General features: G+C 38.2%; 2 protein-coding genes across 4 annotated transcripts in view; both read left to right on the top strand.

Annotated features, from left to right (window-relative positions):
- Nucleotides 1-1227, top strand: part of SERPINB11 (serpin family B member 11) — a 13654-nt gene extending 12427 nt beyond the window's left edge. The window contains exon 7 of the mRNA XM_014342325.5: nucleotides 329-1227. Coding sequence (XP_014197811.3) covers nucleotides 329-733 — 405 coding nt within the window. The 3' untranslated portion in view covers nucleotides 734-1227. The remainder of the gene's footprint in view (nucleotides 1-328) is intronic.
- Nucleotides 1228-35887: 34660 nt separating this feature from the next.
- SERPINB7 (serpin family B member 7) lies at nucleotides 35888-82641 on the top strand. Of its 3 annotated transcripts, none has more exons than XM_063597353.1 (8): nucleotides 35888-36169; nucleotides 59547-59732; nucleotides 69677-69727; nucleotides 70445-70561; nucleotides 73537-73654; nucleotides 75871-76013; nucleotides 78138-78284; nucleotides 81508-82641. In XM_063597353.1, the coding sequence occupies exons 1-8, from the start codon at nucleotides 36152-36154 to the stop codon at nucleotides 81904-81906; spliced, it is 1179 nt and encodes a 392-aa protein (XP_063453423.1). In that variant the 5' UTR covers nucleotides 35888-36151; the 3' UTR covers nucleotides 81907-82641. The 3 variants fall into 3 exon arrangements, with proteins under 3 accessions (XP_063453423.1, XP_057156409.1, XP_057156410.1); XM_057300426.2 differs by lacking the exon at nucleotides 35888-36169 and adding an exon at nucleotides 52782-52898; XM_057300427.2 differs by lacking the exon at nucleotides 35888-36169 and adding an exon at nucleotides 54960-55009.
- Nucleotides 82642-144179: the final 61538 nt, after the last annotated feature.

Here is a 144179-nt window from a genome sequence, read left to right on the forward strand (position 1 = left end):
GAGTCCATCCACGAAACAGGACCATGACAACTTCACAGGCGATAGTGGGAGAAGTGCAGTGAAGCATGTATGCTGAGGGAATTGAGGGAAAAGACTGTAGTATACCTACTTGAGAAGCTTAATTATGAAATTTAGACGAGAAACAGACGACAGAAAAGGGAAAATGTGGCTAATGGTATGATTTTGTTCCCAGGTAAGTAGACTGTATTAAAGGTAGAAAAAGTGATGAAGTTGAACCACTCACACTGAGAATTATAAAAACATGTGACATTTAATGTAGAGGTCGTGTGTTTGACTCATGTGGGCTTGTCTGTGTTTTGTCTCTTAGATAGAAAAGCAGCTGAATTCGGGGACGTTTCATGAGTGGACAAGCTCTTCTAACATGATGGAAAGAGAAGTTGAAGTACACCTCCCCCGATTCAAACTTGAAATTAAGTATGAGCTAAATTCCCTGTTAAAATCTCTAGGGGTGACAGATCTCTTCAACCAGGTCAAAGCTGATCTTTCTGGAATGTCATCAACCAAGGGCCTATATTTATCAAAAGCCATCCACAAGTCATACCTGGATGTCAGCGAAGAGGGCACGGAGGCAGCAGCAGCCACTGGGGACAGCATCGCTGTAAAAAGCCTACCCATGCGAGCTCAGTTCAAGGCGAACCACCCCTTCCTGTTCTTTATAAGGCACACTCATACCAACACGATCCTATTCTGTGGCAAGCTTGCCTCTCCCTAATCAGATGGGGTTGAGCAAGGCTCAGAGTTGCGGATGAGGTGCAGAGACAATCCTGTGGCTTTCCCACAGCCAAAAAGCTGTTCACACCTCACACACCTCTGTGTCTCAGTTTGCTCATCTGCAAAATAGGTCTAGGATTTCTTCCAACCATTTCATGAGTTGTGAAGCTAAGGCTTTGTTAATCATGGAAAAAGGTAGATTTATGCAGAAAGCCTTTCTGGCTTTCTTATCTGTGGTGTCTCATTTGAGTGCTGTCCAGTGACATGATCAAGTCAATGAGTAGAATTTTAAGGGATTAGATTTTCTTGACTTGTATGTATCTGTGAGATCTTGAATAAGTGACCTGACATCTCTGCTTAAAGAAAACCAGCTGAAGGGCTTCAACTTTGCTTGGATTTTTGAATATTTTCCTTGCATATGTAAATAGAATGTGGTGAGTTTTAGTTCAAAATTCTCTGTTGAGAATAATAAATGCATGAAATACCTTAAAGCTCTGTGAAGACTTGTAACATGGCAGCAATCAAATGGCTTATAAAAGGATACTTTGAATGTGGATAAATCGAATTCAGTCAATATTTCAGTGGAATTTTTGGCCAATTGCTTGAATTGAATTGAATTATACTACTCAATTGAATAATAGATTTTCTCCTCCTCCTTCTCCCCTTCCTTCTTCCTTCTCTTCCTCCTCCTCCTCTTCTTCTTCTTCTCCTCCTCCTCCTTCTTCTTCTCCCCTTCCTCCTCATCCTCCTCCTCCTCTGTCCTCTTCTTCTTCCTCTTCTTCTTCTTCCTCTTCTCCCCAATCCTCCTCATCCTTCTGCTCCTCCTTCTCTCCCTCCTTCTCCTACCCATCTTCTTCTTCAGCAAGTAAAGGTTCAAAACAGAAAAAGGCATAAGTCAATCAGGAGATTTTTGTTTTAAAGGAAGCCTCCTTTTATACTCAGGATAACATGGAGCAGTAATCAGATAAGAGTGGCTATTAAACATTTACTGCCTTCTCAGTGGCTTCTTTGTGAATATTTTCTCCTGGAACTTCCTCAGAAGTCTGAGTAGAGCAGGAGTCCCCCACTTCTACCTTCCCTAGCCCCATCTTAGAAGAGGTGGCTGGAGGTCAGCCATTGCTTCCCTCCTAGATGACAGGGCAACATTCTTTTAGGATAGACAGTGGTGACAGCTAATGAAATCTTTTCCTTTCTCCTTGGGGCATTGAAGAATATGGCTTACTTTAATCTTCAATAAAAATATTATAAAATTGCAAGCAAGCAACAATCTCAGCAAAGTGTAAGACTGAAGAGTACCTACTTATAATAGCATGCAACTTCCTTGCTGCACTGAATGGCTGTCTTGTTGCATGTGGTTGTCCCAGTGATTGTCTACCAGGCCCATTTGTCACATGGCATAAAGACAAGAAGCTGTCTTGGCCAACATCACAGGATAATCCAAGAGTCCACAGGCACAGTGGGTTTAACTGTGGTAACATGGAGAGACATGAAGCAACAATGATGGGTGTAGGAAAAGTAAGAATGGTTTTTGATATCTACTTTTCACCCTAAACATCGTGAGGATGTCACCTGGAAGTGTGGGGGTCCTCCGTTTCTGTCTTTTTTGAGAGAAAGAATTTGGCCAAGAGACAATTTAGCTAAGAGACCAGAGAGTTTATTGAATGAGAGTACACACTAAGAGAGATGTGGGTTGTCCTGACTGGAAAACAGCCCATATAGTCCTGTGTTGTGGTTTTTATTATGTCAGACTTTTTCTTAAAGTTCCCACTATATGTATGTTCACCATTGTCAATTATAAAACATATATATATCTTTATATAATCTATATCTATATATCTTCATATCTCTCTCTCTCCATATATTAGGGGTGGGGAGAGACAGAGAGAGAGAGAGTTTAATTAAAGGAAATGGCTCATGCAATTGTGGAGGTTGGCAAGTGCAAAATCTGCAGGGCAGTCTTGATACCCAGGGAAGAATTGATCCTGCAGCTTGAGTCTGAAGGCAGTCTGGAGGCAGAGTGCCCTCTTCCTCAAGAGACCTTAATCTATCTTCTCTTAAGGCCTTCAACTGATTGCATGAGGTCTACCCACACTATGGAGGGTAATCTGCTTTACTCAAAGTATACTGATTTAAATGTTAATTTTATCTAAAATTGCCTTCACAGCAACATCCAGACTGGTGTTTGACCAAATACCTGTGGACCTAGCCAAGTTGACACATGCAATTAACCATCACAGGCACCAAGGGGGCAGGGAGGTGAATTTTCACCCTTCAAAGAGCTAACAGAAGCTCTGCCTCTGCCAGTATAAACAATGTAACAAACCAGCAAGACTCATGGAAATAAGCCACAAAAGCAACTTTGCATTCCCCTCCTATTGTCCCTATAAAGCTGCTTAGAGGGAGACCCATCCCTAGCCCCAGCATGAAAACTCTGGCAGTCCTCATGGCTTTCTGGTTACACCTAAAATCTAGAAAATCTGTGATTGTTCCATATCACAAACATAATGAGATTCAGGGATTAAAAGATTTGGGCCCAGATAGTAATCTAAACCCTTACCATTCCCCGGGTGGTCTGGGGACCATAATGCTGGTCTCATGGGAACTTGTTAGAAATGGAAAGGCAAAATCTCTGGCTCCAACCCAAACCCACAGAAGGAATCAGAGCCTGCAGTTTAACAAGCTCCCCAGTTGATTTGTGTGCACATGACAGTTTGAGAAGCACTGATCTTAACTGCAAGCCTAATTTAATAGTGTATCTTCTTCCCTCCCACCAACTGCAACAGGTGCAGGGAGAAGCCTGGGATCTAGAAGAGAGGGGTGGTTGTTCCCTCACCCACCTGCTATTTCTGACTCCTAAGGATAAGCAGTAAGGGAGAAATTGACAAGGGAATGAGACAGTCCTGCAGATTTACAAGCTGGTGTTATGCTCTGGACCTGACATTTTGCCTGCAGGAGCTGTTGTGGGTTCCCTGGACAGAGGGCCTCTCTGCTCTCTTCCTGCTGGTGAGCTGCTGGCCCCAGTAACATTCCCCACAACCGTAATGATTAAGTTCCCTTCTCTTTTTGGCAGGATCTCTTCCTCTGGCTTGAGGTTTTTTGAATTTCTTGGCATAATTGGTTAATATTTTTCATCAGATTTATAGAGCATTCAGTCATTATTTCTTTAAATATATTCATGTGTGTATGTACGTATGTTTTTGCTAAAGTCAAAAACCAAGATTACTTTTGCACCAACTTAAGTACATTTTTCTTTTTAAAAATATTTTACTGGCGACAGAGCCTGATCCCATGGAAGCATGGTTCTGGGGCTTTGCTGGGGTGGATCTAGATCAGCTGTTATTCGAGGGCTGTGGCCAGCACACTGCAGCCTGAGGGCCAAGTCCTGCCTTCCACCTAGTTTTGTATGGTTTTGAAGCTACCACTGGTTTTGTGTGGCCAGTGGTCAGCACTTGGAAGGAATAGCACTGTGAGCTGCTAAGACACACTCTGGTGTTCCCTCCACTCTCAGTTCTCCTCTCTGCTCCCCATCCCCAGTGCCTGCTTCCTCAGGAACCACATTATGTGGCAGAATCTCAGTCTATGAACCTGTGACTTACCAGAGGCAGCCACACCCTCCAGGAGGAGAAAAGATCTGAATGTTGTTGGGGCTGAGAGAGAAACTGACCCAGGTGGTCGCACCCCTTCCCACCTGCCTACCTGGCCCACCTGGTCCCTACTCCTTGGGCAGGTCATTCTTCATTCCAAAAATGTTTCCAGCTGGTGGCAGCTGGGCACAAAGTGGGTCACCTCCCAAGATGGCCTATGGGCAAACGGGGAGGGACAAGGTAAGAGTTTATTGAAGTGCGTTTTGCCTTATGACCTGCACAAGTTTTAAGGAGTCTCATACCAAGTTTTGTTGGATTACCTACATATAGTCTAATGTCTCATTCGGAAGCCAGCGCCTAATTTATTTTGGTGCCTCACTTAAACTTAATTTGGCATCACGTTAGACTTGGCATTAGGTTGCATAATGCTGTTTACTTCTGTGGCAGACATATCAAAATTGTCAGTAACAATGATATCTCATGCTGATTGGAATCTCTGACCAGAAGTTATAGATATCTTTGATGAAGCAAATCTGTGAAACAAAGGCAGTTTTGTGGATACAATCTTTTAAAATATGGAAGAAAAATGATAGAAATGGGGAAAAATTAAGAAATCACTCATGTGTATAGATGCCACTGGCCTGAGTTCATGACAAGAGAAGTGGAGGACTGAGAAAAGAGACTTCTAAATATCCTCACTTGCGTTATTGAGTTAAAAGGAAGCTGGGAAAGATTCAGAATAGCCCGCACAATATTGAAGAAGAAGAATAAAGTCAGAGGATGGCTACCACCTGATTTCAAGACTTACATAAAGCCACAGTAATCAAGACAGTGTCATATTGTTGAAAGAATAACAAATAGGTCAGTGGAACAGAATAAGGAACCCAGAAAGAGACCCACACAAATACAATCAATTGGTCTTTGGTAAAGGTGCAAAGCCAATTCAATGGAGAAAGAATAATCTTTTCAACAAATGGTGGTAGAAAAACTGGATCTCCACATGTCAAAAATAATCTAGAATCTGATTTTACATGCCTCACAAAAATTATCTCAAAATTGATTATTCACCTAAGTATAACATGCAAAACTACAAAACTTCTAGAAGATGACATGGGAGAAAATCTAGGTGACCTTTGGTTTAGCAATGCCTTTTTAGATACAATACCAAAGGTATGATTCATAAAAAAATGGATAATTTGGACTTAATTAAAATTAAAAACTTCTGCTCTCAAAAGACACCGTGAGAATAAAAACACAAGCAACAGAGTGGAAAAAATATTTACAAAACATATGTCTAATAAAAACAAAGCTGATATTTAAAATATACAAAGAATTCTTAAAATTCAACAATAAGAGGACAGGCATGGTGGCTTATGCCTATAATCTCAGCACTTTGGGAGGTTAAGGCAGGCAAATTGCTTGAGCTCAGGAGTTTGAGACCAGCCTGGGCAGGCAGAAAAATGCTGTCTCCCATCCCCCGCCCCCCACCAAAAAAAATTAGCCAGGCATTGTGGCACCTGCCTTAGTCCTAGCTGCTTGGGGGACTGAGGTGGGAGGATGAGTTGAGCCCAGGAGGTAGGGGCTGCAGTGAACTAAGATCACAGCACTGCACTTCAGCCCAGGATACAGAGAAAGACACTGTCTCCCTAACCACACACACACACACACACACACACACACACACACAATTAACAATAAGAAAACAGTTAGTTAAAAATGGGCAAAATATATGGACACCATACCAGAGAAGGTACATAGATGGCAAATAAACAAATGAAAACATGCTGTACATTATCTGTCATTAGAGAATTGCGAATTAAAACCTATTAGCATGGCTAAAATCTAAAGTACTGACAACATCAAATGCTGATGAGCATGTGGAGCAACCGAAACTATGTCACTCATTGCTTATGGGTATAAAAGGTGGTATTTTGGGTCAGTATCTTATAAAACTAAACATGCTATTGCCATACAATCCAGCAGTTTCACTCTTTGGTATTTACCCAAATGACCTGAAAATTTATGTCTACACAAAAACCTGCACACAAATGTTTATAGCAGCTTTATTCATTATTGCCAAAAACTTGGAAGCAACCAAATGTCCTTCAATACATGAATGATTAAAAAACTGTGGTACATTTATGCAATGGAATATTATTCAGCAGTGAAAAGAAATGAACTACCTAGCCATGAAAAGACATGGAGGAACTTAAATGCATATTACTAAGTAAAAGAAGCCAGTCTGAAAAGCTGCATACTATATGATCCCAACTTAAAACATTCGGGAAGGACAAAACTATGGAGACAATATAAAGATTAGTGGTTGTCAGGGGACTAGGGAGAGGAAGGGAGGGATGAATAGGTGAAGAACAGAGGATTTATAGGGCAGTGAAACTATTTTCTATGATATTGTAATGGAAAATGCATGCCATTGCACATTTGTTAAAACCCATAGATATACAACAGAAAGATTGAACTCTAATGTGAACTATAGAATTTAGTCAACAATACTGTATTTAGTTAATAGCTATCTAAATTAATAATAATATTAGTTCATCAATTATAACAAATGTACAACACTAATGCAAAATGTTAATAGCAGGAAAAACTGGGAGGGAAGGACTAAGGGAGTATATGGGAACCCTATACTCTCTGCTCTGTTTTTCTTTAAACCTAAAACGTCTTCAAAAAAATTAAGAATACTAATTTTTTCTTTTCTTTTCTTTTCTTTTTTTTGCGATGGAACTCACTCTGTCACCCAGGCTGGAGTGCAGTGGCGTGATTCTTGGCTCACTGCAACCTCCGTCTCCCAGGTTCAAGTGATTCTCCTGCCTCAGCCTCCAAGTAGCTGGGATTACAGGAGTGTGCCACCATGCCTGGCTAATTTTTCTGTATTTTTAGTAGAGATGGGGTTTCACCATCTTGGTCAGGCTGGTCTCAAACTCCTGACCTCAAATGATCCACGCTTCTTGGCCTCCCAAAGTGCTGGGATTACAGGTGTGAGCCACCGTGTCTGGCCAAGAACACTGATTTTTAAAGAAGGAAATTGGGAGTTTTGTGTGGGCAGAGCAAGATGTCAGAATAGAAGCCTATACCACTTGTTTCCCCTGCTGGAACACCAGATTTTAATAACTATCTGCACATAGAAAAGCACTATCATGGCTGGGTGTGGTGGCTTACAACTGCAATCCCAGTACTTTGGGAGGCTGAGGCTGGTGGATCACCAGAGGTCAGGAGTTCGAGACCAGCCTGGCCAATACGGTGAAACCCCATCTCTACTAAAAATACACAAAATTAGCTGGGTATAGTAGTGGGCACCTGTAATCCCAGCTACTCGTGAGGCTGAGGCAGGAGAATCTCTTGAATCTGGGAGGTGGAGGTTGCAGTTAGCCAAGATTGCGCCATTGCACTCCAGCCTGGGTGACATGAGTGAAACTAAGTCTAAAAAAAAAAAAAAAAAGCAGTGTCACAAGAACCAAAAATCAGGTGAGCAATCACAGTAACTGGTTTTAACTTCATATCCTGGAAAGAGGAATTGAGGGGGGCAGGAGAGACAATCTTGAATTGTCGATGCCACCCTTTCCCCATGCAACATGGAGAAAGAGTCTATGCCCTTGAGGGAGGGAGAGTGCAGCAACTTGGGATTTTACATTGAATTCAGTACTGCTCTATCACAGTAGAGAATAAAGCTGAGCAGAGAATAAGGCCGTGCTGGGCTCAGCCAGCTCACCCTTGCCCGAAGTGAGCATTTGGAACAGGCCTAGCCAGAGGGGATTCGCCCATCCCAGTGGTTGGAACTTGAGTTTCTTGGCAAAGCCTTGCCACCACAGGCTGAAGTGCTTTGGGGTTTTAGATAAGCTTGAAAGACAATGTAGGACACAAGGACTGCAATTCCTAGGAAATTCCTAGTGCTAAGCTGGGCTCAGAGCCAGAGTTCTAGAGTGGCACGTGACCTAGGGAGACACTAGCTTCTAAGGGAGTGCTGGTGTCACCCCTCCCCCGACCCCAGGCAGTGAAGCTCACAGCAATAAAAGTGATTCTTTCCTTCTATTTAACAAGAGGAGAACAAAGAGCAAAGAGGACTTTGTGTTGCATCTTGGATACCAGCTCAGCCACAGTAAGATAGGGCACCAGGCAGGGTTGTGAGGCCCCCGTTCCAGGACCTGGCTCCTCGACATTTCTAGAGACAACCTGAGCCAAAAGGAAACCTGCTACCTTGAAGGGAAGGACCAGTGCCTGGCAGAATTCATAATCTGCTGACTAAGGAGCCCTTGGTTCCTGAATAACCAGCAGCAATACTCAGGTAGTACGCTGTGGGCCTTGGGCTCTGAAATGTGCTGACTTCAGGTGAGCCCAAGCACATCCAGCTGTGGTGGCTATAGTGAAAGGCTCCATCTTTTTGAGAAGCAGAGGGGAAAGTAAAGGGGGACTTTGTCTTGCACCTTAGGTACCAGCTTGGCCACAGTGGAGTAGAACAACAAGTAGGCTCTTGGGGTCCCTGAGTCCAGGCCTAAGCTCTTGGACACCATTTCTGGATCTACCCTAGGACAGGCAGGACTTGACTGCCCTGAAAGATGAGTCCCAGGCTTGGCAGCATTTATCACAAGTGGACAAATGAGCCCTTGGGCTTTAAGTGAACATCAGCAGTGGCCTTGCAGAACCTGTGTGGATCAGTGGTGGTGGTCACCACAGGGAGAGGCTCCTCCTCTGCCTGTGGAAAGGGGAGGGAAGAGCAAGAAAGTCTTTGTATTGTGATTTGAATGACAGCTTAGCAGCAGTAGAATATCAAGTAAGTTGCTAAGGTTTTTCACTCCAATCTCTGGCTCTCAGACAGCATCCATGGACATGCCTGCAGCTTGGAGGAACTTGTTGCTGTGAAGGAAAGGGCCTTGGGCAATACCCAGTGCTATGTTGGCTTCAGGTGCTGACCCACCACAGTCTCAGTGGTGGTGGCCACAGGGATGCTTGCATCACCACAGCCTCAGTTTAAGATGGCTCAGTACAGAGAGAGAGAGAAAGAGAGCGAGAGAAAGAAACAGAGAGAGACAGATAGATAGGTAGATAGAGAGAGACAGACAGAGAGACACACACAGAGAGAGACTCTGTTTGTTTGGGAGAATGTAAGGGAAAAGAAAAAGAGCCTCTGTCTGGTAATTCAGAGAATTCTTCCAGGTCTTATCCAAGACTGCCAGAGTGGTACCTCTATGAGTCTGCAAAACTGACAGCATTATGGGGCTTCAGGTCCGATCCCTTCAAATACCCTGAAAGCCTCCTCAAGGACAACCAGAAATAAGACCAGACTCTAAAGACTACAGTAAATACCTAGCTTTTCATTGCTTAGACACTGACAAATATCTATAAGCATCAAGACCATCCAGGAAAGCATAACCTCACCAAATGAACTAAATAATGAACCAGGGACCAATTCTAGAGAAAGAGACATATGTGACCTTTCAGAGAGATAATTCAAAATAGTTGTTTTGAGGAAACTCAAAGAAATCCAAGATAGTCTAGAAAAGGAATTAAGAATTCTATCCAATAAATTTAACAAAGAGATTGAAATTATGAAAAAGAATCAAGCAGAAATTCTTGAGTCGAGAAATGCAATTGCCATCATGAAGAATGCATCAGAGCCTTTTAATAGAATTGATCAATTTAATAGAAGAAAGAATTGGTGAGCTTGAAGACAGGCTGCTTGAAAATACACAGTCAGAGGACATAAAAAAAAAAGAGTAAAAAAGAATGAAGCATGCATACCAATCTAGAAAATAGCCTCAAAAGGGCAAATCTAAGAGTTATTAACCTTAAAGAAAAGGTAGAGAAAGAGATAGGGGTTTATTCAAAGGGATAATATCAGAAAACTTCTCAAATCTACAGAAAGATAGCAACATTCAAGTACAAAGTTAAAGACACCAAGCAGATTTAACCCAAAGGAAACTATCTCAAAGTATTTAATAATCAAACTCCCAAATGTCAAGGATAAAGAAAGAATCTTAAAAGCAGCAAGAGTAAAGAAACAAATAACATACAATGGAGCTCCAAAATGTCTGGCAGCAGACTTTTCAATGGAAACATTACCGGCCAGGAGAGAGTGGCATGACATATGTAAAGTGCTGAAGGAAAAAAATCTTTTATTCTAGAATAATATATCCAACGAAAATGTCCTTCAAGCATGAAGGAGAAATAAAGACCTACCTAGACAAACAAAAGCTGAGGGATTTCATCAAGACCCAACCTGTTCTACAAGAAATACTAAAGGCAGTTCTTCAATCTGAAAGAAATGGGTGTTAATGAGCAAGAAGAAATCATCTGAAGGCACAAAACTCACTGGTGATAGTAACCACAAAGAAAAACAGAATAGTGCCCTGCATAGTGGCTCACACCTGTAATCCCACCACTCTGGGAGGCTGAGGTAGGAGGATCAGGAGGTCAGGAGATTGAGACCATCCTGGCTAACACGGTGAAACCCTGTCTCCACTAAAAATATAAAAAATCAGTTGGGGGTGGTGGCACATGCCTGTAGTCCCAGCTACTTGGGAGGCTGAGACAAAAAAATCACTTGAATCTGGGAGGCAGAGGTTGCAGTGAGCTGAGATTGTGCCACTGCACTCCAGCCTGGGCAACAGAGCAAGATTCTGTCTCAAAAAAGAAAAGAAAGGAAAAAAAAGAAAAAAAAAACCAGAATAGTAAAGCACTGTAATTGTCGTGTGTATACCACTTTTCTCTTAAGTAGAAAGATCAAATGATCAAACAATCAAAAATAATAACTTTTCAAGACATAGGTGGTAAAATAAGACATAAATAGGAACAACAAAAAGTTAAAAAGCAGGAGGACAAAGTGAAAGTGTAGAGTTTTATTAGTTTTTTTTGTGGGTGTTTGTTTATGCAACCAGTGTTGACTTGTCATCAATTTAAAATAATGAGTTATAAGATAGTATTTGCGTTATTCACAATAGCAAAGACTTGGAACCAACCCAAATGTCCAACAATGATAGACTGGATTAAGAAAATGTGGCACATATACACCATGGAATACTATGCAGCCATAAAAAATGATGAGTTCATGTCCTTTGTAGGGACATGGATGAAATTGGAAATCATCATTCTCAGTAAACTATCGCAAGAACAAAAAACCAAACACTGCATGTTCTCACTCATAGGTGGGAATTGAACAATGAGAACACATGGACACAGGAAGGGGAACATCACACTCTGGGGACTGTTGTGGGGTGGGGGGAGGGGGGAGGGATAGCGTTGGGAGATATACCTAATGCTAGATGACGAGTTAGTGGGTGCAGCGCACCAGCATGGCACATGTATACATATGTAACTAACCTGCACATTGTGCACATGTACCCTAAAACTTAAAGTATAATTTAAAAAAAAGATAGTATTTGCAAGCCTCATGGTAACCTCAAAAAAATACAATGGATACACAAAAAATAAAAATCAGGAAATTAAAGCATACCACAAGAGAAAATCATCTTCACTAAAAGAAAACAGGAAGGAAAGAAAGAAGGAAGAGAAGAGCACAAAACAACCCAAAAATAAGTAACAAAATGGTGGGAGTTAAGTCTCTACTTATCAATAATAACATTGAATGTAAAAGAACCAAACTCTTCAATCAAAAGAGTGGATGAATGGATGAAAAACAAGACCCAATGATCTGTCACCTACAAGAAACACACTTCACCTATAAAGATACATATAGACCGAAAATAAAGGAATGGAAAAAGATATTCCATGCCAATGAAAACCAAGAAAGTGCAGAAGTAGCTCTACTTATATCAGACAAAATAGACTTCAAGACAAAAACTTTAAGAAGAGACAAAGAAGCTTATTATATAATGGTAAAGGGATCAATTCAGCAAGAAGTTATAACAACTATAAATATATACATGCATCCAACACTGGAGCACCCAGATATATAAAGCTGAAGAGAAACATAGACTCCAATACAATAATATCTGGAGACTTCAACACCCCACTTTCAGCACGGACAGACTATCAGACAGAAAATCAACAAAGAAATATCTGACTTAATCTGCACTACAGACCAAATGGACCTAATAAATATTTAGAGAACACTTTTTCCAATGGCTTCAGGACGTTTTTCTTCTTCTCAGCACGTGGATTATTCTCAAGGACAGACCATGTGTTAGGTCACAAAACAAGTCTTAAAACATTCAAAAAAATTGAAATAATATCAAGCATCTCCTCTGACCACAATGAAATAAAACTAGAAATCAATAATAAGAGAAATTTTGGAAACTATTCAAACACATGGAAATTAAACAATATGCTCCTATGAAACTACTACAAGAAAACATTGGGGAAATGTTCCAGGACATTTGTGTGGGCAAAAATTTCTTGATTAATACTCTACAACTACAGGCAACCAAAGCAAAAATGGACAAATGGGATCATATCAACTTAAAAAAACTACTGCACAGCCAGAGAAACTATCAACAAAGTGAAGAGATAAGCTACAGAATGGGAGAAAATGTTTGCAAACTACCCACCTGACAAGGGATTGATAACCAGAATATATAAGAAGCTCCAACAGCTCTATAGGAAAAAAATCTAATACTCTGATTAAAAATGGGTAAAAAAATCGAACAGATATTTCTCAAAAGAAGACATACAAATGGCAAACAGACATGTGAAAAGGTGCTCAACATCACTGATCATCAGGGAAATGCAAATCAAATCTCATTCCCGTTAAAATTGCTTTTATTAAAAATTCAGGCAATAACAAATACTGGCAAGGATATGGAGAAAAGGGAATCCTCATACACTGCTGGTGGGAATGTAAGTTAGTACAACAATGGAGAACAGTTTGGAGGTTCTTCAAAAAACTAAAAATTGAGCTACCTTATGACTCAACAATCCCACTACTGGGTATTTACCCAAAAGAAAGGAGATCAATGTATCTAAGAGATATCTCCACTCTCATGTTTGTTGCAGTACTGTTCACAGTAGCCAAGATTTGGAAGCTACCTAAGCATTCATCAACAGATAAATGGATAAAGAAAATGTGATACTTACACACAATGGAGTACCATTCAGCTATAAAAAAGGATGAGATTCTGTCACTTGCAGCAACATGAATAGAACAGGAGGTTACTATGTTCAGTGAAATAAGCCAGGCACAGAAAGACAAACATTGCATGTTCTCAATTACTTGTGGAATCTAAATGTCAAAACAATTGAACTTATGGAGATAGAGAATAGAAGGATGGTGACCAAAGGCTGGGAAGGGTAGTGGGGGGTTAGGGAGGAGGTGGAATGGTTAATAGGCACAAAAATATATAGTTAGAAGAAACAGATAGGACCTAGTATTTGAAAGCACAACAGGGGGACTATAGTCAATAATAATTACATTGTATATTTTATAATAACTAAAATAATATAACTGGATTTTTTGTAGTGCATTTATCCATTATGCATTCAGGGGATAAATGCTTGAGGGGACAGATACCCAATTTTTCATGATGTGATTTTTACACACTGCATGCCTGTACCAAAATACCACATGTACCCTATAAAAACGTATGACTACTGTGTACCCACAATTTTTTTTTAAATTTAGAAAAGGAAGTTGGAGAGAAAGTGGAGAGAAGGTCTCCTTGACCTGGATTTCAAAAAACAAAAGACAAGTCTTTATTTTTTTCCTCATTGTTCATGAATAGTATTTGTTTTTTATCTCTATTGTTCTTACTTCTTCTGACACCTAAAGTTTTTGAGTTGATTAATAAATTTTTTTTCCTTCTTCCTGGACAAACACTGAGCCCCCAAATCCATGTTTGGTACCTATGATATTATAGTGACTCAGGAAAATTGCTGCTTCCCTGTGACAGCACTCATACTCACACCTCTAATGGACAGGAAGCACTGTGTTTTCCCACAGGCAGTCAGCAGCATCAAACCAGATTCTTAGTCACAGGGCACCAGTGGGGCACGGAAAGGGCATAGTGCACACAAAAGGTAACTTTAATGAGGTGTTTCTGCTCAGAGGCTCCTCCAAGGTAACTTGATGTAAATTTAAAAGACAAAAGGAAAAGAAGTCACCATTTGGGCAGTGGCACAGTAAGTGTCTGTGTACTTACTGCTCAGTCTAGTTGTTTCCTTCTACTTCTTCTAGATCTGTCATCTTTTTTTTTTTCTCAGAATTTTTCAGGAGCAGAATAGAATGGCAAAAATGAGGACTTAATGGGGAGAACTTTCTGGGGACTAAAACCTCAGAAATTCCTGCCTTTGGAAAATCTAGTTACTTCCCCACATGTTGTCCCTTGAAATATCTGAATTAACAGGTGGCTATATGCCTGGGATTCCTGCCTCCGTCCTGGTCTACTCCTGTTGTCCTGGTGTAATGATAAATAGCTTCCCATTTCACTCTCAAAAGTGAAATTCTGGCAATAACAAATGCTGGCAAGGATATGGAGAAAAGGGAATCCTCATACACTGTTGGTGGGAATGTAAGTTAGTACAACAATGGAGAACAGTTTGGAGGTTCCTCAAAAAACTAAAAATTGAGCTACCATATGACTCAACAATTCCACTAGTGGGTATTTACCCAAAAGAAAGGAGATCAATATATTTGGAGGAGATCAATATTTGGAGGATAAATGATATGGTCACCTTACCTAAATACTACTGGATATTGAGCCATGGTTGGAGGCTGCTGTATCTATTGACCATCGGTTACAAAAGGCAGCAGGAAAAAGGGCTGCTAGTTAGAAGCCCTACTTATCTTGGCAACAGCAACCCCCTGACACTCTACTAGTCACCCAATTCTACGCCAGTGTTTATAAGGAAGCTTTATAGTAAGTTTCGAAATCAGGTTGTGGCATCCTCTGACTTTGCTCTTCTTCAATATTATCTTGGCTATTCTGAATCTTTTCCAACTTCCCTTTAACTCAATAACACAAATGAGGATATTTAGGAGTCTTTATTTTCTCAGTTCTCCACCTCATTTTGTCATAAACTCAGGCCAGTAGCATCTATACACATGAGTGATTTTCTAATTTTTCTCCACTTTTATTATTTTCTTCCATGTTTTGAAACACTTTATGCAGAAAACTGATGTAGTTTTACACATCACACTCTCTTGACATCTGTCTTCTTCCTCTGGTACCTTAGTTTTGTAGAGGAAACTTCCCCTTTTATCCTATCCACTGATGGCACTTGTTCCTTCTTTGTGTCAACAGAGAAAGCAGAGATCAATGAGGTACCCAGCTTGGCCTCAACAGGACCCAAAAAGGAACATACACCTCTAGCCAACAATAGATTTACTGCTCAAGAGTAAATGACTTTAAAAGATTCTCATTTTAAAAATTCATTGACACCCTTATTCAATTTCATTTATTTTTTGAGACAAGAGCTCACTATTTTGTCAAGGTTGGTCTTAAACTACTGGGCTCAAGCTATCCTCCTGCTTCATTCTCCCAAGTAGCTCTGATTACAGGTGTGCACCACCCTACCCAGCAGATTAATTTCTTCAACAAACATTTATTGAGCACCAATTCTGGCCCAGATACCATGTTAAGTCACAGAGATATACAGTGAATAACACAAAGCCTCAGTCCTTGTCTTTATAAGGCGAGGATTTATATTTTGGCAGAGAAGAGAGCTTTAGGGTAGTAATGACATAGGGTAATCGGTGTCATGAGAAGACTGTTATAGGCAGGGTCCTTTTAGTAGACCCAATTTCAAAGAGTGAGGGTTCTCTTCCTAAGATAGGGACTTGGTCAGATTTGCATTCTAGAAAAGTCATTTGGGCTTCCAGATGCTCATATTTATAATGGGAAAGGTACATTATAAACTACATGAAATAAATCACAGAGGAGCATTTTACATGCTAGTAATCAGTTTGGCAGAACTAGAACATTTTGAAGGTGGGGATAAAATACCTATTCATGGTTTATTTTGGTTATGTGTAGACAGCATCTCTGACAATTTGGGTGTCACAGTGACAGGCACCATTAGGTGCTTAACTGGGTGATGGAATTGTCCAGTAATTTGGACATGAGTCATAGTCACCCACAATAACCATGAAATGACCATGCCAAGAAATCCCCAGCACGGTCTTGGAGAATCTTTGACCATCATTGTTAAAAAGTCTCTTTGTTAAGAGGTAATAAGACTGTTGGGGGGCCGGGCACGGTGGCTCACACCTGTAATCCCAGCACTTTGGGAGGCTGAGGCGGGCAGATCATGAGGTCAGGAGATCGAGACGATTCTGGCTAACATGGTGAAACCTGTATGTACTAAAAATACAAAAAATTAGCCGGGGTGGTGGTGGGCGCCTGTAGTCCCAGCTACTCAGGAGGCTGAGGCAGGAGAATGGCATGAACCTGGGAGGTGGGGCTTGCAGTGAGCCGAGATAGCACCAGTGCACTCCAGCTTGGATGACAGAGCGAGACTCTGTCTCAGAACAAACAAACAAACAAACAAACAAAAACAAAACAAAAAAGCAAACTGTTGAGTGGGAATTTACCAGACTGGGATTTGGCAGGGTTTCCAGGTTTTTTCTCTTAAAAATTTATTTCAGATTCAGGGGTTAAAAGAGTATATTGCCAATTATTGGGGATTGGGCTTCTAATGTACCCATGACCCATACAGTGAACATTGTACCTGATAGGTAATTTTTCAATCATTGCCCCCTTACCCTCCCACCTTTCTGGAGTCCCCAGTGTCTTTTATTTCCATCTTTACATTCACGTGGACCCATTGTTTAGTTCCCACTTATAAGAGAACATGCAGTATTTAGAGACTCCAGGTTCTATATTTGAGCCAGAGATTTGTTTTTGCAAATTCTGCTTTTTGTTGATTAAATCTTTGTATCACCCTTACAGCCTGTGTCTTCCAGATGACAACAAACTAATAGTCTGGATTAGATCCCACTGATAACTGTGTGTTTTTCTGAATCCCACTCCTCCTTCTTCTGGTTCCCCCAAACCCTCTCTGAGATTCACCACTCTTCCTGAACTCCTCATGCTTTACTCAGTGTAAAATCTGCTCCCATGTCCGGAGCTCACAGAACAATGGTGAAGCCTATGACTTAGCTGACAGGTTCATGAAGGTCTGACCCTCCTGATGTTGCCATGTCTACAACTGCTTCTGGCCAAATGTCCCTGAGTTCCTGGAGCTGCTGCTCCTGCCCACAGGGCTTGAGAATTTGATGTTGTCAGGTATTTCTGGGCTGGTTGTAGAAGCTGGGGTGGCAAGACTCTCACCATCTGTTGTCTGTAATCCCATTCTGTCATTCTAATCAGGGCTGACTTGACCTCCCAGTCTTGTTCAGATGTTGCAGAAGTTCTTTGAACTGTTCCATGGTGCCTTTTCTCCCTGAGATTCAGACTGTGGTGGGGAGAGGAACATGACCTGAGCAGACAGGTGGGCTGCTTGCATAATCACCCCTCATCTCCCAGCCTGAACCATGTCCTTTGGTCATGGACATCCTGACTCTGACTCTTCACTTGAGCATAAATTCTTTCCAGGATGTTTCTTGTTTCCTCATGCAAATATTCTCCATTAGGCTCCCTCACCACTTCTTCATGTGCTTCCATGCCACCCGAATTCCAGCATAATCACAGGGGTCCATCTGGGACCCTGGCCATGCTCATAATTCCCACTTAGAGATATCAGACTCTGAGCTTCAGCTTCTATCTAAATTGCAACCTCAGTACACACCCTCAATCCCTCTTTGCTGTTTTACTTTTCTCATTAGCATTTACTTCTCTCTTGACATACACTTTACTTATTTATCTTGTTTCCTGGCAATCTCTCCCTACTAGAATGTAAGTTTCATGAGGGCAGGGGTTTTATATTTTTGTGTTGTCTCAGCAACAACAATTCCGGGAGCATGGTAGATCTTCAATAAATATCAGTTGAATGAACGACAGAATTCATTCTTTAACTGTTTTGATGCTTTTAGTACCTACTATGTTGTAGAATTGCAAAGTGAAGAGCAATGGCCTGAGTGAGATAAGCTGGGTGGAGTTAGTGCATTGAACTTGGCCCATGACAGAGCTCCACTGACAATTCTAATAAGATTGTTCTAAAAGCAAGTTAAGGTGGCTTCAGGTTACAGTGTAGAAAAAAATGTTTTATTTCTACATACACATTCTCTTCTTAGCAAGGAGATGAAAAAGGCTGTGTACTACATATATCAGATGGTTTAAAATACAACTTGTGTTGAGCTGGTTTCCCAGAAGATCTAAGCTACAGTTTAGAAAGGGGAAGCCCAGACTGTCTAACTGAATTCAAGGTGTTGATAACAGAGAGCTTATCTGTTTAGTGGTTGCTGATTCGTTAGGATACGATTCAAATCTTGTAAAATTGTTAGGGATGATTGGCCAAGCGTTGTGGCTCACGCCTTTAATCTCAGCACTTTGGGAGGCCAAGACAGGCAGATCACGAGGTCAGGAGATCGAGACCAGCCTGGCCAACATGGTGAAACCCTGTCTCTACTAAAAATACAAAAATTAGCTGGGCATGGTGGCGGGCGCCTGTAATCCCAGCTTCTCGGGAGGCTGAGGCAGGAGAATTGCTTGAACCCGGGAGGCAGAGGTTGTAGTGAGCCGAGATCCCACCACTGCATTCCAGCCTGGGTGACACAGCAAGACCCTGTCTCAAAAAAAAAAAAAAAAAAAAAAAAGAATTGTTAGGGATGATCAAGAATCTTCTGACATCTCCAAAACGAAGTTTCCTAATATTAAATAAGGTAATGAGTTTTGCCCATTATTCATTGAAATTTTATTCAGCTTTTACATTAAAGTTATAATCCTTTTGTAAACCAGTGTGTATTGAGCTCCTCCTTGTGGATGAGACAGTAACACGGGATGAATAAAAAATACAATCTGTCCTTGTGGAAGCCCAGGATGACAACAGAAACAAGAGCTAACATTTATTGCAGTATTATAACTTCATGCCAGGCACCGTTGTACATATCTCACTAATTTGGTCCCGTAACTCTACGTGGCATGTCTTATTGCTATTTTCAGTCCAAGATGAGAAGACAGAGAATTGGACAATATCAGTGGTTTGCCTAGATCACAGTGTTAGTTGCAGAGCCAAGATTTGAGCCTAGGAAGCCCCAGCTTCAGAGTCAATGTCCTGTCCTCCATGCTATTGCTGTAGTAACACCCAGTACATTTGTGGGTGGGGTTAAATTTGCAGTTTAGAGACCTGAGTTCTAATTCTGATTCTCTATAGCTTCTCCTTCAGTCCCACAACTAAGCCTTTGAGATGAACGACACTAGTTTAGATGGAGCACTGCACTGCTCACGGCAGAAATCAGCTCCTCCCTGTGGCTAAGCTTTTTCCTGGCTCGGGTCCTAGAACCTTTGACTTTTACAAACTTTCTCACCCACCATACAGATGCATCCTCTCTGTTTCAGCTTTTGTGTCTGATAGTACTCCTCTAGCCTTTGTGCTGGGAGGTCATTGTTGACTTAGTGCTTGTCTCTTTCTTTCTTTTCTCTCTCTGTCTTTTTTTTTTCTTTTTTTTTTTTTGAGATGGAGTCTTGCTGTCACCCAGGCTGGAGTGCAGTGGCATGATCTCAGATCACTGCAATCTTTGCCTCCTGGGTTCAAGGGATTCTCGTACCTCAGCCTCCCGAATAGCTCAGATTATAGGCACTGACCACCATGCCCGGCTAATTTGTGTATTTTTAGTAGAGACGGGGTTTCGCCATGTTGGCCAGGCTGGTCTTGAACTCATGACCTCAAGCGATCTGCCCACCTTGCCCTTCTAAAGTGCTGGGATTACAGGTGTGAGCCACCGTGCCCGGCCCTGATCTCCTTATTTCACAAGGCTCAAGGTTTCTGCATCCCAGCAAACATCCAGTTGCCTGGGAGATGTCGATTTCTCCTAGTGGCAAGTACCTCCCTCTCTATGTGTGTTTTCTTTCTCTTAAATCCAGCTCCCCCACCTATGGTATAAGGTATGGGGAATTTATCCCCCTCTCCTTCATGCGGAGAGAAGCAGCATCCCTTTCCCCTTTTCCTCCAAAGAAACCCCCATTCTCTAACCTCCAGGGGAAAATCCTCAGCATCCTCTCCAGTATCTTGGATGTGAGACTTGAGGTCAGGGTCATCAGACCAGGCCCATGGTGTCTTGGCCTATCTTGAGTGGATGCCCTGGTAGCCTTCTTTACAGCATGATGCATGCTTATTACCTGCTAATATCTGCCTTGGACCAGCAGACAAACTCAGAAATGAGACAAGTCCCATTTAACATTATTACATCTATATTTTATTATAGGATGAAGTTGGAATTGGAGTCTTCTGGGGTAGATCTGGGGAGGACTTAGTCTACAAGCAAGTCAGGAATGGGATAGGATTTAAATAGTCTCTGAGAAGGTGGGGAGCCTGTAATGTACCCTGAAACCTGTTTGCTTAGCTATACCAAGCCAAATGGGATAGCTCCCTTTGAAGATTTTTATTTCCACATTATGTAGACAGCTCCAAGGGAAAGGGCCCTAGGAGAGAGGACAGGCAAGAACACCATTAGCCGTGGCTTGGGCTGATGAGAACAACAGCTACACCTTAGCTCCAGGGACAGGCTTCCTCAAAGAAATTACAACCATTCTGGCCCTTTTGTGCAGGTGGCTGCAGAGGTTGATGCCTTGGAAATAAGTTCCCCAGCAGCAGGGTAGAAAAGATAAAGTGAGATACATCATACTTAAGATTCAACTGGGAGCATACCAGGGATGCTCTCTAATGTAATCGAGGGAAGGTTGAATGAAACAAAGTGATTTATCATCTATAACTTCAAACCTATTTGTGTTTTGACATCAACTCTGTTAACATTATGTCATCATTTCATAGAGTCTTTGATATACAAATAAAATGTTATTTGTATTTAAAATAAAAGAAAAGATACAGTGAGGAAGTAACAGCAATTGCCAAAGACATGTGCCTATTGCTCAGTAGGAGATCATAGCTGTATAACTTACAGTTGTCACTTAAGCTTTTGGCCAAATAAAGCAAGGAAAACATAGGTTCTCAAATATCCTAAGGGCTACATCAGAGAATAATAAAAAATACCAATTATTAATAATAATAGTTGATACTTATTGAGGTTTTACTCTGTGCTTGGCTTGTGTTAAGTGTTTTATAGTTATTTGTCATTTGTTCTGCAACGCAACCAACAGGGTAGGTGATACAATCAACCATATTTTAAAGTTTAGACAATGCAGGCTCAGAGAGATTAAGCAATTTACCTGAGGACACACAGTAAGTCGAAGAACCAGAATCTAAACTCAAGTTTCGTTTCAGTTACTATTGCTGCAAATCAAACTACCCCAAACCTTAGTGGTTTAAGAGAGCAGCAGTCATTTCATTATCTCTCTCTTTTTTTTTTTTTGTGAAGGGCTTGATTGGTTGTTCTGGCTAGGGATATTTTATATATAAAATATGTATATATGAAATATATATGAAATATATATAATATATATAAATATATATAATATATAAAATAATATATATAAAATAAATATGTATTTCACATATGAAATATATATATGAAATATATATTTCATACATATATTTCACATATACATTTCATATATATTTCATATATACATATTTCATATATATTTCACATATACATATTTCATATATATTTCATATATGCATATTTCATATATACATATTTCATATATATTTCATATATATATGAAATCATGCAGCAGCTCCAATTCTACAACATTCTATGGGTTATAAATAAATCCCAAACCTGCTCAGATTGAAGGGGAGGTTAATTAGACTCTAACTCTTAAGGGCAAGTGGCAGAATTCTAGAAAACTGTGTAGGATAGGAAATTTTGTTGTGAATATCTTTGAAAAATACATCTACTACAGATCTTTTGAGTCCAAAGCCTAGGTACATAACCTCCAGTCTGTATCATTTTCCTGAAGGGGCATCAGGAGCCACACACTGATTTTTCTAGCTTTGATGTATCATAGTATTTTTTAATGAAGTTAAAGTAATTGGTTAACTGTATAACCAAAAGTTGTTCTTTCTTAGCCCTTTAAAATATTTTATATAATATTTACAAGTAAGAATTCTTTGCAAATTCATGTTTCTTACTTTTGGGTTTAGACGATATAGTCAAGGTAAGTATAGGAATTTAGATGAAAAAGAAGTTTTTGTCAGGAAAGGCTTTGTAGAGGGGTTAAGACTTTAGCTAGTTTTGATGCATGAGGAGGATTAGGAGGTCAAACATAGCAGGACATCATTAGGACAGGGGATGATGGTGTTGAGGGCATCAGACCCCAAATGGAGGATCTTAGGGAAGGAGAAAAAGGGCTCAGAGAGATATGGGCTTATCATACTTATGGCCATGACAGTTCTTTGAGATCGTTTGGTCTAAGCATCTTTGTTTAGACATAAATCATCTGAAACCCAACAAATTTGAAAGATTTGTCCAAGATCACATAGGAAGTTAATAAATATAATGGTGAAGAAACTCCACAATTCTTCCTTTCTCACTGTCTCTTTCTCCTTCCTTTCTTCGTTCCTTCCTTCCTTCCTTCATTCCTTCCTTCCTTTCTTTTTTCTTCTTTCCTTTCTCTCTCCTTCCTTCCTCCTGCTTTCTTTTTCTTTCTTTCCTTCCTTCCTTCCTTCTTTCCTTCTTTCTTTCTTTCCTTTCTTTTCTTTCTTTCCCTTCCTTCCTTCCTTCCTCTCTTTCTCTCTCTCTTTCTTTCTTTCTTTCTTTCTTTTCCTTCCTTCCTTCCTTCTTTCCTTCTTTCTTTCTTTCCTTTCTTTTCTTTCTTTCCCTTCCTTCCTTCCTTCCTCTCTTTCTCTCTCTCTTTCTTTCTTTCTTTCTTTCTTTCTTTTCCTTCCTTCCTTCCTTCCTTCCTTCCTTCCTTCCTTCCTTCCTTCCTTCCTTCCTTCCTTCCTTTCTCTCTCTCTCTCTCTCTTTCTTTCTTTCTTTTCTTTCTGGAGTTTTGCTCTCGTTGCCCAGGCTGGAGTGCAATGGCACGATCTTGGCTCACTGCAACATCTACCTCCTGGGTTCAAGCGATTCTCCTGCCTCAGCCTCCCAAGTAGCTGGGGTTACTGACACCTGCCACCACACCTGGCTAATTTTTTTTGTATTTTTAGTAGAGGTGAGGTTTCACCATACTGGCCAGGCTAGTCTCGAACTCCTGACCTCAGATGATCTGCCCACTTCGTCCTCCAAAAGTGCTGGGATTACAGGCATGAGCCACCGCGCCCGACCCAGAGTTCTTATTTCTTTACACTTGATAGACAGAGACCAGATTGTGTACTCATTTGAATCCCACATCGATAAATTTGAATGTTATTTGAAAGCTGTAGAGAACACTTGATATTTCTGATTAAGAAAATGAACATATTTAATTCATACATGCTAACTGGCAGGTCAAAACACGTGGAAAGATTTTGTACAGATTCTAGTGAACTATGGATGGCAGTTTACCATCCAAACACTAGATAGCAGACTCAGTTGTAGGAGGGGTAGGAGGATGTGATAGGCATATGGTATTTAATTTCTAAATCTTATCTTGGATTCTCCTGGTAAAATAGTTTATGGGGTATTTCACTTAGGCATTATAAATATCTATCATTACAAATTTCTACTGATTAAATTTTCTTTCAGTATGAATGTAAGAGCTCCATTTTTCCCCTTTATATATTCATTGTCTGCCAAATCTATAAAAGGAGTATACATTACAGAGTAGGAAATTTGGCCACCTCATTCATGACCGCATCTAGAACAGTATCTGGCCTACAGTAGGGGCCCAAAGATATTTGAAATTTTATTCGCTTTATTTTTTCATGTTCTGAGCACATCATTTTTAAAAGGCTATTTAATTTGAAGAGTCTTTGTCGTACAAAAAAGCAAACATGGTACGAAGTGTGGCCTTATATCTTTCAGCCCATTAACCAAAACATTAACATCTTACATAACCATAGTACAAATATCTAGAGTAAAAAATACTATTGGTACAACTGTATTAACTTAACTAAACACCTTATTTGAATCGTACCCATTTGTGCCCCCTACCCACCAACTGATGCGGCCTTTCTGGTTCTGGGATCTTACCCAGAATTTCCCGTTACATTTAGTTACTATTTCTTCTGAGTCTCCTCCATTTTCTAACAGTTCCTTGGTCTTTGTGTTTTGTCACCTTGACAAGTCTGAAGAGTACTGATTAGGCACTTTATAGATTGTCCATTAGTATTGACTTATCCAATTATAAATGAGGGTATGCATTTTTGGTAAAAACTCAGGACATAATATTGTGTCCTCAGTGCACCGCATCAAGGTATTTACAATGTTGGTGTGTCTCATGGTGGGTGATGTTTACCTCGATCACTTGGTCAGTTTGATGATTGCTGATTTCTCCAGTGCCAAGTTACTTCCCACCAACTTTGTAGTTAATAAATACCTTTGAGGAGATTCTCTGAGACAATGCTAATTCTGCTTTTCCTCTTGCCCTCAAACTTCAGGTTCTATTTTTGCTCTATAATTATGCTGTGTTACCTATTTGGCCAAATTGCTATTCTGCTGGCTTCATTTTTCATTCTTAGATGATCAAGAATGTACATCTACTCTACATCTACTATCTGTTGACCAGTTTTAGATATAATATTGTTTACTGATGGCTAATTATTTTCCCAGACCAAAGCTTTCTTCACCTCAGTTTTAATATTTCTAAAGTGAGAAGCTATGCTCTGAAAATACTGGGAGAAAATGCCAACAATAATTAATGGAATAGGTTCTACACTCTTAATTTCATTGAAAATATAAAGAGGCCTATTTACAAAAATTTATACAGTGGTATAAACATGTAAAAATACAGAAAACCTCAAAGAAATAGCTTATTAATAATTCTTCCCTCAACTCTAAACTTTGTTAAAATTATGCAAATATTCTCCCAGAATTTTCCTATGTATATATTCACATATATCTAAATTTGTATTTTAGAAAGGATCATATTATATATACCATGTTAAGTTTCTTTTTGTATTTAACATATTCTGAGCATATCTCTCTCAATAAGCATTCTCTATAAAATAATTATTAAGTGCTGTACTGTATTCATTTACAGGATACAGCAGGATTTATATAAATAATTCCTTATTAATGTATATTTATTATTTGCTTAATTTTTAAAATTGAAATGCAGGAGACAAAATTTAGGAATAATATTTGAGGGTTACTTACTTCCTTGATTCTTCATATCCACCTTCTAGGCTTTCAATGTACACTGTCTTCATGAAGAAGGTGTATAGGATCTGGAACAGAGACACTACTGAGGTTTCTTAATCAATTTTCTAGACTCACAGTCATGTCAATAGTCTTGGAAGTCTTGACAAAGGTCTAATATCTAGAATCTACAAGGAACTTAAACAGATTTCCAAGACAATAACAAACAACCCCATCACAAAGTGGGCAAAGGATACGAACAGACACTTCTCAAAACAAGACATTTTTGTATGCAGCCAACAAACATGAAAAAAAAGCTCATGATTACTGGTCATTAGAGAAATGCAAATCAAAATCACAATGAGATACCATCTCACGCCAGTTAGAATGGTGATCATTAAAAAGTCAGGAAACAACTGATGCTGGAGAGGATGTGGAGAAATAGGAATGCTTTTACATTATTGGTGGGAGTATAAATTAGTTCAACCATTGTGGAAGACAGTGTAGTGATTCTTCAAGGATCTAGAACTAGAAATACCATTTGACCCAGAAAACCCATTACTGAGTATATACCCAAAGGATTATAAATCATTCTACTATAAAGACACATGCACATATAATGTATGTTTATTGAAGCACTATTTACAATAGCAAAGACTTGAAACCAACCGAAATGCCCACCAATAATAGACTGGATAAAGAAAATGTGGCACATATACACTGTGGAATACTATGCAGCCATAAAAAAGAATGAGTTCATGTCCTTTGCAGGGACGTGGATGAAGCTGGAAACCATCATTCTCAGCAAACTAACACAGGAACAGAAAAGCAAACACCGCCATGTTCTCACTCACAAGTGGGAGTTGAACAATAAGAACACCTGGGCACAGGGAGGGGAACACCACTCATTGGGGCCTGTTGGGGGGTGGGGAGCAAGGGGAGGGATAACTTTGGGAGAGATACTTAATGCATGTGGGGCTTAAAACCTAGATGACGGGTTGAGGGGTGCAGCAAACCACCATGGCACATGTATACCTATGTAACAAACCTACACATTCTGCATATGTATCTCAGAACTTAAAGTATAATTTTAAAAAAAAGAAAGTCAAGATTTTGCTTGCACATACTGAATTTTAAGGAGACTAGGTTCTTCCCATTTCTGAAATTTGACACTCAGTATACAGGTGCAAACCATGAAAGAAGCAGAATATGCAGCTAATTTGGTACGCATTTCTAATGAGAACTGAAACAACTGGATTATAACATAGACCTAAGGTTGGCTCTAGAAAATACTTCTCAAGAGTAGTCCAAAGTAGTTGCTGTAATTTATACTTCTATCAGCAATATATGAGAGTTCCAGTTCCTCTACATCCTCAGCAACACTTGTATTACCAGTCTTACTAAAAATACTCACTTTAATGGGTGTGCAGTGGTACCTTACTGTGGTCTTAATTTGCATTTTTCTGGTGACTAATGATGTTGAGAATTTTTTCATAAGCTTTTGGACATTTGGATTTTCTCATTTGTGAAGTTTCTATTCAAATCGTTTGTGAAGTTCCTGCTTGACATTTTCTACTGGGCTATCTTTTCTTTTATTATTGATTTGTGGAACTACTTGATACATTCTGGGTAATAGATCTTTTTCAGAAATATTTATTGCCAATTATTTATTTATTTATGTATTTATTTATAGGAAGGGTCACGGAGCTTCCATGTCCTCCCTGGGCATGCCAACCTCCTGGAACCTCCACCATCTAGAAGCTATCTGGGAGCTCTACAAATATTTTCTACCACTCTGTGGTATGTCTTTTTCTTTTCTTAAAGGAGATTTTTTTGATGACCAGAGGTTCTTAATTTTAATGAAGTCAGTTTATTAATCTTTTTCTTTATAGTTAATGCTTTTTGTGATCCATTAACATTTTTGTCTAAACCAAGTTGATGAAGATATTCCCCTTTGTTATCTTCTAGAAGTCTTTTTGTTTAATCATTTTACTTTAGATCTGTAAGCCATCTGAAATTTATTTTTGTGACCCCTGTAAAATATGGGTTAAACTTCATTTTTTGAAAAAGGTATGGATATCCAGTAGATCCAGACCATTTACTGAAAAGACTCTCTGTCCCTCTTCCTTTACTTAATGGTGACTTTGTTTGAAAGCAACATGAAATTGGCTGGTCTGTTTTTGGCCGCCCTCTTCTATTCTGCTGCTCTGTTTGCCTATCTTTGCACCAATATCATAGTCTTAATTACTGTAGCCTTATAGTTGGCATCTGCTAATGTAAGACTCCAATTTCATTTTTAAACTTCAAGATTGTCTTCATTATTCTTGGCCTTCTTTCTTTTGATAAAAATTTTAGAATCAACCTGGCAATTTACAACACATATACACAAAAAAACCTGCTAAATTTTGATTGGAATAGCAAAAAAAAAAAAAAAAAAAAAAAGTTGGAAAATTTGGGAGAATTGACATGTTTATAATATTGAGTGTTCCATTCCATAATCATGATATATCTATCCTGCTGTTTAAGTGTTCCTTCATTTCTTCCTGTTAATTATATTCTTCAATTTTTTTTCTGGTCTCTCATATACTTTGATTTTTTTTTTGATCCCTTTATAAATGTCATAAGTAATTAAACTTTACTAATTCACTGTTGCAAATGTCAGGACAGAAGAAGAGATTCAGGGTCATGGGCAAGCCTAGTAGGGAGGAGAATTTGTTTCTGTGCAGTCACTTCTCTGTTTTGATTGTTTTTGTTTTATTTTCCTTTTTTTCTTGTGGTGTTGGTTGTTTTCCAAACCCTTGATCTAGGTGCAGAGTCCTCTGTAGCTAGGCATCCAGTTCACTTTTGGCTGTAACAACCCTGCTTTATTCACTAATTTATAACAAGCCACATTGGGAATTCATTCTTCCAAAACTTTGTCAATGATGAATTTCTTTGCGCATCTGGTTTTCAAGGCCACTTTTGTCAGTCAACTACTCACTATAAAGACATGTCTTGTCATCTCAGGAAATCCCTCTTCAGGGGCTTTTTGCCCTTATATCTATCTGAATTTCTAGGATCCCTTGTCACTCTGCCTTCAAATCCCATCACTTTATAAGCAAAAGAGATTCCATATGAAGCTATTCTCGGTCGGTCTTGCTGCCTGCACCATCCCACATGCCCATCCTTCTGTTTTCATGTTCAGGTGTGGAGGGCAGGGCTTCCATCGCCTGCTCCCTCAAGGTCATTGCTTACTGTAACGGTGATTTGCAAGTGAACTCTAGTTATCTTTCCGTGAAATTTCTGGTACTGACATTATTCCCTTATCAACAGTGATGGAAGTTTCCCTTATTACAAATTTTATGTCATTTCTAATAACATTATATCAAGAATAGGATGAGGTGGGTGAGAATTACATTTGTGTTTCCCAAACTCACCTTCCCCCCACAGATTGAAATGATTTTACTAGTGAATATATGAGAGTATAGTGATTTATATTTATGTCTCCATACTCACGAAGCCATGACTGTATTCAATATCAAAGTTAAAATGGCAATATTTTAATAAGATAGATAAAATTTGTATTTTCCATAAGATGATGGAGCAGTACAAAAAATGAAAGATCTTTTTCTGAAAGGTAATGCAGGAACTGTTAAGGTGTTTACAACGGATATTTATCATCATGACCAACCCAAAATAGTACCTAAAATGCAATTAATTAAGCACCTACTTATCAAGTGCTTACCAGGTTTCTTGTAGTAATGTTCAACACAATGTAGATTTTAAAACAGCATGGCTTGGTTTTTGTGCTTAGGAAAGGATTTTGTACTAAATGACTTATAAGTGATATAAGTAGTGACTTATGAGTGACAATCTAAAATTATACAGCAGTGGAAATATTTAGCAAAATCATATGATAAAAGAATATTATTAAGAAATAAAGAACTCAATATAGGCTCATAATAATATGGAAGATGATGGAAATGGTGGAACTTTGGGTGGCCTTGAGTAATAGGCAATATATGGATAGGTGGAGTACTCATACATCCTGGATTTTCCTGTCTCAACTTATTATTATAATAATAGCTACATTTATCAAGTGCTTACTGTGTACTAAGTACTTTACATGTTACCTATAATACTCTTAACCATGACTTTATGAAAAATTTCCCCATTTTTCAAACAAGTGAAGCAAGATACAGACAGGTTGAAGAGCCTCTCAAAGGTCACATGGGTCCAAGATGTGGGGCTGGAATTGGAACCCAGGTTTGCGTGGCTCTAAGCCTTAGCTGTGACACCCCACCTCATGTATTTTGCATCCAAGGGCATACTTTCTGGAAGGTATATCTTGAGTCTGTCTCAGAATATCTGGTCTCTGCTGTGTATGTGGGCTGTCAGTGCTTCTCCAGAGCTGTATATTGCCACTTGATATTGGTAAAAACCATCTGTATGTTGCAAACTTATCATGAGATCTGTGACTTGAGTCACCTCCTCTTTTGGGGAGACCATTTGAACCCTAGTCAATGACTGCCATGGAAATAGATAAAACCCAGGCATCTAACCTTGGTCCTCGGTGGAGGATTGGATTGTCCAAAGTCTGTTCTCCTGGCTCTGGCTCCCTCCTGGGTCCTTCCCTGGTTCTAACCTGCTGGCCCTGATTCCTGACTCTAAGGCTACAACCTGCCATATGTCCAGGCACACACAGTTGGAAAGGGAATGTGAAAGGACAATCTTTAGAATGTTTGCTTCTCTGGTTTGTTGGTCAATGGAAGGATGAGCAACACGACACCATGGGGGCACTCCTCTGTGCTTCCTGCAGAGTCGGGAGATGACAAGTGCCTTTCTGAGCTGGACAGGAAAGCCCCTGTGGAGTCCCTTCCTGATGTTCCCTCCATGATTTTCCTCTTTGTGCAGTCTGGGATGAAGGAGGGACTTTTCATTCAATGCTGTCACCAGTGCTGCTGCTGTCATCAACCTCTCCCTTGGGAGTTGAGCCAAAGGGAAGTCTTGGGAATTTTCCCTGAACCTTGGTATAGGTGTGCTGGGAGGAGTAAGAAGTCTTAGGAGGTAGGAGGCAGAAGGAACTGAAGCCCAGCTGTGAAGGCCGCAGACTGCAGTGAGAGGAGGTGAGTGCTTATGCTGGGTTATTCTAGGCTTCTGAGTATGCTTAGATTCCCTAACATGGATGGACAGCCCCTAGTGCTTGAGGTGCTGCATGCCCTGAGCATTTACCTGCTGTCAAAGTAACAGCTTTACCTCTGGCATCTGGGATTCTGGCAGACACATACCCCTTTCCAGGGTAACCACAGCCAATCTCTGTTCTCCACATGGTTGTTGTAGACTAATCTTGGGGATTAGAATGACAATTGACGGCCGCATCTATAACATTGGCCAACATATTTAATAGAGAAAATTCAGCTTTATTCCTTACCTTACGAAAAAAAAAAATGCCTACCGACTGCTGAATAGACCCCTAAGCTTATAAAAGATAGCTCATACACCAACTATATCTACTACCTGTGTCTGGGCTTTCTATCTCTGGTGTCACAGACCTACTGATTAAATATATGTGAGTGAATGAATTGATATTTACAAGCTAGTTTTACTTTTTTGTTAAGCAAATGATCCAGAACCCAGGTGACAAGTTACATGCCAACTCCCAGGTCGATCACAATACAACCATGATGATAATTCCCTAAAAGGTCTGCTATGTGTTGGACATTCCTTGTTGATTATATTTTTAGCAATGATATTTGGCAACTTTAGCAACAATTTTGAGAGGTTTGAGGTTTCAAAAAAATTTTTTAGTAATATGAGGCACTTTTGAGTACTTGATAGAATGATTCAGAATCAGAGGTTCTCCAACAAATCCCAAACTATGTATAGCTGAGCTTTAGAATAACTCCATCTTATAATTGTCTTCTACAATGACTTACAACCTTGACATCTCTGCTAATATTTTTGCCCTCAATATAAACAAACTAGAGTGTGGGCTGCTCATGGGAAGGGAAAGGATTCTAAAACCTGTGGCTGATGGAACAGAAATGGTAACAGCAGGACATCTTGTATTTAATCATAGTTATATCTGGAAGATTTTCATCCAAAGTCTTTGGCAGGGTTTTTAATGCTAATATATAAGCATAGTAGTTTACTTACGTTAATAAATAAAATCGCATTGATTTCTTGACAGAGTTTAAATAAATCTATTCTGGAAGATTTTTTAAAGAGTTGTGAAGTCTACCATTTGTCTGAAATGTGGTTTAGAGATTGATAGAGGATAGAATTAGGAAGAAATAAATTTCACGCCAAGGGAATATGTAGTTTCATTTATGTTGAATGAATGAAGGCTGGGTTCGGGTTTGTTACAAAATGAAAACAGATTGTCTTCTTCATTCTTGGAGAACTAATCAGATTATGTTTTCCTGTCTGAACTTGGTCTCGTTGCCATAGGTAACGCTGAGGAGAACACCGGCAAAGAGATAATCATAAGAGGCATTTAGTAGGTACGAGCCCTGTCGTCTAAGGGTGTTCCCTAGAGGAGCAAAGACGCTGGTCAGAGGTAACACTAGTCATTAGGGTGGTCCCGAGAGAGACTCAGGTTAGGAGGGTGGGCAGGACACGCAGGTATCAGTCCCTCCCTTGGAGCCCCACCCTCCACCCAGCAGACCTTGCTAGTCTCTCTCCTTCCCTCTGCCAGATGGAGTTTCAGCATCATTTCCACTCCAAAGCTTTCTGTAACTCCTCCACTTCTTCAAGCACTTTAGAAAGACTTCCACCATCACTGTTTTCACACTGTAGTCTGATTTTCAAATTTATTTCTAGATCACGGACTTTGAAGGGACAGGCAGGGAAAATGTCCTAACAATTTTCTAGTGCCCAGCATTGTTTAAACTGAGGTCTTAAGTTGAGGTGGTGTTTCAGGCTATAGTTAGAGGCCTTTACTTTTTTTCTCTTCTATTTCTTCTGAAATGGATGAAAAATACATTTTTCATGGATCCTTTTCATTTCGTGTCCTCCTTGTTTTCAGTTTTTCTTTATGAGAAGTCAAGAGCAATTTTTGGATTGCAGGAGGCATGAATAGGGACAAAAATTAAAGACAAACATGAAACTGAGCTTAGTTTCTTTCTACTGGCCTTCTTTTTTTGTAACTAGCTTGTTTCAGTAGCAGACACTGAAGTTTGAGGTTTAGCTGAGCAAAATTCGCTTAAAAAAGTATCATTTTAAAAGGTGAATTAGTGAGGCAAGCTATGCTTAACAGATCTGCAATTTGAAGAATATTTTAAGTCCCTATTTAGGCCAGGTTCAGTGACTCATTCCTGTAACCACAGCACTTTGGGAGACTGAGGTGGGAGGATTGCTTGAGCCCGGGAATTGGAGACCAGCCTGGACAACATAGCAAGACCCTGTCTCTACAAAAAAATTAAAGAAAAATAGCTAGATATGGTGGTGTATACTTGTAGTCCCAGCTGCTTGGAAGGCTGAGGTGTGAGAATTGCTTGAACCCAGAAGTTTGAGGCAGCAATGAGCTGTGATGATGCCACTGTGCCCCAGCCTAGGTAACAAAGCGAGACCCTGTCTCTAAAACAAAAACTTCTATTCAACTGTTGACATTAAATGAATCATTTCGTGAATAAAAAGTATAAATTCTTATATAAGGTCATTACAGTGAGTCAAGAACGGTGGAAACAAATAGTAACAATGTTCATTGATATATAAATATATATACATATACATCACTTACAGCATAATACAATATAATATAAATATTATATATAGGGTTTACACACACACACACACTCATATATGTAATATATTTAGTGTTTACACATGAACTTTTGAGGTTTAAAAGTAGGTGCTTTTCCTCAGTGTACACAGGTATTAACTAACAAGAACATGCCTTAGCAGATACAAAGCCAAGGCCAGAAATGTTTTCTTCCACATGTTTTTACCTGTTTCAATCTGAAATTGTAAACTCTACCATGTACCAGATACCAGAAAATCATTAGACTGTGTGGGTGTGTAAAATGTTTGGGCAAACTGGAATGGATTTTCCTGGACATCACAGAGTAACTTGTCTTTCTGTCCATGGAACACGGAATACCAATTTGTGAGTGGTTTAGTTCCAGACTCATGTGCAGGACTCAGCAGAGGGATCAAGTGAGGACACAGCAATGCATCAATAAGCCCAAACCAGTCTCTTATTAAAGGTTTTTTAAAGCCACACAACCATTCACTCTTATCCAACAGAGTGGGCCCAGGTCTCCACTCCATCCTGGTAGAGATCAGGGTGGAGGATAGGTAGAGGTTCCCACCTTCATGCTCGGCATTATTTGAGGAGCTTGAGAAGAAGATTCTGTGAGATTAGAGGGCATTAATAAGCATCTGGATCATCTAGGGTGGGAAGGCCTGGCACTTTATTTTCCTCCCATATTTCTATCGTGTATTTTGGGTTTTGCCAGTTGTTTCCAGGGTCTTGGGGTAGCTAGTGTGTGTGTGTGTGTGTGTGTGTGTGTGTGTGTGTGTGTGTGTGTGTGTGTTCTGTGAGTAGAAATGAAGAAACTCATAAAGACTCTAATTTCTTTGTAGTTGGCAATAAAGTGAATTAAAAGCCTTCTTTCACTCAAATTCTATACCTTTTCCTATTTCAATCGCTATCACCATTTTTGAAAGTTTCCATTCCATGTTAAGAGTTAGTAGTACATGAATGTCTTCTTTTGAGAAGTATCTGTTCATGTGCTTAGCCCACTGTTTAATAGAGTTGTTTGTTTTTTTTCTTGTAAATTTGTTAAAGTCCCTTGTGGTTTCTGGATATGAGACCTTTGTAAGATGGATAGATTGCAAAAATTTTCTCTCACTCTGAGTTTCACATTCTTTGTCTAGGAAATTCAATCAGCCACAAAATGAAAATTTAGCTCAGGTTTTCTGATTCTTATAAAGCCAAAAAATGGTGTGTAAATCCTCTCTCATCCATTATAACATGTATAGCCCTGGAAAAGCAATTGAATAACTTGAAATCTCAATCCTCAGCTGCAAAATGGGAATCAAAAACTAAGTAGTATTAATAATATCAAAGCTTGTGAAAATCAAGAGAGATGCTAATTTGCTATTATCTGTTGCTGGATTTAGCTGGTGCAATAAAGTTGTAAGGTCAGTTACAGATCTGTCAAGATTTAACTGTGTTGTTTGCCAAGGACTTTAGGGTAGGGGTTGGCAAACTCTGGTCATTGGTCCAAAACTGGGTGGACACCTGATTTTATAAATAAAATTTTATTGAAACACAGCCATGTCTATTTGCTTACATATTTCCTATGTCTGCTTTAATGTCACTGCTGAAAAATTGAGTTGTGCTGGATGAATGCATGGCCCACAAAGCCAGACATATTTACTATTTGGCATCTTGCAGAAAAAGTTGACCAATCTCTGCTCTTGGGAGTTCCTAATGAAATACATTCTGTAACCTTCTACAGTGCATTGCTTAATCTTTCATTTAACTGTAAGCACTGGCAGTATGCTAAACAAAATAATAGCAGAGCACCCCTTCAAGTCCAGAATCTAGTTTACCTTCCTAGGTTTTGCCAAGGGTTCCTTTCTTGATTACCTATGAATCCCTAATCTGCTCCCTCAAGTACAAGTAGCTTCATCAGGAGGATCAGAAGGGTGTGTTGTCCTTCCATTTTAATAAGCATTTCTTCATACTTTGTGTTACTATCACATTGCCACATTCTCATGGTGCGTAGCTTCTCTGTATCTCTCTGTGTCTCTCTCCCTATGACTCCTGCTCTCCCTCTTTCTCTCTCTAAAGTACATGCATGCATGCACAAACACACATACTGTATCATTGTCATTGCCAACTTTGGCCTATATAGCAGATAACAAAGGCATGATCAATGTGATCTTAAAATGTTAAAAGATATAAACCCCCAGAAATTTTTAGTAGCGTTGTTACCATGACTTATCCCAATAACCAATTATGGCCAGAAGCAGACATCAACAACAGCAATGGAACAGATATCTTTTTCCTCAGATGCTTGTTCACTTTCTGCCTGATAGGACTTCAATTTTATAGTGACTGAATTTTTTACTGTCTAGAAAAGATCAGGTAATATAAAGTGAAGCAAAAATTCATGAACTCTTTTCTTAAAGATGCTCTCTGATTCACTGAAGCACTGGGAAATCTACCCACATGTAGAAACTGGTTCTAAATAAGAATAATGTGTCTATTATCAGCTGGTCTCAAATCCTCTGTATCTGGCCCCTGGAGAGGTAGCAGTTGACTGTAGAAAGATATTTCAGGGATATTTTTTATAATAAGAAAAGAATTCTTTAGGCCCTGCTCCCTCCAATGACCAGAAGGTCATATTATCTGGGTCTCTGCTTTAAAGCTTAAAAAGGAAATCCTCAGGACAATCTTGGTGATAGCATGTGATGGTCCCACCTCCTTCTAGCCCTCTACCCCCTCACCAAGAAGAATGAATACTCAGAGAGTTATACTCTTTGCTTTGGCAGAAAGCCCAGCTCACCACAGGCATCCTCACAGAGTCCAAGTGTACTAAAGCGTGAAGAGCAAGAACTGTGCTGAGTGGTGGGGTCCAAGAGTTTTCATATTAAGCCTTAAATATTTAAGAAGAAATTTAAAGGGATGTCAAGCCTTGAGTGGAATCATCACTAAATGTGGACCCACTTCTTGGTGAGTGGCTGTCAACTAATTTTGATAATGACCCCCAATACGTTTCTACTTGATCATATGCATGGGTGCATACACACAAAAGAATATTTGCTCCTGCTATGAGTAGGCTTCATGATCTATCCTATTCTATTCTACTCTTCTGATGTATCCTATCCTATCTTATATTTTAATGCATCTCATTTTTGTTTTTTAAAGCTAGTGTTTAACTACTAAATGTATTGTGTTTTTCCAAGTGATTTGTAATCTGAATTAAAAAAAAACAGTGAGTAGGCAAGGGTCAGTAATGCCATTACCTGGAGCATTGTTGTTTAAAGAATTAAAATTGTTCAAAAATTTTCCAATTAAAATTGACAATTGGAAAATAATGTCTATTTTCCTTCACAGAAGAACATGACAAAGGAGCTTAACTGAGAGCACACAGGCCTCTCTGGGTGCATATGTAGGTTTTTTTCCTTCCAAAACCAATTTTTAAGAATCCTTCTTTTCTTTTTTATTGTAGTACCAGGCTTTCCTCTTCCATTATTATTTTTTTCTTTCTATTTGTTTTCTCCCTCTCTGCCTTTTACCAGTAGCTCATCTGGTAACTGGAAGGGCTCCCATGCTCTCTCCTACCCCTGAAGTGGGGTTTGGCTGTGTCCCCACCCAAATTCTCACCTTGAATTGTATCTCCCAGAATTCCCATGTGTTGTGGAAGGACCCAGAGGGAGGTAATTGAATCAAGGTGGTTGGTCTTTCCCATGCTATTCCTGTCATAGTGAGTAAGTCTCACGAGATCGTATGAGTTTATCAGGGGTTTCCACTCTTGCTTCTTCCTCATTTTCTCTTGTCACCACCATGTAAGAAGTGCTTCTCACGTCCCCCCATGATTCTGAGGCCTCCACAGCCATGTGGAACTGTAAGTCCAGTGAAACCTCTTTTTCTTCCCAGTCTCAGGTATGTCTTTATCAGCAGCGTGAAAACAGACTAATACAGTAAATTGGTACCAGGAGTGGGGTGTTGCTGAAAAAATACCCAAAAATGTGGAAGTGACTTTGGAACTGGGTAACAGGCAGAGGTTGAAATAGTTTGGAGGGCTCAGAAGACAGGAAAATGTGGGAAAGTTTGGAACTTCCTAGAGACTTGATGAATGGCTTTGCCCAAAATGCTGATAGCAATATGGACAATAAAGTCCAGGCTGAGGTGATCTCTGATGGAGATGAGGAACTTGTTGGGAACTGGAGCAAAGGTGACTCTTATTATGTTTTAGCAAAGAGACTGGTGGCATTTTGCCCCTGCCCTAGAGATTTGTGAAACTTTGAACTTGAAAATGATGATTTAGGATATCTGGTGGAAGAAATTTCTAAGGAGCAAAGCATTCGAGAGGTGACTTGGGTATTGTTAAAGGCATTCTGTTTTATAAGGGAAGCGGAGCAAAAAGTTTGGAAAATTTGCAGCCTGACTATGTGATAGAAAAGAAAAACCTATTTTCTGGGGAGAAATTCAAGCTGGCTGCAGAAATTTGCATAAGTAGCAAGGAGCCTAATGTTAATCCCCAAGATCATAGGGAAAATGTCTCCAGACCATGTCAGAGACCTTCATGGTGGCCCCTCCCATTGCAGGCCTGGAGACCCAGGAGGAAAAAGTGGTTTTGTGGGCTGGGCCCAGGGTCCTTGTGTTGTGTGCAGCCTAGGGACTTGGTGCCCTCTGTCCCAGCTGCTCCAGCAGTGGCTGAAAGGGGCCAATGTACAGCTCGGGCTGTGGCTTCGGAGGGTGGAAGACCCAAGCCTTGGCAGCTTCCATGTGGTGTTGAGCCTGCAGGTTCACAGAAGTCAAGAATTGAGGTTTGGGAACCTCTGCCTAGATTTCAGAAGATGTATAGAAATTCCTGGATGCCCAGGCAAAAGTTTGCTGTAGGAGCGGTCCTCTCATGGAGAACCTTTGCTAGGGCAGTGCAGAAGGGAAATGTGGGGTTGAAGCCCCCACACAGAGTCCCTACTGGGGTACTGCCTAGTGGGGCTGTGAGAAGAGGGCCACTGTCCTTCAGACCCCAGAATGGGAAGATCCACTGACAGCTTGTACTTTGCGCCTGGAAAAGCCACACACACTCAACACCAGGCCATGAAAGCAGCTGGGAGGCAGGCTGTATCCTGCAAAGCCACAGGGGCAGAGCTGTCCAAGACCATGGAAACCCACCTCTTGCATCAGCATGACCTGGATGTGAGACCTGGAGGCAAAGGAGATTATTTTGGAGCTTTAAAATTTGACTGCCCTGCTGGATTTCAAACTTGCATGGGCCCTGTAATCCCTTTGTTTTGTCCAATTTCTCCCATTTGGAATGGCTGTATTTACCCAATTCCTGTGCCACCATTGTATCTAGGAAGTAACTAACTTGCTTTTGATTTTACAGGCTCATAGACAGAAGGGACTTGCCTTGTCTCAAGTGAGACTTTGGACTGTGAACTTTTGGGTTAATGCTGAAATGAGTTAAGACTTTGGGGGACTGTTGGGAAGGCGTGATTGGTTTTAAAATGTGAGGACATGAGATTTGGAGGGGCCAGGGACTAAATGATATGGTTTGACTGTGTCCCCATCCAAATCTCAACTCAAATTTTATCTCCCAGAATTCCCACATGTTGTGGGAGGGACCCAGGGAGAGGTAATTGAATCATGGAGGCCAGTCTTTCCTGTGCTATTCTCGTGATAGTGAATAAGTCTCACAAGATCTGATGGATTTATCAGGGGTTTCCGCTTTTGCTTCTTCCTCATTTTCTCTTGCTGCCGCCATGTAAGAAGTGCCTTTCACCTCCTGCCATGATTATGAGGCCTCCCAAGCTATGTGGAACTGTAAGTTCAATTAAACCTTTTTTTCTTTTTCTTCCCAATCTCAGGTATGTCTTTATCAGCCGTGCAAAAACAGACTAATACACCTGGCATGTACTGCTGGGGCCACCTCTCTGTCTTCTAGGCCTGACCCGATCCAACTTATCTTTCAGGTCTACATTTCTGTGGAAAACAGTTCCTAATTCTTCTAGGACTCAGTGACGTCTACTTCCATGTTGTCCAAACAGCATCACTTATGGTAGTTTTCATGCCACCTCGTAATTACTTGTGAGTTGTTTCCCTTAGTGGACTGTGGGCCCATGGAGGGCAAGAACTGGGTCTTCTGCTCCACAGTAACCCTGCAATGTGGTGCCAAGCCCAGCACCCACAAGGTCTGTGAAGAAAATTCATTCAGTCAATGAGTGGATGAATGAATCTATTGACTGGAGGGGGAAAAGGCCACTGGATGAAGGATTTCAAAGGGCAAATTTATTAAAATTAATTCCACTACACTTATCTTCTTTGGTTTAATGTGCAGGCTGGTCTCTAAAATAAGATTGTCATATTTTTCTTATCTCTGCAGAGACAGTCTTTGTAGGTTGATTCAGAACTCACTTGCCCAGAACATTCCACTATTATTGAGTCTGATTTACAGCTTACTGCATTGGTATGCATATCAGGTGCTTGAAGACACTGAGGCCTCCTGGATATGCTTATGAGATGAAAGGAAATGGGACGAGATTATATGTATTGAGGATTCTAGCTGCAGGCACAGTCAGGAGAACTGCATATACCAAGGATCTGATTTGCCTTATTTCCCCCCCATGATAGCTCTGGGGGAGTGACGAGAGCAGAAAACTAACAAGAGTTAGAAGGCCTGATCTTTGCTGACACATTTGATACTCACTTGTTCGGTGGTTTTGAGCAGTTTTTTAATCTTTGACTTTCCATGTACAAATGTTTATGAGAAGAGTCATTTAATGTGATGACATCTTTCATGAGAGTCAGCAATGCCTTCTGGATTCATTTTTATTTCTCAATCACCACTATTTGATCATAAAACAGGAGTTATATAAATATAACAAGATAATATTTTAAAGTAAACATTAAATTTAATTACCTGCATGTTCTTCATATTAGCAGATAATAGTGGATTAAGACGTAGATGACATTTGCCTTGAGGTTAGGTCATATTCCTATTTTTAGATTACCTCAGTAAAAGGGGGGTTTCAGCTACTATAGTGTAGCATAAAACATACTCCTTTAACTGTGGATTTGGGTGAATTGGGGTTAGACTACAAGGTAGATGAAAATCTTGCTCTGGACTGAGATTGGGCACCATTGCTGATATCATATGAGCCTCTGCTTTTCGTAATCAAAGTGCTGACATAATTTTTCTGAGTTATTACAGGAAATTGTTGAAAATTCTATATCTCTACCATGTTTTGTGCTTCAACTTTCCTGCTACTATTTTTTTAACAAGCAGAAATAGTATGCTAACCAATGGAAACAACTAATATATCGTCCAGAAAGTAATTTAGTTACTAGAATAAACTGTTCTTAGAATTTCTGCTGTTATTATGTAACTATTTAATAATTTTCAATCTAACATGGTTTTATGTTGGAGCTGGTCTAAATATTGTAATATTTAAAAAATTGGTAAGTAATCCACCTTTCATTTATGAGACAATCTAAAAATAGGTTTGTCTTCTTTTAAAATAATTCTGATGAAGTCACAGCCAGAAGCTAAATTTGGTAGTGGTCAAATTCATCATGTGCTGCCTAAAGGATGATACTAATCCAAAAATTAAATATCTGATGTTAAACTGTTATGGAAATATGAAGCACTTACAAAGAGTACCTTAAATAATAAAAAGTCAGAGAATGAAGTTAAAGGCTAAAGAATGAGTTTCAGCTTTCACTGGTGCCTTTGACTTGGGTTTAATAAGGCAGAAATTATTGGCCATTGGGTAAATAATATTGTAGCTACTTTTCTTTATTAAAAATCATGTCCTGTGAACATGAACTAATTACTTTACTAAATCAAGGAAATTTCTAATGTCTTAAATCCTAACATTTCACCATGCTATTCTTTGAGAATTCCATGACTTGGGAATGCATTTCAGGCCAATGAACCCAGAAAAGAACAAGTTCGACCTGTGTTACTAAATGGGTCACTGTAGAGAATTGCATTACAATACAATTGTATAGTATTTCCCAAGTTATGAAAACAGAAACTCTGCATGCCATTTCTATGGTATGAGCTAAATTAGAGGCAGGCCCTAGAGTGAAGCTTACTCAACCTTCAGGGAAAAGAAACAAATTTTCCCAAGAGTTGAATTCTTATAAGTGATTATTAACCTGATAGGCTTGGATGAATTTTTCTCTATCACTTACAGCCGTGGTTCCCAATATCTTGGGTAGGATTATGTGAGGGCAGTGGGATTTGGTTTGCTAAACTAAGAAGGTGTTACCACTCTACTGTTCTGTGGGCCTTAGCCCAATTACTGTGTCTGGGGATTTCAAAAACAAATTGTTTTCTGACTAATTCATATTCAAATAAACATATGAGTGACAAAGTGGTTTGGCCCTTTCTTGAAGGAACTCAGGTTTCTGCTTATTTGAGCTCTGACTGTCCCTATCCATGTGGCTGCTGAGTGGAGAGTCAAGAGGAAACTTCTCACTCATCTCTCAGGAGGGGCTGTTCCCAAGCACCAAGGCTATTCTTAGGTAACAGGTGACTCGATGTGTTTTTAAAATCATAGAAATTAATAATTCCACTATACTCTCCAGTCAGGTATTTCTCTCGAAAAATAAACACTGAAATATACTCTTATTAAACAATTTTAATTTGCAAAAAAAATGGACATATGAATGGAGCAGAGTGTAACTCAGAAATAGACTGTTAGAAAGTTAAAACAGCTTGTGATGCATGGGTATCACACATCTTTTGGGAAAAGAGAGCTTAAAGAAATAATAGTGGTATATTTGATTAACCACTATTATTATTATTACATGTGTGTATCATCACCTCATATCTAAAGATTACAGAAGGCAAGAAAATATAACAAAATCAACTACCAGAAGAGGTGAGTAATTAGGCATTGGATCACAGAGTAGGAAAGGAGTTTCTAAACATAAATCACAGAAAAAATGATATATTTTTCACTATGTAAAATATAAATTACATCTATGTTAAAATTATCAACAGAAATTTAAAAGACCATAAACAAATTGCAGAATTTGTTTATGACAAATAAAATATTCTGAGCTCTCTGTGATTCCTTTGTTTTTTTCCTTCATAGTCACCTCCCACAATTGTAGATTCAACTATGTGTGAATAGCCAATAAGCACCTCAAACTTAAGTCCCCAAATCTCATTCTCTGCAATACTCCACATCTTAGAAAAATGTTACAAACTCTTGTTCAATTACCAAAGCCATAAGTCCAGATGTTATCTTGCTTTTTTCATTTTCTTCCCTTTCCTTATAAAATCCGTCAGTGTAGCCTGAAGATTCTACCTCCTAAATTTATCTGGAGTACATTTTCTCCATCTCTGATGGCACTCCGTGGTCCACATCACTATTATTTCTTGCCTAGTCTGTTCAAATAGCCTGTCTTTTGTTTGTTTTGTTTCCACTCTTGTCCATCTCTGATTTGTTTTCTAGAGCAGCTAGAGTGTTATTTTTTTAAAAAGTAAGATAAGAATAAGCCATCTCTTGCTTAAAATATTTCACTAGCTTCCCTTCCCATTTAGGATAAAATTCAAATTCTTTCTGACGGCCTATAGCCTCTACACAGTCCCTGGTTTTCCTCATCCTATGCCACTCTTCTTGCTGTTCTTTCTTTCTGGAATGCTCTCTCCCTTCCTCTCCTGCTCATACACTGCAGCTCCATTCTTATATTTTAGATCCTGACTTAGATTTATTTCCTTAGAAATGCCTCCATTGACATTACAATCTAAATAAGTGATTCCCATCCTATTATTATCTTTCTAGAAACCGATTTTTTTCCTTCATAGCACTTATTATTTATAGCGTGTGTTTAATGTATTAGGATTAATTTGACAGGTTTCAAGCAGCTGAAAAACAGCATTTTTTCATGTAATTAGAAGTTTAGAGTTAGGTAAGGGGTTGCTGGTCTTGCCGTTAGTGGCTCAAGGCTATCAGGACAGATGTCTCTGTAATTCCTTTGTTCTTTCCTTCAGTGTCTCTGTCCCCAATCACAAGGATGCTGCTCTACCTCCTGCATCCTACATTCCAGGGAAGAGCAGTGAAGAGCATAGGATAAAATGGGCACCTAACAACTGTGTAACTCCTCTCTTGGAAAAGTTTCCTGGAAGCCATAGACAGAAGCTTCTACTTGCATGACTATTTGTCAGAATCTAGACACATGTTCCTCCCCATCTGCAAGGGAGGAGGGAATTCTTTCGTTTGTTTTTAAACTGGGCACAATGGCTTCTCCCGTTTCCCATTAGTTTTCTTTCAACTAAACAAAATTTAGTTTCCTTTAAAAGAAAAAGAGGGAGAATGAATCTTGGGTATTAACATTCTTGGATACAGTGTGTATGTTTGTTTACCAAATTCCTGTTTTTCCTAACTTTTAAAAGAAGAAATCATGCTTTATTTTTTCCAAAAATGTATATACCCATGGCCTACATTTGGGTAAGCATTCAATAAATTGTTGGACAATAAAACTTACTGAGAATCGTGGCATAGCACTTCCTGAACTTTCCAGTTCAGGGATGCTATGTTGAGGTGGTCTAGTTTGCACTTGAAGGCTAAACTTTTGCTCATGCCCTTGGGGATCATTTTGCAGGAATGTTCTTCTGAAATTATCTTTCTCTTTCTCCTTCACCATCTATTATTCTTCCACTAGATGATTCCCAAAGCAAACAAGATGACTTATTATCTCCCAACTTAAAAAGATATATCTATATGCTGATTGCTACCTTCCCAACCCAGCCCTGACTTCTTTCCTGAACTGGATAAAACTATCTGTCTGACATTACCATCTAAAGGCTGCTCAAACCATTATCAAAACAACTTTCAATTCCCTCTAGTCATCTGCATTTTGGTAAAAAGCAAAGCAACTAGTTACATAAACCAAAGAACCTTGAAGTGATTCTTTTTTCTACTTCTTTCATTACCTTCCACATCCAATCAGCAAGTTCTGCTAAATACACTTTCAACTTTGCGTAAATCCATTACTTTTCTCCATCTCCACGGCTACATCTCTGTTCACAGCATGGTTAGCCTTCTCCTGTCCTATGCTGAGTAAGAGTAGAGGCTGTCGTTCCAGGCCACTCTTGCTGGATAACCATGGACCTACACAGGTCCAGCTGGGGACTGTGATGTGAAAGAATAGAGGCAATGGAGAGAAAAAAAATATGCAGAGATTTCCCACACATTCGCCGAACTTTTTAGAGCTCTCTTTTCTGCTACTCAAGCCAGAACCAGAGGGCTTCTCCTGGATTTCACTCTGTCTGCTTCACAATACTCAATTCAGAGTTCTGGGGTGGGCTGAGTTAAATAAATACATGTATTTATTCAGGATGGGAATAATAGAGGGGAAAAAAGTTAAGCTCACCATTGTCTTGATTGTATTTAGAATTCTGTTCTTCCCAGATCAATCTGTTGATATTTGCTTTTTAGAGTTTTCAAATATCCATCTACACATTCTGTCCAGGTCTTATAGTTGAGTCTGTGGGAAATAAAAGAAAGACTGTGTTTCCTCCCTCGCCTTTTCCTTGGAGTGTTAATAGATTATACTAACAGGCTTTCTAATATTGAACCAGCCTTGCATTACTAACATAAATCCTTCTTGGTTGTGATGTATTATAATTTTTATATATTGCTGGGTTTGATTTACTAATATTTTATTCTGGATTTTCCAGCTCATAAATGAGCTGGAAACTGTTATTTCTCATTTTCTGGAAAAGATTGTGTAATATTGGTGTTATCTCTTCTCTGAATATTTGGTAGAATTCTCTAAGAAAACCATCTGGGACTTGAGATTTCTATTTTGGAGTTTAAAACTACATATTTAATTTTGATAGGTATAGAATTATTCAGGTGATTTGTTTAATATGGGGTGAGTTTTGGTAGTTTGAGGTTTTCCACAGCTTTGGTCTAGCTTTTCTAAGTTGTTAAATTTATGTGCTTAAAGTTATTCCTAGTGTTTTTAAAAAAATTCTTTTAATATCTGTGAGGTCTGTGAAGTCTGAAGGTCTCTTTCCTTCCTGATATTGAGAATTTATATGTTCTCTTTCTTTTTAGTGACAGTCTTGTTAGGGGCTAAATCTTATTGATTAATTTAGGAAATTATCTTTTGGATTAATTGATTTTCTTTATTGTTTTTATGGATTACTGCTCTTTTCTTTATGATTTTCTTGTTTCTGTTTGTTTTTAGTTTATTTTGCTCTTGTCCTAGTTCCTTTAAGTGAAAATATAGATTATTGGTTTGAGACTGTTCTTCATTTTTTTTTTATTCTGTAGATCATTCTACCCTTTTTTTCTTGCTTATCTATAACCTTCTGCTCCAATAGTGAGAAAATTTGACTCACACCATCTTTCATCCATTTATTTCATCACTCCATTCCACTATACATGTATAATGATATCAGAATTATTTACCTATACTCCTGTGAGAAACACCTTTATTACTGGACCACAGTGCTTATGTGCAGTGTCTTTTGCCTTTAGTCTTACAAACTCCACTCATTTCCAAAGTCACTTAGGTTCATGCCTTTTCCCTTTCAGTGAGTTTGTTTCATACATTTGTGATATAATTAGATATTTTTGTTACATTTTGCATGTCTTTCTTCCTATTAAGATTTTGAAAAGTCAGCTTTATTGAACTACAATTATGCATAATAAATTGCATAGATTTAAAATGTAATTCAATGAGCTCTGACAAATGCAAAAAAAATTGCCACACCCAGGAAACCACTGCCACCATCAATTCATAGAATGTTTCCATCACCCCCAAAACTCCCCAAGGTCCCTTTGCCATCTGTCCTCCCTCCAGCCCTGGACCCAGTCTACTACTAAGCTCTTTGTTATCATAAATCAGATTATGGTTTTGTTTTAGGGATTTTGAAATTCATCCACAGTTTTGAATGTATCAATAATTTGCTCTTTTAAAAAAAGGACTAGTATTCCATTGTCTGGCTATACCACAATTTATCTTTATTTTATTTAACACCTGTTGAGGAATATTTGGTTTGTTTAAAGTTTTTAGCTATCGTGAATGAATGAAGCTACTGTAACACTTATGTACAAGCACTTTTGTGCAAATAATCTTTCTTTTTCCTTGGGTAAATAACTTGGAGTTACAACTCAATGACATAATGTTAGATGTTTTATTGGTGTCTCACAAGTTCTTGAAGAGAGATGAACAGAAAATTTGAAATTAAATGAAAAAGAAAAATTGATTGAAAAATTTCTGTTGATCTCTCTAAAAGTTTCTTTATTTTTTCCATCATTTTCATTACTACATTTTGATTTTTATTATTGTATTTTTTATTCTAAAATTTCTATTTGCTATTACTATCTATTTTCTATTTTCCCACTTATTATAAAAGTGTCTGAAACCACTTGTTAGAACCTTTTTAAAATAGCTGCTTTAAAATCCTTGTCAGATAATTCTAAAATCTGTCTCATCTTGGTGTTGACATCTGCTGATTGTCTTTTGCCATATGAATTGAGATTTTCCTGGTTTTTGGTTTGACAAGTATTTTGTATTATGTCCTGGACATTTTGAGTATTATATAATGAGACTCTGGTTCCTGTTTAAATCTACTTTTTAAATAGACAGCAATGGTTTTAATGATAATTGGTGAGTTCTGGTTTTAATGGCAATTTAATTGTCAAAATCTTTGTAGTCCTACTCTCATCTGCCCTGTTTTTGCACTACCCAGCAGTCAATCTGAAACTATATCATAATTTAGTCAACAAAGCTTTTGCTCTATTGATTCTGTTCATTTTCACAGATTAATGGAACAGTGATGAACTCAGGACTTCATATACAAATTTAAATCATTCTTTTCTCCATCTCTCACTTCTTTATGATTGTCCTCAAACCCTCTACCTGGGAGGGGAAGGGGTGCTACACTTTTGCTAGTGTCTACTTTCTTCAGGGTGGTAGTTGACAGGATCCCACCTCACGACTTTGTGCACACAGTGTGAGTGGAAGGGGAAGGGCTTTGTTATCTGTGTCTGCAGTCACCATCAAAGGATGGAGGCAGGACACTGCCGCTTCTGCTTGTGTTTGCTTAGTGTAGAGTGGGATTGTCATTATGGTTCTACCCTACAGTTTTTACAGCAACCAGGCCAGTGGGGAGGATAGAGGGTGTTGCTTCTCTTGTGGCATCTGCTTGTAGTGGGGTGATTATCATCCAAAGGATTCTTCTTCTTTCCGGACCTCTGGTTAGAGAGATTTTATCCCTGCCCCTATTAGTATTATAGCTGCAGGGTGTGGTTCGCAATAGCACCTAGGCTGGAATGTAAAGGAAAACAACAACAACAACAACAAATGTAATACTAAGTGGCCCCTCAAGTCCTGAGATTCCTGGCCAATCTTCCTTCTTTTCTTCCCCTTTTAGAGTTTTCTCATAGTTATTCTATGGCTTTTGTCCAGAAATTTTAGTTGTAATTAGCAGGAAAGAATATGGTGGAGTGTGTTTTTCATATCTTGACGCAAACTGGCAGCTATTGTCATTATTATTATTATTATTAAATTCTTGTAATTTCAGTTTCTATTTAACTTTTACTCAGGAATTAATGACAGGATTTTTACTATCCATGTGAAGGAACATGTGAGTTTTTCTGCTGTTGTTGATAGTAAACTCTAGTTTTATTGAATGTGATCAGAGAGTATTGTTTGTAATATTCTTCCTTTATTAAAGTTACTGATATTTTCTTTGTGACTTATATGTGATGAATTTCTATGCATGAGCCACGGGCATTTGAGATGACTGTGTTCTCTACTATTAGGGTATAGAGTTCAATAGATTCATATTTAACATACTGATTATGTTGTTTAAATCTTTTACAACCTTACTTTATTTTATTTCCAGTCTGCACACACACACACACACACACACACACACACTCACTCACACAGAGAGATTCCATAAAATTTTATTCATCTTCGTTGGAACAAAGGGGGCTGATAGTCTGAGAAGATCTTGCCAGAGTGGAAGAAAAACTGAACTTCCAAAAGATGTGCATGCAGTTTGCGTGGTGGGGTGGGTAGGTCACATGGCACTGGGTGCTTTAGGAATGGGGATACTGTGAACATGTACAAGAAAGTAAGAGACAAAAAGGAAAGGGAGGCATAATTGTTGTGAGGAAACAGTGCATTTGAAGAGAGACGGAAGGTATTTAGTTGCTGATGTGAGTGAAAGTTCGGGGATGGGAAGAAATATTTTAAAAGAATGTAGGAAGTACTTTTGATGTTGGCATGCTTTGTGAAATCCTTAGGGAGGTCTCTTTAAGGAAGCCTAAGTGAATGAAATGGGACTTGTGTTTTCTTTGAATATGGTTTCCTGCATAGACTGGATCCTGGCGGCTCCCAGTTTTTATTCTCAGTTTTTACTTTTATTTTATATCTTATTTATAATGATTGATAGAATTGTAAATGAAATGACCACAATAAGATAAACTTTTAATAGTTTCCTAATCTTATTAGACTTCCCATTAGTTTATACTTATTTCATGTGTTCTTATATGTTTCACATACACAGAACATATTGTTTTTTTCTTAAAGACAGAATTGATACATGCTATTGCAACCTCTGCCCATAAATTAAAGGCATCCTTCTAAGGGTTCGCACGGGTTGGAAATTTATTACTCCAAAAATAGTCAGGAAACTACTCTGAGTTGAAAGGGTTTACTTTTGTTTTTGATAAGGTTATATATGGGATTCTCTGTTTCTCATAGACCCTTATGAGAACAGATGGACTGATTTTTTTAAGCAGATTTTGTGGGGATATTTATGAATAAGTCAAGATAGCAGCCATATTGTCTTCTGACTTCTAAGGATAAGTTTAAAAGGATGTAGTGGGAGACAAGCCCAGAAATGATCAGGAAGGCTTCATGGTTCAAAAAGAAAAAAAAAAAAAATCATAGGCACCCTAGGATCTATTTCAGCTGCTTCTTTTTTTTTTTAACTTTTATTTTAAGTTCAGGAGTACATGTGCAGGTTTGTTATATAGGTAAACTGCATGTCGGCAGGGACGTTGTATAGAGATTATTTCCTCTCTTAGGTAATAAGCATATACTTGAGGGTGGAGGGCGGGAGAAGGGAGAGCATCAACTGCTTCTTATTTGAGAAAGACACAACACAAACTTTCTGAGCCCTACTTTTCTCATTTGTAAAATGGGAGACTTCAACTTAAATAATGTCTGAAGTTTCCTTTAGCTTACTATCTATCTATCTATTAATAAAGGAAAAATTGGATATATATTTACTTTCAAGGCCACTGAATTTGCATATTTAATTAAAATTAAAGTGAGGATTTAAGCATCACTCTGCAAATGGAAGAATATAGGTAGAGGTTTTAAAGCTCCCATCTACAAACACAACAATAATTTTAAAGGATAAGAAAATAGAGGCTTGTAGGAAAATTAAATACATCATTTATATTTAACTTTGCCACTGAAACTGGTCAAGGTAAAGCTTAATAAATTTAAAGGTTTAGAATATTTACTTTTTCATGACAAATAATGACATTCAAAACGTGTTGATAAAATAATTTAGGAGGTGAAATGGGACCAATTACTGCATTTCTTTGGGAAGTTGAAATCTGAGGTAGAAAGTGAACTTTAATTTTCTTCTAAAATTAGATTTGGATTTTGTTTAGGAAACCTCCCTGTGTTTGTTCATGAATCTCATAGAACTAAAAGGTTTAAATAGAAAAGGTAGCACTGATAACAATAGTGATTCTTCAAGACTCGATTCTTCAAGAATTTTCCATTTATTATTATGTTGGTTGGGGCCACGACAACGTGATGAAATGATGTAGCACAAATAAGTGGAAACCAACAAGGCCTCCTGCAGTTGGAATTCTGATCAGAGAGATGATAGGAAGTTCCACTGACTGCATTCATTTAAATGCATAAGGACAATATTATATCATGTTATTTATTGCCAAGTGAAAGCTGAGATTATTCATGTCAAAAGTAAAAGAGAATCAGAAGAAGGAGGAGGAATTATAGCAAAAAGAGAAGAGAGGGTAAATATTTACACGTAAACAAGAGACATAGAGTAACTGAATTCCTTTATGTCCTGCCCACAGTAAAACGACAAAGAATACATCAAGAAGTAAAAATAGACCTAACATGCAATCACTTAGAATGAATTCACATGATAGAATCTGCAATTAAGCCATGGAACTTGCCACTACAAGATTTTCTTCAAATAGATATATTAGAAAAGTTAGATTTGGTAAACAGAGTTTATATAAAAATTTCAATGTCTGGAATTTGGACCAACAAAAACCATATCAAGCAAACAAATAAAACACAAATGACATCAGCTTCCAGGGAATAGGTTTATATATTTTAGGATGTGCAAAGAATATCCCTAATTTGGAACATTAAGTATACCCAGGTCATTTCCATTTTCTGGGCACTACACTAAATCTAGCACCCCTTACCATGCCCTCGCCATTAGTATTCGGTCACCAAAGAATTCTTAAATCTTCAGCCTAACTACAGAGCTCTATGTAACCAGAGTTCACAGCCTTCTCTACTGACACCTCGTGTAATCCTGAATTAATCCCTAGTAGTTTCCTTAAACCCCTCTTCAGCCCTGGGTAAGTGAGGACAAGAGACAGTAAAATGTAGGTTATTACAGTTCATGTTTCCTCCTCTATATGCATGAACTGGCAAGGCCAATGGAAATTTGGATTATCATTGTATGGCAAGGGAGAATAATTAATGTAACACGCCAGTCCACATGACTGCTTTCTTCTCATACTTATGTCACTTTGGGATTGGTTAATTGTAAATCAACTGTTGCAAACACAGTAGTGGGAGGGATGTCTGAGTTAATATGAAGAAGAAAACAATGGTGAGTAGAGCCTTAATTATGGATGACTCTTGGTAATTCCAAGAAGATTATCCAGTATGTGTGTCACGTGGGTCCCTTGCCTTTTACCTATTGACCATTTCACCACTTGAAAGTACTTTATATCCTCAGTAGGTACAAAATAGAAAGGATGTGGGATTCAAAATATTCAGCCTATGAACACTGCAATTAGAATATGGAGAACAGGGAATCCATTTGTAGGCTCATTTTTTTTTATATTAACAACAACCTTCTCCTTCAGAAAGTTCACCACAACTGCTAAATCAAAATTAAATTTCAGGGATTTTCTGCAACTTTACTTTTCTCTATGATTATTCTACTCATAAACAATCATGAAGGTGAGCAATAACTACTCTATTCGATTTTGGATAAGTTAACAGGACACGCTTCTTCCTGGGAAAGAGGCAAAATTGCACAAAATTGAGAGGCGAGCAACTGTAAGATGATGGTACCTTCTAATTCCAATAGCTTTTTACAATAGAGAACCCAGTTACTTGGATAAACGTTGGCTGTACTTTTGAAAACACTCAGGCAGAAGGACCAGGCTTGCAGTCACTTCCATGCATAGCAGGTGAAGGTAGGTGCAACATACAGCTCAACCTCATGATGCTACGGCCAGAAACTGAAATGTGTTTTTGCCCCTGTGTGGCATGTTCTGATGGCAAAGGTGTAGGCAACCAACTGGGCCCAACCTACCTTTCCCTACACCTGGTCACTTTTCAAAGTGCAAACCCACTTTAACAAACTCTAGCCTGTATTATAGGAGGAAGGATCTGGGTGTTGCAGACGTGGCTTTCCATTGCCAGATCAGAAGGGTGGAGGAGAGGCTGGCAGGATGACAAGAATGAATGAACACACCAAGTTTCAGCTCCTATCTGAAGCTGCTCAGTTCAGGTAAGCATTTAGAGAAGCCAGTTGCAATAACTAACAGGGCAAATGTTTCTCTGGAAAATTCCAAGCCAGAGAAAATTGAGAAAAAGAGGGAAGGATGGAAAGCAGTACAAAGAGAAGCCAGCTAAAAAGGTTAGAGGTCCAGATGAAAATCTGAGATTAGAGAATGATAAAAAACATTGTGTGAGATTCTATTTTAGGTCATTATGCTAGGGAAATTTACACAGGATAGGGTTGAAAGAAATTAGGCTATAAGATGAGTGGCAAGTTGCAATAAAATGGCACCCTAAACTCACCAAGTCACTGTTGTCACTGCTATCTTGCCTTAGCTGATTTGATGTCTAGTTAGTCTATTTGTGTGTTTCTCACAGAAGAGTATGTTTTGACCCAGGCTGACAGATATTGTTGATTCTGAAATTTGTTTTTTTGGTTACGTTAAAACCATTGTCATTATAAGAAACAGAGATGGGAATATTGCCTCCTGAAATCTGATTCACATACAAACTGAATGAACTACATAACAACCACCTTAGTCAGATACTATTTTGAAACCTGGTTCAAAACCTAAATGCTTATAAGATTCTTGAGAGACAGTGCTGTGCTCTGAGTCATAGGGAAGCCATCCCAGAAGCCAGGTCTACTCATCAATAAGCAGCTGCCTGTGCAGGGTGCCGGCTGCACCTTTGGGCAGCCTTTAAAACTGAATTCTCAGAATTTTAGAACAAATTTTTGTCTAGAAATGCTGACTTTGGTTCATTAGGTAGTGGTAAAACAGGCTCCCTTCGAAGCTCTCCTTCATCACCTTCCTAAGTGCATGGGGGAAAATATCTAGGGCTCAACAGTGTTAAGAAGTGTGGAAACATTTTCTTTGTGAGTGAGAACCGATCACCTAGAGAAAGGAGACCAGATTCCCATCACTGCTTCTGGGTATCAGATGCTAGCGTGAGTACACTGTTGATTTGCTTATCCAATTATTGATTTACATTATTGCTCTTATCTTCTGTTGTAGGCAAGAGGTAAGTTCACTAACGAATCTCAAGGAACACGTAAATGGCCAATGATCATGCTCAGAGGCCTGAAATTTCTCCAGGTCGCCTCCTTGGAGGGATGCTTTTCTGGTGGGGCAGCTTGTATCACCATACACAAATGTGCTTGGGTTTGGATTCTGCTGGAGAGAACACTGTGACCCGTGGTCTCTTCCTTGGGCCATGTCAGTCAGTCTTGGACTTATTTTGCATCCTATTCTTTACCTCACTGATACCTGTGTATCCTTGGCTTGGTGTCCCAGCCCATTGTCCATCAAAACCTGCTATCAGGAATAGATCAATTATCAGTTATACACAATGCGCCATGACCCTATCTCAGAGGCATTAGGTCATTTGGCTTCATGTTTTTTTTGTTGTTGTTGTTGAGTTTTAAAATAATGAAATATAATGTAGCTACATAAAGATGAATTCAATAGATGCATACAATTTAATAATAGAACATCACCAGAACCTCTAAAACCTCCCTCTCCATTCTTTCACCAACAAAACCTCCCCTCCCACTAGGGGTAACTAAAGCAGTTATATCCGTGGCTTAGTCTATCCACCCATGTAAGCATCCATTAAAAAACAGTTTTGTCTGGTTTGATCTTTTCATGAAGGGCATCTTACTGTGTGTATTCTTTCGTGCCTGATTTATTTGCCTTCTAAACCTTACTTCTATCAGTGGCGTGGGAGCTGATGGCTACTGCCGTGGTGATTTCAGACAGTCTTGAGAAGATGAGGGTAGAGTTTTGTGGTCAGAAACCTTCTTGTGTGCCTTAAGATAGTGCGAATTGAAAGACCATGTCCTGGTATGAAGCATAGTTTTTGGGTATACTAGATAAACCAAGGTCTGTGAGAAGCTCTGGTAGACAAAGGGAAGAAGTGGGTCCCAATGGACGTCTAACAAGGACTGGGGGGTTTAAATCATTAAGACTATGATAATTTTATCCACAGTTGATCTATAAAGTGTACTATGATATACTTTTCACAATGTAAGCTTTCTCTGGAGTTAATAATTATCAAATTTGCTCATTTTTTGGATATTTGTTTGGTTTCTAAGTTCCTATCACTAATGTATTTCTTTTCTGATGGGGGTAGATATCCCTCTCCATGTGTTCAATATTTTCTAACGCATCTCTGTCTCTGATAGCATATTCACCTTAGAGAGCTTCAAACAGTCAGCATACTCAATTTTAGCATTAATCATACAATGAAAATAAAGGCAGTATGGGCAAACACTTGTGGGAAATAATGTGTAAGATAAAGTCAGAAACACTATGTGAAGTACAACCCTACTTCTCCTGAGAGGGACAGCTCACCTACCTCCCTTAAATACAATGTTCCCCAAATACAGCATAAATACCATGTTAGTGATTATACACATACATAGCAACACACACATATATATATATGTGTGTGTGTACTAATGAAAATGTAATTGGTGTGAATTTTTATTTTATGGATGAGAAAAGGCCCACTCTATTCTATAGCACTTTGCTTTCTTCACCTCTCTGGGACTGTAGTGCTACTCCTCTATGACAGTTGAATTTATAGATGTCAGAATATGAATTATTCCAGGTGGGGCTTGGTCATAGTCATCAAATACCAAAATCAGAGCAGGGAGGAATCAAATAAACAATAACAAAAATCAGTAACTAAATTTCCACATGTAAGAAGTGCCAATTGTGCCTTAATGTAAGAATATCTAAATTTACTACATAAAAATACTGTGTGATATTAAATATCAAATGAAATAATATTTCATGCTAAAATTTGATTCATTAAAAATATCTATTTGACTACTTTGAATTAGAGCTATAGCTAATATTCTACAGACTTCTTTTAAATTGCTCTATAAAGCATCTGAACATATTTATTTTAATGACATTATTTAAAACTATCATGGCCATCATAAAAAAAAAAGTAGGGAGTGTCTGAGTCAGAGGCTTTATATTTCAGAGTAATGCAAGGAACTCTTTCAGACTCACCCAACCAGCGGCCAACTTCCTCTATGAAGACAGTAAGGTAAATACTTCTGAAGTCCATAATTTAAAGTCTGGCCAGATCCTTTGAAAAAAGACACACACACACACACACACACACACACACACACACACACACAGACACACACACACACACACAGAGAGAGAGAGCGAGAGAGAAATAAATCTTGGTTACTTTGTGTCTGAGACATTAAACTCATCAAACAACATCCAGATTGGATAATGGTCCTCTTGTCTGCTTCTCCACCTTACAGCTTGTCTATGACTGATTTAAGTGGTGTCATGGGAGAATGGCATGGGAATCGGATGCCAGCTGAAAAATTTGTGTTCTATCTTTGAAGAGATAAGTAGGGATTATGTGCAAATCTAGATTCTATATTTCCTGTGTTCTTATTTAAGGCATTATAGGTTGGAATATAATAGATTTTGAGATTAGAATTGAACTCTTTTAAGTGCATAATATACTAATTTGATTAGAGGTTTATCAAAATTTGAAACTATGTTTTTAAAAGAAATACAAAGATTTTAAAATATTTCTTCCAGGAGTATCTGTATAGCATCGTATTTGACTTATTGATAAGAATAAAAATTAATCACATTCAAGGGATTATTCATTTCTTTCCTATATGTATATCCTAATTCAGTAAATATAAAAGCTTTTTAAAAAAATGTGTCATGAACTATAATTAATTTTCTATATACAGGCAAAAGTATCCTAAGACTAGATAATACTTTTATCAAGCATTTAAGGCACATAATTTATCAGTTAGGTGTAATAAGTTTAGGTCTATAAAACAGTATCATAACTTCATGTTTTATTGAATGTGTTTTGTGCCTGAATTTTCTTATGCTTTATTTAAAAACTACTTTTTGCTTTTTATTAAACTTTAAAAAGAAGCTTTAGTGAGAAAATATCTATTTTTATTGTTGTTTTGACGCAAATAATATATTGGCTAAAGGATGAAAGGGATAAAAAAGTTCTCAGATTGAAATAGACCATAAGGAATCAAATAGGCTTCAGGCTGCCATGGACTTTTAGACCCTCAAGTCTGAAGTTTGGGATGTAAAAACATCCATGAGTACGTGCTAATTTGTGTTAACTTTAAAATTATAAATTAATTGCATGCTTGTTTGTTAAGCTAAAATATTTATGCAAGAAACAGAAGAATATAGTATATTTTTAGCAAAATGAAAAATCAGACTATAAAGCCAAGTTCTTTTATGATTTGAAAAGAAGTTTCCTGCATTGCCATGTCCAGACAATGAAATACTGGGTGGTGTCACACTGACATCTTCTTTAGGTAGCTTTAATGTGGTTGTTTTCCTTTTCAATTTCCTTAGTTATTTAACTGGGACTCAAGTCCATTGGTAGCTGTTGGTGGCTTGCCTGAACTTAGTTTATTTTTGTTAATGTTTTATCTATTTAAGTTGCTTTGAAAGTATTTATAGGGAAAGGAAAAATCACAGTTTTGGTCTCATGCTAATTTTTATTTATGTGTCACCTGATGAAAACTTGGAGGTATAAAACAATCAGTTCAGTCTTAAATATAATTGTTTATTTGCCAATAAGAATCAGACTTTATATCAGAAGAGGAGAAACAAATCTTACTTTTATTCCTGGAACTTAAACAGTGCACCTGCATAGAGAAAGATAATAAAAATAATTATGTGAAATGGAACATACTTTTTTGTATTTATTTTAAGCATACATGAACATGTCTGTACAAGAATGTTAAAGTATATGCTATTTAGTATCACCTATCATTTTAAGAGTTATGACTTGAGAATTCATAATTATCTAGGAATGTCTTGGCTCATGTTTCTCTGTCGTGATTTTTTTTTCTAGTATGGTTTCTCTGCCATAAAACTTACCTAAGCTAAACATTTATGTACTCTGTATCCTGAATGAATACATTCTTGTGTAGCTTCTCTTTTGTTCAATAAGATTATAGTTTCATCAATAATTTACCGTGGAAATAGGAAGCCTGAAATTTTAGAAAATGAAAATTTGTGATTGGTGCTTAGAAAGTAATTAAAGAATACTATTCAAAAATATAATTTTTTTTGCCCCAAAGGATAAAATAGTAAGGCATAATTTGTAAAACAACAAGAAGAATTGGAACTTGAACAAAGAAAAATGTATCTTAAAGTATATTTTTGCACTTTGGGAAATGATAGCTTCCAGACCCCCATTGGCCCGTGCAAGCAGGTTTCTAAACAGGGTCATTTAAAAACCTTTCAGGTCTTATTTTAAAAACTCTAGCTCACATTTTATGAAAACATTAAAATACACCCAATCTTCTGTTAAATATATTTTTCACTGTAAATACTTTGAAAGGATTAATATGTCTTTGCTTTTGAAGTTACTTTCCTAAGAACAATTCATTTCATTTACTACTGTCTGATTTTCGGCAACCAGCATGAAGCCTTGGAAATTCTTTAGGATGGAGAGAATCTAGCACACAATTTCCTTCTAAAATTAATGAAATTCTTATGAATACTAAATTAAATAGAAAAATCAGCATAGATTTCATTTTCATATATTTAATTGTAAACTTGTTAATTTTGATCTTATTTTTTCATATTTTAGAAGGAATACTTATCTTTAGGTCAAAAATATGATTTGAATCCGTTAAACATTTGAGGGCCTTTGGCACTGCTAATATCACTCACTGTATAAAGCTGCCCTTTTCCTGCCAATTCGCATCCTGTATACCTAGCCCCAACTTTCACTGTTTCTCGTCTCCTTTGTTGCAAAGAGTTTCTCCTGTAGCTTTAATCACAATTGCCACAACTTTTTACCCGGGATTACTTGGATTAGATATAAAATCAACATACATTTTTTTCTGGGTAACTTTTGAAAGAACATAGGTGTTCTTTCTTAGAGTAAAGATATGTGGGGTGTGAATGATTTTCTCACCTTACGTGCCTAGGGTGTAACTGAGGAGTATGACTTATAACGAATTCTATATAGCTGAATTTGACCCTGAAAAACAGCATCATGTAGGGTGTCATGCCTCAGTGGTGTTCTCTGTGCTTGGAATTCCAAAGAGCAGAGTATGGGTCCCTCAGGGACATTCTTTCTGGAAATGTTTGCTGTCTTTTAGGAGAGAACAGGCTATTACCACTTCAGAGAGAATAGTAAATGCAGCAGCTTCAATTCATTGAACGTCTACTCTGGATCATGCATTGTACTAGAAAAGTTTTTTTTTTTAATTTTTTAACTCAAACTCCTATTTGACATAATTAAAGTTAAAAAACTTATTTTAATTTCATTTGCAATTTTAAAAGGACTTAAGTATTTGCAACTGTGACAAAGCCAACACAACGGCAATTTTAGAATGTTCTTCTTTCAGACTGCATGGCTCTCCCTCCTTGTGACCCCCTTCCTCACCCACAACATGCCAGTCCCCAGATGCCTCTGTGTGCTCTTCTTATGGAGCAAAAGGTACAAGGAAGCATGATTTTCTGTTGAGAATCGCTATGCTAGATCCTGTACATAGATCATCTCACTGAACAAGATGAAACTTAGAAGTTCAGAGAAATTAAAGACTTGACCCAGTTCGCACAACTATTAACAACAGGGTTGAGACTTGGATGAAGTCCCCTAAGGGTTTGTGACTCCTGGCATCTGCAACACCTGGCACCTGCCACACCATCAGATGTAATATCATTGGACATTCATGAGGAATAATTTGGAGAATTCATGTAAGTTCATTTAGTCTGAGACAACCCCAACTGCGATTTTGAGATCAATTTGAGTTGAGGAGAAATTCTGCAAAAAAAATTACCCAAGTGGATCCCTGAAGAATTCCATGGTGGTAGCAGCCCTCTGTATTTCAGAAACAACATCATGAATTTGAAGATAATCTCCACTTTGTTACTGCACCCTGGGTTCTCTAGGAAGAAATAGGCCTATGTGTTGAAAAGTCTTGTACATGTTCTTGATACATACTCTGATAATCACACTTTGCATTCCAAAAAAATCAGAAAATGGTTTTAAACAAATTAATGCACTTATGGGACCAATGATGCATAATACTTAAAATTAGGACAGTTTTGAAAAAAAAATAGAATGTATGATTGTTCTAAGAATTTACAGAGGCCTTAATAGAAAGAATGGGTTAAAAATGATGTGTTAAACCTCAAAAATTTAACATTGTATTGAATTACAGATGGTTTAGAAAGCAAAGGCTGTAGTGCCTCAAATAGACTGTCTAATATTGTAATATTTACTTTTGCTCTATTTCAGTTCAGAAATCTGGGGTGATTTGAGAAATAGTGAGCCCCATGAATGTGTCTGCTTGGGGGTTGGAAACAGGCCACTCACAGGCCACTGAGGACAGAAATGTCCACCAATGAGAAGAGATAGTTTTAGGGTATTAGTGACAAGGATACTGGGCCAAGGGAACTTTTCCCTTTTTGTTAGAGTTATTTGATGATTACCTCCAAGGCTGAAAAAAATGAAGCTTTAAATTATAAAAAATAAATAAATCTAAAAATATAATATTCCTAGAAAATGTACTGGGAACTAATTTCATTTTCTCATTGTCCTCTAGGCTGCACTCCATTTTGCAATGGCCTCCCTTGCTGCAGCAAATGCAGAGTTTTGCTTCAACCTGTTCAGAGAGATGGATGACAATCAAGGAAATGGAAATGTGTTCTTTTCCTCTCTGAGCCTCTTCGCTGCCCTGGCCCTGGTCCGCTTGGGCGCTCAAGATGACTCTCTCTCTCAGATTGATAAGGTCAGTCTCAGCTTTTGCAGTTAATCATTGGGACAAATTGTTTTTCCCACGAGAACATTTCATTGCAATGGTCCCCATGTTAATGGAGGTCATCATGAGGCACAAGGTGTCACATCTTCACACATCTCCACGAGGCCCTCTTTGGGTGTGAAGAAAGCACACAGCTTGCAGTACTTGTTTTTGAGCCAAGAGGCAGCAGAAATATTCCAAGTACTGCAGCTTTGATGTTTTCCCTTAGTGCAGTGGTTCTCAAAGTGTGTTTCCCAGACCAGGATCATCAGCACCGCCTGGAGAACTTGTTAGAAATGCAAATGCTGGCCGGGCGCGGTGGCTCATGCCTGTAATCCCAGGATTTTGGGAGGCCGAGGCAGGCGGATCACGAGGTCAGGAGATCGAGACCATCCTGGCTAACACGGTGAAACCCCATCTCTACTAAAAATACAAAAAATTAGCCTGGCATGGTGGCGGGCGCCTGTAGTCCCAGCTACTCGGGAGGCTGAGGCAGGAGAATGGCGTGAACCCGGGAGGTGGAGCTTGCAGTGAGCCGAGATAGCGCTACTGCAGTCCAGCCTGGGCGACAGAGCGAGACTCCGTCTCAGAAAACAAAAGAACAAACAAAACAAAAAAAAGAAAGAAAGAAGAAAGAAAGAAAGAAAGAAAGAAAGAAAGAAAGAAAGAAAGAAAGAAAGAAAGAAAGAAAGAAAGAAAGAAAGAAAGAAAGAAAGAAAGAAAGAAATGCAAATGCTTGGGCTCTACCCCAGAAGTACTGAATCAGAAACTATGGGTGTTGGGCCCAGCACTCTGGGTTTTAATGAGCTCTCCAGGTGCACATGAAAGGTTGAGAACCACTGCCTAAGTAGATACAGTTGAGATAGGAGAGTTAGAAGGAGATTCCAATGACATCCCAGTTTAAGCACTGGTTACCTGGGCACAAAAACATCGTAGTACATTCCAGATAATAGCAGCCTACCTGAATAGTCTTCACATTGTCATCATCACCACCTTCACCGCCACCTTCAGGGAGTGCTTATTAACACACCCTTGCACACAGCTCTGGGAGCACTTTATAGGGAAGTGGAATGGTCATTTCCCTCCCTTCTCAGAAAATTGCCACTGAAACTCAGTAGCTCAACAGCAGGTGAGATGCCAGGTCCAGGCTGCATGCAGAGGCCTTGATGTTGTCCCTTTCTGCCCCCACCTCCCTGTGCCCACCTCTTGCCCCACTATTCCTCCCATTATTTTAGTTCCGAAGGGCTTGCCAGAGGAATCTGGTGCCTGTTGTAACCTGTCATACCTCAGGTCATATGGAAAACCATTTGTGGGATAATTTAAGCTAGAATAATTCCTTCCTTTATCTGAATAGCTCAGTAAATATTAATTGCTAGAGAACAACTACAGAGTCTTAGACTGCTGTTTTTTTCAAGCGCTAGAGCGGTTTACAACCTAGTACATAGGATACAACACTTTAATGAGATGATAGTAACAACTATCTGCTGAGAACTTTATCAGTGTTCAGGATCTGGGATAAGCCCTAAGAATATGATCTTATTTGATATTCACATTGACACACTGAAGTGGGAATATTACCCTGATTTTATGGAGGGGTGACCATACTGTGTGCTGGTAGATGGCGGACCTGAGATTCAAACTCAGGATGATCTTCTACAACTGGTCTTCTCAACTTTGGCACTATTGACATTTTCGGCTGGATAAATCTTTGTTGTGAGGGGCTGTCCTATGCATCATTTAGCAGCATCCCTGGCCTCTCATCAACAACTACCAGCAGCATACCCCTCCCCCATCATGACAACCAAAAACATTTCCAGATATTTCCAAAGAATGCCCTCAAAAGCAAAATCAGTCTCCAGTTGAGAACTGCTCTGAAGCCACCAAACTGAAATATAGCTCAAAGTACATCACTGTGAAGCTTCAGTATTTTAAAGTGGGTATTTTGATAAATAAATATAAAGCCCTTGAAAAACATTCAACAAATAAAAATTTATTCATTCATAAAAATGCATAATGTTTCAGAACCAAGTGAGATGATTTGGTATCATGGAAACATAGCCTTGGTCTGGGAGTTAGAAGATTGGGTCGAAGTTCTGACCTTGGGAAAATCATTTCATCTCTGTGGGCACTAGTGTCCTCACCTGTGCATGGAGGATGCTGATTTGATGATAAAACGAATAAAGAAAAAAACCTTACAGTTGTCACTGTTCAATGTGTTAGACAATGATGTACAGGCACCATGCCTATGACTAAAGCTTGATTTTAATGCAACAGAAGACACACGGCTCTTACCTACTGTGTGCTTTCATGTCAGGAGCAATCTTTCAGCTCCTGTCTGGTACACCTTCTGAAGTCTCCTTGCCCTGCACCTCATGCCTGGTGGGCCAGGGTCAACAGCTCATGAGTCATGGTGAACTGAGAGAGCTGCTGTTCTGCTGGAGTTTGCTCTGTACTCTTTACTGCCTCATCAATTACTCTCATGTGTGACTTTTTATAACTCTTACTATTATGATCTTGCATGAAAAAACATGTAAGAGGAGAAAAGGCAACTACAGACACAAAAACATTCATCTAATTTATCTGCACACATTTTTAATCCTCTGTAAATGTCTTCTAGGAAATTAATTTTCAGCTTCTCCCCTGCTTCAGTTGGTTTCTCATTACTACACTCGACCCTTGTCACCATAAATCACACATTTCTATTTTAAATGAATCCCAGCTCAATTTATGGCTTCCATCTGTGTGTCTCTTTTAAGCATTCCCATGGATCTGTGTTTCTTTCTCTTTTTGATGCTCAAAGTGTCATAGCTTCACCAGTAGATATCTCTTTAACTCAATCTTTTTAAACAATCCTTCCCAATAACTTTAAAATATTTTTGCTTTCTGACAAGATGTTCTGGGCTTGTCTTGAGTTATCTTAGCTCCAAAAGGAGCTCAGCTATTCCTCATGAAACTCTGGCTCATTTACTCTATTAAATATATAGTATAGAGTAAATATATATGTTTACTTGATTAAAGTCAAGAATCAGTGTGCTTGAGGTTCGATGCAGTTGAAGTGCCATGAAGGCTGCTCACCATTTGAGTGAAAGAGCTGGAAAAGCGTATTTACTGACAAAGTCATGGGTTCAGACTCATGGTTTCTTTTTGTTGTTGTTTTTTTTTTGTGTGTGTGTGTTTTTATTTTCATTTAGATCTAATAATGCTGTTCTTTCTTATAGTGTTTGAATATAAAAGTATTAAAAAGTGATTTTCCTATTTCGTAAGCTACTTACTCCTCTCTTCTCTCACAAGACATTTCCATTGAAATGCTTTATATATATAATATACGTATATATATACATATTTACGTATATATACATATATAATATACATATATACGTATATATACATATATACGTATATATAATATACGTATATATACACGTATATATATAATATACGTATATATACACATATATAGTATACTATATATACACGTATATATAGTATACGTATATATACACACATATATAATATACGTATATATGTATATATATCGTATAAGTATATATACATATATATATAGTATACGTATATATAGTATATGTATATGTATTGTCATACATATATATGTATATAATATATGTGTATATATACGTATATATGTATATATATACGTATATATATATACACACACACACACACACCAGCATGGCACATGGCACACACACACCAGCATGGCACATACGTATATATATATATATATATATATATATATATATATATATATACACACACACACATCCACACATTTCCTTTGAAATGCATTATTTTATATATTATATATAGTTTGGATTACACATGTTTGGATTATATATGTATGAGAGCCATATGTTTGGACTTCCTTCTCTCAACGTTTCCATTGAAATACATTATGAAATATATATGTATACACACACACATATATATATTTTTCTAAAGTTATGTTTGGATTACAATATTATTTAAAAGTTGTACAAATTTGAATTTTCTAAAGTGCAACTGAGTTTTACAAAAAGCATTTAAAAATAATCACTATAATATATTACATATTCTACCACTCTCTAAGATGAAATAATAGTTTTATAATTTGGCATGAATATACAGGTAGAAGCCCAAGGATGATTCATAGTATCCTTTTTTTAAAAAAAAAATCCTTAATCCAAATGTCCTGAAATTGCTTAGACTGTATAGACCCATGATTTTCCTCATTGCCATCATCTGAATTCATTAACCATTTATCAGAAAGAAAAATTCTGATTTCCCTACATAAGCACATGAGGGAACATGAAAGTATAGCACACTTTGTATTTCAGATAGAAACACCAAAGAATTAGATAAGAAAAGTAAGAAGAGGAAGAATTGTGATAAACAAGCCCTTTGAAGTTTTATCTAATATTTATCACACATAAATATTTACTGTAGGTTGAATATCCCTTATCTAAAATGCCTGGGACCAAGTGTTTTGGATTTTGGATTTTTTCCCATTTGGGATTTTTTTAGATTTCAGCATGTTTGTTTATACATGAGATGGGATAAGACCCAGGTATAAACATGAAATTCATTTATGTTTCACATACAACCTATACATATAGCATGAAGGTAATTTTATACTACATTTTAAATCTTTTTATTAATGAAACAAAGTTTTGACCGTGACACATCACATGAGGTCACATATGGAATTTTCTACTCGTGTCATGTTGATGCTCAAAAATTTCAGAATTTGGAGCATTTTGGATTTTGAATTAGGATGCTCCACCTGTAGCATCATTATGCGTCTTTAGTCGTGGTAGTTTTACTGTTGAATCTACAATTTCTTGGATTTTTGTAAAGATAAAAACATATGTATCATTTCAATATTTGACACTTCTGTTTACTAAGATTCAATTAGGAATATCAGAAAATCAACCAAATTCATATCAAAAGAGAGTAATATTAGTAATGATCAAAGAATGATGTTAAATATTTAAACTTAGTAAAACTTTATTCAAAAAGTTAAGGAGAATGACTTCTGGATAGTTATATAATTTTGAAATTATTGCCTGGGTGCCACAAGCATTATCTCAGAAAAGATGTTAGTATGTTTGAATCACTTTAACATGGTATTTTATATTTTTGTTCCATGCACATATTCCTAAATAATTCTTTCCAATGGTAGCTTTAGGACTATTAAAAAACAAACAAACAAACAAAAAAAACAAAAAAGAATTGCAGGGAGTTGTTAAAAAGTTACAGTCTGTCTTAAGAGAAATTTTGGCTAATGAGAAGGGGAGATTCCTTTCTCTGCAAGGCTTCACATGAATTACTACATTCTTTTTACGAGGTACAGTCACAGTCCACATAATGACATTTTGGTCTATGATGGACCACATATATGAGGGCAATACCGTCAAATTATAATGAAACTGAGGTATTACTATTGTCTAGTGATGTTGCAGCCATCATAATATCATAGCGAAATGCATTACTCATGTGTTTGTAGTGATGCTGGCATAAGCCAACCTACTGGACTGCCAGTTGTAGAAAAGCCCAACACATACAATGATGTACAGTACGTAATGCTTGATAATGGTGACTATTACTGATTTATGCATTTACAATAGTATACTTTTAGTAGTTATTTTAAAGTGTACTCCTTCTACTTATGAAAAATAAAAGTTCGCTGTGGAACAGCCTCAGACAGACCCTTCAGGAGTGATTCCAGAAGGAGGCATTGTTATCATAGGAGATGATGGTGCCATGCGTGTTAATGCTCCGAAGACCTTTCAGTGGGACAAGACGTGAAGGAAAAAGACAGTGATATTGACAATCCTGACTCTGTGTAGGCCTAGGCTAAAGTGTTTATGTCTTACTTATTCACAAAAAAGTTTAAAAAGTTAAAAAATTAAATAAATACAGCTCATAGGATAAGAATATAAAGAAAAAATATAATTGTACAGTTGTATGATGTCTTTGTGTTTTAAGACTAGTGTTGTTACAAAAGAATCAAAATGTTTTTAAAAAATAAGAAGTTTATAAAGTAAAAAAGTTAAAGTAAGCCAAAGTTAACTTATTACTGAAAACAAAAATATTCTTTATAAATGTAGTGTAGCCTAAGTGTACAGTGCTTGTGAAGTCTACAGCCATGTACAGTAACATCCTAGGCCTTCACACTCACTCATTAGTCACTCGCTGACTCACCCAGTGCCACTTCCTGTCTTGCAAGTGCCATTCATGGGAAGTGCCTATACTGTTTTACCACTTTTCATCTTTCATACAGTTTTTTACTATACCTTTTCTATTCTTAGATGTATTCAATACACAGATATTTACTATTGTGTTACAACTACCTACAGTATTCAGTACAGTAACATGCTATACAGGTTTGTATTTGGGAGCAATAGGCTATACCATGTAGCCAAGTTGTATAGTAGGCCATATCATCTAGGTTTGCATAAGTACACACTGTAACATTCACACAATGACAAAATCACCTAACCATACATTTCTCAGAAAGAATCCGTGTAGTTAAGTGATGCATGATTGTAATAAGTAGAAGGTTTAAAACTTTGAAGAGCAGACATCAGTCAAATTATATTTTATAACTTATATTTATATAAATGTACATAGCCATTTATATTTTGCTCAAGACATTATGTCATAATCAAATATGACTTCCAATATGTTCTCAGCCTTTACTGGTTAAACTTTCCTCCTTGAACTGTTTCAAAGATTAGCGAGCTGGTCCCATCAACTCCTGACCCCTCATTTTAGGAAAGAAGGATACAAAGGGACCACCTAAGTTCAAGCTGGCCACTGCTCATCTCTGTCTCCATCTTATACTGAGATGATGGACAGTAATGACTTTCATTTGAAACTTTTCATTTTGGGAGCCCTGAGAGACAAACTTCATCTATTTTCTGACATAGGATGAAACAATTATAATGATGTAGTCCAAAGTATAAAGATACATGCTTTTATTTCCTTTCTTATAGTAGTCCAAATAAATAATTCCATGGAGTGGAAGGTCCCTGTTGAACCTCCCTTTCCTAGTAACAAGTGACCAACTCCACTGTTCACCACTGCTCACCAATGAAGTCGCAGCTGCAATAAAATTGACTCAAAAACTGAGGGAGGATTAAGGATACAGAGTACCCAGTATATTCTCTCTCTGAATTCTTTCTCTCAATTGGGAAGAGATAACTGCCATATTTTTAAAGGCATTGAAAATCCACGTTGGCCAAGAGCTTATTCTATTTTCAAGTAGAGATGTTGCAAAGATGCAAGATTCTCAAAATATAGTGAAAGGTTGAAGATTAAAAGACTTATGCTTTCATCATCTTTTCTTTATCATAACATGCATAAATGTTTTTGTAGACTGATATGACAGGTCCTTCAGTACCATACGCTCACAGTGACAGTTTATCTAAAGACTAAGAAAGCTCTTCTATAAATCAAATGCTGATGTTCCCAGGCTGTTGAACCAGAATTGTTCAAGGGTCTCTGTCACTCAGTCACTGCAGGTTCTAGTTCAAAATTTTGGATTTTGAATTTTTCCATAGGTGAAAACATGCCATGCATAGTCACTATTGAAATAAAAAATCACTTGCAAATAATTAGGTGATAAAAACTACAACTTAATAACAGCAATGACTTCTTGAGCTTTATTGTAAGTATGGACGTTTCTAAACTGAAAAATATTAAGCTTTCCAGTTTTATTATATTATGAATTTAACAAATTTTTCTTTAAACTAAGCCCACTTAATATAAAAATCCCCAAATTAAACACATTTTAAATTTTATAAACCTCCGTAAAATAATTTTGAATTAAAGGAGCAGAGGGGGCAAGTGCTGAAAAGTTCTCTTCTTTTGTCAGAAGCCACCATGGTGAGGTTGATGACAACAATGATGGTGGGATTAGTTAAAAACAGTCAGCTTTGGGGAGGAAGCATTTAATCACTGTTATTCTGTATATACACTGCTATGAGAAAAATCCTCTATCAGACTAATATGGTCAAAATTATGCCTGATACACAAAATATAGTTTTTAAATTTGGTTGGTACAAATGATTACCTTAACTCAATTTGTATAGTGCCTCCTTTGTGTGAGACAATGTGTAGTTATAAACAATAAGAAAGAAATATAAGGGATAATATCGAATTTTAGAGATAGTACAAATTCTAATTATGAGTTTGTATTCTCAATAAGCTGAAAGTTAGGGGAAGCTCTACATGTTGAAAACACTGTAAAACATGGGGTAGGGAGGGAAGGGGAGAAAGAAAGAGTTTTAAGTGTTCATATGGATTTGACCCAGCCATCCCATTACTGGGTATATACCCAAAGGATTATAAATCATTCTACTATAAAGACGCATGCACACGTATGTTTATTGCAGCGCTATTCACAATAGCAAAGACTTGGAACCAACCCAAATGCCCAGCAATGATAGACTGGATAAAGAAAATGTGGCACATATGCACTATGGAATACTATACAGCCATAAAAAGGATGAGTTCATGTCCTTTGCAGGGACATGGATGAAGCTGGAAACCATCATTCTCAGCAAACTAACACAGGAACAGAAAACCAAACACTGCATATTCTCACTCTTAAGTGGGAGTTGAACAATGAGAACATATGGACACAGGGAGGGGTACATCATAAACCAGGGCCTGTCAGTGGGTTGGGGGTGCTAGGGAAGGGATAGCATTAGGAGAAATACCTAATGTAGATGATGGGTTGATGGGTGCAGCAAACCACCATGGCACGTGTATACCTATGTAAAAAACCTGCACATTCTACACATATATCCCAGAACTTAAAGAATAATAAAAATAAATAAATATTTTTAAAAAATGGTGATGACATAGAGTTTTAGAGCCTATTTAAGTAAAACAGTGCTTTTTTGCATAAAATGACATTTCAAGAAATTTAGGAATAATCATTGGTGGGAAATGTTGATAGGTTCCATGATTCCAAAATTACAAAAAATAAGAGGAAAATTTGGTAGGTAAAACTTAACAAATATTAAATTAACACATGAATTGATGACCTAATTTGTATTGGCCCAAATGTTAAAATTATAGCTGCCCAGTCACTTCAGAAAGAGGCTTATTCATTCCATAAATCACAAAATAGTCCACAGGTATTTTTATTTTTATTTTTATTTTGAGATGGAGTCTCACTCTGTTGCCCAGGCTGGAGTGCAGTGGTGCTATCTCGGCTCACTGCAAGCTCTACCTCCTGGGTTCATGCCATTCTCCTGCCTCAGCCTCCCGAGTAGCTGGGAATATAGGCGCCCACCACCACACCCAGCTAATTTTTTGTATTTTTAGTAGAGACGGGGTTTCACTGTGTTAGCCAGGATGGTCTCGATCTCCTGACCTCGTGATCTGCCCGCCTTGGCCTCCCAAAGTGCTGAGATTACAGGCCTGAGCCACCGCACCCGGCCAGTCCACAGGTATTCTGAGTTACATCATTGTATAGTGAAGAAGGTGGTCACATTTCACTGACTATATTGAAAACTGTAGAGTTCCGCTGCTGAAATATGCTTTTCATTCAGTGTCAGACTGGGAGAGCTGTACACTGAGGCATTAATATCCGTGTGTGGACTGACTACCAGACAAGCATGATTTAATTGGAAGCGATGTCACCATAGCATTTATGTAAATTGACACAAATTCCAAAATCCTAGTAAACCTAAGAGAAAATCAAGTTGTGGTAAAGAAAGAAAATGCAATAAAAATTAAAACCAAGTATGCCTGTTGATGTGCATTCAGAGTCATGGGGAGAATCTGCTCTAAGATACTAATGAACTTGGAATGGCAATTAGACACATTTATTGGGAAAGAATATTTTTATTTTTAAAACCTCTTGCAAACTGTTCTCGTGACCTCTGATTCTAATGATTGCTTTCCTTGTGCCCTGTTTACAGTTGCTTCATGTTAACACTGCCTCAGGATATGGAAACTCTTCTAATAGTCAGGTAAAGACAATATGTTCTTTTAGAAAAAGAGAAGGTGAGCCAGGTGCAGGGGCTCACGCCTGTAATACCAGAACTTTGGAAGGCTGAGGCGGGTGGATCACTGGAGCCCAGGAGTTCGAGACCAGCCTGGGCAACATGGCAAAACCCCATCTCTGCAAAATATACAAAAATTAGTTTATAATCCCAGCTACTTGTGGGGCTATGGTGGGAGGTTAGCTTGAACCCAAGAGATGGAAGTTGGAGAATGTGGAACTATCCTTTCAAAGCAAAGAAACATGCTTTATTCAGATTTCCAGATTGTGAATTTTTCAAGTAAAATTTTTGATAATTTACTTGTTATTTATTACTTTAGTAATATTTTATTTGCATATTGGCCATATTTGGGCAAGAAAGGATGAAGTTAAATGTTTTGCCTTTTTCTTTGTATATTCATAGACAACTTACATTGGTAAAATTAATTAATACATATGTTATGCAAAATCATTACCTTCTGTTAACAATTTTAAGTCCAAGTATTTAGTAAATTATTTCATTTGATCACAGACACTATTTTGAGAAAGGGTAAGACTTAGATGTATGTGGCCTTGTTTGCCATTTTTATAGTATTTAAAAAAATTCTTTTATGGTATAATTTGCATGTTTTGTTTTATGTGTAAGTGAGATTATGCATATCTTTGCAGTCCAAAAATAAATTTTTATACATCTTTTTAATAACAGTCAGGGCTCCAGTCTCAACTGAAAAGAGTTTTTTCTGATATAAATGCATCCCACAAGGATTATGATCTCAGCATTGTGAATGGGCTTTTTGCTGAAAAAGTGTATGGCTTTCATAAGGTAAGTGAAACTGCCTTTGTTAGAAGGACCTGAATCTTGTTAAATCCATTATCTGAACAAAGGCTTGTGTCTTTCTACTGAGCAATACAAAGATGGTTTTGTTTCTCATTGCTACTTATTATGTTCTCAGATGTCTTGAATATATCATTACCATTTCCAAAGTTCAACTTTTTACCCAATTAATCCACATATTCAGGTTCATTAGACTGATAGGCTTCAAAACAGAAGAGAACGTGTCTATTGGTAGGGATGCTGAGCTGTAAATGGAATGGAGGAGCAGTCAGCCCATTTAGGGGTGTCCATGGCAGGAAACACATTCTGGGCTCAAGCAATAATCCCACCTCAGCTTCCTGAGTCGCTGTGACCACAGGTGCATGCCACTATGCCCAGCTAATTTTTTTGTTGTTGAGAAAGGGTCTCTCTATGTTGCCCAGATTGGTCTTGAACCCCTGGGCTCAAGTGATCTTCTTGCTTCAGCCTCCCAAATTGCTGCAACTACAGACATGAGCCATCTTGCCTGGCCAAATTTTATTTTTTATGTCACTTAAGTTTTATGTATTTTTTTTAAGGACATAGACAAGTCTTAGAAGGAGATCAACATGACATACTAGTTGGACTTTTTAAAAAAGTATAAATGCTTAGTGGCTTCTAGCTCTTCTAGAGCTTCTCTCTCTCTTTTAGACAGAGTCTAGCTCTGTTGCCTGGGATGGAGTGCACTGGCGCAATCTCGGCTCACTGCAACCTCTGCGTCTCGGGTTCAAGCGATTCTCCTGCCTCAGCTTCCCAAGTAGCTGGGATTACAGGCATGTGCCACCACGTCCTGCTAATTTTTTTTTTTTTTTGTATTTTTAGTAGAGATGGGCATTTGCTATGTTGGCCTGGCTGGTCTCAAACTCTTGACCTCAGGTGATCTGCCCACATCAGCCGCCCAAAGTGCTGGGATTACAGGCATGAGCCACTACATCTGGCCTGAGTTTCTTGGAAGTGGTAGAGAATAGCAACATCTATATAACTATCCTGTCCCTCCCCACTGCTATCTTTATTCCTTGCTGACATCTTGCATGTATCAATCTCTTGCATGTATCAACCTTCCTAGACCATGGACTACTTAAAACTACGCTTTGTGCGGTGGCTCACGCCTGTAATCCCAGCACTTTGGAAGGCCGAGGTGGGCGGATCACAAGGTCAGGAGGTTGAGACCATCCTGGCTAACACGGTGAAACCCTGTCTCTACTAAAAATACAAAAAATTAGCCGGGCGCGGTGGCAGGCCCCTGTAGTCCCAGCTACTCGGGAGGCTGAGGCAGGAGAATGGCATGAACCCAGGAGGCGGAGCTTGCAGTGAGCCAAGATAGCGCCACTGCACTCCGGCCTGGGCGAAAGAGCGAGACTCTGTCTCAAAAAACAAAAAACAAATAAACAAAAAAACAAAAAAAAAATACCTTTGTGTCAAAGTGGATGGATGAATGGATGTGTGGATGGAAGAATGAATTAATCAGTAGATGAAAAGAGCTGTATCCAAGGAAATCACACACAAAGCTTGCATTAGAGAGCTAGTCTTATCCTGCAGATAGACAAAGGACAACTAGTGAATCTTCATTATTAGGATGAAAATCCTATAAACTTTAACAGGAAATCCACTAACAATACATGGTTTGTAATACATCTTTCTCTTCTAATTCTGAACATCTTTCCACAAAAATATATTTGTGTATATTCATTGAATTACTAATGTGTTGATAAATTAGATCATTATGACTTTTTTTTGTATTAAGAACAGCAAGTATTTCTTAGGCAACTATTATGTCCAAGGCAATGTGCTAGGTACTGGGAATAAAATAATAAGCAAGGCATATATAGTCTTGACTTCACAGAATTTGCTGTTTTGTGAAGGACTCAGACAATCTCAAAGATAAAAAGGATGCATTATGATAACAGCTGTTAAGAAAAGAAATCAAGATAAACAGACTGTTAGAAAATGTAGGTGGGACCAGGCGTGGTGGCTCATGCCTGTAATTCCAGCACTTTGGGAGGCTGAGGCGGGAGGATCACCTGAGGTCAGGAGTTTGAGACCAGCCTGACCAACATGGTGAAACCCCATCTCTACTAAAAATACAAAATTTAGCCCAGCGTGGTGGCAGGCACCTGTAATCCCAGCTACTTGGGAAGCTGAGGCAGGAGAATCACTTGAACCTAGGAGGCAGATGTTGCAGTGAGCTGACATCACGCCATTGCACTCCAGCCTGCAAGGGGACAACAGTGAGACATCGTCTCAAAAAAAGAATTAAAAAAAAAAAAAGAAAAGAAAAGAAAAGAAAATGTGGGTGGAACCTAGAGAAGATATCTGTCCAGGAGAGACAGCCATACTTGGAACTAGAAAATGGGTAAGACATAATCATGAGCTATATGGGCCATTTCAGGCAGAAGGAATGTTGTTCAAACACCTCTAGTGAGAGAGGAAACATGGCATTTTTGAGCAACTGTAAGGAATGTAGTATCGTGGGACAGCAGAGTAAGGAGAAAGTGGCTATGACGTAAGCAGGGTGGGGATCAGCAGAGTCTTGTCGGCAAGGTTCAAGAGCTTGGGCTTTGTCTTGAGTGCAATAATGTAGCCTTGAAAAATTTGCAGCAGGAAGGGATGACACAGGCAGGGAGACTGGTTAGGAGGCTATTGAGTTATTTAATATGAGAACGCAGTGATAAAAGGGTGGGCTTTATCCATTCTCTATTAGCCTCCTCAAATCCATTTCAGATAAACTTAAGTTTAAACAGAGTATTTGCTGTACAAATTCAACTTCAGATACACCAGATCCCCTTCCAGTCCCATTTCCATATATCCCTATATTTACATACTCATTTTTGAGGCAGAGTTGAACCTTTGAATAAAGCAGTCGAAATTAAAAGTTCAAAAATACATTTCTTATATACTTAGTTGGTGATGATTTGTAAATACAAGAACTATATTCTTCTTTATAGGACTACATTGAGTGTGCCGAAAAATTATACGATGCCAAAGTGGAGCGAGTTGACTTTACGAATCATTTAGAAGACACTAGACGTAATATTAATAAGTGGGTTGAAAATGAAACACATGGTGAGTATTGAAATACCCTATTTTTCTACAAGATTTGTCAGTTATATGTGAATACTGGGAACAAAAGCTGGGAGTCTTTTGTACATACAAGGAACAGCTCCTCCTAGTTCAAAGTAATGATTGCTGCTACTTAAAATTGCTTTAGTATTTGTCTGCAATGTGGTTTTGAATAATCTTAATAATTTGAATGCTTTGTACTTTTCAGAAGTTCAGTCTTTTACATTATCTCATTTAATTGGCAAAACCCTGCAGGACAAACATATTATTGTGACCACTTCATATATGAATAACAAGCTGAGTTAATTTGATAAATTAACCTCAATATCTCACCCTAGTTAGTGAACAAAAACTAAGAGTTATTATTTTCTTATTACTTTCAATGACCACATTATTATTTTCAATGACCACAGCATAACATTTCACTTAATAATCAACCTATTTTTTAAAGATAGGGCTGATTTTCATACTTTATAATTGCTTTATGGACTGAATCTTATTAAAGCGATAACATTCTACTGTCAAAGAAATGTATTTTCATGATATTGCTTTTTCCAAGGATGTATAGTATATCTCTCATTTTAAAATGTTCTTTATTTACCAAAATAATTTATGTAACAAAGGTAGTACCTTCCAGAAAAAGTACAGCTCTTTATTGGTAAGTCTTTGTCACAATTAAAAACGTAATTCCAGCTAATGTTCTGGTTTAGTGCAAAGCAAATAAAGAAATTTATTAATCCTTGCTTTGTTCATCAACCAATTCCAAAGCTAGTAGTTGTTTCATTACCTAAGGGTTGGCCTTGATTTGTACTCTAAATATTGTACCTGTATTTACTGAGCCTAGCTGTGCCTCAGAAATATGATATAATATATCTTGCACTTTTAAATGCAAACTTTCAGCAGCATGCACTTAGTCCTGGGACTAAGAATGCAGTGTATAAATTTTCTTTTTATTCATTCATTCCTCATTATATTCATAGTGGGTTACTTTGATGTTTAGCCATCACCTGTTTCATATATAGCACTTATAAATCAAGAGAAACTATGTAATTATTACTCTTCGAAAATCTAGGTGGGATTCTATTTAATATTTAACATAAGGGTATCAGATTGCTAAGAACTTTTTCTATTTAGACTAGTTATTTATTTCTCTTCCTTTCTCATGCAAATCTATGCATAATTACTCTAATTTTTCATAAGCATATCTACTCAATATTTATTTGAGGAAGCACTTTAAAATGTTGCCAATATTCTAAACAACCCTACCCAGGTCTTGAAGCCCACATCCTCTACACAATACCAGAGCCATCCTTTTGAAAGGCAAATCAGATCCATCATGACCATGACCTTTCTTGTCTTTCAATGAATCCTGAGCAATTATTTTCCATCATCTTCAAAATAATCCACAGTTCTTACCAGACATTCCAGCCTCTTCATTATCAGGCCCTTGCTTCCAATCTTGCCAACCTTATTCTCCCCGACAAATACACCTTGCTCTTTCAGGTTTCTGTGCCTTTGAATAAATAGTCTCTGCTTTATGGAAGCTCTTCCTGCTCCCCACTGTTCTTCAGCTAAAGCAGATAGCCACAGAAAAAGTTGGGTGACTTTAATCTGTGCTCCCACAGTGCACTGAGATCAGACCTCTATGTTACTGGTGGGTTACAACTGCTCTTTGGATGTTGACTCTTCTGTGCTGGACTGGGAGCTCAATGATGGCACAGGCTATGTCTTTCACATTTGTAATTCAAATATGCAGAATAGTGCATAGCATCCAGCAAAAATTTCATTTATGTGGAATGAAGGAGGGCATTACCTTTCAATGGATTGAAGTACTGTAGTAGCAAAAGGTGGCCTAGTCAATGCAGTAAAGGCACTTTGGTACCTATGAGCAGGGACCCTGGGGTTGTCTTCCTGGGTTGGAATCCTATTGCTATCACTTTCTTGTGTGCCTTAATCTCTTTGTGCCTTAGCTTCCTCAACAGGAAATGGAAACAATAATAGTGCCTACCTCACAGGGATTATGTAAGGATTAAACCAAAGATTGCATCTAAAGGGCTTAGAAAGTGCTGGACACATTAATTGCTCATAGGTTATTCTTAATATTCTTATTGGTGTTATTATGTGTTAAGAAAAAAACTTCATACCAATTAATGGTCTTTTAAATCATTTTTAAAATTATATTAAAATAAACGTTTTTCCCTCAATTTTTTTTTCAAAAGGCAAAATCAAGAACGTGATTGGTGAAGGTGGCATAAGCTCATCTGCTGTAATGGTGCTGGTGAATGCTGTGTACTTCAAAGGCAAGTGGCAATCAGCCTTCACCAAGAGCGAAACCATAAATTGCCATTTCAAATCTCCCAAGGTATGTTGTCAATTTCCTATTTAATTTAGAACTTTTCCGCAATCGTATTCCTTTGCAGGACTGTGATAGTTACATAGTAAACTCTAGGTTCACCGTTTTTAACCCATTTCTTCTTTTGCATTACCAATATCGTATGGTCAGTTGCTTTATAAAGCAAACTTTCTATTTTCCCTGTCATGCAGGCTATGAAACACCACCAAAGGTGTCTTGTAAATTGGTATTCTTTAAAATACATTCAAAATTGAAAGAAGTGGTATGAATGTATCTTAAGATATTATAATTGGAGACCTATAAGAAAAAATATGACAAAAGTGTATTTTTCATTTTTCATTATTTTAACCATGGGGTCTATACTTAAAATCATTTACCAACAATGATTTTCCTGAGTCACAGCAGGGAATGTGTTTTCTTTTGCAAGGGGAAAAGTTATATTTAGTAAAGTTATGCATTTCCAAGTACAAGCCATATGTATTTCTTCATTTAGTTCTGTTTTTGATCTAAAACATCTTATTACCAACCTTTATAAAACATATATTCTTGGGTTTTAAAATCAATTTGTACACAGTAATCTTAGTACAGCAGAAACAACAAAGCTCTTGCAGTCAGGAATGTTGTATTGGGGCCCCTGCCTTGCTTCACAGAAGCTGCATTCCTGTTTCCTGTGTTATTCTTTTTCTCCTAATTTCTTTTGATTTTAAAAAGCATTACTATATCATAATATTGTTTTAAACACTCTTCCTGCTAGTCCACACACCCTATGTAATGTAGCTATAGCAGACAGCTTATAATGTAATATGCTGTGGAATCTAGATATCTGATATCAATGTTAGTTCTATCATATTAAAAATTGGTGACATAATCTCTCCAGCATAACCCAGATGTGTGATTCTTTCCCTGCTCCAGTGAGACATCCTGTCTATCACATCCCAGTCCCCATGTGTATCAGGCTCAATTCTGTGGACCTGTCTCACTAAGCAGGTAGATTTCATATGTGTTCTTTCTGAGGATTGGACTCTAAGTCAAAAAAGGCAACCTTTCCAGAGAGAGAAGGACCTTTGGTTCAAGGACAGAGAATTATCTGTCCTCCCCATGTAGGATGTTTTTTCCTAAAAGGGGATATTACAGAAATGTTGACAAGTTTGCAGATCGTAATATTACTAGGAGAAAATTTATTGTACCTCAGTGGTGTCTCTAAATCTATAAATGATATTCTCAAGATAAGAGCTACTTATTTTTTGCCCTAGTGAATTTGAGGGACATTATCAAATACCTTGCAGGAATCTTTATTTTTCTGAGACCTCATGCTTAAATAGTGTATTTTTTTTTTTTTTTGAGGCAGGGTCTCAAGCTTGCCCAGGCTGGAGTGTAGTGGTGAACTCACTGCTCACTCTAGCCTTGACCTCTTGGGCTCAGGTGGTCCTCCCACCTCAGCCTCCCAAGTAGCTGGGAGTACAGGCATGTTCCACCATACCCAGCTGTTTTTTATTTTATTTTATTTTTAGTAGAGATGCAGTCTCGCCATGTTGCTCAGCCTGGTCTTGAGCTCCTGGGCTCAAGTAGTCCTCTTGCCTGGACCTCCCAACGTGCTGGGATTACAGGCATGAGCCACAGCGCCTGGTCTTAAATCATGTAATTTTGTTAGTACTAGTCTGTATTTTACTTCTGAGAAGAAAAAAAAACCTATAGCATTCATTTTTCATTTTAATGTTGTTTAGTAAATTTTCATTACTTATTATAGAGACTTTTCCGTTAAAATACTAAGTACAAGGCAATGTTCCAAGTGCTAGCTATATTAATTCACATAATCCTCACAACAATCCTGTACAGCAGGGATTATAGTCATTCCCATTCTATAGATGAGGAAATGGAGGAACAGAGAGGAACAGTAAGTCACCCAAGGTCACATAGTTAGGAAATTTTAAACTCAAGGCATCAAATTTGAAGTCTTGGCTTTATCACTAAGATTTGCACCAATGCAACCACTATTGATAACATGTCAGGAAAAAATCTGCAGGGTCAACTGAGCAAAAATTTATTGACCAAGTACAATATTCTTATATGTATTTGGTTAATAAAGTAAAATTAGGTGGGATTATAAATAATTTTTTGTGACTTGACTTTCAGTGCTCTGGGAAGGCAGTGGCCATGATGCATCAGGAACGGAAGTTCAATTTGTCTGTTATTGAGGACCCATCAATGAAGATTCTTGAGCTCAGATACAATGGTGGCATAAACATGTACGTTCTGCTGCCTGAGAATGACCTCTCTGAAGTAAGTTACGACTGTCATTTTCACTATTGGGAAATAAGACTTTTAGGATACTGTTGATTCAGTTTTCACTGATAAACTGTAAGATTTCAGGGTATTGAGATACTAGAGACTTACCTGCTTATTAATTTATTTGACAAATATTTAAGGAGTACCTAGTATGAGCCAGACACCATTATAGTTGCTGAGATTGACTTAACTCAGTTTAGCATAATTTTAGTTGAGTAGTGATCAAATTGGAGCCCTCTCAAATGTCAGCTATGGAATTAAAAAGACATGAGTTTAGGCCTTTTTGGTGTTTGACCATGAATACAGTCTTCTACATGTCATTGAAATTTTGCTAGACTGAGCATCTTTAGGCAGGTATGATATGATAGAGTCCTGAGCCTTTTAGAATTAAAATGTATGGTCTCACTGTAATTGGACAAGAGGGTCTCCCTGCCTGCTGCACAGACAAAATCAATTCACTGAGGGCACAGCATTGTAGTAAAGAGAATTTAATTGATGCAAGGCCGACCATGCCACATGGGAGATGAGGTCACTACTACTCAAATCAATCTCCCTGAAGGTTTGGAGGTTAGGAGTTTTCAAGGATAGTTTGGTGGGCAGCGGTCTAGGGAATGAGCACTGTTGATTGTGTGGGGATGCAGTCACAAGCGTGTGTAAAACTGTCCTCATGCACTGAGTCCACCTCTGGACTCTGTGGGGGCCAGAGGACCGGTTTAGTCATGAGTCATGAGTCTAAGTGGAGTTAGTGTCAGAAATGTAAAAGTCTGAAAAGACATCTCAAAAGGCCAGTCTTAGGTTCTACAATAGTGATACTATCTACAAGAGTCATTGAGGAGGTTACAAATTTTATGGCCTCCATAACAATGATTGGTTAATGTTTACTATCCCTACATCATGGCAGAATTCAGGCCTCTCTCATAATCATAATCATGTGGTCTTTCATTAGTTTTACAAAGGTGGTTTAGTTTTGGGAAGGGCTGCTATGATCCTTGCTTTACATTCAAACTATAAACTAAATTTCTTCCAAAGTTATCTTAGCCTATGCCAAATAATGACCAACAACAGTTAGGAGGTTAGCAGCAAGATCGAGTCAACTATGTCAGATTTCCTACTGTTATAATTTTGCAAAGGCAGTTTCATCACTCCATGCTGCTGTGTCTCAAGTGAAAAGCACAGTTTAGGGACTGCCCTGTGACTGATGTGGCAGGAGAAATGGACCAACACAGTGCAATGGGGAGACGGTGGGGGCCATGCAAGCCAGACACCGCCACTGAATCTCAGAGCCTGATCTTTTTTCAGCCCTTTTTCTGCTTTTCCTCCTCCTGAACTTGGCTCTTTGAATTTGATCTGCAATCTCAGAGGCCTGGACTCATCTCCCTTCTCTATTCTCTCATTAAAAAGGAATAATAGGTGCCATTTATTGAGCACCGACTACATCCCAGGCCATGTGCTCTGAGCTTCATTTATATTATCTTGTTTGATGTTTATAGCAAGCATGTGAGATAGGGAAGGGAGGCTGACAGAATTTAGTCAATTTTTCTGATAGATGCATATGTATAGATATGCATATTTGTGTGTATATATGTGCACACACATATATGTATGTCAGCTACACTGAAAAGTTACATACACGTAAAAGTATTTGTTTTGTTTTGACTTGGAAAATAATGAATATTTGCTGTGGAATAACAGGACAGGAGAATGAATATAAAGAAACAGACATGCCTACCATCCAAGGGGCATGAGTATGATTTAAAAACATGACTTTAAAGCTTTGGAATGACACTTCCCGCATAGACAAAGATTACAGAATTTTAGCAACAACTTTCTTTCATTACATTTTCATCTTAATTATTTTGACATGAGAAGCAAGAGAAATGCCATAAAATTGGTACTATTAAATCTAAAGTATGACCATATAAAATATTGGTCCTCATATTAAACCTATAATTCACTTGATAATCTTCAAAACAGTCAGATTTTAGCATACAGCAATTAGTTTAACTTGAAATAATCTGCAACAGAAAAAGTATCCCAGATAAAGCAAGCTAACAATATAGTTTTGTTCTTGCACTTACTGTCTGAATTTTCCTTTTCAGTAATAGATTTACCTAATAATGTTTGAATCTGACTATTATAAACCTACATACTATACAATCTTAAATACCTGCATAATCTTTCATAACCAGATAATGATGAGGAAGTTGGATCTCAGTGCACTAAATGAAAAAAAAATTCCAACAGGGTAAAAATATATTACAGATTAACCACAAAACTGGATAACTGAAACAAAAAATTCAAATTAGACTAAATTTGATTGTATAAATTTAGGTCCTTGATAAGAATACAAGTTAAATTTAATATCAGTAAAAAGTTGTTTAGGATTGAAGTTGAGCCTGAATTTAGGAAGAAATGTCCTTATGTAAGATTTCTAAACAATGTTTATGAAAAATCTTCTTATTCTAAATTGAGAATTTATGATCAATTCTCAGTATTCAAGAGCTGGTGAATTGGCTTTGTGAATTGTTTGTGGGCAGCGATGCTGTTGGAGAGAGAGATAAGGACTCTTCCAGCTGTGTAACTAAGGTTGCTTGCTTTGCATTCAGGCATATCCAGCTACATCCTCCTGCACTTCAGTTGCCTCATCTGTTGAGAACAAGAAATTGATTTGAATTCAAGCTTCCCAGACAGTATGGGTAACTGTACTGGGAGATATTGGTCACCCAAACCTTCGAGGCTGGAGCTCTGGCCTCCTTGCCTCAGGCCACATGGGGTTCCTTTGGTTTACTCCAGTAAGCTGTGCAAACATTATTTTATCTGTCTTTCATGATGAGGAGATGGCTAGGAAATATTGATTTAAATGACCACTGGGCTCCTTTCTCCCTCTAACGGTCTTAAATTCCCAGGTTCCTTCACCTGTCTATTGCTCCACGTTGGCTGTATCTGCTCATGGGTGAGCAGAGAGTGGAATTGCCCTAAGGTGCAAATAAGTAATGCCTTCTCATAGTAGAGCAAATTAAACATGGGATTTGTTTAAAAGTACTTGAGCTATTCATTTTATTCATGTTCTGTTTCAAGACTTCCCAAGACACATTCATGTACTTGAACACAAATATCCAGGAAGTGATAATTATAGAAAACTATGTATCTCTGTAGCTATTGTTTCATCTATCACTTAACCATATGATTCTAAATTATCTCTGAATTATTTTTACAGATTGAAAACAAACTGACCTTTCAGAATCTAATGGAATGGACCAATCCAAGGCGAATGACCTCTAAGTATGTTGAGGTATTTTTTCCTCAGTTCAAGATAGAGAAGAATTATGAAATGAAACAATATTTGAGAGCCCTAGGGCTGAAAGATATCTTTGATGAATCCAAAGCAGATCTCTCTGGGATTGCTTCGGGGGGTCGTCTGTATATATCGAGAATGATGCACAAATCTTACATAGAGGTCACTGAGGAGGGCACCGAGGCTACTGCTGCCACAGGAAGTAATATTGTAGAAAAGCAACTCCCTCAGTCCACGCTGTTTAGAGCTGACCACCCATTCCTATTTGTTATCAGGAAGGATGACATCATCTTATTCAGTGGCAAAGTTTCTTGCCCTTGAAAATCTAATTGGTTTCTATTATAGCAGTCCCCACAACATCAAAGAACCACCACAAGTCAATAGATTTGAGTTTAATTGGAAAAATGTGGTGTTTCCTTTGAGTTTATTTCTTCCTAACATTGGTCAGCAGATGACACTGGTGACTTGACCCTTCCTAGACACCTGGTTGATTGTCCCGATCCCTGCTCTTAGCATTCTACCACCATGTGTCTCACCCATTTCTAATTTCATTGTCTTTCTTCCCACGCTCATTTCTATCATTCTCCCCCATGACCCGTCTGGAAATTATGGAGAGTGCTCAACTGGTAAGGAGAACATAGAAGTAGCCCTAGGGATCCTTTTTGAAACTCTACAGTTATCGCAGATATTCTAGCTTCATTGTAAACAATCTAGGAAATAAGCCCAGCTGCTTTCTAGAAATAAGTGTGAAGGATAAATTTTCTTTGTTGACCTATGAAGATATTAGAGTTTACCTTCATATGTTTGATTTTAAATCAGTGTATAATCTAGATGGTAAAAAATATGAAATTGGGATTAGGGACCAACCAAAATATTTCATTAATGCTTTCAATTGACAAATGTTGGTCTTTCTTTGATAAGACAATATGTACATAGTTTTTTCAAATATTAAAGATCTTTTAACTGTTGGCAGTTGTTATTTACAGAATCATATTTCATATGCTGTGTAGTTTATAAGTTTTTTCTCTATTTATCAGAATAAAGAAATACAACATACCTGTACAGTGTGATTGTTTTCCTCTGACCAATTGTAGGACAACTAGGGCTTTCTTTGTTTTCTAGGCAAAGCAAGCAAGCAAGCAAGCAAGAATTCTTTTATAATATGTTTGATTTGATTCAATGTGGCTCATTTATTACACATAAAATTTCTTATACAGATATATAGACTGATGAACTAATTTTAAACAGTAGTATTTAAATTCATGAGGGAAATGATTTGTGTATATGAATATTTATAATAAGCCATCTGTAATTTTATAAACAGAAGAAAAATAAATTGAGAATCAGTAGATCATGCTGAACTTACTTATGAGTTTGTAAACAATGAGTCCATTGAATTATATTTTCATCAAAAAACACTTTTACCTGAATAGGAACTGTATAAATCAATGATAGCCTACTGCATGGCTCTGCAGTGCTTAATACCAGACCTGGCAGATACCTAATTTTCAACAAATATTGTGGAATCTAAAAATATGATATAAATGAGTAAATATGACATGACTTGGAATATGTAGAAAATCTCTTGACCAAAATAATTTAACCACTAACCTGTAGCACCCGAACTATTACAGCTTTCAGGACATTTATGGAGAGTGAATTTAAGTGGCATGTTTTGAGAGAGGAATTGATTTTTCTGATCACCATTCCAATCTACTACCGTTCAAAGCATGACCTCAGGAAATAGGCGATGGGAACATGCATTCGGCTGGTGGCCATACTGTGTTGGGGGTTAGGTATCGACATACGGACTTGGGGAGATCACAAACATTCACACCATAGCACTATAGACAAACTAAATACAAAATTTCTCTGCAATTTTGGTTAGTTGATCCTGCCCATATGTCCATCTCATGTTTAAGGGTCCCAACTTATTCAGAGAATGGCTATATTGTGTAGTCATGATCTAGGCTTTAGTTTAGTGGAACTTTCATAAGCTTGAAACAGCTTCTGAAACTGTGGTGCCTGTGGAATCATCGATCTTTTCTGTTGAATGTTGTCAAACATCAAGTTCAACAGCAGCAAAGGTAACATCTGTTCAGCTCCTCTCTTACCATTGAAGTTCATGCTTCCTGGGACAGGATTCGTGTCTGATTTGTTTTTGTATCCTCACAATCCCAGAGCAATACTTGACATATGGTAGGCACTCAGTATATCTTTAGAATAAATATAGTCATTCGTTTCAAGAACATGATTTGAGTTGGAAAGAAGAACATAGGGACCACTTTAGTATAAGGACATGTCACTGACCTTGTAATGGATTCTTTTTTATACAAAGATGACTTTTCGTCTTTCAGGTTCATAATTCTTTAATCTGTTTATTAACCACAGTTATTTGCAGGGTTCTTCTCCTCTTTTTCAAAATTCTTTCTATATATAATTCCATCCAGTCACATGGCTTCAATAATTGCTGGTGAGAACTATCTATATGCTTAACTTCATCTTGATTCACAATTACCTCCTGATAAATCCACCTGAATGTCCTAGGGTGAAACTAAACAAATCTAAGAGGAAACACATACCCCTTTCCTTGAGTTTGTTATCCAGTCTTCGGTGCTCATTGTGGTCCTTTGACTAAAACTCAAACATGAAACATCAAGATGATCCTTGTATCTTCCTCCTTTTTCACAATGGAACTGTTTATTGGTGTTACCATGAAAATGACTCTTGAATATATCCCCTTTTCGTCTTTTTCATCAACACTGGCCTTGTTTAGGCTGCATTTCTTCTCTGGATTCGTCTCGTATCTGTTCTACCTGTCTCTTGTGACTCTTACTTTTTTCTCAATTTTAAAGTTGTCGAGATATTCTATGTTTTCATCTATAAATGCCAGTTTTCTACCTAAAACACAGATCAGATCAAGTTCATATTCTTATAAAACACTGACAGCTCTTCACCCTCTCAGGATAGAGTCTAAACTTTCTAGTATGACATTCAAAGCCTTCCCACAAGGTTACTCTCCCTTCCTTTTCCTATTTGTTTTGCCACTCTCTGCCAAAGACTCTAACCTGAGGTAACTTGTACTATTTGGAAACCAAATCCACTACTCTCACATTGTTTAGCTTGTCCCATCTGACTGGGACGCTCTCTCTGTTTGATAAGACTCATTTAATTGTTCAAGAAACTGGCCATGTTCATGTTCTCTGTGTAGCTTTTCACTCAGCTGGACTCAAAGAACACATTGTGCATCGTTGTATGAGAGCTGTGTTCAGATTTCTTGCTATGTGTTGTTTGTGTGTGTGCATGTCTATATGCGTATGTATGTGCATGTATGTTGTGTGGTGTCTCGCTAGCTAACAAACTCTTTAAGGACAGAAAATGGCATATGGTAGGTATCCCTTTCTCATTTCAAATGAAAAAACTCCCTTAGAGTCCTAAGAAAGGAACAAAATCAGAGCACAAGTGCAGACTGTATCCAGCCCTAATTCCCACCTCCTCCAGGGGCTCCTGAGAACTTTCTATGTTCTGCTAGTTATATGCCAAAGCCCATATGAAGGCACAATCTTGATCTCTAAGGTGGGGGAAGGAGCACTACTGGATCTTCTGTTATTAGAGGGGTAGGAGGAAGTGTGTTTCATTCATCTCTCAATGCCCAGGCGAAGCATTACTGTCATCATCTTCACAATCATTTTCTTCATTGCCATTCCTGCTTCATCACTTACAAAACAATTTCCCAGGCTTCATCTCAATTGTCAGTACAGTTGTGTGAGGTGGGAGTTACTATGATTATTATTGTTATTCCTATTTCATAAGAAAAATAATGTTCAGAGAGGAGAGGCAATTTCCCAGGATCATGTGTGCTGTTTCCATCATAACATGCTGTTGTGGACTTCATTACAAATCTCACTTGTGCCTCAGCTGTGCTCAGAGTCCTCTCATTTCATGCCCCAGAATGTCACATGGCTCACTTCTTCCCTGGCATTCGTACTGACTGATCAAGCATCGTTGATGACCTCAGATTTTCTTGGAACACCACACCTCTTACAAACTTGGACAAGTCCATAATGGCTATGTGTTCTCGTGTTTGGGTAGTTTAGACATTTAGGTGATTTCCCTTGGCTTGATATTATTTATAATAATCTTCCTGAGAGTTTCTATAACAGGAATAATATTGTAAACTCTCCAAATAATAAACTCTTAAGTATAAACTCACTGAGAGAAGAGACAGCTTCTGCTCCCTTTTTAGTCTCTGGCACATTGTAGACAACTTCACTGACTGATTGATGCTACTTATCCAGAGAAAGGCAGTATATGTATCTTTAATCATTTGGACATTTCTTGACACTAATATTTCATTTCTATTCCTGCAGACAAAACTAGAATGTGTGAAAACCCATGGCTAGAATAGTATTTATAAACCTAAACCTCCTGTTAGATATCAGCAGCACCTTCAAAAGAGAAAGCCACAGAAGTTTTACCTAATAAAACAGGTAACAGCCTGGTTAACAAAACTTAATTGCATAGTTGGACATTCCTTGTTACTCTTTGTTCCTTGCCTATAGCATTGTGAACCAAAACAAGAATACCACTGTCCTTGAAATATAAGAATACTTTAGTGAAACTAAAGTGACTAAACCTTTACAAATAGTTTGACTCTTAATGAATGATGTATAATTTAAACAAAGCAAAATAACATAACTCTATATTATCAGTTCATTGAGAAGAAAGAAAAAGTGATCCGAATGGAAAGGGAGGTGTGGATGGAGCAGAAATTCTTTCTAGATATTTTAAAAACAATCTATTTTACGTTATACCATTCTCCCACCCCATGGTTGTGCCTCTTCAGACAATACTCTTCAGTGTGACTAAGAGTCTTAGTCTTAGGCTAGAAGGAGTGGTCACAATTTCCACAGGCATAGCAGGGAAATAAATGTGATGAGTGAGGGCAGATGAGCTATGAACATGTGAAGCAGGAGTTTCTACACTATTCCCGAAGTTTGGGAAGACTTCCTGGAGGAAGGGATGCTGTGGCTCAGATGTGGAACAATGAGTAGGAGTAGGAGGAATGGGAGGAGAAGGAGAGAGGGTTCCAGTGGGTGCAACAGCATGATCCAGGGCCCATAGTGAGAGAATACAGTCTCCTCGGATTCCTGCAAGGATGTAGAGGGCATAAGCACAGTGAAAGGTGGGTTGGAGAGGGGCAGCAGGCAGGCCACAGAGGGCCTTGGACAGTAGGATGAAGAGTTTGCTGTGGTTCTAAGATGACTGCAAAGGCATTGAAGGGCTCTAAGGAGAGGAGTGAACCTCTCTGCTTTGAATTTCTGAAGGGTTGTGTTTGCTGATTTGTGGGCATGGGGTTAGAGTGTTACGAGACTTGACAGAGAGAAATGGACAGTGGTCCAGGTGAGAAGTGATGGTGGCCTAACCTAGAAGATGGGTCTTGGGAATGCACATAGTGAATGAAGGTGACAGATTTGGGAGGCAGCCTGACTGGTCAGGACTCTGTGAATGACTGGATGAAAGGGGCAGTAAAAGGGGAGGACTTCTCAAGATTCAACTTCACAATCTTTAAACAACCGTAACATCACCAGCCAGAGCAGAGGGGAGGGGAAGACAGAAGAAGGGGAGAAGCTGGATGGCAGGGGCATCTCTGTAAGGCCACTGGAGCTGTTATTGTAACGGTTCTTTACTTTTGAACTAAGCACTCCTTTTGAAAATCAGATTTAGGGGTATCCAAAAATGCACACAGAAAGAATTTAGGTATATAATTTTAAGAAGTTCAAAGAGCTCCTGAATCCCATTCATAGATTCCCTAGGTTACAAATCCCTGTCACTTATACCTAAATTAGGGCATACCAGATGGGAACCATCCATCGTAGCACAAAGAAAGTGAAGTGTAAGAGCCATGGACCACTAGATAGATGCACTTTCTATGGGACTAGGGCTCTAGGATGATCTGTGCCTTTAAACATCCTGCACAATAGGCAGGGATGCACCACTTCACTCATAACTATTAATTAGAGTCTTTATAGACAATAGACTTTATAGGCAAGAGAAACCGGTAAATGTTTCATTAAAGATAATAGCATAGATGTCATTGACCACACCCAACCACCTCTTTGCAAATAACCTCTGGTTCTGTGACTAGACATTTAGTGAATATTAACCTTTTAAAAAGTATCTGTTCCTTGGGTCTATCAGAGAACAGTGTCTCTAGAGGCATCAGGGTCTTTGAGAAGTTGATAGCATTTATTCTTTCATTATGAATTCCTTTTTTTTCCCTCTTCGTCCTTGAATCCAAATCCTCCTTAAGACTGTAGATGAGAGAAGTCAGGTTCTTCAAACTGCTGGACTGATTCAAGGTGTGTTTCTTTGAGCCTAGAGAAGATTTTAATAGTTGTTTTATAGTTCATCTCTCTCCAGAGCAAGATGAATACTGTCCCCTTTTCTCACTCAAGTGTTTCCACACAAGTCCTTATCTCCTCAACGAGTGATCCCATGCCTCCTGTCTCTGTTTTAAATGGCTCCTTTGCTAGAAGTGGGTACTGGTATTTGGAGTGTTTCAGTGAGGTGAGTTGGCTCTCTGAAAGAGCTAGGTCTTCTTGAGAATATAGACCATGCATCCTGGATGTCTCTCACTAATGTCGTAAATGATTAGGTTGTTTCATTTTGTTTCCCTTCCCCTTTTGAAAATTTCAGAAACAAGCAGAACCATTAGGCATTTTTCTACTGGCTTCTGTGCCATTTCTTTTCACACTCCTTAGGGTAAAGCCAAACACTGCTTAATTGTTTGAGAGGGAAGGCATTTGTCATTTCTGTTTTCTGAAAACCATAACTTAAGCTTTTACTCTTGTGTGTACAATAATTTTGTAATATTTACTATCAAGTTACATAAAGTTTTATAAAGGAAACTATTGGGTTAGTTTCCTTTGTAACTATACTTTGTGCCTATTTTTACATTATTTATACAAATCAGGCTCATTTTATGAAAATACAAAAGATCTAAATCTTGCCTTTTCTCTTTACTTTTTATTTCCATGAATCTTTTTCTTCCATTAATTAACCTCTTCTTCCTCTGTAGAGGTCCATAGTTTGGATTCCCTTTTAAAAAGTAGAAGCTTTTCTTTCTGTATATGTTTATACATGCACAATTTGATTAAAAGGAGTTAATATGAGTGCCTGGCTTTGATTTTAATTACACCCAATTAGTGTTAGCTAATAATTTGTTGGGGATATTCTTTATGAGAAAGTCAAAAATATGTATCTTTAATTTTAGAGAAAAATATGTTCAGGATATAGTTGTTTAATTTACAGGGGTCAAAGGAAAGACAAAACTTCTTAAGGAATACAGATGAAATGAAACAACTCAATCAAGATGCCTAATATCAACATACAGATAGGATCTTCTGTTGGTCAATTGGACACAAACACACAAAATTACCCCTTATAGAAGTTAACTGCTATGCACTGAACAATTTGAGAAGACTAATCTTTTTTTTTCTTTTTTTCTTTTTTTGGTTTTGTATTAAGACAGAGTCTTGCTCTGTCATCCAGGCTGGAGTGCAGTGGCACAAGGTCGGCTCACTGCAACCTCTGCCTCTCTGGTTCAAGTGATTCTCCTACCTCAGCTGGGCTTACAGGCATGTGCCACCACACCTGGCTAATTTTTGTATTTTTATTAGAGATGGGGTTTCACCATGCTGGCCAGGCTAGTCTTGAACTCCTGACCTCAGTTGATCCATCCACTCCCAAAATGCTGGGATTACAGATGTGAGCCACCGCACCGGGCCATCCTTTCTATCCATGCACTATGTTAAAGGACTTATCTAGTGCTTAATTCTTCTTTTGAAAAATGAAGTTGTTCATGGTGTCTCATGCTTATAATCCCAGCACTTTGGGAGGCGAAGCAGGAGGATTGCTTGAGGCCAGGAGTTGGAGACTAGTCTGGGCAACATAGAGAGACCTCATCTTGACAAAAAGAAAAAAATTTTGAAAAGTGCTCTGAGTATGGTGGCATATGTCTGTAGTCCCAGCTACCCAGGAGGCTGAGGAGGGAGGATTGCTTTCAGGAGTTCAAGGCTGCAGTGAGCTATGATTATGCCACTGTACTCCAGCCTGGGTGACAGAGCAAGATACCATCTTTAAATAAATAAATAATAATAATAAGCGAAAAAACATGAGTTAATTGGGCCATATCAGTGTTTTGTAATGTTGGGATGGAACCTATCTGTAGGTTGTAAAAACAATTTAGAGAATTGCCACCAGTGTTTTAAAAATATAAAATAATACAGTAGAAAAGGAAATATCAGAATGCATTAGTAGTAGTAGTTAGCAGAAGTTTTTTTGTGAAACACTTGAATATGTATTCTGGATCACTGTTGGAATTTCTTAGTTGGAATCCCAAATCCCTGAAGAAATGCTTTCTAAGGCCTTTAGTTCTAATATCTGAAGACACAGTATTGGTCTCTGAGTTGGGGCTGCAGCTGATTTGTAGTTTGCTTTAAGTGGGAATCCTGCCTACATTTGTTGTGAGATATGTTTGAAACCCTTATGCAACAAAGATTTCAGGGAAAGCAATTTGTTACCAGTTCCCAAGACAAAGTGCTTCCTCTCTGGCTTTTAAACACCAGTAATTTATTGTCATAGTCAGAGGGTGTATATAATGTAATATGTGTGTGTCTCTGTGTGTGTATGTATCATATTTAATTTTTAACACCTAATATATTTTATAATTATAAAATAACATTTGATTTGTTGTATAAAATGCATGACATTAGATGTTTCATTAATATTCTTCTACATCTTTTGGGCCATTGTTTTGACCCAGGGAAACTGTGTGTCTCACAATGTATGCGTCAGCTAGCTCATGCTCTACCCTGTTGTATAAATACTTTAAATCGCTTCACAATGTAAGGAAAAAAGACTTGTGGAACCAAATTCTAAGAAGACAAGGGAGGAGCCAGCTGAGTGCTGGTGTAGCTGTGTATTTCAGACTCAACTCTGGGCTTACCAAGAAGAACTTGAGAAAACTTGAAGATGAAGTAAAAATGTGAACACTAAATTATACTTTCTTTGAGGTGATTTTTGTAACTGGTGATGATTTTATACAGGATAAAATATTTAGTTGTAATCAAAGGAAAAGGGCAATGTGAGGCACCTGGTGTGGGGGGCTATAGGTGTGGAGAGGGAGACACAAATTTATAAGAGTGCTGCATACTTCACTTTCAAGTTACTGAATGAGCTTGTTGATGTCATGGTTTCCAATATTGTACAGAGCTGTTCCTGTTGCCAATCTTCATTTTCAGGTTAATGTGAGGATTTAAAGGATGATAGAACTAAGACTGAATGAGTAATTTTGTAAATGCCTATGAATACCCAAAGGAGAAATTGTACCATGCAGTACCAAAATTTAGATTCTCTCTTTTTTTTCTCTTAAAGTTTTATTTTAGATGCAGAGGGTATGTGTACAGGTTTATCACATGGATATATTGCATGATGCTGAGGTTTGGGGTTTGGATCCCATCACTCAGGTAGTGAGCATAGTACTCAACAGGTTGTTTTTCAACCCATTCTCCCCTTCTCCCCACTACCCCCAGAAGTCCCCAATGTCTATTGTTCCCATCTATGTCCACGTGTACTCAATGTTTAGTGCCCACTTATAAGTGAGAACGTATGACATTTAGTTTTCTGTTTTTGGGTTAACTTACTTAGGATAATGGCCTCCAGCTGAATCCATGTTGCTGCAAAGGACATGATTTTGTTTATTTCTGTTTTCTGTGTAGGATTCCATGGTGTATATATACCATGGAATCTTTATCCAGTCCTCTGTTGCTGCTCATCTTGGTTGATTCCATGTTTTTGCTTTTGTGAATAGCACTGTGATGGACATTTGAGTGCGTGTGTCTTTTTGGTAGAACAATTTATTTTCCTTTGAGTATGTATCCAATCATGGGATGGCTGGGTAATGGTAGCTGTGTTTTAAGCTCTTTGAGAAATCTCCAACATGCTTTCTACGGTGGCTGAACTAATTTACATTCTCACCAACAGTGTATAAGTGTTTCCTTTTCTCTGCAGCCTTGTCAGCATCTGCTATTTTTTGACTTTTTAATAATAGCCATTCTAACAGGTGTGAGATGGTGTCTCATTGTTGTTTTGATTTGCATTTCTCTGATGATTTGTGAGGATTAACATTTTTTCATATGTTTTTTGGCCATTTGTCTTCTTTTGTGCACTCTGTTCGTGTCTTTTGCCCACTTTTAATAGATTTATCTGTTTTTGCTATAATTCTGTTTATGTGATGAATCATATTTATTGATTTGTGTATGCTGAAACAGCCTCGCATCCCAGGAATAAAGCCTACTTGATTGTGGTGTATTAACTTCTTGATGTTTTGCTGGATTTGGGTTGCTAATGTTTCATTGAGGATTTTTGTGTCTATGTTCAGCAGAGATATTAAACTGAAGTTTTCTTTTTTCATTGTGTCTCTGCCAGCTTTTGCTATCAGGGTGATGCTATCTTCATAGGATGAGTTATGGAGGAGCCCCTCCTCCTCAATTTTTGGGAAACTTTCAATAAAATTGGTACCAGTTATTCTTTGTATATCTGGTAGAATTTGGTTGTGAATCTATCTGGCCCAGGACTATTTTTAGTTGGTAGTTTTTTATTACTGATTCAATTTCAGAACTTGTTTTTGGTCTGTTCAAGTTTTCACTTTCTTTCTGATTTAATCTTGAAAGGTTGTGTGTTCCCAGGAATTTATTGGTTTCCTCTAGATTTTCCTATTTGTGTGCATAGACTCATTCACAATAGCCCCTGAGGATCTTTTGTATTTCTGTAGGATGAGTTGTAATGTCATCTTTGTCATTTCTGGTTGTACTTACTTCAGTCTTCATTGTGTTAATCTGGCTAGTTGTCTAGCAATCTTATTTATTCTTTCAAAAAACCAGCTCTTGGTTTTATTGATCTTCTGTATGGATTTTTGCATCTCAATTTCATTCAGTTCCTCTATAGTTTTAGATACTTCTTTTCTTTGGCTAGCTTTGGGGGTTTTTTTCTCTTTTTTTTCCTCTTTGTCCTCTAGGTGCCATTTTAGTTTGTTAGTTTGAGATCTTTCTAACTGTTTGATGTAGGCATTTTAGTGCTATAAACTTTCCTATTAACACTGCTTTAGCTGCATTCCAAGGATGTTGGTTAAGTTGTGCCTCTATTTTCATTAATTTCAAACAATTTTTTTATTTCTGCCTTAAAAGAGTTATTCAGAAGCAACTTGTTTAATTTTCATGTATATGTGTATGTTTGAAAGATCTTCTTGCTATTGATTTCTGTTTTTAATGCACTGTGGTCTGAGATTGTGCTTGCTACAATTTCAATTTTTTGAATTTATTGAGACTTGCTTTATGATCAAGCATGTAGTTGACCTTACAATATGTCTGTGTGCAGATGAGAAGAATGTATAGTTTGTGGTTGATCGGTAGAGCATTCTGTGCATGTCTTTTAGGTCCAAGTGGTTGAGTGTCAAGTTCAAGTACAGAATTTCGTCGTTAGTTTTCTGTGTCAATGATTGGTCTAACAGAGTCAATGGGATGTTGAAGTCTCCCAGCATTATTGTGTGGCTGTCTAAATATTTTCATAGGTCATGAAGGACTGGTTATAGATCTGGGTGCTTCAGTGTTGGGTGAATATATATTTAGGATAGCTAACTCTTCTTGTTGACTTGAACCGTTTATCTTTATGTAATGCCCTTCTTTGTCCTTCCTGAATGTTGTTGATTTAAAATCTGTTTCATCTGATATAAGAGTAGTGACTCCTGCTCCTTTTTTTTTGTTTTCTGTTTGCGTGGTAGATCTTTATCCATCCCTTTACTCTGAGCCTTTGGGTGTCCTTACATGTAAGATGGGTTTCTTGAAGACAGCAGACAGTTTGGTGTTGCCTTTTTATCCAGTTGCCATTCTATGCCTTTTAAGTGCAGCATTTAGACCATTTATATTCAGAATTAATATTGATTTGTGAGAGTTTTATTTTGTTATTGTGTTTATATCAGGTTGTTTTGTAGACTTGATTGGGTAGTTGCATTATAGTGTCTCTGGGCTGTGTGTTTAAGTGTAGTTTTATGGTAACAGGTGTCATTCTTTCATTTCTATGTTTAGCACTCTCTTAGGACCTCTTGTAAGGCTGGTCTAGTTGTAATGAATTCCCTCAGCATTTGCTTGTCTGAAAAGGATTCTATTTCTCCTTCACGTAGGAAGTTTAGTTTGGTGGGATATGAAATTCTTGGTTGGAATTTCTTTTCTTTTCTTTTTTCTTTTTTTCTTTTTTGAGACAAGAGTCTCGCTCTGTCACCCAGGCTACAGTGCAGTGGCATGATCTTGGCTCACTGCAAGCTCCACCTCCTGGGCTCATGCCATTTTCCTGCCTCAGCCTCCCGAGTAGCTGGGACTACAGGCAACCACCACCACCCCTGGCTAATTTCTTTTTATTTTTAGTAGAGACGGGGTTTCACTGTGTTAGCCAGGATGGTCTCGATCTCCTGACCTCATGATCCGCCCGCCTCTGTCTCCCAAAGTGCCGGAATTACAGGCTTGAGCCACCATGCCTGGCCTTGATATTTCTTTTCTTTAGGAATGTTGAAAATAGGCCCCCAATCTCTTCTGACTTATTAAGGTTTCTGCTAAGAGTTCTGCTTCTAGCCTGATGGAGGTCTTTTTGTACATGACCTGCCCCTTCTCTCTAGCTGCCTTTAAGATTTTTTTCTTTCATGTTTTCCTTGGTGAATCTGATGACTATGTGCCTCAGAGATGGTGGTCTTGTATAGTATCTCACCAAGGTTCTCTGTATTTCTTGAATTTGTATGTCAACCTAACAAGATTGGGGAAATTTTTGTGGACTATATGTTCAAATATGTTTTCTAAGTTGCTTACCCTCTTCCCTCTTTCAGGAATGCCAGTGAGTCATAAATTCTATCTCTTTACAAAATCCCATATTTCTTGGAGGTTTTATTCATTTTTTAAAATTATTTTTCTTTATTTTTGTCAGGCTCCATTGATTCAAAGAACTAATCCTTGAGCTCTGAGATTCTTTTCTTGGCATGGTCTATTCTATTCTGCTTTTAACACTTCTAATTATATTAGGAAATTCTTGTAGTGAATTGTCCAGTTCTAGAAGTTCACTTTGGTTCTTTCTTAAAATGTCTATTTTTGTCTTTCAGCTCTTGGATTGTTTTACTGGATTCTTTGGATTCCTTGGTTTGGGTTTCAACTTTTTCCTGAAGCTCAATGAACTGCCTTGCCAGCCATATTCTGAATTCTATGTCTGTCATTTCAGTCATTCCAATCTGCCTAAGAATCACTTTTGGGAAGCTAGTGGAATCATTTGTAGATAAGGGGATACTTTGGATTTTTGAGTTGTAGAGATCTTGGACTGTTTCTTTTTCATCTGAAAGGGCTGGTGTTTCTTTAACTATGGCGTAAGTTGAGTATAGTCAATTGGCTTTATTTCTGGATGCTTTCAGAGGGCTAAATCTCTGTACAAGATCTTTATTTGTGGTTGGATTCTTGCCCTGAGTGTCATAGGAATGTTTATTGGAAAAATAATTTTTTATGTGATTTGGGCTGTGATCCAGTCGATGTGGCTTAAGAGTAATGGCTAGCAGATAGGCCCTTACTCAGCTGCATGGCTATTTCGTATTTCCACACATTTGTAGCCATGCTCTGTGATGGGGATGCAGAGAGATGATCCCCTTACTAGGTTCACTCCTGGGCCTCAGGAGAGCCCCCTCCAAAGACTGGCACTGTGTCTGTGTTTCTTTTATTGGGTTAACAGGGCTGCGGGGCTCCCTCATGTAGATATCATGGCTAGGAGACAGGCCACACCCTCCCTGGTCTGGTCTTATGTAGGGAGGCACATCCTGTTCCCATGCCAGCCTGCAAACCCATGAGTCTCACCCCTCTCAGTGTTCTGAGAGTGGGGGTGTCCTCCTCCAGTTGAGTGTTAGCCATAGATCTCTGCTTGGCACTCCTGAGCTGCACACTGCAGCCCTGGAGTGCCAGGACTGGACTGAAGCTCTGTCTTCTGGACTCTTGGAATCAGGCAACAGTTATGCTGGGGGATGTGAAGTGCTTCCTGGCCACAGGGAAGTACTCAGGTGGAGCCACTGGTAGAGCACTCATACTGAGCAGTGGAGGCTGTGTTGTGCACTGACTTCTGTGGGAGTGGCCAGGCAGCGTCCCTGGGAGGGCCTGTCAGGCATGAGAGCCTGCAGAACAGAAGCATCCCAGTCCTGCTGGGAAACTGGCCCCACTCTCTCTCGGCCCTGCAGTCTGCTGCGGCTAGAGCTACTCAGAGGGAGATGGGGTGCCCTTGGGGATGGGGACCTCTGACAGCATGATGCTACAGCTGTGACATGTGCCAAAGTCCCTGGATTCTGCCCAGGTTGGAGCTGGGTCTCTGCCTACTCTCCAGGGAGATCTTCCTGCCAGCTCAAATGTTTATGAGGGGCATGAGATCTCTTGTAGCTAAGATCCCAGAGGTCTTTGGCAACGGTGGGATGCCCCTCCATCCCTACACTCACCCCTTCCCTAGAAACTGCTCAGGCCTAGAAATTAGCCCTAGAATTCAGCAACCCCACGCAGGGTTCCTAGCTTCCTCCTCTTCAGGCTTGGTGTCTGCATCTTTTCTCTATCAACTGTTGGTGTTGCCACTCCAGAGGTCTCCTCAAACTATGTCGGTTTACCGACTATTTTGTTCTCTCTTAGTGGGGGCAATGTTTCCTGGCTGCGTTTAGCTGGCCATTTTGTCTCTATCTGTCAAATTAGAGGGAAAGGTGCTGGAAAATTAGAGGAAAATTGGCTCTTAATTTTGAATTTGGTGTTTTCTAGATGTGTGGACTTGAGCAAGTCAGGTAGCCCTCCCTTCAGTTTCTCCATTTGTAGGATTTGGGGGCAGATACTTTTCTTTTCAAATCCATGACTCCTCTTTGGGTTAAATCTATATTTCTTAGAAGGGCGAAGGAAGATAACATTATTGAGTGACTTTTCTCTTTAGAGGCTTTCTAGTCACCATTTAACAAGCATTGTAAAAGTGTAAGGTATCTTATATTATCCCTAGTTTATGTATACAGGTGCAGAAAAGTAAGTTGCTACATTCATAGCAAAAGACAGGTTTTGAATTAGAACTTAAATTTGTCTGATTTAAACTTTCCATTATAAGGATCTATGATTGGGCATTTCAGCTGATCATCCCTACAGCAGAGCAAACATGCTTCTTAGATTCTGTGGGTCTAATTATAATGATCCATATGACTTAGCAGGGGGCAGGCTTCTCAAACAGTTGAGTGAGGAGGAAAAACCAATAAGTCAGTATCTTGCAAGCTCTTAGAAACAGGGCCATGCTTTTACCTTTATTTCTATTTTCTTGTGACTTGAACCCCATCTGACCCCCACTTTTTCCCCTCTCCCATTTCTTCCCAGTTGTGTGACATTCTAGTCCTGGGACAACTAGGCAACAGAGATACATGGTGTCTTAGAGGCTTTTATTTCTGTGTTGATGTGATGAGAGTGTTAGCTTTCCAAACAAGTGGTAAAATTTCTGGTCTCTGTGAAACGTCAACCAGTCAGCCAGTCAAATTATTTAAGCTGACTCTTGTCTGTGTAGGAATTCTTAAGCCAGTTTTATTGGAATCACATCCCTAGGCTGAGAGAGTTGCTGCAGGGCCTCCGGATTCTGGCAAGACACAACGTAAATTAAATCTTTCAGAAGAAAGGATTATGACTTTCCCATTAATATTCTCATCCACACCCAGCAACCACAAGTTTTCCTTTTCAAGTTTTTTTTAAAGGAATCTTTTCATAATGAGTGTCTTCCCCCTTTTAAAACCTGCAGGACGAACAAGGCATTTTTCTCAGTTTTCCTCAGACTTTTTGACTTTGCTTGACTGAGGTGCTCCATTTGCATCAATAGCAGAGGGCAGAATCACTTTAATTCTGATACTCTAGGAGCTCTCTGGAGCATCTGTGATGTGATATAAGACAACAATACAGCCACCAAAAGACTTGCTACCTGCTGTATCCAAAGATCTGACCAGGTGTCTCAAGCAGGGGCAGGAATAGGGTGAGGCAAAGGAGGCTGCTATGGTGCAAAACTTAAGGAGACACTGACTCTCAGGTACCAGCCCTGTACTCATATGGCCTTGAGTGTTAGTGCCTCCTTAAATGTTATACAAAATGTGGCTCATTCTTAAAGAGACGCTCACTCTCAGCATCTCAGGGTCCTGCAAGGACACAGTCCACACAGTAGAGCGAGGACACCCTAGGGTCTCCCTTCATCCTAGTCCCAGCACTAATCCCAAGAGGCCATAGACCCCACCATGGTTTTTTAACACAGCAGCCTCAGGCAAGGAAGGGAGATGCAGAACACAGCGCATGGGCTCCCATTACCTGATTCCACCTGCAACTGACTTCAGTGCAGGTGCCAGGCAGCAGCAGCAATGCTGAACTTCCCGAGTTGTTCTCTAGCCTTATTCCTCCAGACAGTTCCCAGTGCAAGGGAGGATTTAGTGAAAGGAGGAAGGAAGGCAGGAATGAAGGAATGTTCTTCCTGGAATTCTCTTACATGGCTTTATGTTAGCTCCTTTGAAGAGACTCAGAGTTCCAAAACCCTATTGTGGCTGTGAGTAACCACTTGAGAAGGCATTAAGCCCAGGTGAGCTCTGCCAGTTCCAAAAACCTTAGAACAGGAAACTCTGTCTCTCAGTAAATATTTGAAGATGACTCCAAAGAAGAAAGTAGAATATTCATTCTATAGGATGATAATACACTTAGTTATATTCTTCCCCACCTTAAAAATACAGATAAAATAGTATACTCCTTTATTTATGTTGATGGCACTGCCAACCCACTGTGAAAGGATGTGTACTTTGAGATGTTTTTCCAATGGGAAATGTGGATGGAAATTGGCTTTGGCTGGTGCATACTTACCCTCTCCTTCAGCCCCTTTTGTGTACTTCTGCAAGATGCAGTGAGGTCATGTGCCTATTGGGATCAAAATTATAACATTGTCTTTTTTGTTATTACCCTGACAAAGGGAACTAAACTAAGCTAACAATAACAACAGCAATAGTAACAAAATGGCATTACTTGACCACCATTTGCAGGCACTGTCCTGGGAACCCCATAAACATCACATGATTTAATCATTGCACTAATCTTATAAGGAAGCTGTTATTTAAGCACTTTTCCAGAAAAGGAAATAGAAGCCAAAAGATCTTAGGTAACTGGCCATAAAATTAGAATATGGCAGAGTAGGAAATGCATTTGGTTATAAAATCTGCATTATTTTTGCTTCCCCAAAGCCCCTCTCTGAGCACTTATGTTGACAAAATAAAAGTAAGTCTTGCCCTAATTTGAAATAAACTGTTAAATAGTGGTGTTTCAATTTATATTTTTGTGGTTGTTGTTGATGTTTGCCTTTGTATTCCAGATGCAGGTAGAGAAAGAGGCTCTTTCAGTGCAGCAAATGCACAATTCTGCTTTGATGCTTTTAAAGAAATTAGCTATGGGCACACAACTGAGAATCTCTTATTTTGTCCCTTGACTCTCCTGTCTCCCTGGCTGTGGGGCTCTTTGGAGCCAGAGGCAACAGTGCATCTCACATGGAGAAGGTGCATCACAACACACTTTCAGTCATGTCTAGAGGACAATCAGGTTACAATTTCAAACACTGTCATGGTATGGAGATTTTATAGATACTGGACTCTGTAAACACAAGAGAAGGTCCACTCTCACCTAAAGTTTCCTAGGAAATTGCCTCCCTCAAAAAAGGGTGTAAAAGGTAAGAGTGTCCATAGGCCGGGCGCGGTGGCTCACGCCTGTAATCCCAGCACTTTGGGAGGCCGAGGTGGGTGGATCACAAGGTCAGAAGATTGAGACCATCCTGGCTAACATGGTGAAACCCCGTCTCTACTAAAAATACAAAAAATTAGCCAGGCGTGGTGGTGGGCACCTGTAGTCCCAGCTACTCAGGAGACTGAGGCAGGAGAATGGCGTGAACCCGGGAGGCGGAGCTTGCAGTGAGCCGAGATCGTGCCACTACACTTCAGCCTGCGCAACACAGCGAGACTCCGTCTCAGGAAAAACAAAAAACAAAAAACAAAAAACAGTGTCCATAGCTCTCTTCTGTGGAGCAGTCAAAGAAGGGATAGCTGAGGCTGGAAGGAGGAGACACACTCAATGATGCCAACCAGGCCCATGGAAAATTGGGAGTCCACACCTCCAACCCTTCCTGTACATTCTTAGCTACCAAGTGCCATCCTGGTGTAAGTCAGCATCCCAAAATGCTTCCTAAAATTCGGGCCCTTTTAACCTCCTTTCTTCTACTTCCTCTTATGTGATCTGTTTTCTCAAAACACAATCTAGGTGCCAGGTGGACTGAAATTAATGTGTTTTAAGACACAAGTGGATAACTCAAGTCAGATGATAAGTATACAATATTCAGGATTGTGCTGAATTGTGCTCTGTGCATAGTAAATGACCAGTGCCTCTAGCACCCAGCGCTAAGGAGGCTTTACAAAACTATTTTTGCCCATTGACTCAATAATTGCTGGATGAATAAACAAATGACTATAGATCACATAAAGAATATTTCATAAGGCTTCTGTCCCCAAGAGGCTTATAATCTAATGAAAGAATTTACAATCTTCTAAGGGTAAATAGTACTGCAACTCAATTGAGAATTTTAGGTGAGTGGAGAAAATATTTCTTAGTAGGGATCTTTCCATTTGCCTTAATTATCTCTCTATTTTAGAGGGGATAATTAACTAATGGAACAAGGCTTCTCCCAATTTGGGTTTTAAACTGGAAGTTAATTGAGAAGCTGTAGTCTAACACGGAATTTAATGTTATTTTTAAAAACAAGAAAAATTGGCCAGGCCTGGTGGCTCACGCCTGTAATCCCAGCACTTTGGGAGGCTGAGGCAGGTGGATCACTTGAGGTCAGGAGTTCGAGATCAGCTTGGCCAACATGGTGAAACCCCGTCTTTACTAAAAATAAAAAAATTAGCCGGGCATGGTGGCAGGCGCCTATAATCCCAGCTACTCAGGAGGCTGAGGCAAGAGAATCGCTTGAATCTGGGAGGCAGAGGTTGCAGTGAGCCGAGATTGTGCCATCGCACTCCAGCATGGGGGACAAAAGCGAGACTTTGTCTCAAAAAAAAAAAAAAAAAGAAAAAAAGAAAAATTAAATGTTAAGGCTGTTGTGTTCCATTTGTTTCTCTTTCCGTGCATTAGAAGAATAGCTCCTGAGTGACTCACCCATAATATGTGTTTGGTAAGTATATATATGTGGAGATGGAGACATAGTTGAGAATGAGGAAGCTGTGGGAATCTTTACAATCATCTTGGGATGTGGATACATAGGGTAGAATCCCTCTGTCCTCACCCGCTTTCTTCAACGTGAGAGACTGGCTGGCTGCCTTGGCTGCACTTGTGCTGCCTCAGGTTTTGCAACCAGAGATATGGTGTGGACTGCAGTGCTGCGGGCACAAGTCAGACAGAGAGTCTGGAGTGGAAATAATTATTTGTCTCTGACAGCCAAACTGACTAAGAACAGAATCAAATCAAACTTTTCCTTCTCTTCTTCCCATATAAAAATGAAGAAAAATTCTCATATTTTTCCTCTTAATGATTCTTCCCCCAAAACATTCAGAGATTGAGCCAAATGCTTAGAATTGCAGGCTTAATCATTGCACTTTTCTTTTGATGATGGCGGTAATGGAGATGATGATGATGAGGATGATGATGGAAGCAACACCAGGGGGCGCCATTCATGCATTCCCTAGATTATGGAGCAGCGTTGTGTCTTCTAACACGAGCCTTTCAAAAACATTCAGACAGCTCTAAAGGTTAGAAAGTTGTTCCTCACATTGAGCTGGAGTCTACCTCTCTATAATCATTGCTCCATTATAATTTTCTTGCTCTTCAAAGCACATGCACAACAAGCTCTCTTCCTTGTTTTAACATCGGTTATTATATCTGTTCTGTATCTGCTGCCTGTGTATTTCATTTCTACTTTTAAAAACCACACAAAACATGATAAAAGCACTCAGCGTTTAAACATCTGAAGAGATCTGCAGGTTTTTGATTTAGCTGTTATCTGATAGAGACCTTAGGAAATTATGGTTATACCTCAAGTAAGCCAAGTAGTTGTGTATTAGTCCATTCTCGCACTGCTGTAAAGAAATACCTGAGACTGGGCCGGGCGTGGTGGCTCACACCTGTAATCCTAGCACTTTGGGAGGCCAAGGCTGGCGGATCACCTGAGGAGTTCAAGACCAGCCTTGCCCAACATGGGGAAACCTCGTCTCCTACTAAAAATACAAAACTTAGCCTGGCGAGGTGGTGGGCACCTGTAATCCCAGGTACTCAGGAGGCTGAGGCAGGAGAATCACTTGAACCCAGGAGTTGGAGGTTGCAGTGAGCTGAGATCGCACCACTGCACTCCAGCCTGGGCGACAGAGCAAGACTCCATTTCAAAAAAAAAAAAAAAAAAAGAAAAGAAAAGAAAAGAAAAGAAATACCTGAGACTGGGCAATTTATTTTTTAAAAAAGGTTTAATTGGCTTACAGTTCTGCAGGCTGTACAGGAAGCATGGCAACATCTGCATGGCTTCAATTATGGTGGGAGGCAAAGGGGAAGCCAGCACTTCACATGGCCAGAGCAGAAGGAAGAGAGGGTGAAGGGGAAGGGGCAACACACTTTTAAACAACCAGATCTCATGAGAACTCTATCACAAGAACAAAACCAAAGGGGAAAATCTACCCCCATGGTTGATCCAATCACCTCTCCCCAGGCCCTATCTCCAACACTGGGGATTACAATTTAACGTGAGATCTGGGTGGCGACAGAGATCCAAACCATATCAAGTTGCCTTGTGACTACAGTACTACAGGAAACATGTTAATAGTAGTGAAGAAAAATAGTACCAGCTCCTGGAGTCTCAAAGGGATACTGTGCAGAGCAAATCAGATAATATTTGTGAAGGCAACCTGAAAATAATTACCAATTATGTGAATTCAAATCATTATTTGTATATGGCCAGAGAATAATAAATAATATTAATTGCCTGATAATAATAATAAAACGCATTCATTTATCCATTCACTATTTATTCATCCTTCATTCAACAAATATTTATGAGGTTCCTACTATGTTTTACAACTAGCAAAGCACAGATGAACAAATTTAAGTGAAACACAAATAAGCAAGCCTGAATTGGTTTTAAAACATCTTTTTAAACCTTCAGTTTGCTTTTACTATACCATCATAGATTGGGTGGCCTATTCTAAAATTACAAAAAATGGAATAATATAGAAAGTACTTTTTCTTCTGTCCTGTTTTTTTTATACCCAGCATATAATTCTGAGGTCAATGTGAAATACAATTATGCAAGCCTGAATTTATTTTAAACCCTTTTTAAACCTTTAGTTTGCTTTCTAACGCAAGGGTTGTAATGGTGAATATACATATATAAGAGTTAATGCCTACCCCCCATTCTTAACTTTCCGACACTCAGAACACTGCCTAAGAGCACTTGAAAAGTTTTATTTTCAAACTCACCTTTCTTCTTTAAAATAATATGATTTTTTAAAGATGAGGAACAAAAGTAAGAAACAGAAAAAAAGACAGGTAGAATGAATAACAGAAAATTAATAAAAATGTAAAAAGTGTATCATTTATGGCAAGAAAATGGCCTGCTATGTCACTATCTGGTCTTTTGGCATAACATTTGCAAAGCCTTTGAAAATCGTTCTTTGTTTTCCACTGCAGGTGCTCCACTTGGATGAATTAACAAGAACTTCAAGTTCTTCCAATGAGGAGGTATTGTTTCTGTTTTCATTTTTACTTCTATTACAGCAGTCCATCTTCAATCCATGGGGATTAAATGTTTATGGAAATAAACAGTATTTGTTCCATACATCCTTTGCGTCTAGAATGTAGATACATACACAAACTCTTACTATGCTTCTTTAAAAGAATTGATCATGTTAAGATTTGGAAATAAGAGGTGACAAAGTAAAAAACTCAAATAGTTAAGCTGGACACAATGTGTCTTGAAGAAAAAGAGCTATTCTCTCCCATGAGCAGTAAGTGCAAAAGGGAGATTATTCTCACAGATATTTCATAACGCAATCCCAAAAGCCACCCAGAGGGTAGAATTGCTTCAAACAGTCCCTAGATGATAGTGAGTTTTCAACAAATATAAGGATCAAAAAATGTAGATGAATATGGGAATGTCAACCACAAAGAGATAAATACGTCATATTTTGAAATTGTAACTATATGAAGATGGTTTGACTTTATGAGTTTTATTGATATATGTTCATTTCTGGGGGAAATGTATAATGTATACCTTCATTTGTCTACAGCCATCTGTCACTTCATAAAAGATGTGGGCTTCCCCAGTATCATCCATGGTGGGGCTGCTAAGACCAAATTTTATGGCTCATAATTCTTACGTATTAAAACACACAGCAAATACATTTTCCTGATGTCAACTGTACTAAAATTAATACGTCAGTATTGTTTGCTCTGGGCCAGCTGGTGGGGAAGATAGGATGAATTCTGACTTGGGCAGGGATGTGCCAAGTCACCCTTTACTCCTTTGTGATTGTAACATGTTGCTCTGATGCCTGCTCTCCACGTTCACTCAGATTGTCAGGCTGCACATTTTGGTGAAAAGCAAGAATTTAAGTTATTTATTGCAAACTGGAAATAAAGTCAGGTAATGAGAAATAACAGCAATAGACAATATAGAGGGGAGCTAGCAGGCAGGCCACCTGTAAAATGGGCATTATCTCTTTCAGAAGTAAAGCAGAACTGGTCAATGAAATTCACAGTAAGGACAAAAGACTCCAGGTTTACCACCCTTCCATCACCCTCAGCCTTCCCAACCTCTATTTTTAGTGCCCAGAAATTGTCCCAAATAACAGACCGCAACCAAAATAAGACATGCTACTTAATAAGAAAGAATTGTTCTGTATATAATAACTAACTCACTGTGCTATCAAGCATGTTCATTCTAGCTCACCAAGAAATGCTTGAAATTATAGGTAAATGTAAAATGCGTTCTTGTCAAGTGTAAAATTAGAGTTTCTATTTCTGAATAAATACTTTTCATATAAAATAAACATGTACAAATAGTGGAATTAATAGTATTTGGTTCTTTTTTTGTCAACTTCAGTTAATACTAAAGTACCAGATACCACAATTCCCATTTTCAAGTATTTTCTAACACTATCTTATGTGATCAAGATAGAAGAGTCTATTCACGTATTCAAGCTTTCCTCTCTGAAATCAGTAAGTCCAGCTGCAATCAAGCCCACATGGCAAGTGGAATTTTTGCAGAAGCAGCTCATCCACTTCTCTTGGTAAGTTAGAATAAAACATGTTTCCATCAATAAAGTCGAAACCTTTTCTTTCTGTCTTTATTTAATCTACTCTAGAATTGTCTGTGCTATCAAAACTTTGGCAAAATAAGAAAGATATTACAGATAGATAAATGCACGCAAAACTATGGGAAAATTAAAAAGATATTACAGATAGATAAATACATGCTAATATAGAATATAAAATATATTTTATACATGCATTTTGTTTCATATAAAATACAAAAGAGTTTAGGATTCTAACTTTCAGTTGCTAGTTTGTAACAATTTCGATCATACTTTAGGCAGACCCAGCTGAAGCATGAATTTTTCAGAGTTTATGATATGGTTTTGATCTGTGTCTCCACCAAATGTCACGTAGAATTGTAATCCCCAGCGTTGGAGGTGCAGCCTGGGGGGAGGTGATTGGATCATGGAGGCAGTTTCTCATGAATGGTTTAGCACCATCCCCTTGGTGCTATTCTCACGATAGTGAGTTCTCATGAAATCTGATCATTTAAAAGTGAGTAGAACCTCCCCCATCTCTCTCTCTTGCTTCTGCTCCTGCCATGTGAGACGCCTCACTCCCTCTTTGTCTACTGCCATGACTGGAAGATTCCTGAGGCCTCCCTAGAAGCAGAAGCCACTGTGCTTCCTGTACAGCCTTCAGAACTGTAAGCCAATTAATCTCTTTTCTTTATAAATTACCCAGTCTCAGGTATTTCTTTAGCTATTATGAATAATGCTGCTGTGAATATTCCTGTAAAAGGCTTTTTGTGTACATATTCTTTCACTCCTGTTAAATAAATATCTACTAGTGGAATTGCTGGGTCATAGGGTACATGCAAATGTACATGTAAGAAAATATGCTACATTTTCTCAGAAGATTTTGTCTTTTATTTTACATTTGAATTTTTGCTCCATGTTATTATTATTAGTCAAGGATTTTACTGAAGGTAGAAAAACAAAGACACATTAACAGTATAACATTTATTAACAGTATGACAAGAAAATTTCAGCCACAATTTTGCATGTTGCTATAAAATAGATAAATAGGCTATACACTCACTTTCTTTTCGTCTGCATCTTCCACATTCCTTGTCCATTATAGAATTGGGAATGCTTTACATATTTGCTCAAAAGTCTTGTTTTTGGTTCATATGAAGATATCTGGTGTTAATTATTTATGCCAATTAAAAATAGATCTAAAGTCAAAACAAAACCAGTGAAAATAATTCATATTCAATTGTTGATTAGGTATGGTCTTGCTTTGTTTCACTTCCCACGGGTGAAATCTAGGATCTCTTATCACCCCACAGCCTCATATCTCCCAATCAGCTGGTGTTGGTTAATGCCATCTCCTTCAGAGAGAACCAGAAAAATGCACTTCAGAAAGACCAAACAAAAGCAATGACTTTCACGTTGGATGAGGTGGTCTCATGTAGTCTTATGGCTTAATTTGTTTATCTCTTAAAAGTAATCCTCAAAATTTTTGTCCTTAAGAATTGCTAAATTATTTCTGGCCTTAGGGAGGCAAATTAATTTCCAAGTGGCTATCCTAGCTACATTTGCAATAAAAAGCAGATTTTGATTTATAAAATATTTAATTTTTTGTTGAACTTTTCTTTAAAATTTTCCACTGTTTTTTACCCTGTATAAAAATAGAAATTCTATTTTAGCAATGCAGTTGTACAATTAAAAAATGCTATGAAATATAGACCTTGAAAGTATTAAAAATAAGTCTTGGTTAAGACCACTTAAACTATTATCAAGCCACTTACCTCTTGCTAACTGGAAATAAGGTCAGGCAATAGGAAATAACAGCAAGAGACAACTGAGGAACTAACAGGCAAATCACTTTTTTAAAAATTATACTTTAAGTTCTGGGATACATGTGCAGAACGTGCAGGTTTGCTACCTAGGTATACATGTGCCATGGTGGTTTGCTGCACCAGGCAGGTCACTTCTAAAATGAGTTTGATCTCCCTACAAAGCCAAGCTGAACTGGTGAACAAAATGCACAGTCAAGGTGGAAGGTTCTAGGCTTACTGCCCTTCTACTTAGCACCCTCAGCCTTCCCAACTTTTCTAAGTGTCAAAAATGTCCCAAATATCAGGCCACAACCAAAATAAGACATGTTATTTAACAAGAAAGAATGGATCTGTATATAATAACTAAGCCACTGTGCTATCAAACGCATTTATTCCAGCCCACCAAGGAATGCTTGAAATTACAGGTAAATTTAAAATTTGTTCTTGTCAACTGTAAGAATAGACTTTCTATTTCTGAATAAATACTTTTCATATAAAATAAGTAGTAAATTAAGGAGAAACATAAACCTCTAGCCAAATACATTAGTCATATCTGGAAGTATGTAGTAATGCCCTTACAAAGAATATTACCATCACATTCACATTTTGAGGTTATAAAATGAACAATAAATTATATAGATGTTATGGCTGTGATTTTTGAAAATACAGATTCTAGGGCCACCTTCCTGGGGATTCTGATTTGCATGATGAACTTGAGTATACATATTTTCAAAGAGCCCCTTAGGTCCTTCCAAGGATCAGCCCAGTTGGGGAATCACAGTATGTAGAAAATGGGGTATTTTAGCAGGATTCATAAAGAGATGCTCAAAGGGGTAAGCATACCCCACAGCAAATAGATTTGCTAGAGAAAGCAGCTAACAAAACAGAATATTTTATTTCACAGAAAAATCTCTCCCATTTGGCTTATATACACAATGCAGGTGTATATACCTGTTAACTAGCATTTCAAAGATAAAAACATAAAGTATCATTATGGTCATAACAAAATTTCCTTAAAGTAGTCCAATTATGAGAACTCACCTAGTGCTTTGTCACATTCTTAGCTATTTTGTAACTCCAGAAATTATCAGAATCAGCTCAATGCTGCTGACTAGTTAAGATTAGTCAGATTTTACTTGAGCTGGAGAGACTTCTAAATTATGCTCTTGAAAGGACCTATTTGTCCTTTAAAAATGGTTATCCTGGTAAGATCTTATGGTGTGGGTATTTCCCAGCCCTTTGAAGTGAATTAACTGCATCTGGAAGTCAAAAAAGTACACCTGAATGAAATTAATATATTGGGGAACTTGAATACTTTGGACTTTAGTAGCAGCTTTGTTTACATTCCTCCCCTCTTTATGTCATCAAAATAACGTTCAATCGTAGGTATTTCTAAAGATGGATGGATGGTTTTCTTTTGCCACCAACTGTAGGCAATTTTGGAGGATGAAAATAAACATAAATGTTCTATGTCCTAAATAGCAAAAGAAAGAGATTGGCTTTATTATTTCACTGTTTTTACTTTTGTAGTCTTAGAGCAGACCTGTGGAGATGATACTTGCTCCATTTAGCTTTAAAAGGAGGCTCCATTAAGGACCCTCCTTTACAAGTCCTTGAGATGCCCAACATAGAGGATCACCTGAGTGTGGTCATTGTCCTACCCAGCAAGGACATCCACTTGGAACAGATAAACCACTGAGCCTCCGCAGCTGTAGTTACAAGAGAAAGGCTCTGTGCTTGAGAATGACACATGCAGAAAGCTTGAGGTTAAAGTAACCGTGTACACTCCTACTTCCTGTGGTGTCCTGTCCATTTACAAAAATAAGCAGAACCCCCAAATAAAGTAAATGCCCACATATTAGAATTTGTTGCTTGTACTTTTCAAAGTTTAGGTGTTCAAAACATAGTCATGTGCTTTTCTCTTTTGGTCCTCACAGGTTTTTGTTGTTGTTCTACATGCATTTTTGACATGTTACATATTGGCATTTCCTTCGGACCTGTTGCCAACCAACTGAATCTATTTCCATCAACACTCAAGGCTGCAACATGCAGATGCAATGCTCATCTTTGCTCCTTTCTTGCTTCTCTGACACTTTCCTCTGAGTCTCATGTAGCTCCAGCTGTGCCACATTGTGTGTTCTTGCACTGGGAAGTGGTGATCTAGACCAACCTAACCATTCCTCAGCAGCTTTCTTTAAATCCCTGCCTTCCTTTTATTTATTCTGCTTTTTGTGCTTCTCCTGGGTTCTTCATTGCTCACACCTGTTTCTCTCCTGCTGGGAACATCTCATTCTCCCCTCCACCCTGTCTCCATCTTTGGTGACAAGATCCTCGCTGATCCTGTGAGGCAGGCTGGGCCGGCACTGCTAGCTCATCTGGCAGAGAAAGAAACCTGCAGACCAGGCAACTCTATGACTTGCTCAAGTTTTCATAGCAAGTTAGTGTCTGTGACATCTTAGAGGCCTGTTTCTGGCTTCTCAGCCCACTCTGGGCTTGGTGTTAAAACATCTGCCCAGAATCACTAAGACCATGGCTGAAAAATCAAAATCTCAGCTCTTATATGTAAATAAACACATTTATATATGAGCAAATAAACAAATGTAGAAATAATATCATTGCTATATGCTATGAAAATAAAAGATGGACATGGGATAGTGACAGGGTTGGAAAGCAACTATTTTACATAGGACGATCAGGGAAAACCTCTTTTACAAAGTGATATTTGAGTTATTATTGGTAATTAATGATTATTAATGTTAGATAGATTATTACTATTGAAGGCTTCTTTCCCATGGTTATTATAGGAACACTAAATTTGTTGGTGGCAGAATTGGAATCTGAGCATGATTTTGCCACAAACTCATACTACCTACATAATTATATTCTCAACACTCTGGGTGTACTTAAATATCCTTGGGTTGAGTCATGAAAATGGAACACTTTAGAGCAATGTTAAGATCTCTGAAAAGTAGGTAAATTCTCAAGTGTGAGTACAGTTTGATACAATGATCCTAAAGGGGGAAGATTAGGGCAGGGAGATGAGTATAGATCTTTATGACCAACTAATTTTTTCCTGTTAGAATGCCTAACATTGATTCACCACTCTAAATGAAAACAGTCATCCTTGGTTTCTGAAGTAAGTATGAGTTGCAGGTGGTTACTCACTGGTATATGGTTAATGTAAATTCCATGCAAATAGTTTTTTTTTTTTTTTGCTTGATGCTGCATTGGTTAATGTCTAAATGCCTATCTCCCAATAAATTCCATCCCCAAAAGAGTCTAAGTGAGTCACTGCAAACATGAACCTCCTTCCACTAAGGATAAACGGAATGAAGAAAAGCCAGAAAAGATAGTATGTGGAGAGTGGACGAGAAATAGGGCAATCTGTTTCCCAAGTGGCTGGCACCACAGGCGTGCCACCATACCTGGATATTTTTGTATTTTTTCGTAGAGACGGGGATTTGCCATGTTGCCCAGACAGGTCTCAAACCCCTGGGCTCAAGTGATCCTCTGGCCTCAACCTCCCAAAGTGCTTGGATTACAGGCATGAGCTACCACTCTCGGTCTAAACTGTACTTCTCAGCAGTGTTTTTCTTTCCACTGTCTCATGTAGGTATCCCTCCCATTTTTCCTTGGTTCAGTTTCCAGGGGTTAAAATTATAGCATACTAATAATTGCATTTATTTAAAAATTAAGATCAACACAATTTCTTAGGCAGTTTACAACTTACTCAGAACCTCATTTATAGGTTGTCAAAATTTAGAATGGCTTTTCCAATAAAACAATACTATTGTGTGATTAGATCACCAAGTTGGTTCACAAAAACTTGTTTACCTAAGCTAGCCCTCACCGGGTGTATGGTGTCTACCAGGCACTCTGCAAAGGATGTCACACAAAAGACCCGATTTAATTATCACCCAAATCCTGAGAGGCACTAACTTTTTTTTTTTTTCATTTTAAAGCTAGGAAACGGAGACTTAGGTTTATAATTTAACACACAAGTAGAAAGGGTCAGACTGAATTTTCAAACTCAGAAGTTTGGATAAAAGACCTCCACTCTTGACCACAATCCTGCCCCGTTCTATTCACCAATTCCCCCATCTTCATTTTGAGGCCCAGAGCCAGGGCTCCTATGGCAGAAGATGAAACAGAAAAAAAAAAAGGCAGGGGAGTGGTTGCCCTCGTTTTCCTTGTATAAGACTGGACACGATTTACAAATACATTTGTGAAACATTGTCAGGTTTACAAAGAAGTTCCATACTTGAAATCACTTAAGGGGCAAAATGTGTTTTTATTTTATGCTCATTCTTTTTTTGCTTGTGCTCCTCTCCACTTCTCAATTCCTACCTTCTTATCATCCAGCTCTGTTTACCCTTTGCCTTCAGGTACTCGTGGTTCCTCTCAGGGGGTCCCACTGAAAACATGATCGGAAAAGCGCTGGATTTAGTGTCTGCAGATCCAAGTTGAAATCCTGAATCGGTGCATTTAGTAATTGACAAACTTGAGCAAGGCAGTGACCTCCCAGAGGTGATTTTCCTCCTCCGCAAAACAGACATTCAACATTGCCTCCTTCACAAAGTTGTTAGGAGAATCAAAAGTTTCTTTCTCATAAAAGAAAATGCTGGCTAAGTTGTTAACTTTATAATTATACTCTGCCAAAATGTGCACCTGTCTAGAAGCACTGTGCAAGGAGTCCAAAGGATCTTCTTCAGGCCATCCCTTCTTTTGCTGTGTCTCTCCTCTTTTTCCTCTTTGCTTTCTATCTCTATGGGAAGAATTTTATTCCTGTGTCATATTGTTTTCAGGCTTAATTATCTAATGACAATTACTTACTTACCCTTGGGATATCATCTTGCTTCATTCTGCATTTCTGATTTTATCTGATGGGATTGATTCAGAGAAATAGTTTTGAGTATTTGCCCCAGATTTTAAAAATTCGCATTATATCTCTCCTTTTAAGTGAGTTGCGGGGGCAGGAGGTGGTCACAGTTCAATGCACAACTAGTTCAATCTCTTTAAAGAACTTTAAAGAAGTTTTTTTTTTACCATTTGGCTTTAAATTTACTGCTACAATAAATTTAATGTTAACCACTTCCTTTAATCCATTTCATTGGTCACTTTGGTCAGGTGAATCATTCTGATGATGCCTGTGCAATGCAGTGAGATTGTTTGTCAATTTCCTCTACCTCATATTTAGATTTTAATGGCTTTCGATGGGATATAGCAATTATATTTTGACATAACTAAACAATAATCTGTATTGTGTGACTACTTAGGAAGTATTGGTAATGTTGTACTATTAAACGTTTACTAGTTGCCTAGAGTATTTCTCATTGAGTAAGTTTGCATGCCCCATGCTATACAAGTGACTTGATAGACTCTAATAAAACAGTCCCAGAATTTGTTGTAAATTCTCCCTAGTGCTTAAGCTGATATCTGAGTCACCATAGTTTCCAAATTAAGTACTTCCAGAAGCAGCCAAAGAGATACAAGACGACAATTAATGCTGATCAAGCCAAGAAATCAAAAATATAAAAATAAAAAAAATAGGAGTGGGGAGCAAGGGGAAAGTATATAATACGTTGAAATATTGCAACTTTTTGATTTTTTCATTTTAATGCTGATAAAATTTTTTCTTTCTTTCTTTTTTTTTAAATTTACACTTATGTCCCTGGTCAAGTCTGTAGGAAAATAAGGAAAAAAGAAAAATGTTATTGGGGGAAATGAGACTCATATAATTATAGAAACTACTTCCTGCAAAAATAAAATTCTGGGAGCCTAATGGTTAGTTCAAATGGAACACACGGAGACTGAGCACAAAGCCATTCTTTCTCTAATATAAACAAAATAAACAAGGAAAAAGAATAAGCAGATTCCCAAGAACTGAATGATGTGAAAAATTAGATACTCCTCCCAAAGGCTCTTCATTGCCAGGGCACCCTTCATGTTTCCAGAGGGTGAAGCAGCCAGTTCTGCTGAAAGGAACGTCGTTGTTCATAGGATGCCAGTCCTTTCTACTCCCAACAAGTAGAATCATGAAAGTTAATTGGCCATGACTTTTTATGTGGTGCCTTTGGTTCTAGTCACAAAAACATAAATGTTGTCAATAAGAAGAGATTTTGAAATAATTTTAGTACTTCATTCATAAATGAATTCCCTAAATGCATAGATTTGTCCCTGAATGAATCCACTGATTATCTTCTATCTGAATTCTACATGGGCTATGCCACCACATAACTGATCAGCTGTCTTATTCCATTAGTAAGTTTTTTCTCTTCTGAAATTCAAACCATTCTGACATTTTTCCTGGACTTGCTTTTCTTTCCTTTTTTTTGAGACAGAGTCTCACTCTGTTGCCCAGGCTGGAGTGCAGTGGTGCAATCTTAGCTTATTGCAACCTCTGCCTCAAAGGTTCAAGTGATTCTTGTGACTCAGCCTCCCAAGTAGCTGGAATTACAGATGCCTGCCACCACGCCTGGCTAGTTTTTGTATTTTTAATAGAGATGGTGCTTCACCATGTTGGCCAGGCTGGTCTTGAACTCCAGACCTCAGGTGATCCACCTGCCTCGGCCTCCCAAAGTTTTGGGATTACAGACATGAGCCACTGCGCCTGGCCTTGGACTTGCTTTTCAATGGTAATTGGACAGCGTGGGTTGTAATTTTGTCTTTACATTCATTATTTTATTCCTCGAGTTCCTCTGCCTTCTGCCTCTAAACTCTGGTTCTCTTCACCCCTCTCAGTACCTTTTCACACTCTTCATCTTTTATCCTCCTTCTGCCATCCTCCACTCTTCCATTTTCCTTTGCTTTGCCTTGTTTTTTTTTTTTTCTGCTTCTCCTTGGAGGAAAAAGAAATTGTTCTGTGTCTACTCAAATATCACTAATTCCCTTATAGACCTGTCCTCCAAACTGAAATTTTGCTTTACATAAGAATAAGAAAATTTTCTTTCACTGTAACCTGGTAGAGTGTAACTTTAATCACAAAATCATTGCTGAGTATATAAGTAGTTTAACATCTTTGATTAATATATTTTGTTTTAAACAGCACGGAATCCATTTGCTAGAAGGAAATGCAATGTAATCAAAATTTAGACTGCAGTTTCTGTTTCCTGAAAACAGGCATAGATAAGAATGTTGCACACAGGACATGCCAAAAGTCGCATAAGCTAACCACCACACATGAATACACCAAATTTCTTAATGTCCAAAGACTAAAATTGCAAATAGAATTCTGTAAATTAAATTTGCCTAATGAGGGCAAGTAAAGTAAAACAGAAGGAACGTATCCAGCTATTAAAAGAGAGAGAATCTGTAAAAGGCAAAAGAACAGACCCCCAAATCAATCATTAAAAAAGCAAAACAGAGAATTTAGAAAGCTAAATATTATTTAGTATTACTCCTAACAAACACTGATTTTTTGAACATAAATGCTTCTTTAAAAACTAATAGTGGTGTGTGATAGATAGCATAGATTAAGGAAAAATGTCTTTACTTCAAATAAAAAAAAGATATATTTTGGCCAGGCGCGGTGGTTCATTCCTGTAATCCCAGCACTTTGGGAGGCTGAGGCGGGCGAATAACGAGGTCGGGAGATCGAGACCATCCTGGCTGACATGGTGAAACCCCGTCTCTACTAAAAAAATCAAAAAATTAGCCGGACGTGGTGGTGGGCGCCTGCTTTGCCAGCTACTTGGGAGGCTGAGGCTGGAGAATGACTGGAACCCGGGAGGCGGAGCTTGCAGTGAGCTGAGATCACGCCACTGCACTCCAGCCTGGGCGACAGACCGAGACTCCTTCTCAAAGAAAAAGAAAAAAAAAAGATACGTTTCAAAAGAGTTTAAAATGTGTACAAAATACACAGCCAGGCAAAAGCAGCTATGAAGTAGAATAACAGCATGATGTTTTTAGTTCATGCCTGTGGTTCAAAGAAATTCCTTATGTTGCACTTGATAAAAATGCCTTATCAACATTGACCTCTTTATAGGTGCTGCATCTTGTATGCACCCGACTCACTCTCTGAATGTATAACTGTACCTGGATCTGTACAATGACAGATAAAAGTATGAATGAAGTTTGTTGGGAAGTCAGTCAGTCACATCCTGTAGTTTGAGTATTCCTAGGGAACATGGCGCCACCCAAGGATCTCAGCCTTCAACATGGCACCGGGAGACTTCATCGCACCGGAAGGAAAGACTCAGCTCCCTGAAACAGCTGTTATTGCTGGGGTAACGCCCAGAGGCTGCCTGAGGGCAGTTCTGTGTGCAACTCTGTTCTGGCAGATGTATGCTGAATCATTGTGAGTGTCTCAGTTTTAAGAAACTTTGGCATAAGATGAAAGATAAAATTTGAGATGAAATATTTTATGAATTAATCTCTTTGATCTTGACATTTAAAGACTGAGAAGAAGGAATGAGGGGAGAACAGATGCCAACATAATAAACCAATCATTAAATTGAACCCTTTAACACAAGCTTCACCTGGTGCTATCAAAGACCAAGAGACTCCTGAAGGATCAAGAGTAAACCCTGGTAGTTAATTTTAGAGAATAATTAAAAATTCGAAGCAGAAAATCATATATTTCTGTATGAGGGAATAATACAATCTGTGAAATAAATAACTGTACATTGTCTAGAAACAAGTAGTCTATTTAGGATTGTTTTTAAAACAGAGTCATAAAAGCGATGGGCTTTTATTGCAACCTCACATTTATCCTAATGAAGCATAGAATTTTCTAGAAATCATCCCTCCACTCCTGTAACTGTGATATGGAATTGTAACAACCCATGCCACATATTCTACCATTATACTAATGACCAATTCTAGTATAGGTAATAAATAAGAATATAAGAGTAAGCAGTAATGATAATAAAATCAACCAAAAATAAAAGGAATGGTATTTATTAGCTTTTGATTTTAATTAACAATTCCATCTGTGTCATGATTTGCTTAGATCAGAGGCTGGCACCAGTTTTCTAAAACTGGGTAAGTCTTTTGAAGAGACACAGAGGAAGTAAAATAAGAAGGGTGAAACGAGCAAATACCCCGGGGTTGTACAGCTCTGCTGAGGAGGTGAAAGCACTTGGTTGGTGGCCTGTCATCTTCACTTTTAGAGAGAACCCAGGCATTTACGTTTAATTTCCAAACTGACTAGGGACCTTTATTTAAGTTACAATGTTCTTTTCATTATGTTGTAACTCTCAGTGAATTAATAAAATGCTAATTAATGAAGTGAGGAAAGAGGTTTGAAACTACAGTATGAATCCTTTAGCATACAGATTTCAGAGATAATTCCTGGTTTATAAATGGTTTAATTTTTGTGTGGTTCTTTTTAATAAAATGCTCTAGTAGAATCTGTAAGAATCCATATATTCAGTCTTGTGATGTTACCTATTGCTATAGTATATTATATAAATTATTGTGTAATGTGTACATTATATATATTATATTAGTACAGTATTGTCATATCCTTTGCCAAGTTAGCGAATTGAGTGGAATCAGGTGTATGACAAGAGGAATCAGTGGGAAAACCCAGTAAAAACTTCTTTTCTCAAAGCATTTATCCACAAAGGCTATACTTAAAGTGGTCTATTTCTTTGTAATTATGACCACTTCCATTTTAGCTGAAGAGATATCCTTTTTCTGTGTGAAAAATCATTTCAGTTACAGCTTATATGCTATTTTTAGAAAATATAGGAACTGAGAGGAGAGATAATTTTCTTTTTTCTTTTTTTAAAAATTTTTTTTCTTTTTTGAGACGGAGTCTCACTCTGTCACCCAGGCTGGAGTGCAGTGGCGCGATCTTGGCTCACTGCAACCTCCACCTCCTGGGTTCAAGCTATTCGAGGAGAGAGAATTTTCAAACACACAATTTATTATTATTATTATTTCTTTTATTGAGATGGAATCTTACTCTGTCACCCAGTCTGGAGTGCAGTGGTGCGATCTCGGCTCACCGCAACCTCTGCCTCCCAGGTTCAAGCAATTCTCCTGCCTCAGCCTCCTGAGTAGCTGGCATTACAGGTGTGCACCGCCATGCCCAGCTAATTTTTTTTTTTTTTTTTTTTTTTTTTAGTAGAGACAATGTTTCTGTTGGTCAGGCTGGTCTCCAACTCCTGACCTTGTGATCTGCCCGCCTTGGCCTCCCAAAGTGCTGGGATTACAGGTGTGAGCCATCGCGCCTGGCCGCACAATTTATTTTTATTCAGGCTCTAATCTCTGTAGTCCTGGTTTTGTTTTGCTTTGTTTTTGTTTTTTAAAGACAGGACCTCCCTCTGTTACCAGGCTTCTGTGGTGCAGTGGCATGATCGTAGCTCACTGTGGCCTTGCACTTCTGGGCTCAAGTGATCCTCCTGCCTTAGCCTCCTAAGTAGCTAAGACTAGAGGCATGTGCCACCACGCCCAGAGGGTAGCCCTGTTTTTAATCATATCTTTCAGGTGTCTATCACCTAGTAGTAGGGTGTGGTCACCCTTGCCCATAAACACAATCTGGACTCAGATAACATTAGGGAAGATTAGGAAAAATGAATGACAACACTAGCTAAAGACTGGATTTCTCTTTAATGAAGTATTGTTGTAGCATCTAGGTCAGATAAGAGAAACCGCTTCTGTGCAAAATATCTTGTTAGGACTGTTTTCCCCCTGCCTGCATCATACACACAGAGAATTGAAAGGGTGTCAAAAGTAATCCTGTGGGCTTTAAGCCAGAATGTGTATACACTTTTCATTTTCATTCACAAAACAAAACAAAAACTTTATGCTGTTAACTTATTTTCCTTCTGTGTATCATAGTAGTCCCACTGAATATAAACTATGGATTTTATTTATTTGATACCTGAAAATGCCAGATCCAGAAATGTAGCAGGGTTTGTTTGTTTGTTTTTAATGGTCTTAGGCTCAAAGAATAAACAGGCAGAGAGGCCAAAAATGGCCTACTCTGGGAATTCTTTAGTGCACCTGAGCCTGAGGATTCTTCACATTTACCAAATCATAAAAAAACCCAGCCATCTTCTGTACAATGGTGGACTGAAATACAAGTACATAATAAAATTTTAAAATGTTTCTGTTTTAAGGGTAACAAAAAGACACAATGATTTTATTTCAATGAGCAGCAATATATTTTGTTCAAAGAGTTTCCATGACTTAAATAGTGCTTCTACACATTCATGTAGCAAAGTGCTTAAACCGTTAAACACACACTTAGCATAAATACGTGTAGCTATGCATTAGAGGAATGTTCTTGATTCCGATGGACTTTTTAAACTCACAGACTCCTTTTTACAATCTTGTGGAGGCTACCAACCTTTCCACCTATAAAAGGCACACATACACATTCACATACAACTTTTCACATAGTTTCCCCGACCTCTTTAAATTGTTCGTGGATCCCAGGCTAAGAAGTCTTGAAGGGCGTACGTATACATTTGTATTCATAGTTCTCAAGCCCATCCAGGTGGCAGTGCATCTGAACATTTTGATAATTTTTGTGGAACATAATCTCTGTTTATTCCATCATATACTCTAATAAATGAATACTATAAGTACATATATATGTATGTGACAATATTATATATACTAAAATGTATGATATCATTTACATTACTAAACAGCAGTGGAATTAAATACAATTGGCTGCCTCAGTTCTTTTATTAATAGTTCTCTGCTACTTTTTTAGGCAGTGGTAAGCCCCAAAATGGTAATTATGTATACATTTCTAGGAGAAAAACCTTAACATTGATAGAGTTTTATTCCTGCATTTAACATATGTTGGCTTGCTGGTTTGTTTTCTGATCATTTTTAAAGACTGCCAGTTTTCTGCAGAACACATTGGTCTACTTTGCAGTTGTAGCTTCTGTGAAAACCTGGCTGAGGAACAATGAACAAATATAGAAAGCAGTGAATTCCTAAGGAAGAGCGGAGATGTACATTTGAATATTGAGTAAAATCATATAGAATTTTATTATTGATCCTTTGTCTTTTGGAGCCTATCCCTACACTTCAGCAAATTTCACTTGCATCCTGTGGCTATGTCTGAAGGTGGCTTCCACATATGGGAGTTTGAGAGCCCATTCAGCTTTAAATTAACATCTCTGCTCACCTGAGGTCTCAAACACACCCCTTTGGGAGCAGCCTGACCAACCCCCAGAGGCATTCAGTCAACAGATATTTATTTATGCCTGTTGGGTGCTAGGCACAGGTTCTAGCACAGGGCTGGGTACTGAATACATGGTGAGAACAAAAAAGATCTGGCCCCTGCCCTTGGAGAACTTAGAAACATTTTTAAAAGCAAATACGGAAATGTGTATACAATTATATGTATATTATACAATCATAAGCATTATGAAGGAAAATTAAAGTGTATTAGGAAATAAATCAAAGATGGAATCTTCTCAGAGTGAATCTCAGAGAAGCTTCCCTGAGAAAAATAAATGAATTAGAAATGGGACCCTAATTTGGGTGAACATCAGAATTCTGCCTTGTGCAGTGTGAAGATTAGCATAAAATTTCTTCCCCTGTGTGGAAAGGGAGCAATGCATAGCAAGCAGTTGATCATGTTAATCAGCTAATTTGAAAGTTCTCTGAGTTGGTAGCTTTAGTTGAACATAAATCCTGGCTCAGCGGCTGCAGGTGTGCCTGGACCCCTTCTGGAGCTTCTTTGGACATTCTGTCTACTTCCTTTGGGTAAGTCACTGCAGATTGTCATTGTTCAAGCCATGAACTACCCATGAAAATGACTGGAAAAGCCATGTGTCTCAAATGGAGCATTTGAAACTTCCTTAAATGTCAGGAGTTTGAAAATCTTATTTTATATTTTAAAACTTAAGGCCATTCATCTTTGGCAGAATGGGGTGGAGGCAAAGCACTGCCTTCTATGTTAAAATGCATTTATGTAGACACTAAAGTTCTTCCAAAGCTTATAGAGCTTAAGAAAAAAATATCATTCTAGTAATGGTGGTAATGAAAGTTAAAATCTTTCTTCATTTTAAAAAAATGCCATTGAATGGTGTAAAAACTTTACATTTTCTTTATTTTGGAAGTTTTAAAATTGCAGAGTAGTTGAAAGAACTGTATAGTAAACACTTGCGCAAACTTCACCCAGATTCAGCAATTGTTAATATTTTGTTACATATGGTTTATATCTATTATCTATCTGTCATCTATCTCCTGAACAATTTGAATGAAAGTTGCATGCACCATGATACTTTCCCTAAATACCATAATATGCCTCTCTTGAGAATAAGAACATTTCCTTCATACCACAATACCATTATTACACTTGAGAAAATAAGCCTTAATCAAATGTTTCATATAAAATATAGTACATACTTAAATTTTCTATATTGTCTTAAAAACTTCACTTGCAGTTATTTTGGGAGAATTCGGGATCCAACAAAGATTTTCACATTACATTTGGTTATATATTTCACTAATCACTTTGACCTGATTCTGTCCCTGACTTTTTGGTTTTCTTTTGTTTTTCCTGGTCTTGATCTTTTTTGAAACGTTTGGACAGCAGTCTTGTATAAAGCTCCACATCCTGGAGTTATCTGATTGTTACCTTATAGTGAGATTCAGGTTAAACATTTTGGCAAGATGATTACATGGGTGATGTGTCATCCTCAGTGTATGAAATCAGGAACACATGATGTCAGGTGGTCCGCTCTTGATAGAGCTAAGTTTGACAACCCAGTGCAGGGATTACTGGCAGATCTTTCTGTTTTAAAAGAAAAATTTTCCCTTTGTCATTAATAAGTAATCCATGGGGTTTTCAGACAGTGTAGTACCCCCAACAACATTCCACCTAGTGGTTCTGTCATCTGTTGATAATCCTTGCCGAAGGAGCAACAAATCTATTTGGGATTAAAAATCATATCTTGGCTGGGCGCAGTGGCTCACGCCTGTAATCCCAGCACTTTGGGAGGCTGAGGCAGGTAGATCATCTGAGGTCAAGAGTTCAAGACTAGCCTGAGCAAAATGGTGAAACCCCATCTCTACTAAAAATACAAAAATTAGCTGGGCGCGGTGGTGCATGCCTGTAATCCCAGCTGCTCAGGAGACTGAGGCAGGAGAATCGCTTGAGCCCGGGAGGCAGAGGTTGCAGTGAGCTGAGATCATGCTACTGCACTCCAGTTGGGTGACAGAGTGAGACTCCGTCTCAGAGAAAAAAAAAAAAAATCATACCTTAACATTTTATCCCTTCTTCTATTTTATTTGGCTAACATTCTCATAAATTTATAGCTTTTTTCTCTCTCATCAATATGTACCTTTTAAATTAATTCAATATATTATGTCTATTAGCTTTTTAATTTTTTTTTATCATGCACAAATTGCCCAAATTTGGTAGCCCCTTCAGAGGACTGTGTTCTTTTGAGGCGTCTCCATCATGCTTTGAGTGCTTCCTTACTCTCTTACCCAACAAGATATCCCAGGCTCATCCTGTCTCATTCTGGAATCAGCCAGTTCTCTGAGAAGCTCTAGTTCCTTTAAATAGGAATGGTATCATCTAAAAACAAGATTTGGGGTCCAGAATTGTTCCTTGTTTATTAGAGTCCTCATTTATAAGGCTTTTCTTTGAACAGATATAGGAAATTAACATGCCAGAATAAGATAAGATAGGATAAGATGTGATATATAACACAATATAATATATTAATGTATCTACACTATCTACAAATCAAATCCAATCCCACAGGGTTCATTCTCACCTTGACCCATTTCCTATGTGTATCTCTGTTCCCCCATAGTGAAAAGCCCTGATTCCTAACATCAGTACATTTACTTGTTTCTTATAATCCATACAAGAAAAGTTTTAGAATCAATGTGGACTCTGACAGGTTGGAGAGTGCTTCGGAAGCAACATTTCATGACTTCGTACTGACCCCTAGTGTTTACTTTTTAGCTTTTGTAGTTTTCAAGGGATTATCCTTAAAGAGGTTGCCTGTTCTGTATCAGGTTTTCTCAACCTCAGTATGACTGACATTTTGTGCCAATGATTCTTTGTTGTGGTGGGCTGTCCTGTGAACCGAAAGGTATTTGGCAATGCCCATCGTGTCCATCCACTACATGAAAACCACACCACTCCCTCCTCTGCCCTTCCAAGCTGGGACCATCAAAAAGGCCTCCAGACATTGCTACCACACCTTGGGGGTCAAAATCATCCCTGGTTGAGAACCACTGCTCTACCCAGACATGCAGTAGAGAGAAATGCTATTACAAATACTTTCTAAATGTGAATATTTATATCTCTGATAAAGAAAATTAGTCATTACTGAATTTTTTGTTCAATTCATTTATTGGTGTTTCCCAAGGTGCTCAGGATTATGGAATTTGTTAATGTTGAATTTGGTCATTTGTTAGGCAGTTTTCAAGCAGAAGAATTTTAAAATAAAAACAATTGTGGATTGTGAATATGCCTTCAAAATACCATTTAATCATTAAGTAGACAAGTGAGCTAGGAACGGCTCTTTTCTGCTGCACTGTCAATATGATCTATCACTGATTATGTTCCCAGTGAGTGTCAGTTTGGTTAATCTCCAAAAGGCAAGTGTAAAAATTTCCTTTTTGGTTTGGAAGCACATCATACTTCATTATATTTTCATTGCACTTTGTTATGGCTATTCTGATATTATGGGAAGGGACCAAACTGCAGGAAATATAAATGTGTCATGCTGTAAAGGACAAATTCAGGAGCAACTCACAGAATTGCCTCTTTTCTTATCTCCAGAACGGAATTACATCACTTTTCAGAAAGACACAAACTACTCACCTGAACCAAAGGAGGTAAATAGGAATTGTGATGCCTACAGTTAACAGATATCAGTAACAAGAAGAAATAATAATCAAAAATAATAATCAAAAAAAGATTGAATTGCAGCTGGGCATGAACCACAGCCCACTTTATCCATGCTGTAGCCCCTCAGTGTGTGATGAACACACAAACTCTCCTGTGTATTGTTGCAGAAAAAATGACTAAAACAGCTATTTTAGATTTTCCAGTGACTTCCCACACTTAGTTCTAATTTTGAGTTACAGGACAAAGTAATGATACCTTTAAAGAGCTTAAAATAAGTGACTGAATAAAATAGAAGTGAAGAGAGGTGGTATTCAAATTGTTTAATTGGATTGTTTAATTATTTTGCCAGTGGGCGTCAATCCATCAGAACGACTCCAGATGCAGCATTGGAGCATGATGGAGGCCCCTTCCTGTGACACACAGTAAAATTACTGGATGGAGAGGTGACTGGGCCTCCCAAGGAAGGGACAGGGACAGGAGCAGGGGGAGATTTGGAGAATGGTGCATCAGCAATTTACTGGTATGAAAGTATTGTAAGAATTTTGCTTTGAGTCTGCTGTACTGTACAAACCAGCTGAATTTCAGCTCTGAGTACTTACATAGTAAAAGAAATCCCTCAGCCCAGTCCTAAGAGGGGCATTCAATGAGTCCCAGAGGTGAGAGACAGTTAGAGGTATAATTAATCAGTTATTGACAAATAAATGCCTAAATCTGAATCTTACTCATTTAGGTAGTCATTTCCTAGGTGCTTTGAGATATAAGGGTTGTCCCCCAAACCATGTTATCAGGGAAGCTTTATGGCAACCACTGTCCTTGGAATTATATTTTTGGTCTTTGTTCCTAAATTTTTAGTTAACTGTGATATCATTTTTGCCTCAGAGAAGATGGAATGAAACTAGCAACACAAATCTCTTTTTTGAGATTTTTAAAAAAGAAATAAAAAAGGAGATCAAGATCATTGAGGCCAAGACCCTCAGCTCAGAAGTCAGGATTTTGGAGGCTTGGCTGACTCAGGTAGGAGCTTTTCTTGACTAGAAAATACTGTTTATAGAGTGGCCAGGGAAGAATTAGACATTATGATCAGATTCCCTGGGCACTGTGATCCTAAATTATGTGTAATATGCATGTCATTTTTACATTCTTGAGGTCCTTACAGATTTATAAAGCAAATCAGCAATTCAGCATCCTTCTGGCTTCATGCAGAACAAAGAAGCCGACATCCCGAAGTCCAGGGATGTATATATAGTTCTTAATAAGCCTACCCTTCGGGTCTATCTGGGTGACACTGGGGTCTCAACTGGTTCCAGATTCCATCTCTTACCTTAGGCTTCCTAACATCTTTAGGATGGAAATCATAGACATTTCTTGCTATCACTTACACCCTCCCCTTTCTCTAAGTAGCCTGAATTAGAGCCAGGGATAATCCCTTTCTAGTCTGGGCCAGAAGTTCCCCTCGGGTGTACTCACACCCTCAAGTCTATTGTCCGATTTTTATACGCTTACATTCTCTCTCTAAATCATCCTTATACAGTTCTGAAGGCTTCAAAAAAATCTGTACCTATTAAATTTAACATTTCCAGATTTGGTATATCCTGAATGTGTATTCCAAACTTTTCCTCTTAGATTGTTTTCATTTAAAAATTCAAGCAACTTGTCATCACTGTCTCCAATGCAGTCATTAAATAACATAGCCAGTGACTGTTTGACCCCGAGTGTGATATGAGTAGCCTTTAAAAACCCTGTGACCAATATACAGATGATATTTTATGAACTGTTTCTATCTCTTAATGATGCATCATAAATATTTTTGTAAGTAAAACATGTTGGAAATAATTGTGTCAAGAAGTGTAAAGGGGCTTAAAATGTTATTCTTTTTTATCATGTCTGAATTTACAACTGAAAACAGCTTTACATGAAATAATCATGCCATTTTATGTTTTTGTTTTATTTATTCATTTTTACTAGCAAAGACCAAGAAAACAAGCAAAGTATCCCAAACAAAAAGAGGAATATGGGTTAGTGAATTATGATGAATTGACAAGATGGAATATTATCATTCCATGGAAACGATTTTAGAAGAATTTATATCAATATGGGTAAATGCTTCTTTTCTAAAGTTTAGTGTAAAATTCAGGTTAAGATGTATCATTAGTGCTGTCAAGATGATTAGAAGTAAAAGAGATAACATTTTGAAGAGTGACAAAATGTAAACTAGTATGACATTTGGACACTTCGATTTAAGTATAACATGTAAGAACAATGACAAAATATTATCTCTTCAGTTCCATTGAAAGAAGGTCTTTGGCCAAAAACTTCAACCATGGCTGAAAATTGCTTATATTAATGAACTATACATTTCAGTTAGGACTTAGTCTTGTTAAAATAAAAATGTAATATCTCGCAGCGGTGAACTAGGTTTTGGAGGCAACAAGGCTCCACTGACTGGGAACATGAAGACGTTATTTGCCTCTCTGACCACTGCTTCCTCCCCAGTGAAAGTAGTACGGCTAGCGTTAGCCTCAGACGGTTGTTGTAAGGATTAGTATGCTGACACGTGTAAGGCACCTACTACAAGCCCAGGCATTTAATAGATCCGTAATAAGGTATTGCTCTTTATTAAATTGTTCCAACTTTCACTTCTGGAAGAAAATAACCGGTATAGCTCAGGGTACCTGGGTTTTGCTACAGTGCTTCTGGCTTAAAATCGGCATAGAACCAGGTTTTCCTGATTTAAGGTCCTTTTCAGACTCCTTGAACAGGTTATCTTTCCATAAAATGCTAACTCTCATCATCCTTACTCTAGGGAAATGTGGGGTTTTTTTGTGCGGGGATAGGGTCTCATACTAAACCACACCAATTTTTTATGCAAATTACACACACACACATACACACACACACACAAAGTATTCCTCCAACATAGTGTAAGGCTCCTTTCAAGTGAGCAAGTGTATTTACCAGTTTCTGGAATTATTTTCCTGGACAAGCCTGACCTCTAGAGGACAGGAGTTGCTTGTCACCCACTAAGAGCCAACATTAGATACCGTTTGTGGAGCATTAAGGTGCCGTGGAGTCAGACAAGTGCTGGGGTTGGCATGATGTGAATATAGGATCTTAATTATGCACCAACTAGCTTGAGCAAAATTCTTTATCTCCTTGATCTTAAATGGGTTTTAAAAACTTTATTGAGGTATAAGTTACATCAAATAAACTGCACATATTTATAGTAAGCCATTTTATTAGTTTGACGGCGTAAACATAGCAGTACAATCAAGATGCCACACTTCCATCACCTCCTAAAGTTTCCTCATCCCCTTTTGAAGTCCACTCTGCCTCCATCCCCATCCACAGACAACCAATAATCAGCTTTCTCTCACTATGCGTGAGTTTTTATTTTCTAAAAGTTTTTATGAATGGAATTATACAGCATCTACTCTGTTGTGTCTGGCTGCTTTTACTCAGACTAATAATTTTGAGATTAAATTGTGTGTATCAGTAACTTACTCCTTTTTACTGCTGAGTAGTATTCCACTGTCTGGATACGCTACATTTTGTTTAACTTGAAAGGGATCATAGTCCTAAATGTAAAAAATTAGAACTGCTAGCAGAAAATATGGGAGAAAATCTTTGTGAGATCTGGCTGGGCAAGGATTCCTTAAAATATGAATTGCACAGATAATAAATGAAAAAAAGGATAATTGGAGTTTATCAAAAGTAAAAACATTTGCCCTTCCTAGTAAACAAAAAGGCGAATCAGAAATTGGGAGAAAATATTTGTGCACATATAGCAGATAAAGGTCTTATATTCAAAATAATAAACTCAAAGACAAACATTCAGTTAAAACACATCAAAATATTCTAGCAGACACCTTACATAAGAAAATATACAGATGGCCAATAAGCACATGAAAAGATGGACAACAACATGAGTTATCAGATAATGCTTGAGGTATTTTTAAAGTCTCTGAAATCGGGTTATGTCTTACTATTTAGGTGCTTGCAATTGGTGTGCTCCTTTTGAAGTAAAGTTAATTTTATTTTTAGAAGGAATATTTATTGGGTACTAAGGTTTGGGCAATGTTTTAAACACTTTGTATGCATTATGTCACTTAATTCTCACAAAACCTATGAAGTGAGTACTGTAATTAAATCCATCTTCATGGGTGAAGAAATTGAAGCTCACAGAGTGCTTATAACTTGCCCTAGTCCCACAGCTAACAGATGGCAACACCAGGCCTGGAACCCTCTAGCTACCACTATAGCCCATGGGCTTAACTATTATGCTATTTTAAAAATTATTACACTGATGGTGAATGGTCAGTGGAGAATGCCTCAGAAAACAGATCCTTCTCTGGAGTCCTGATATTAACTTATTTCATTACATTTTGTGGATCATTAAATGAACCACTGTAAAGTAAGTGCCTAGTGCCTAGTAGGTATGATCTATTAATGCTAATTCCCTTTCGTCCATCTATTTTGAGGCTTTTGGAAATTGCCAAAATAAATGTTTGAAAATTACATGATTCAATCAATTTAAGCCAGATTTTTATTTATCACTACTATCATTCAACTTTTAACAATCATCTTTTTTGTGAAAGAATTTTGAATGATGCAGTATTCTTCATTTTTTAACCTGAAAGCATTTTGAATGCTGCAATATTCTTGATCATGGTTCTCAACTAAGGGTGATTTTGCCCCTGGGCGACATTTGGCTCTGTGTCTAGAGACATCTTTGATGGTCAGAGTTGTAGGGAAGGGCTGCTACTGCCATCCGGTGGTTAGAAGCCAGAGATGTTGCTGAACATGCTACAATGTAAAGGACAGCCCCACAACAAATAATTACCCAGCCCAAAATGTCAACAGTGCTGATGTTGAGAAATCCTGCTTTACGCAATATGCGGGACTTAATTATTTATTGACATCAGTTGAGAATACTGAGATGTTGCAGGAAATGAAAGAAGACTTGGTCTCTGACAGCGTATAGTTACCAAGCCAATGAGGGAAATAAAGAAAATAACACCATGAACTCTACTACTATTATTATAATAAATATTACAATAGAAAATAATAGAATATTTTAAGGTTTTAAACAAGGGGACTGTAGTCGGATAACACAATGAAAAAAATCAGAAAATGCTCTTTGAGAATCAAGTATGGAAGTACTCTATTTCCTTAATAAAAATAAAATTCGGCTTCTTTAGGGTTGATAATAGAAAATAATTCTTGTTTGCCAAACTTCATTTTCCTTTTAATTCTCTGAGGTATGATGAGACAAAATAGAAATTGTTTAAGGAGACTTAACTAAAGGATGTGGAGTCAACCAAACAGAGCAATGTAAAACTGGATGATATCTTACAAAATATGCTTGCACTCTGGGGCTTGAACACGTCCCATCCTGATCTCGGGCCCTCCTCCACAGTCAGGGTGACTCTTAATACCTAGTACACACAATCAAAAATCCAGGCATTTAAATGTCTTCAACGCTGGACCTAGAGAGAAATACAGTTCCCTCCCCCCTCACTCATAGTTACCTCTGAACTGTATTTTCTGTTTTAGCACCTCCTTCACTTTCCAGTGACATGTTCATTGAAATTGCTTCCCCTCTTACACTGGTGTGGCCTTAATCTGTGTGCTGAACAGGATAACTCTCTTAGAATGTAATACTAAGCCCCGCACAGTCATGTCCTAGATTTAGACATGGATTAGCAGAGGCAGTAGACTGTGGCCGCATTGATGGTAAGATTTTAGACATCATCTAGTCTAGTATAGGAGATTATTCCTATTGACAGTATATTTAGGTGGAATCCATTTCTAATGCTGTCTTTCAAGAATAATGCAAGGTATGCACTAATCATATATAGATTGTCAGAAACTATTGTATCTAATGGAGAGAAGCCACTGTTAGCACCAGGGAAGCATCGATAGGAGACAAGGTCAAAGGGTGAGCTAGGAATCCAAAGGTAGGGAAGAATTAGGCAAACGGTTGCTATATGTTGATTGTGAGTGATAAAACAGGGCTTGTGTTGGGAGTCATGAGATATTTGATAACATATTTCTTCTTTTTATGAAAACAATAGGTCTTGCCTGGGCATGGTGGCTCACCCCTATAATCTCAGCACTTTGGGAGGCCGAGGCGGGCAGATCACCTAAGGTCAGGAGTTTGAGACCAGCCTCACCCACATGGTGAAATCCCGTCTCTACTAAAAAAAAAAAAAAAAAGAAAGAAAAATTAGCCAGATGTGGTGGCGGGCATCTGTAATCCCAGCTACTGCAGGGAGAATCACTTGAACTGAAAGGCAGAGGATGCAGTGAGCTGAGATCGCACCAGAAAACAGGGAGATCTTGAGGCGTAGCAGTTCCCGGTAACTTTAAAACTGATACTGGCCAGGAAAGGGACCCAACGGCTTGCACTTGTTTAACCTGCATTTGAGGTTGTAATGTTACAGGCATTTGAACTGCGGGAGGAGGAGTTGATGGCCCTTGTGGTTTAAGCTCTGATGGCCCTAATAATTCTGGACCTCCTTCCTTTAATTTTGATGATTCAGGATATATTACCTCCTGTAATTGATTGTAGTCAACATTTTGCGTTGACTGAGCCATTACAGACTCTGCTAGATTTTTAAAATGTGAACTTTCCGTTCCTTTCTTGAACTCTCTCCTTGCCTCTTCTTCACAATGTATTACACAGCTTTTAGGGGCATCAGAAACTGAAACGCTATCTTCTTCTGTTTGAAACGGTTCTAAAGTTGCTTTAATAATGGCCCAATCATTCCATACCACAAGTGGGATGATTTTACCTTCCCTATTTGCTTGTTTTAATTCTTTGCCAATTTTTTCCCAATCTTTTCGATCTAAAGTTCCCTGTTCTGGAAACCATGGGCAGAATTGTTCTATTGTTTGAAATAGCGTAATTAGATTTTCTGTAGAAGCTGTAACAGAGATCAGACTGTTACTGTGTCTATGTAGAAAAGGAAGACATAAGAAACTCCATTTTGGTCTGTACCCTGAACAATTGTTTTGCCATGAGATGCTGTTAATCTGTAACTTTAGCCCCAACCCTGTGCTCACAGAAACATGTGTTGTATGAAATCAAGGTTTAAGGGATCTAGGGCTGCGCAGGATGCGCCTTGTTAACAATATGTTTACAGGCAGTATGCTTGGTGAAAGTCATCGCCATTCTCCATTCTCGATTAACCAGGGGCACAATACACTGTGGAAAGCTGCAAGGACCTCTGCCCAAGCAAGCCTAGGTATTGTCCAAGGTTTCTCCCCGCTGAGACAGCCTGAGATATGGCCTCGTAGGAAGGGAAAGACCTGACCACCCCCCAGCCTGACACCCGTAAAGGGTCTGTACTGAGGAGGATTAGTAGAAGAGGAAGGTCTCCTGCAGTTGAGATAAGAGGAAGGCCTCTGTCTCCTGCATGCTCCTAGGAACAAAATGTCTCGGTATAAAAGCCGATCATACATTCGTTCTATTCTGAGACAGAAAAAAAAAAACCACCCTGTGACTAGAGACAAAATATACTGGCAACAATACTACTCTGTTACTCTTCACTACACTAAAATGTTTAAATAAAGAGAAACATAAATCTGGCCTACATACACATCCAGACATAGTACCTTCCCTTAAACTTATTTGTAACACAGATTCCTTTACTCACATGTTTTCTTGCTAAACTTCTCCCCACTATCACCCTGTTCTCCTGCCACATTCCCCTTACTAAAATAGTAAAAATGATAATCAATAAATACTAAAAAACTCAGAGACCAGTCCGGTACAAGTCCTCTGTATACTAAACGCCGGTCTCCTAGGCCCACTGTTCTTTCTCTATACTTTGTCTCTGTGTCTTATTTCTTTTCTCAGTCTCTCGTCCCACCTGACAAAAAATACCCACAGGTGTGGAAAGGCAGGCCACCCTTTCACAAAATGAAGAAAACCCACACCTAAAAATAAGGGGAAAACTTTAAAATGTTTTTAATTTTTAATTTTTTGTGGGTATGTACTAGGTATATATATTTATGGGGACATGAGATATTTTGATAAAGGCATAAATGCATAATAACCACATCAACATAAATGGGTATCCATCTTTGTGTTGTGAACAATCCAAATATACTTTTATTTTTTAATGTACAATAAATTATTATTGATTGTAGTCACCCTGTTGTGCTATCAAATACTAAATCTTATTTATTCTTTCTAACTATATTTTTGTACCGATTAACCATCTTTACTCCTCCAACCTCACTAACCTTCCCAGCCTCTGGTAACCATCTTTCTATTATCTCTCTCTCTCTCTCTCTCTCTCATGAGTTCAATTGTTTTCATTGTTAGCTCCCACAAATAAATGAGAACATGTAAAGTTTGTCTTTCTATGCCTGGTTTATTTCACTTAACATAATGATCTCCAGTTCCACCCATGTTGTTGCAAATGACAGGCTCTCATTTCTTGTGACTGAATAGTACTCCATTGTATATATGGAGTACTATTGTATATATGGAGTACATTGTACACATTTTCTTTTTTTTTTTTTTTGAGACAGACTCTCGCTCTGATCTTGGCCCAAGAGTCTCCAGCCTGATCTCCACTCACTGCAACTTCCATCTCCTGGGCTTAAGTGATCCTCCCACCTCAGCCTCCCTGGTAGCTAAGATTGCAGGCAGACGCCACTATGCCTGGCACATTTTTGTATTTTTTTGCAGTGACAGAGTTACACCACATTGCCCAGGCTAGTCTCAAACACCTGGTTTCAAGTGATCCACCCACCTTGGCCTCCCAAAGTGCTGCAATTACAGGCATGAGCCGATGTGCCTGGCCACATTTTCTTTATTCATTCATCTGTTGATGGACACTTAGGTTGTTTCCAAATCTTGGCTATTGTGAATAGTGCTACAATAAACATGGGAGTGCAGGTATCTCTTTGATATATTAATTTCTTCTCTTTTGGTATATACCCAGCAGTGGGATTGCTGGATCATAGGGTAGCTCTATGTTTAATTTTTAAAGGAAACTCCAAACTGTTCTCCATAGTGGTTGAACTATTTTACACTCCCACCAATAGTATATAAGGGCTCCTTTTTGTCCACATCCTCACCAGCATTTGCTATTCCCTGTCTTTTGGATAAAAGCCATTTTAACTGAGGTGAGATAGATATATTATTTTACTTTTGATTTGCATTTCTATGATATCATTTATGTTGAGTACCTTTTCATATGCCTGTTTGCCATTTGTATGTCTTCTTTTGAGAAATGTCTATTCTGACATTGTTGATTGTTCCCTTTGCTGTGGAGAAGCTTTTAAATTTGATGTCATCTTATTTGTCCATTTTTGCTTTGGTTGCCAGTGCTTTGGGGTTATTAATCAAGAAATCTTTGCTTTGGTTGCCAGTGCTTTGGGGTTATTACTCAAGAAATCTGGTTATTACCCAGTCCAATGTCCTAGAGAATTTCCCCAAAGCTTTCTTTCAGTAGTTCCATAGTTAGAGGTCTTATATTTCAATCTTTAATTCATTTTGAACTAATTTTTGTATATGGCAAGAGAGAGGGGCCTAGTTTCATTCTTCTGCATATGGATATCCAGTTTTTCCACCACCATTTACTGAAGAGACTCTTTCCCCCAGTGTGTATTCTTGGCACCTTTGTCAAGAATGAGTTCACTGTAAGTGTGTGGATTTGTTTCTGGGCTCTCTATTCTGTTCCATTGGTCTATGTGTCTGTTTTTATGCCAGTATCATGCTGTTTTGGTTACTATAGCTTTGTCGTATAATTTGAAATCAGATAATGTGACTCCTACAAGTTTTGTTCTATTTGCTCAGGATAACTTTGGGTATTCTGGGTCTTTTATGGTTTCATATAAACTTTAGGATTGTTTTCTCCATTTCTGTGAAGGATTTTATTGGTAGTCTGAGAGAGATTGCATTGAATCTGTAGATTGCTTTGGGTAGTGTGGACATTTTAATGGTATTAATTCTTATTAATTCTTTATATCCATAAACATGGAATATCTTTCCATTATTTTGTGTGTCCCCTTTAATTTCTTGCATCAATGTTTTATAGTTTTTATGTAGAAATCTTTCACTTCTGTAGTTAATTCTTAGGTATTTAATTTTATTGGGAGCTATTATAAATGGGATTGCTTTCTTTTTTTTTCAAGGCTGAGTCTTGCTCTATCACTCAGGCTGGAGTGCAGTGGTGCAAGCTTGGCTCACTGCAACCTCTGCCTTCTGGGTTCAAGTGATTCTCCTGTCTCAGCCTCCCGAGTAGCTGGGATTACAGGCATGCACCAACATGTCTGGCTTTTTTTGTTGTTGTTGTTGTTAGAAATGGGGTTTCACCATGTTGGCCAGGCTGGTCTTGAAATCCTAACCTCAGGTAGTCTGCCAGCCTCGGCCTCTCAAAGTGCTGGGATTATAGATGTGAGCCACCGTGCCCAGCTTACTTTATTGGTTTAGTTTTCAAATTGTTTGCTGTTGGCATATAGAAATGCTACTTATTTTTGTATGTTGATTTTGTATCCTGCAACTTTACTGAATTTGTTTATCAGTTCTAATAGATTGTTGATGAGGCCTTTAGGTTTTTCCAATGTAAGATCATAGCATCTGCAAACAATAGCAATACAATTTGACTTCTTCTTTTCCAATGTGGATGCCCTTTATTTCTTTCTCTTGTCTGATTGCTCTAGCAAGGATAGCCAGTAATATGTTGAATAACAGTGGTGAAAGTTGGCATTCTTGTCTTGTTGTAGATCTTAGAGGAAAGGTTTCAGTTTTTCCTAATTCAGTATGATACTAGCTGTGGGTCTGTAGTATGCGGCTTTTATTCTATACCCCGGTTTTTGAGGATTTTTATCATGAAGTGATGTCGAATTTTATCAAATGCTTTTCCAGCATCAATGTAAATGATCATATGGTTTTTGTCCTTCATTATGTTGATATTATGTATCACATTGATTGATTTGCACATACTGAACTATCCTTGCTTCCTTGGGATAAATCCCACTTGATCATGATGAATGACCTTTTTAATGTGTTGTTGAATTCAGCTTGCTAGCAATTTGTTGAGAACTTTGCATCAATGCTCCTCAGGCATATTAGCCTGTGGTTTTCTTTTTTTGATATGTCTTTGTCTGGTTTTGGTATCAGGGTAATACCGGCCTCGTAGAATGAGTTCGGAAGTATTTCCTCCTCCTCTATTTTTTGGAATACTTTGAGTAGAATTGGTATTATTTCTTCTTTAAAGGATTGATAAAATTCAGCAGTAAAGCCATCGGGTCCCGGGCTTTACTTTACTGGGAGATTTTTTATTATGGCTTCAATCTTGTTACTTGTTATTGGTCTGGTCAGGTTTTTTATCTCTTCATGGTTTAATCTTGGTAGGTTGTATTTATCTAGTAATTCATTCCTTTCTTCTAGGTTTTACAATTTATTGGCATATAGTTGCTCATAGTCGCCACTGATAATCCTTTGAATTTCTGTGGTATCAGTTGTAATGTCTCCTTTTTCATCTCTGATTTTATTTATTTGAGTCTTGTCTCTTGTAGTTAGCCTGGCTAAAGATTTGTTTACTTTGTTTATCTTTTCAAAGAAACCAACTTTTTATTTCATTGATCTTTTGTGTTATTTTCTTTATTTCAATTTTATTTATTTATGCTCTGATTTTTATTATTTATCTTTTACTAATTTGGGGTTTGGTTTTTTCTTGATTTTCTAGTTATTTAAGGTGCATTATTAGGTTATTTATTTGAAATTCTTTCTACTTTTTTGATGTAGGCGCTTCTTGCTATACACTTGCCTTGTAGTACTGCTTTTGCTGTATCCCATAGCTTTTCATATGCTGTGTTTCCAGAACCATTTGTTCAAGAAATTTATTAATTTCCTTCTTAATTTCTTCATTGACCAACTGGTCATTCAGAGCCTATTGTTTAATTTCAATATATTTGTATAATTTCCAAAATTTCTTGTTAGTCATTTCTAATTTTATTCCATTGTGATCAGAGTAAATACTTGACATAATTTCAATTTTTTAAAAAGACATTTTGTGATCTAGCATATGATCTATCCTTGAGAATGATCCAAGTGCTGAGAAGGATGTGTGTTCTGTAGTCATTGGATGAAATGTTCTGTAAATATCTATTATGTACATTTGGTCTATCATGCAGATTAAGTCCAATATCTCTTGTTTTTCTGTCTGAATGATCTGTGCAATGCTGAAAGTGGGGTATTGAAGTCACCAGCTATTCTTATATTGGTATTATATTGGGATCTCTCTCTCTTTAGCTCTAATAACATTTGCTGTATGTATCTGGGTGCTCCAGTGTTGGGTGTCATATATTTATAGCTGTAATATCCTCTTGCCTAATCGACCCCTTTATCATTCTGTAATGACCATCTTTGTCTCTTTTCCTAGTTTTTGTCTTTACATCTATTTTGTCTGATATAAGTATAGCCACTCCTCCTCTTTTCTGGTTTCCGTTTGCATGGAATATCTTTTTCCATCCTTTTATTTTCAGTTTATGTGTGTCTTTAAATGTGAAGAGTGTTTCTTGTAGGCAACAGATAGCTGAGTCTTTATTTTTTTTGGTCCATTCAGCCACTCTATGTCTTCAGATTAGAGGTCTTAGTTCATTTACATTAAATGTTATTCATAAGTAAGGAAGGACTTACTCTTGCCATTTTGTTATTTGTGTTACGGTTGTTTTGTGATCTTCTCTTCCCTCTTTCCTTCTATCCTGTCTTCCTTTTAACAAAGGTGATTTTCTCTGGTGATATGTTTTAATTTATTGCTTTTGATTTTTTGTGTGCCTGTTGTAGGTTTTTTTAAAATTTGAGGTTACCATAAGGCTTGCAAATAATATCTATAACCCATTGTTTTAAAGTGATGACAACCTAATACTGATTGCATGAACAACCTAGTTAACAAATAAGTAAAGAAGAAAACTAACAAAAAATCTACACTTTAATTTTGTCCCCCCACTTTTTAACTTTTTATTGCCTCTATTTGCATCTTATTGTATGTTCTATGACTTAAAAGTTGTTGTAGCTATTATTTTAGATAGGTTTGTCTTTCAGTCTTTCTGCTCAAAATATGAATAGTTTACATACCACACTTACAGTGTTATAATACTCTGTGTTTTTCTGTGTACTTACTATTATTAGTGAGTTTTGTACCTTTAGGTGATTTCTTATTGTTCATTACCATCCTTTTCTTTCAGATTGAAGAACTTCCCTTAGCATTTCTTGTAGGGTAGGGCTAGTGGTGATGAAATCCCTCAGCTGCTGCTGCTGCTGCTGCTTCTTTTTTTTTTTTTGGTCTGGGAAAGAATTTATTTCTTTTTCATATTTGAAGGATATTTTCACTCAATATACTATTCTAGGATATATATTTTTTTCCTTTAGCAGTTTAAATATGTCATGCCACTCTCTCTTGGCCTGCAAGGTTTCCATTGAAAAGTCTTCTGTCAGACTTATTGGAGCTCCATTGTATACTATCTGATTCCTTTCTCTTGCTACTTTTAGTATCCTTTCTTTGTCCTTGACTCTTAGGAGCTTGATTATTAAATATCTTGAGGCAGTCTTATTTGGGTTGTCTGCTTGGTGTTCTGTAACCTTATTGTACTTGAATATTGATATGTTTATCTAGTTTTGGGAAGTTATTATAACTTTGAATGAACTCTCTATCCCAATCTCTCTCTCTACCTCCTCTTTAAGGCTAATAACTCTTAGATTTGCTCTTTTGAGGCTATTTTCTAGATCTAGCAGGTATACTTCATTCTTTTTCTTATGTCTCCTCTGACTTCATGTTTTCAAATAACCTGTCTTCAATCTCACTAATTCTTTCTTCTTCTTGGCCAGTTCTGCTTGTAAGAAGCCCTGATGCATTTTTCAGTATGTCAATTGCATTCTTCAATTCCAGAATCTTTGGTTGATTTTAAAAAATTATTTCAATCTCTTTGTTAAATTTATCTGATAGCATTCTGAATTCCTTCTCTGTGTTATCTTGAATCTCATTGAGTTATCCCAAAACAGCTATTTCGGATTCTCTGTCTGAAAGGTCACATAGCTCTGTTTCTCCAGGATTGCTCCCTGGTGCCTTATTTAGTTTGCTTGGTGAGTTCATGTTTTTCTGGATGATCTTGATGCTTGTGAATGGTCATCAGTGTCTAGGCATTGAAGAGTTAAGTATTTATTATAGACTTTGCAGTTTTGGGCTTGTTTGTACTTGTCCTTCTTGGGAAGGCTTTTCAGATATTCAAAGGGATTTGGGTGTTGTAACCTAAGTTTTTGGTCATTGCAGCTATATCTGCATTAGGGCATAACCTCAAGTCCAGTAACACTGTGGCTCTTGCAGATTCACAGAGGTACCATCTTGGTGGTCTTCAATAAGATCTGGAAGAATTCTCTGGATTACCAGGCAGAGACTCTTGCTTTCTTCCCTTACTTTCTCCCAAACAAATAGAGTCTTACTCTCTGTGCTGAGCTGCCTGGAGTGGGGGGAGAAGTGACACCAGCACCCCTATTGCCACTACCACTGGGACTGTGCTGAGTCAGACCTAAAGCTCACACAAGACTGTGTCTTGCCCAAGGCCCGCAGTAACTACTGCCTGGCTTCCATCTGCATTTGCTTAAGGCACTAGGGCTCTACAATCAGCAGGTGGCAAAGCCAGATAGAGTTATATACTCCCTTTCAGGGTGGTGAGTTACCCCTGGCTCTGGGTGGGTCCAGATATGCCATGTGGAAGCCAGGACCTGGAGTCGGAAATCTTAGGAATCTACCTGGTGCTCTATTCTACTGTGGCTGAGCTGGCACTCAAACCACAAGATAAAGTCCTTCTCACTCTTTCTTCCCCTTTCCACAAGCAGAGGAGCCTCTTCCCATGGCCATCACTGCCCTAGGCTCACAGCAAGTCCTGCCAGGCTATCACCAATGTTTATTCAAGCCCAAGAGCTTTTCAGTCAGCTTGTGGTAAGTGCTGTCAGGACTGGGACTTTCCTGTCAGGGAAATGGGCTCCTCTCTGGCCTAGGGCAGGTCCAGAAATGCTATCGAAGGTCCAAGGCCTAGAACTGGGGACCCCAAAAGCCTGCATGGTGCTTTACCCCACTGTGGCCAAGTTGGTACCTAAGGTGCAAGACAAAGTCTTTTTAACTTTTACTTCTTCTTTCTCCAGCAGAAGGAATCTCTTCCCATATACAGCTGGAAATGTGCTGGGTCACACCTGAAGCCAGCACAGGCCCAGGTTCCCACCCAAGGCTCACGACAAGTAACACTTGGGTATTTCTGCTGATTACTCAGGGCCCAAGGGCTCTTTAGTCAGCAGCTGATAAGTCCTGCCAGGACTGGGTCCTTTGCTTCAAGGAAGCCGGTTCCCTTCTGGCTCAGGGTGTGTCTAGAAATGTCATCAAGGAACTAGGGTCTGGAATAGGGACCTCAGAACTCTGGATGGTGCCCTGTTCTGGCTGAGCTGGTTTCCAAGTTGCAAAACAAAGTCCTCTTTACTCTTTGCTGTTTTCTCCTCAAACAGAGGGAAGGAGCCTCTCCCAGAACTTAAATCTTAACTGCCTAGGATTAGAGAAGAGGTGATGCAAGCACTCCATTGGCCATCCTGGCCAGTGTCTCACTAGGTCATGGGCACCCCACATCCACTGGTTCTGAGCCCAGCACAATTCCAGGACTTTCCCAGGAATTGCAGTCCTTGAGGCTGAGACTGCTTTTCGAGCTTATTTAGGACTTCACAGCACTTTAGCCTGCAATGGTGAGGCTTTCCAGAACTCAGGTTCCAACCACTGAGATGGGTGATTCCTCTCTGGCCCAGGCTGGTCTAAATGCTCCCTCTGTGGGCATCAGCTAAGTTCTGCTCAGTGTCGGTAACACTGAATTCCAATGCAAAGCCTCACAATTGCTACGTTCTCCCCTTCCAAGAGCACAGAGTCTCTCCTGCCATGTGGCCCCTGCTGGGGGATGGGGAAGGGTGGCATCAGTAATTCAAGACTGTTTTTCCTACCCTCTTCCCTTCCACTTTCAGTGATATAGAGTTGAAACCAGATGCTGTGATGGCTTACCTGATTTTTGATTCTTATAGAGGTGCTTTTTGGTGTGGATAGTTGTTGAATTTGGTTTCTTGTGGGAAGAATGACAGTGAAAGCTTCTATTTGGCCATACTGCTCTGTCTCCTCCTTGAGAATATTTTTTTAAGAACAAAATTAAGGGAAAATTAAAACCTGAGAGAATGATATTTACCACCAAAAACAACACAGAAATGGTTAATATTCTTTACCAAAAAAGAGTTCCTGCGTATCAGTATTTTTTAAAAATTTGGTAGAAAAAAGGAAAGAAATGTTCAATGGATATGACAGAGTAATTTACCAAAGACAAACAAGTGGTTAATAAATGTGAAAAATCTTTATCTTCTTTAGTAACACAATAAATGTAGCTAAAACAATGAGATGATATATTTTAACTATTAAGTAATTTTTAATTATAACAATACTGGCCATAAATATGCATGTTCATACAATATTTCTGAAAGGAAATTTGAAAATATGTATGCAGAAATTTAAAAAATTTATACCTTTTAATTCAGGATCTTCATTTCTATGTATCTCCTGTGAAAGATATAATGACTATGTTCCCACATTTTTACCCAAGCAATATTTTGAATGTTGGGAAATAACCTAAATGCCCAACAACAGGTAACATATGAAACAGTTGTGGCGTTAAGAGGCATTACAAGAGGAACCAGTACCTGGATGTCAACAAATCTCTTGAATCTGCTATTGTAGTGACTTGAGATAATATTACCTAGAAACTAACCAGAAGAGTTAAGTGGACATAATAAAGCCTATTTATAATGTTATAATTATATGTAAGTTTGGATTAACCTGTTCATTACAAGGTGGCCATCTATGACACTGTTGCTTTATTGTTCTGTTTTCACATGTCTAAAACTGTTGAAGCTTTTAGCAGAAAACATATGCCGCAATTATTTTTTAGTGTAAATCATGTAAATTGGAGTTTGTAGACAAATACACACATATATTGCTCACTCCTGATTATTATAGTAAGTTTGTGTACACAGACATACACAGAGATGCCTACTTTAAAAAGTGACTTTATGCAAACCATAATAAACCCACTCTTTAGAATATAATGCAGGAAGGAAAATGCTTTCCCACTACTATACACTTTCAATAGGATATATAATCCTACCACTTGTAAACTGAAAACTTTACTAGTTCTGACTATTGCAACTTAGTCAATTGTTTAATCAGGAATCCATTTTTGGGGTACCTACAATGTTTCAAGTACACTAAAAATACAGAGATAAATACAAAATTAACAATCTTTTTAGGAGATTAAAATAAACAGGCAGATGGTCACTTAAAAGTTTAATTAATCTCATAAATTATGATGATGATGGGGAAAATAGGGATATGACTGCATTTATGGAGCCATTTCCATGTGTCCAATACTAAATATGAATAAATGCTTTGTGTATTATTGCATTTAATTTCACACAAAAACTAAACGATAGATCATATTAAAGCCCATTTTACATATAAAGATATGAGAGAGCTTAATAAATTGTCCAAAGTTATCCAGGTAAGTTGGAGTAGACGTTAAAAGTTGATTGGGATTTTGTTAAGATACAGTTGATAAGAATGGGGCCTTGACATCCTGACTAACTAGCTGTGCAACCTTGAGCAAGTGCTCTACTATCTTTAAGCTCTGTTTTTCTCCTCTATGAAATGGGGCAATCATAGTACTAATACATATGGTTATCATACAAATTAAATTAGATAATATAGCTAAATTGCTTAGTACCATGAATGCATATGGTAATGTGCCATTTCAGAATTGTCATTATGCACGTAGAATGTTATTCATCACTATGATTTTATGAATCGACTCAAAGCTTGTGTTCTTTTCACTATTAAACACACTGTCTACATATAAGTACAAAAATAAGGGCGTGCGAAGTAGGTGGTTACCTCAGCCCAGCATTGATAGAAGAGGGCTGTGGAGGGGAGGCAGGAGGAAGGAAGAGCTGGAATGAATCCTGCAGAGTTCACAGTGAAGGTGCGGAGAACGATGAGGATGGCATTGAGTAGGTGGGGAGGTCAATTTCATACTGTGAAAGATAATTCCATTACATTTAATTCAGCCAACATCTGCAGAATACTTACATTGCTCAAAGCAGAGAGAAACTTGATTTAACTTCCACTGTAGAATTATAGTGTAGTGAACAAGTCAGACAGGTATACCACTATCTGTTTAAATTTGGGGTGAGGGAAGCAAGTGTATGTGGTGAGGGGTTTTGTGAAGTTCTCATCCCAGGCAATGGTAATATCAAAACAAAGAAGCAAGACAAACTAAAAGCTAGATGGAAAAGTCTTTATCAAAAAGAGAAAAAAAGAAACAGAAAGAGAAATTTTAGAATTGTCATAGCCAAAGGATCTCAAAAGCAATCATTAAACCTGGGACATGAAACCAGAAACTGGGAGTCAGAAAGCTAGAAATGTGTTGAAACAAGCTGAGAGTAACTGGGTGGGGTAGGGAATTGGGAGAGGCAAATATTTTGCATAGCTGTTTGTGCTCATGTGTGAGTTTTATGAAAATAACATACTACTTTTTAATTAATATAATGTAAATCTTCGTTTTAAATTGAATTAAAAATTATGAACGGCTTTTCATTGAGTTAAATGAACACATTAAATTAAGTTAATGAATTAGTGTTCACAATCTCCACCACAGGTCTGCCTCTCTCTATTCTCTTTGCTTCTATTATGTGGGGGAGGTTTCTTGCTTCATGGATGAGTTTCTAGGCAGGAGAAACTGAGTAATGTGTATAACCCAGAGGATAAGTTAACAGATCTAATTAAGAGCTAATAAAAAGGAGGAAAAGGAAGAGGCCTGAGGAATTTTTGTAAAGCTAGGGGTTTAGGTGTCTGAGAGGGCGTGTGAGAGTAGGGAGCAGAGAGAGACATCGAAGAACAAAGGCAAGAGGGAGAGGCAAAGGTCCAGGCACAGGGCTGTTGTTGATAGAATTGGAAAAGAGTTGCAAAGGGATTTTTGACGTGGTGTCATGGAGGCCTCAACTGGAAACCCTCTTTCTTCCAAGAGATGGAAGCAAAGATTGGAATTGCTTTTCGATTATTTCTGGTTTGCTGGACTCTCCAGACAAGGTGCATTGTAACCTGCATGTTTCCGTTGGGGTTAGCAGTAGAACTCAGATAGCTTCATCTCTTGGGAAATAGATATCAAAGAAAGATCCAGAGACAGAAACCTTTAGAAAAGGAAAGAACAGGTAACCTCAGAAGAAAACTATGTGCAAAATTACCAAGATTTCCAAATTTACATTAATCCACCGATAGTGGAGAAAGCAATGAATTTCACGTACTTGTGTTGTATTCATAAGGGTCATGCCATAGCTTCGGATGTGACTAATTAGGGAGACCAGGTTTATTCGAGGTTTTTATTATTTGAGAGTGAAACTATAGCCAGATGTAATAACCATGTTATTAATGATCCCAAGATGCAATTTTTTTCCCATACTCAAAGTGCTTTGTTATATTAGAAGCAAGGAAGAGTGTCAGTTTTCACTTCTACACAACAAGGTTTCATAATCTATTATAAAAGCCTGAAGCAGGCTGGGTATGGTGGCTCACGCCTGTAATCCCAGCCCTTTAGGATGCCAAAGCGGGCGGATCACTTGTGGTCAGGAGTTCAAACCAGCCTAGCCAACATGGTGAAACCCCGTCTCTACTAAAAAAAAATACAAAAATTAGCCGGGCTGTTGTGGGCTGTAGTGCACCTGTAGTCCCAGCTGCTCAGGAGTCTGAGGCAGGAGAATTGCTTGAACCTGGGAGGCGGAGGTTGCAGTGAGATGAGATCGCACCATCTCACTCCAGCCTGGGTGACAGAGACAGGCTCCAGCAAAATAAATAATAAATAAATAAATAAAGCCTGAAACAATAAGCAGAAATGAACTAGAATGGGCCAATGCTACAAGAAACTAGGAAACAAAAGGAAACTGCAGAATCAGCAGAGGCAGACAGCAACGCAAGGTGTAAAATAGAAACTCCCTTGCCACCCAAGTGGATAGAAAACAGTTTTAGCCAAACATACTTTGTCATTAATTTAACTCCTTTGAAAGCCAAAATAAGATGCCTCAAACCTCTCCTTGGGATTGGAAGTTGCGACCTGAGCAAAACTTTTGTTTTCCCTTTTTATAGTTTATATTTGTGTGTGTCCAATATCAACTGCATCTATAATTCTGTTATTTTGTATTGTCCGTATGCACCACAGTGCACATTCACTTTCCCTTCCATTTCTTCTTAAACTTTGCAATCATTTGGAGGAAACCATAAAAAATAAGATTTTGTAAATGTTTTTTTCGAAATGCCCTGTGTAAACGCATTGTTCTTAGAATGATGAGGCTTCCCACATGTGTACTTGCTGGGCCTGCATTCCAAAAATGTTGCAAGAATGCGTGCACTGCCATTTTGCCACATGACACAGCAGTCGCGTGATGTGCTGTCATGACAAATAGGCAGGAAATGTGGTTTGCGTGTGGAATGAGCTTCCGGTCTTTCCCCAAGGTTAGAAGGATACAGTATTAAAGAGGAGTCCTGGGTCAGCAGCTCTGTTTTGATGTGGCAATTATTGACGCTCTGCTGCTCTTTCCCAGAAGGTAGAGGGCAAGCCAAAGGGAAGGAGTTGGGGGGCCAGCAGTTGATGCCTTGAGCACAGATCCTATGGTTAAAGGAGGAGGAGTGGGGACATTTGTTACTGAACCTTCTATTCCACCTAGAGATCCGAAAATAGCATTTGGGTGGTTTTGAGGTAAGGGAGCAAAGGAGCCAGCCCTGTCCAGCCTGGTATTTAGGTATGATGAGGGCTCAGGTATTGCTCTAGCCCCATAATCAGAAAGTCAGGTAAGGTTTTAAGTCAACTCTATCAAGAAATTTGATTCATTCATGCAATCAATGATTCAGCCTAAGTTGATGAATCACTTACTGTGTGTCAGGGCACTCACTGGGTGCTGGGAAACATCAGTATGCAGTCACTTAATTTATAATTTTTCTGCGAGAGTCACTCTCGTTAGGTTCCTTTAGATCCAAAAACAACTTAGGAGGAGGCTGTCTGTTTTAGGTTGAATTCTCCTGAAAGCCAGCTTAAGCCCAGGATTCATGTAGAAGTTCTTAATGAAGGAAGTGCCCCCAGAAGAAACCAGAAAGGGTGTAAAGGAAGCAGCACAGGAAAGGAAATGAAGTCGAATGAGGGTGATTTTGGGTGAAGTCTCAGACTTGGACTGATCCCTCTGAGAGCTCTAGGGGGTAATATCTTTGAGATTTTGTACCATACCAGAATAAAAGAGTTGGGGTTGTGAATTCCCACACCAGTCAACTATTGGCTATGGGCTTACCATGGGAGACGTAATACACCCGGCACTTCCAACTCACATACCAGAGACATGGCTCTAGCACCCAATGGAAATATGCTGAATGTTGCAGGTGCAAGACAGCAACAAAGCAGAGGCACATAGACAAGGCACCAACAGTGTCCACTATACCCTGACAGTGTG

Source organism: Pan paniscus, chromosome 17, assembly GCF_029289425.2.
Source record: "Pan paniscus chromosome 17, NHGRI_mPanPan1-v2.0_pri, whole genome shotgun sequence".
NCBI classification, from domain to species: domain Eukaryota; kingdom Metazoa; phylum Chordata; class Mammalia; order Primates; family Hominidae; genus Pan; species Pan paniscus.

Coding starts and splice junctions, on each gene's coding strand:
- SERPINB7 (XM_063597353.1), top strand. Junction 70,562..73,536: donor AAGTGTATGGCTTTCATAAG/GTAAGTGAAACT, acceptor TCTTCTTTATAG/GACTACATTGAGTGTGCCGA. Junction 78,285..81,507: donor CTGAGAATGACCTCTCTGAA/GTAAGTTACGAC, acceptor TTATTTTTACAG/ATTGAAAACAAACTGACCTT.